Source organism: Balearica regulorum, chromosome 20 (assembly GCF_011004875.1).
Source record: "Balearica regulorum gibbericeps isolate bBalReg1 chromosome 20, bBalReg1.pri, whole genome shotgun sequence".
NCBI classification, from domain to species: Eukaryota; Metazoa; Chordata; class Aves; order Gruiformes; family Gruidae; genus Balearica; species Balearica regulorum.
The window spans coordinates 11,955,859-12,076,222 of NC_046203.1; the positions used below are offsets into that span (position 1 = coordinate 11,955,859).

Here is a 120,364-nt window from a genome sequence, read left to right on the forward strand (position 1 = left end):
GCCTCTGGCCATTAATGTTCCATGTCCCATTCTCTTACCAGTCACCTGAATATCTCCCTGCCCACTCAGGAACCTCTTGGTATCCCAAAGCTAGCCTAACTGATTGCATCTTGTTTTAACTCTCCTCAGCCTTGTGAACACCCAGCTGCCTTGGACGAAGGTGAAGTGCTTTCGAAGGGAATGCTCCTGCGCATGGGTGACGCAGTGATGTAGTAACCTGACAGTGGAGGGGGAGAGATATCTGAATTCTCATCACTTGGCATAGCATGCTTCTGCAGCTTCTTTCTGTGATGACAGGGACTCCAGAGGTGACACACACTGTGCTCGGGAGGGTGGCAAAGGCCCTTGGAGCCCTAGATCTCGTGCCCTGTGGAAAGAGCTGGGCAAAGACATCACAGATGCCCACAGCGGTCCAGTTCTGTGCTGCACCAGTGCTGTACTGCCTGGTGACTTCACCAGCCACATCTGAATTGCAAAGTAGGCTGGGCTGAGTCTCTCTTTGCTGAGAAAGCATTTAGGGAGAGCACAAGACCCACAAAGGGACCACAGTCCATCCTGGGTATCATCTGGAAGAGAGATGGAGACAGGGTCAGAATGTACAACAGCATCAATTCAATTCAAATGGCTGCTCAGACACTTTCACTTTGGTCTCCATCCCATTGCTCCCTGCAGCCCCACCACCATAGAAATAACGCCTTTGGGCACCTTACTCTCTGCAGACACCAACCATTGCCTGTCAGTCTGGCTGGATGGCAGAATTCGTGACAAGGGCCTCTTCCCTCTGTGTCCCAGCTGCTCACACAAATCACATTCCTGAGTGGACTGACGGTGGGGAACGCACTGCACCAGTCTCCAGGCAGGTGGTGAGGAGCTGCGGGGGGGCCCTGCACCCCCTTCATTGTCCATTGTCCCTGCCTGCTGTCCACCTCGATCTCAGACGGGGGTTTAGTGCTGTTCTCCATCCCTGTCCCAGGCCAGCCTTGTGCTGGTCTCACTGCAGAGAGCCACCAAGGGTGGGTTTCCTCTGCCTGCAGGGTACCCAGGTCACGGGACTCCCCTGGGATATGTCCAGATACCAGAGCAATAGGAACAGGATATATGATGAAACTGGGCAGGACACTCTGGCCATGGCATGGAGACTGCGAGAAGAGGGTTGCAGGGCATCAGGGAAGCCTTCTTCCAAATTCAGCACCCTGCCTACCCCAGCTGCACTGGAGCTGCCTTGCACTGAGGGAGCATCTCTGAAACAGCTTCTCCAGTGCTCAGAGCCCCTGGGGAAAATGTCTGTGCAGAGGCAGTCATCTGTCATTGGTCCTGGTAGGCAGTGTCTGATACCTCAGGAAGCACACTGACTTCATTCATCTCTTCTGTAGCAGCTCATGACCAGTTTTTCTCCAAATACTCTCAGGGGACCTTTTCTCCATTTTTTCCCCCAGCCTCTTTGTAAAGAATGCAACCCCCAGATCTGTGGGCAGGTTTCCCACCCAGGATGCCCCAGTGATTCGTACAGAGGCTCAAGCCGTTGCCGGCTGCTGTTCTGATTCCCTCAGGAGCACATCGAAGGACAACACTGCCTCCTTTTTGTTTTGAAATTCATGATCTATGACCCCTGGTCAATATTGGAGACCACCTTTCCAGTCAATGTTTCCACTGCATCCACAGTCCTGTCCTAACTTGTCCTGTATCAACCACATCCCAAATCCCTTCATACCTCTGTATGTAAAATGCATTTCCATAGCCTGTGTTATAGCTGTGTGGTTACTGCTATCAAAAGAAGAATTTAGTTTGTTTGGCAGCTCCACGATGATTGGCACAAACCACATGTTCCTAATGCTTGATTTCCTCTTTTATGAAATTCCTTATTATCTTTTCCACCACTAGGACCGATGCTTTACCCCAAGGCAGATGACATTTCCAGCTGGGTTCAGTGGTGCTCCCCTGAAATCTCGGTTTTACGCTGACTTACTCTGGCCATTGGAAGAATTACACTATTCATAGACAACGGGACACCACACAAACATCAGTCCTGTACTCTTGTCCAACTCCCCTGCATCCAGAAGGGGCCAGACATAAAGAGCAGGATCACGCTACACACATGTTAATTGCTAACAGACGATTGTGTTAAGTTCTTGCTCCAAACCGTGGCCAAGAAGGTTGCCATGATTTGCCAGCAGCCAGAGACAGGAAAAGCAAAGACCTTTGCTCTCTACAGAGTCCTCACAAGGATCAGCTGGTGGATGCAGTTGTACCTGCCATTTACACAGCTTCCACCCTGAGAAAACCCTGCATGCACCCATTGCCTTCAGATGATCAAAGAGCCTGAGGACACAGCAAGAGTGGAAGTCGTGCAGTGGCAATGTCTGTGCTGGTTGAGCCTGGCAGCTGGAGATTGTGATCCGGGCTGTTCCTGATGCCAGGACAACACAGCCTGGTGGGAGGCATGACCTGAGAAGGAAGCAGGCGTTTCTCAGATCTCTGCAACAGTGCCAGGAACAATAGTCTCCAGAGACAAAAAAATGAATGGATACACAGAGGGAATACCCTGACTCCTGAGTATGATCATCTGAGACTCATGGGTGACACAGGAAGGGCTCAGTACCTGCAATTCTTTTTCTCCCTACAGGGAACTCCAGATAATAAAGTGGAAAGACCTTTTGCACTCTGATGTGAGCAAGCCAAATAATGTTTCAAAGCCTGCCTTTTTCCTTTGTCTTCTCTGCTAAGTCCCCTGTTGTGGCCAGGACTTGTCTTTATTATTCTATTGCCATCACACCTACCAAGGTGTGTATGCAGACCAAGGTCTGTATAGCCCACTCCAAAACAGTTGCTTCCCAAACAACCTCCTGCAAATGCATGAGGTAAGCAGAGGACTGGATGAAGTCAAATGTGTGCTATCTAAGGGTATGGATGCAACTCTCTTTAACTTGCACCCTTTGTCCCTTCAAGACAGCACTTGGGCCTCTCGGGGTGGACAGAGCCACACCACGAGTGCCACAAAGCCCTCATTTCCGTGCGTGGAGGAGTAGGAATGACACCATGACACTGAAAAGGGTAAAGCATGCCTAGAATCTGTGCTGAGAGCACAGCAGGATCAGTGTGGAACTCCATGTAAAGCACTGCAAGAGTTAAGGCGAGGTGGGGCCATTTTCCTTCTCTGATGGAGCACGTCATAATCTCCATGGGATTCATTGCTTTGCCAAGCAATTGTCCGGAGCTTCTCTGAGAGGGTCTCATATCTGGAAGGGTGCTGTGTAGCACACAAGCCCCTCATATGCTGAGACCCTGTGGCGTTACACAACGGCCATTTTGCTTCTGCAGCTTCTGAGTGCATGTGGGCAACGTGGGACACAGACAAAATGGTTTCCATGGCAACTTGCACTTCAGAGATGCCAGTGAGAAAATTTGCGTTGGGGGAAAAAAAAATTCTCCTTCAACTCACGTTGCAAGCAAGCACAGAGGTGGGCTGCGGCAATACCCTAGAAATGGCTGATGTAAAAATATCTCTGGTGATTTTTCTTCTGCAGTGCTCAGCCTGCCCTCTTCTTGGCTGTCATACAGTGGGCTGGCTGATGGCATTTGTCCCATGCCGTTACAAAGCAACACCCTGTCACTATCTGCAACCACTTTGTTTTTTTCCAAAAAGGCCAAAGTGGCAGCTCTGGGGAGCCATGTGCCACCTCATCCCTCTGGCCCTGGAACGGGAGAGATGCAGTCCAGGGGTGAAACTCAGTCCCTTTCAGCCATGGAGCTGGACGATCCTCCAGATGTTGGCCACTAGCTGCCGTGTCTCCATTTCCTTGGGGGAGGCTGATCGTAGCCCAGGGGCAGATAGATAAAGAGAACCCCAAGAAATGTCCTCAGCAGACAAATCTTAAGGTCATATCCCAGAGTAATGTGGTGAATTTAATGGAGGAAAATGGCCGGTTGCCCTGTGAGCTAATGTCTGGAAGAGTGGTGGCTCTGTCTGGACGGACAGAGCGAAACCAAGGAACCAGGTTGAGTGTCTGCCTAACATCCCTGCCCAAGAGGTGTGCTGGTCAAGGGAGGGTTCTCCAGCACTGGAGCGAACACAGACCCTGACGGTTTTCATGTCACAGGCAACTCTCACCAGTCAGGGGAGGGGAAGCGTGTTGTTCAGAGATGCTGCATAACTGGGAATATTTGTTCCAGAGAACAAATCCTGAAGACCCCGATTTACCTCCAGCCTGGTGTGATTGTGCCTGGGGAAGAGGCTGGTTTACCCAATATCTGGTGTGATTATGCAAAGCACGTTATCCAAAGCAATGGCAGTGCCCAGACCCCGACAGGGCAGAGCAGGTGAAAAGGACGGAGTGGGACCCTCAGGAGAAGCACTCCACCGCCGCCGGAGGCTCAGCCCCCGACGAGCTCTTCACCCCCGGCACCACCGGACACTTCCTAGCGGTGCGGGACCGAGACCCCAGCCCCGCACCTCCCTCCCCGGGTGTCCCCACGGCAGGCAGCAGGAGCCCGGAGGCGGCCCGCGCCCGTACAACCGACCCCGCAGCAGCTCCCGGCGTGTCGGGCGGGGCTCTGCCGCAGCGCCCGGGGCCGGCGGGGGTCCCGCCGGGGGCCGGGGGCGGGCCGGGGGGAGGGCGCTGCGGCAGCGCGGGGCCGGCGGAGCGGGAGGAGCCGGCGGCGGGCGGAGCGGCGCGGAGCGGCGCGGGCGGTTCAGCACCAGGGAGAGCGCCCCGCGCCGAGCCGCGCCGGGCCGGGCCGGGCCCCGCATGGGGCCGCGCTGAGCGGGACGGGCGGCCCCTGCGCGGGGGGGCGCGGGCGGGGGGGGCCCGGCGGGCTCCGGGCCGCCCGTGGATGAGCACCATGCGGCTGCTGCTGCTCGCCCTGCTCTTCTCCTCCTCCTTCGCCCGCGCCGGCTGCGACCCCAAGATCGTCAACATCGGCGCGGTGCTGAGCACCAAGAAGCACGAGCAGATCTTCCGCGAGGCGGTGAACCAGGCCAACAAGCGCCACGGCACCTGGAAGCTCCAGCTCAACGCCACCTCGGTCACGCACAAGCCCAACGCCATCCAGATGGCCCTCTCCGTCTGCGAGGACCTCATCTCCAGCCAGGTACCCCGGGCCGGCGACTCCCCCCGCCGCCGCCGCCGCCGCCGCCGCCGCCGCCGGGCACCCCCCGCCCCGTCCCCGGAGGGCTCCGAGCCGCTGCCGCCCCCGCCGCCGCAGCGACCCCGGCCCCGCGGCGCCCCCCGGCCGCCCCCCGGAGCTCGGGGCGGGCAGAGCCGCGGAGAGCGGGGTCCTGCCCCGGGGCCCCGGGGCGCCGCTGCCCGCATTGCAGCCTTTATGTAAGCGCGGCCGGGCTGCATGCATGCTCCACCGCACGGGCACCCGCACGCACCCCAGGGCACACACGGGCTCACACACGCACCCCGGGGCACACACGGGCTCACACACGCACCCCGGGGCACCACGGGCTCACACACGCACCCCGGGGCGCACACGGGCTCACACACGCACCCCGGGGCGCACACGGCTCACACACGCAGAGCGGGTGTGCAGGCATGCCCACCCAACACCACGCGTGCAGACAGCAACATGCATGCACACGTGCACCAGGCACAGGCATGCATCGCCATGGGCACACACAGACACACACAGAGCTACATGTGCACATGATGTGTGCAAACACGGGCATCTACACACTATGGGTGGACGAGGGCATGGGGAGTGCCATGCACACACACTGTGCGCACACATGTCACTGTGGGAATGGCAATGGGCTGCGCTGCATGCACACACACACACGCCGCGTGCACGCATGCATTACTGTGCAAACACAGGCGCACACAGAGAACATTGCATGTCTACACTTGTACCACTGTGCAAACACATTGGTGCACACACACTATGCCACATGCGTACATGCATCCCTGTGCACACGAGCACACATTGCACCAAGTACACACACCCTCCACACACACTGTATGCACTAAAAGCGCGCGCGTGCACGCACACAATGCTTCATGTATGCATACACCCCCCTGCACACACCCCCAGGTCATACATTTGAATGACTGTGCACCACAGCTGCACACCCCTCATCGCACACAGCACCACGGACCCCCCCAGCACCACACATTGCATGAAGCAGGCACACAAGCGCACCCACTGCCACACGCACACACGGGAGACACAGGCACACACCAACAGAGACTGCAGACACATAGACACAGCACGCACACACCCTCACAGACACCGGAGCCGTGGGCACGCACACACATGCCTGCACACACAAGCACAGCGCGCTCCTCCCCCCCGTCTGCATGGGTCACTCTCAGCACACACAAGGGAGCAGTCCGAATCTGCAGCGGAGGTGGGTGCAGCCTGGGTGCCCTCTGGCCCTGCCCCTCTGCCTTCCCTGCATGTGCTCTGGGTGCTGAGCCCAGCTAACCAGCACCGTTCCCCGCACTCTGGGCCATCGGGTGGGCATGCCTGGCAGGTACAAGCCACCTCAAACACACCCATGTACATGCAAAAGGTGTACATGGACGCATGCGTAGGTGCAAACATGCACACAAATTGTATGAACGCCCGCACCACAGAGACTCACACACACCAACATGCACACATATGCACACCCAGGCACACACAAAGCCAGGGAGAGGGGGAGGGAGCTGGAGAGGCCAGAGGTGCACAGCGGAGCAGAGCTGACACGTTTGCAGCTCAGCTTCCCAGTGTGGAGATGAAGGATGGCTGGAGACATCCCTGGGGATGCTGGCAGAGCTGGGCAGGAAGCACAATGCAGGCTGTAAAAGATACCCGCTGCCCACCCAGGAGCAGGGGGAAGGCTTGGTCGGGTCCCTCACTGAGCCGAGGCTCCATTTAAGCAACCCTGGCTGATGGATGACTGTGTCCATGGCACCTTAGAGGTGTCCCGAGCCTTGTCCCGATGGCAAACCCCACGGAGCCCCAGACTGGTGCAGGGTTGCAGGCTCTGGCATGTCCCTGCATGAGCAGTGGGACACAGGGGACAGCTAAGCCAGGGTGCAGAGGGTGCTGCGGGTGCTGGGCGTCAGGGTGCTGGGGGTGGCCACGCTGTTCCAAGATGCAGAGGTTCTCCCAGCATGGGGCACAGCCACCCTCGGTTCTCGCTCGCTGGCGCTGTGCCCGAGCAGGGGGCTGCGAGGCAGAGGAGGGGCTGGGAGCCCACGCATGCAAAATGGCTCCTGTTGGTCAGTTGCTGTGTGGTGCAGCGCAACCCTCACCCCCACACAGCCCCCAGCCTCTCCCCCCAGTGCCTGGTCCTGCCCCGAGACCCATGCCCACCCCTCATGTCAGCACGGCACTGGGCACCTCTGTGCAGGGCACTCCCCTCCTCCTGCCTCCCAGGGGACCTCCCCACACCCTTCCCTGGTAATTCCTCCCTTGTCCCACAGTACAATCTCCAAACCCTGCCCCAGCTAGCTCTGCACCCTCAGCTTGCTCCCACCCAATACCAGGCAGGATCTTCCCTTCTTCCCACCCTGCCCAGTCTCCACGTCCCCTTCCCCAGGCATGCTTCATCCTCCTCTCCCGACCCTCCAGCCTGGGCACAGAGCATGTCCCGGCGCTCAGGCAGATGCTTGGAGGAGGAAGAAGTGTTATTTCCTCCCAGACATCAAAGTCTTTGCACTGATTCACCCTAGTTGGAGATCTGTCACCAGCTGGGGACATTCCTTGTGCTGCAACAGGGCATTAGTGTAACAAAGGATCCCCAAGGAATTACCCAGCTCCTTCCTCCCCGTTTGACACAAAATAAGATCCTGCTGGAGACCAAAATCCCAGCCCTGTAATAACAGCAGGATCTTGCTGCGATCCTCCTTCCCCATTTCGGTATAACCCAGATCCCCTGTACCCTATTGCATCAGTGCGCTGAGGGCAGATCCTGGCTCCTGCCCCCCACCATCCCCCCGGCTTTCTCATTTCTCTGCATGCTCAGGGCCAGATGGCTGATTTGCTCCGTGGCTCTGCGCTCCTTCTCCTGCTCGGAGTCCCAGCTGACCACTTTGTTCGTAATAGTCCTCGGAGGGGAATTACAACCGAGTATTAAATGTGTGGTTAAAGAAATCGCATTACACAGTGTGACTGTAAGGGAGATGTTTCCCTTTAATCTGTAATCCATGAAAGTTATTAGTTTAGTGAGCGGAGTGGCTAGGCACAGCATTTCCATTAAGATATAACCCTGAGCAGACCCATCACCTCCGCGTAGGCTGCAGCCCAGGCACCCCTCCTCCCCGGTGCAGTCCTTGCTTCGCTGCTCCTGAGTATTTGAATGCTGTTATTGTGTTAATGTGGGGCTGTTTTAACATTGCAGAAAAGAAAAGGAAAAAGAAAAAATCACATTCCATGGACGATGTGCTCCTGTGAAATAATGTTTGTGTCGTGTATCCTGTCCTACAGGTCTATGCAATATTAGTTAGTCACCCTCCTGCTCCCAACGATCACCTAACACCAACACCCGTATCATACACAGCTGGCTTCTACAGGATCCCTGTCATTGGTCTGACAACACGCATGTCTATATATTCCGATAAGGTAACTGATGCATGTTTCTAGTCTAGTACCTCATACATGTGGTGTAAACCAAGAGTGCCCGTCAGGAGGGTTAATGATGTCTACACTACCCTGCCTATCTATGTATCTGTCTGTCCATCCATCCTCTCCAGTTAAACCTGCAGCTCCCCCTCTCTCTCCCCCACATTTCCCAGTACATTATTTTTTCACAGCTGCCAGTGTTGACCTACATAGTGCTGGATGATTTCTGCAGCGTTTCTCTGCCAGGCTGCTGGGCTCGCTGCTTTTCAGCCAAGGCAAATGCACAAACTAGCTCCTGCCTTGCTCACTAGTGGCATATATAGATAACCTGGGTGCTGGGCCCTGGGTGCTCGCTGGGTGCGGGGGGGGCCTGCGGAGAGGCAGGAGTATCCTAGTGCAGCCTGTACATCGGGCAGGAGCTCTCTGGGGCTTGAAGGTTGTACGGTTGCATTCGGTTCTCTGGGTTTATGTGATATTGGTAGGCGAGATAACAGAATTGATTAACAAGTTATCCCAAGGCTTTAAATGACATTCAGCACTCAAGAAAGATGTTCAAATTCCAGTGTCTCAAACCACTATCTGCTGTCCCTGTGGAGACTTTTGGGCTGGGTAAGGTCCTGCTGTGTGCGGGGCCTGGGGGCAATGCCCTGGCCTGGGCGATGAGATGCTGCCGTGGCCGGCTCCTTCACTGGCTGCTCAGCTCACAACTCATCTTGCAAAGACACTTTGGGATTAGTAAAAGCAAAAGGAGGAGCTGAGCAGATCCAGGCGGACCACAAGCTACTGCAGCCTTGGTGGAGGTTTTTGTCCAGGTGCACGAGCTTAGTGGGTGAGATCAGGCCTGTTTTGAAGGATGAATTGGCCTTTGCTTGGAAAATGTGAATATTCACAAATGCAAATGTTCAGTGCAAAAATAGTCACTCCGCCTACATTCTAAATAAAGTCAAATTTCAGGAGGGAGGAGCAGAGGCTCCCAGAGATGCAGCCCGCAGGACCGCTCAGCTGGAGCAGCAGCAGGTCTTGGCATCTCCCACGAAGTAAATCCATGGTAGGAGAACTGGCAAGACAAGACCATGACAGTGAGAGCAATGCTGGCTGCTGGGGGCCCGCACGCCCCGGCAGGGTCCTGCCAGTCACCGTTAGAAGAAAAGGGATGGTAACAGAGCTGGCAGAGTGAGGGACAGGGTAGGCAGCAGGTAGGAAATGTGCAGGGGAAATTTGGTATGTGCTACCATGGGGAGGAGACAGATCTGATCAGCAGTGTCACCGAGAGGGACCTTGTCACAGTGCACATGATGGCGGGGAGAGGAGACCCTGCATGCTGTCAGTCCAGTGTTGTCTCAGCAGAGCCATGCTCACTGAAGCAAAGTGGCCGCCTTTTCCACAGCACGACCTTGTGCTGAATTTGTGTGCTCACCCTGAGGGGGTGGGAGCTTCCCCGGCAGGCTCTGCTCCAGCCATTTTTTTTCCTATTTAAACATGTTTTCTGCAAAAGTGGCTCATAAAAACCACCTGGCTCACTTCAGAGCTGGAGGAGTGACCCACTGCGGCAGTGGCAACCCACTGCAGTGGCAGGGAGATGCTCCCCACCGAATATTTGGGGGTGCTGGGCAGGGGCAGGGCTGTGGGGTGCACTCGGCTGGCGGAGGCCACACTGCATGTCTCACCCCTCCGAGCACTCCTGCCTGGCTGGCCTCGTGCTCAGGCTCTTCCCACCAAGGCTTCCAGGGTCTGGAGGACTTTAAGGTCTATGCAGAGAGGGGAGTTGCAGGCAGGAGATGGGGCAAAGGCAGGGACTGGGTGGATAGAGGAGCAAGGACGTTGAATAGTTGACTGGCAGGAGCTGGAGGGGACAGCAAAGCTGGGAGTGGGGTGGAAGACAGCGGAGCAAAGGGTATGGAAGGCATGGGACGGGACGGTGCAAGGCTCTGCACACCCTTGGAGGACAGGCTGGTTGGTGCAACACGGGGACGTTCAGCTGGTTCCCTTTTTGGTTTCCAGTGATCAGCTTGCTTTTTTTTTTTTAATTCAGGAAATTATATCTTTCAGCTTAGTTTCTATGGAAACAAGCTTGTAAGATCACTTTGTGTGTATGCCCCTGATTGGTTTTGAAGGCATCAGCCAATTTTAGCTAAATTTCACAGGGGACTGAAGTCTCACAGTTAATTATGGTCCTCTCAAGGCTAAGCTGCCAGGGATAGAAAAGACGTGGGCCTCAGCACAGACAGGTTTGCCCAGTACCTTTTGATGCTCTTGGAGCATCTCCAGTCAAGCACAGCGGTTCACAAGCTGTAGCCAGTCTTTCAACAAAGATAGACAAGGGAAGCAAGCTTTATTGCTCCCAGTATTCAAAGAACTATTTGTTCTAGAAATGGTATTGCAGCTATCAAGCTGAGCACTCTGGTGCCTTTGTTTGGCCTCCTTGTGCCTACATCTTATGAAATCATTAGCTGTTTCTTCACTGAGATCCTCACCTCCTTCAGCAGAGTCCTGCCTGCCCAGTGACGGGGTCCCTGAAATGCCAGTCACCCCGGAGTGAGGTGAGCAGGGAACTGCAGGAGGAGAGATGAGGGTCTCACGGTAAAGGCAGCAGAGCAGTACCCATCGCCGTGGTGTCCATCAGTATGGAAAGCCTGTCTTGGACTCCTCATGGGCTGAGCACTGCAAAAATCACACTCTGACCTTCTCATGCTAAGCCCCCTGAGCGGACAGACTGGACTATTGCTTTAGTGCTTCTGTTCCTCGTGTGCCATTGGGGGTATTTATATCTCCTTTGCATCTCAGCCAAAAAGATGAGATGACATTGACATCTTGACAATAGAAACGTGAAATGACACCGACAGCGTGAGAGCAAAGCTTGGGGGGAAATGATCTGGTGCCATTCATCACCACCATGTGGGACCACACCTACGTGATGGGGATGAAGGGACATGCCGGGTGCCCGAGGTGCGGAGCACCCCCAGCCATCCCCCCAGAGAGGCAGAGTGGTGGAGCGTCAGGGGTGCATCTTAACTGAGACCTGCTCTGCTGCTGAGAAAGATGGAAAACGGAGTTTATCCAGTCTGCGCTTGGAGAGCCATTTCAATGTCCAACACTTGGTTCTGGTAGCTGAAATGAGGTCTGTCTCTCTTCCTCTCTCTCTCTCCAGCCTGGACCTGGGGATGGCTTTTCCTCTGGTTCCTTGTCTCAGGACAACCACTCCATGCCCTCCCAGGGGTTATTGCTCACTGAGAGGGGGTATTTTGCTCTATTACTGGTCTCACTGGCAAGTGATGCTCAGCAGAAACGGTGTTAGTCAGTGTGGGAAGCTGCACTGAAAGTGGGGAGAAAAATGATTCCCCTCAACCGAGGTCAGGGTCAGGACTCCTTCACTGGCACCTGCAAGAAGAGACTGGAGAAGCTGCTTAACCTAACGTAGAGATGTTTACCCTGGGAACGGGTTTCACAGCCACAGCCGAGCAGCACAGCCGTCAGCAGGGGCAGCCTGCAGTGCGTCGGAGCAGATGAGGGGCTCTGCATGCTGAAGCCTGTGCTGAAGGCAGTGATGGAGCCCACTCATCCCAGCAGAGGAGAGCTCTTCACAAGCTCTCAGGATTCAAGCTGGCAGGAGGACAGAGCAGCCCCACCACTCCACGAGGCTGCTGCTGTGGTGCTGGACCATCCCCCAGAGGTTAACAAGTCCTTTCCTCCATGCACTGCAGGGAACAGCAGATGATGCATTACCTGAGCTCCCCATATGTCTGCCCCCACTAAAATCCCTCCCATTACACATCTAAGCTATTGCAGAGTTCTCTCAGCTCCCACATCTGCAGCTGTCACACGGGGCAGTGGGCAGGCTGCTTTCTGGGGGGGCTCAGCAACACGTGTGCTGGCTGGCAGGCAGGCTCGACAGAGCAGGGGACAGAGCAGCCCATGGAGACACTGGCCAAGGCTTCTTTTTCATACCCAGCTGATGATTTTTGCTAAATCGTCAGGAACTTTTTCTTTCGGGATGTCTGTCAATCTCCTTGAAACTGCGCAGACAGCTCAGTTTTGGAGTGCATTGCTAGAAGGGGAACTGACCACAGGATTTCCATAGGTAACAAAACAAAAGCACACTGTTTCCTAAAGCCCGTAGGAAAATTGCTCTACCAGCCATGGACTGTGAGCTGTGATGAACCCTTAGGCAGACAGAGCTAAAGAAGATAGCAATCCTTTCACTCATGGACCTGTACATGGTCTTTATGTGGACACGCATCACTGCCTGGTGGTCCCACAGCCATGCCTGCACATTCCCTATACATGTGTGCATCCCCTATGTACACAAACTCCATCAATAGACACCCACATGCACCCTCCCCCAGGCATGGCATGGCCACGTGCAGACTTTTTGTGCGCAGCTATTCAAGCACCCAAGCACGTTCCCTGCCATGGGTACATGTGCACACGTGCTTTCTGCATGTACATAGTCACGTTTCTACATACACAGAGTCCTTGCTTTCCCGCGTGCATACACACTCACATGATCTCAAATGCATCTCCTCTTCATCTGAAGTCATATCAACCAAGTCAATACCACTAATAATTTGCAGTTCCTAAGTCCTGACCCAGCACACGCTCCCAGCCTCATAACCACACTCACTCCCAGCGCATTTGGGCTCCAGACCCAGGGGTTTCTGCTGAGCTGGTTCCACCTGGAAGGCTGGATTCCATCCCAACCTGTATTTACATACTTTTTGCAGAGATAGAATTAAGTGAGGAAGCACGGGGCTGAGTATTAGGAAGATATTGCAGAAAGCTGCTCCTTGGCCTGGGGTCATCGTCAGTGATTCCCACACTCACATCCCAGCCCTCCTGGCAGGCGGCAGGCACACTTGGAGGAGAGCAAACAATGTGAATCCTGCAAAACATCTTCCAAGGCAAACTGTTGATTTGTAATTAGGAGAATTTTTTTTCTGTGTGCCTGATCTGAGCGGAGCTGGTTATGACCCATGACAGCTCAGAGTGAGAGCACTTGTAGCACTACATCAGGGACAGTGCTGATGAGCGGTGCAGCTGAGATGAGTGATCATACAGTGCCGGTTGTCTCACAGAGGCTGTGTTAAAAAATCAGGTCTTTATAACACTTATTTGCCTAACAATGGGCTAACTGTGATGCATAAATCATTGCATCCACATGGTTTGCAGTACAGCCCCATGTGTCCATGTGCTGCCCAGCCAGGACAGCTCTGTGCAGGATTTCAGAGGGATTTGCCAGAGACCTGTGGGAGGTCACTGCGTGTGCTGTGACAGGGGTTATCAAATCACACAAAACTTGATTCCCAGCTGCCTCTGCACATCGCAAGTTGGACTTGTTAACCTTTGGGGGGATTCTATTTCCATTTTACTAACAATCTTTGGGCCCCGCAGAGAAGTTCAGGAGTCCCAGGTGCTTCAAAAGCTGAGCACAGAATGTGAGTGCTCATCCTGAAATCTAGACTCAGCATTTGCAATTAGTTATTCTTCATTATCCTTTTTTAAAACTACAGTTCTGTAATCTGAGAGCTGAGACACCATCACAGCAAGTTTTGACACCACCTCAGAAAGCAAATTTGCCTGAACTGTTAAACCAAGTTGCTCTCCAACAACTGTGCAGTAAAATTTGTTCATCTGAATCTAGTGACATGTATTTACAACACTTAACAAAGCCATGATCAGTTTAAACAGCATTTTTGCAAGCTAGTTGGGAAACTAGAAAATAATTTGATGCAATATATTGAAATTTCAAAGATACTTTCACTTCAAAAAAAGGATTGAAATTATTTTAAGTTAGAATTTTGATTTTTTTAGACTGTATTTTTCTGATTTTTTTTCTGTTCTTTTAAAATTTCTTCTCTTCTGATTTTTTTTTTTTCCCATTTCCATTTTAATTTCCCCTGGTTTCCTTAAACCAATTCAAAATCCTCAGGGATTAAAAATTAAAAATGCTCAGACCCATCTTGTGTGCCCCTGGCCTGAGCTGTGGAGCTGGACCTAGAAATACCTGGGCATCTCTGCTGACTCCAAAGAGAGTTTGAGCATCGTGTTGGTGTGGAGACCACAGTTGTCCTTCCATTGTTTGTCCCTGTGGAGCTTCTTCCCGATCCCATTGATTAGTACTGGGCTTGTGGGGTGAGCTGCACTTCTCCCGCTCTTCGTGTAATTGGGAGCGTTTGTATCAGTCATATGAAACTGCCACTCTGAGACGCTTGTTACAGCTCTCCTGGTTCATTTCCTCCTTCAATTAAACATCTACAGTTCTCAGTCTCTTCAGTAATTAGGAAATGCTTCCGGTGCTTTGATATTTTTGCTGCTGCCTCTGTCATTTCTGTTTTGGACCAGGGCAGCCGAACAGACCTGCTGTCCCAGTGCAGAGACCTGGCCATCACAGGGGTTTTGCACTGTTTTCTATGCATTGCATGGTTCAGTTTGACTTTATCACCACGTCGAGTGTGAGGAAAAGGCATTACCTGGTCTGCCTGTTCCTCCTGCATGGGTCCATGGAGGACATGACACCTTTTGTATTTCAGTGTTAATACCTTTGGCCGTTCAGGACATTTCTGACCCATGCTGGGTCCAGTCTCTGGATGAGCAGGTCTGGATAAGTCCTTTTAGGTCCAGAGGGCCATCTAAGCCTTAAAGAAAAAAAAATCATGGTGCTTCTTCTGTTCAGACTTCTGCCTCCCTCCAGCACATAGCTGGTTTGTCAAGTAGCGTCCATGCTGAGCATAAGCACTTTCATTTTCTGATATTTGACTCTAGGGCCTTTTGGAAAAGCTGCATTTTTTGAAACCTCTCTGTCAGCTACAGCTTTTGGTCCAATTGCTCCCCTAAGAGTGCTGTACTTAATTAAGTTGGAATTGCTGTTGCTCAATCATCCAACCATAATGATGTCTTTAACCAAATCAGATAGGTTAGCTGGGGCATGAGTCCAGAGCTGCCTCCTCCTGTGTGCTGCTGCAGAACAGGCTGACCTAGAAACAGCCAAACAGCATACTATAAAACTGCTTTTCTGAACTTCTCTCATGACAAATAACTAATGTATACCTGCATGTACCTGCAACTGCTCGTTGTCACTCTCTGAAGGGAATTAATTTTCTTTTTGATGCCTATTGCTCAGTAATATTTTCAAAAAGTCAAGAGGAAAGGCTATATTTGCACTGAACGTTGCTGACAGTTTGTTGCTGGATAGGCTTTTCTTCCCTGTGCATTTACAGACCACAAAGCAAAAAACCCTCTCTTCCCCTGCGCTGAATTAACAACAGAGAGGTACAAAATCATAGCCAGCCAGCCTTTCTTCTCAGCCAGAAGAAAGGGATGCAGGTCCCAGAGGACAGATCAAGACATGCAACCCAGGGGTCTACCAAACATTTCTGCTCTGCCTCTTTGGCCTTGTGATCCCAGCCCTGTCCCTGCAAACCTGCCTGGTCCCAGAGACGCACCCTGGCCGACAACCCAACCAGTCTATGTTGAGTTCTTGTTCTTCCTTGCAGAGCATCCACCTGTCCTTTTTGCGCACGGTCCCACCATACTCTCACCAGGCCAACGTCTGGTTTGAGATGATGAGAGTCTTCAACTGGAATCACGTCATTCTGATAGTCAGCGACGACCACGAAGGTCGTGCTGCACAAAAGAAGCTGGAGACCCTCTTGGAGGAGAGAGAATCCAAGGTCAGTTCCTGAACATTGTCTTGTAGCTTTGTTTAAGCAGCAACAACAAAACTAGAAGTCTCGGGCTGTTGTATGTATGTAGATTTCTGTATGTAAAACACCTTTTCTTTCCATTGTAACATGGCTAACATGCTTAAAGCATCAACAGTGTCTGACTAGTACCTGACAGAACTTTGTACTTTATTCATTTCACTTGCTTTGCCATGGTCAAAATCTCCTACATGTAAATCGACTACAAAATGAAGGGAAGGATAACCTGGAGCTCTGCAAATGCCTCGCCCAAGATTCCCACCTAAGGAGAGGACCAGTCGCTCAGCTTAGGGAAGCACTTGCCCCGTTAGAGCTACCCAGGGGCCAGGCAGACCCAGCAGTGCCAAACCAACCCCGAAAAGCAGCTTCTGAATTGGCTAACCGGAGCTCACCTTAGTGGCCTAGGACGGGCAAGGGCAGCCGGCGCATTGATGCGCGGAGGTATAATGCACCCTCTCTATAAAGCTGACAGCTCTGCGGCTGCAGACTGATGCCCCCGTTCCCATCTCCATTGAAGCACATGCCAAACGCTGCTTTCCTGACACCCCATGCTCTTACAAGAGGGCAGTTGTGGCTGGCAGGAGCAGCTTTATCGAGGAGGTGCACTGCACCTGCACTCAGAGCCTCGCGGGGGAGCAGGGAGGGAGGCAGGGGAGGTCCCCGAGCCTGCTAGAAGTTCAGGAGGACTACCATAGACCTGCTGCCACTGAGTAACAGGATCAAGCAAGCATTCAAGCCAAGCAGGAAAGGAGAACACAGGGAGCCGTTCAACTGCAGTGGCTCAAAGGCAGGCGCCTGTCTGGAAGGGAAGAAACCACCTCCTACCCTATGTGGTGAAGTCCCATCACGTCCTCTTGCCCAGGGCAGTGTGAGGTCCCCTTCAGGTGGGCAGAGTCCAAGCCCATCTCCAAGCCTCCAGCAGCATCAGGGCAGGCACCCGTTCCTTGCTGCTCTCTCCTGGGTCACAGGCAGGGACTACAACCTGCTCTTCTCCAGCCCCACCAGCAGCTGCTGGACGTTCGGACATTGGCTGTTGAGGAGATGTGGCTGTAGACGATTCTTGTGCTTGGAGTTGGCAGCTAAGCTGAGAGACCAGCAAGAGCAGCCTGCCACTGCTCTTCGTCACCTCTTGTCAAGCCACTGGAGGAACAACTGGTGCAGGGGTATGGGCTGGCACAAGCCACACTGATTAACAGGCTTTTGTTTTTGGTGGTGGTTTCCAAGAAGTTTCATCCTTGCTGCATCCTGAGATACTGATGTGCCACCAACGATGGTGGGATCCTCCTGCCTCCAAAGGCAGCTTCTTGCTGGGTGACAGCAGGCCAGTATTTCTCTCCAAAGCCTCTTACCAGCACAGTGTGCCTCACCCAGTGAGAGCTGTGGAAAGGTTGTTCCCACTGTCAGTCTGTTGTCCCTTTCCTTGCTCCTTTTGATTTCCATTTTCTGTTTTCTGCAGCTCCCATGCATCCCCTTTTGCTGGTCCCTCCCATGCCTCCACTCCCTACTTGCTCCATGCAATGCCCCCAGGCACAGAGTGTATTTCTTCTTCAGCCTGCCCATCCTGCAGGAAAGCCTTTGAGATCTGGGGCTTGAAAGATGGAGGAGGGACGGTCCGTCCTGAGGTGTACCCCACATTTGCACTGCATCTACAACATGCCTTGGTGTCTCCTGGCAGCCACTGGACTACTGCAAATGCCCTGGAAATCCTCCAGCCTGGGGCACGTGCTCTGTGATGGCAGGTCACCTTGTCTTCCCTTCGGGGTGTGCCACCCCATCGTGGTTCTTTTTTCCTTTGTGGAACTTGCTCTGGTCAAACTGACCCGTCTGACTGGTCTTGAAGGTGGTAGATACCCCTGTTGGGACTCTCCCCTCTTCTTCAATCTCTTCTGCTGTCTAATTGCTCTCCTAATCACTGGTGTGCTGACTCTCTTCATGCTGTTAAGTAGTACCCTGAACCCCTCCCCAACCTCCTGAAGGGCAACCTGGGACTTGGGGAGAGAGCAGGCAGGAGATCTGCTCTCAACCTCTTCAAGGCTTAGATCACAGCCCCTGAGGACCTGGAGGATCTGCTATGGGTCGGAGGCTCACCTGCCCACCTGAGCTCTTGGATCTAAGCATGGCTTGTCCCCTGGAGCCTGTGCTGGCCCTGGGTGTCACTCAGGCACCATTGCATGGATTTGCACTTCAAGCAGGCATTTGGAGCGCAGCACTTGGGCCAGGCTGACCAGCCCTGGTGCACTCCACATGCTAGCCTTGACTTAGGTCTGCCTGCAGTAACTGTCAGCCTGGAGCTACTGCTTCATCCCAGTACAACGCTACTGATTCATCTGGGCAGGCCACCATTGCACCAACACTGCTCGGGTTCAGCAGGGAGTGCCAGATGCTGTGAAAATCAGTGTGCCCAAGTCAGAGGTGACAGGTCCCTGGTGTGCTGGGTCCTTTTCCCTGGGACAGTGGTGTTCATGAAAGTGCTAACTTTTTGAGTGAATTCTGGAGAACATGGTGGAAAGTGAATTTTGAATTTGTGGGTCCCTGTGTGAAACACAGGCTGAGGAGCAGGGAATGGCTGCAGGATGACACAGAAACATGGGAAAGAGAGGAGACATTACTGGTTTAGTTCTGGCAATAGGATGGGGGGACAGGGAGAGGCAGAGGGGATCATATGCCGTCAGGTCCAGCTTTGCTGCACCCAAGACTCTGCTTCACTTTGCTGACCAGCTTGGGTCAAGGTGCCAGCACATCTGAGGCACACAAGGGAATCTGTGGCTGGAGGCTGCAAGATGGATGACCAAGTTTGTGGCTAAATTGATGGTGCCTGAGGAAAAGTGGCCAATGTCTCATCACTGGAGAATATTCATGCTGTCCTGCTGCAGCTCTGCTCTCCTTGGAGGCAGTTGTCACTCCAGGTCTCACTGCAATCTGAGCAGACTCTAAGAAGCCGTTACAGAAATCCTTGCTGTGGACATCATCAGAAGCGAAGGCAGACCTGGGCTCCAAGCAGATTTTGCTTCCTCAGATACTTTTTCTTTCAAGGACCCAACTTTCTTTGAGCAATGAAAACCCTGTCAGGCTGTGTTCAAGGAGAAGAAAGGAAAGATCACACAGCTGCATGGAAAGGAGACCTGGCAAAATGTCCTGCCAAAGACCAGTCTGAGTGCTCAGGAAGAGGCAAGCTATTTAGTTTGGAAAGCAAGATGCAGAGATAAAACCTGGCTGCCTAAGGAACAACCTGGGAACACGAACCCTTGCATTATGGGGTGCAAAGGGTCGGGTTCCTGGCAGGGATCAGTTGCCATTGCATAAAGATGCTGCAAAATGGAGATCAGAATAGAGCTGTGTCCCGTACTCCATACGCACAGATCAGGGATGCCCAGCTGGGGTGGGACAGGGTCAAGAAGAAGAGGTCAGACTATGTCCCACCAAAATCTGCCAACCACTATACTGCAGGTACTGTCAGGTTGATGTTCTTGGTCTGACCACAGAGGCTGCTCCCAAGAAGGTCCACAGGGCTCTGTGCATGCTGCTGCAGGGTCAAGACTTGTGAAAGCAGAGGCTGTTAGCCCTCAGCACACTGCCTGGAGGAGAGGAAACCTCCAGAAGCAGGTTTCCTGCTCCTGGCTCCGCTGGGGCCGAGCAGCAGAAGTGACTCAGGCAGGAAACAAGGAGCAGGATCTCTGCTCCAGTCTGTTATCTGCAGGGTCAGTGCACCCTGAGCCACCTGCCCCTAGTCCAGGTGTGATGCTCCGGCCAGCAGCATGGAGACCACCAAGCAGTGAACCCCACTAGCCATGCGTAGGGCCAGGTTATGGGCATCATGGTCTCTGGCAGATGTACCTCCCAGGGCCGCCCATGTGCCACAGAGCCACGAGGTACCCTCAGCCCTCCCCAAGCACCAGGTAAAAGCTGCAATGTCATCCCATGATCACCATTGCTTCATATTGCCACGCTTTGAGCCAACAAGGGACGTAGAGAGCTTTTTCTTTCTCTTTTGGACAGCAACAGAGCTCCAAAAAGCTGCTCCCTTCTTGCAGGAGGTGAGAAGTTCAGCTGAGACACCTCACTTGCTGTGAACTCTCTTAGGGTGAACAGGATTGTAATGATAATAGTGATGGTAATAATGCTAATACTCTTAACTGTAACAGTTTGCATTTATCCAGCACTTTCCGTACACAACATTTTGTCCTTTACTTCCACAGTAATTCCATGGAAATCCCACCTCTTAGGCCCTTAGAGATGCATAGATTGTTTCTGAGTTTAAGATAAAAATTTCTTGCTGAAGAATTCCCCAGTCCCACAAGGGAAATGCAACTGCATCGCAACAGCTGTGACACTCAGGCTTGCTCTAACCGATATGGCTTTGCACCGTGACGCTCCCGTGAGAGCTGAGGCACTCTCTCCTGATAGTGGTTTTTGCGAGCTCCAGCGTTATAGAGACCCTTTAGCAAACAGTGGAGGAGGAGGTGGATGTTGGATTGCTTTACTACACGTCATTTTCAACTGTTTATAATATTCTTCTGTGTCTACATATTTTCTCTGTGCACATTATTCATCAGAGTAAAAAAAGGAACTATGAAAACCTCGACCAACTTTCCTATGACAACAAGCGAGGACCCAAGGTATATATGCATGGAAATGCACGCCGCCCACCAACCTAACTAGCAAATGAAAAATAGCCACAGCCACCAGAAAAATAAAAAAGAAAAAAAGAGAAAGAGAAAAAAAAAGAAAAGAAAAGAAAGAAAAAAAAAAGATCCATGACTATGTTTCTTGGTAGCACGTTTTTATGTTGAGATAGTTTGGTTTGGACTTGAGAATGGAAACCTAGCCAGCTGACCCTGGAAGGATTTCTTTTTGAAACATGCATGTGAACCAGTAATTAACTTGCAAGTTTTTTTTTTTTTTTGAAAAGTTGAACCAACCCCCTTTCCTCCCCAAAGGAAACAGTTCCTTGGTGTAAGTTGCTCACTTTTACTCCCAAAGGTTAACCCTGTGCAATATGTTTTTTTCATTTCCCATGTTTTTGAAAAACAACACTCGTTTGAGTTTTCAATTGCATTTCAAAGCCTTTTTCTCTTTCCTGTACAATGCACGCCTCTTTTTGGGTCTTGATTGACTTCAGTTTGCATGCACAGTGCAAAAAAAAAAAAAAAAAAAAAAAAAAGACAAAAATCAAAAAGCCAAAACCTTAAAAGAGAAAGGAAGGAAGGAAGGAAAGAAAGAAAAGAAAGAAAAGAAATGAAAAAAGAAAAAAGTAGCTGTAACCAACTTTATTTAGCAGACTTTTGTGCAGTTTAATGAATTCTCTTGACCCTTTTCTAGATAGCATGGCTCTCACAAGCAGTCCTGGGGCTCCCACACTAACCAGCTTTGCTCACACTAATCACAGGCTGAGAAAGTGCTTCAATTTGACCCTGGAACCAAAAACGTGACATCGCTGCTGCTGGAGGCTAAGGAGCTGGAGGCTCGTGTCATCATCCTTTCTGCCAGGTAAGGCAGAGCCATCCCTTCCCCTCCCTGTTCTGGTTTTCTCACTCTTCCCTTTGCAACACTTCCCAGTGCTGGAGTCAGTGCAGATTTGGGGGGTGTCATTCTTTCAAAGAGCATGGGAAGAAACCCACATAAAGCCCCACGTCCCAGGCAGGTGGTGGATGCTGTGGTGTGCATACTGCTGGCCAGGGAGCTTGCAATCATGAGCATGGTTGAGATGTCTGGCTGTCCTGCAAAGTTTCAGCAGCTACAGAAGCAGCAGTAGCTACTGATGATGTATCCTGATTCACCTGTGAAGGAGGGGAGTCTTATTGCCCCCATGCCTATAGGCGATGAGCAATAAGGCATGGGCCAGATTAGCAGATGCTCAGCGGTGCTGTGGGATTAGATGAAGCTGAGAGAAAGGTTCCCACTGAGTCAAGGAATTAGCCATTGCCCAGGAGAACCACTTATCAGAGCAGAACTGCCTGGGGATGTGTTTTCCCTGGTGCTGCCACCCCCTTGGGATCCGACAGAGGAGAAAAGGGGCCATCCAGCACCTGGAGCCACGTTGCCGTTCCCTTCTTCTCGTTGCAGTGAGGATGATGCAGCCACGGTGTACAGATCAGCAGCCATGCTCAATATGACGGGCTCCGGCTACGTGTGGCTGGTGGGGGAACGGGAGATATCGGGCAATGCCCTGCGTTATGCCCCTGATGGTAGGCACCCACCGGAGGTGGCTGTCCTGCTGTTGGCCAGGCTTGGAGGAGCCTGCTCGGAGCTGGGACGAGTGGCACCTGCCCTCCCGGGGACCCCTTGGGCGGGGGGGAACATGATGCTGTGGTCATCCCAAGCGAGTGGAGGGTCCCACGTGTTGCTCTCCGCCCCCTTTGCTCACATGGGGAGACAGCAGCCTTGGCCACACTGCTGTGCCCCAAATCCAACTCACCAGGGCTTTGCAAGATGACTGTCACCTGGGGGAAAGTTTGGGGCAAGGGGATGGGGGGGGAGCATGGGGTGTCAGCAGTCTGTGTAGCTGTCCCCAGCCACCATCCAGCAAGCAGGACAGGGTCAGCCCAGCGCCGCTGCAGACGCTTGCCCTGTCTGCCCCTGCCTGAAGCTCAGACAATGCCCCAGCTGCATCTGAGGGGTCTTCAGCCCCACAACCATGTGCTCGCTGGCCCTGGAGCCCTGCACGTGGGAGTAAGGCCAGAGCAACCAGTGTGCCCTGCTGACCTGCCTCCTCCCCTCTGCTCGTGGCAGGAGTGATCGGTTTGCAGCTTATCAATGGGAAGAACGAGTCAGCCCATATCAGCGACGCTGTCGCGGTGGTGGCCCAGGCTGTGCACGACTTGTTTGAGAAGGAGAACATCACAGACCCGCCACGGGGCTGCGTGGGCAACACCAACATCTGGAAGACAGGACCCCTTTTCAAGAGGTATTTGCGAAAGGGTCCTGCTGGAGGGAGCAGAGGACCTGCTGGGGGAGAGCTGGACAAGGTGGGAGCATGTGGAAAAGGTGCAGGAGGGCAACATGGTAGCTCTGTTCAGAGAATCTGTCACTAAAGCTTTGGGGCATGTGGCACAGGACTGCTTGGACTCTCCTGCATGATTTGGACGTGAGGGCTACATCTATCCTAGAAAACTAGCCAGAACATGAGCTCAGGCCCCCAGGTTGTCCGGGCAGTTTAGACATCATGCTGGTGCCTGGCATCAATTTGGTCCATGCCAACCCATGCTCTCCTGGGCGATGCTTGGGCGGCTGGGATCAGTGTGTGGGCAGGGAACGACTCTAGGAAGAAGAGATCTGGGGGCCACGGAGGGGTGATCTCCTCTGGTCTGGATGTTAACTCTATGAGTGGAAGAGGGGAGAAAGGGAGTTTTTCTGCCACGTCAGCGTGGGGGGATGTTTCTGTCAAATCGGAGCTCAGTGCTGTGAACATGTTTCTTGCCAAATGTTTCAGGGCTGTGGCATGGGTCAGCGTGCTGCAAGCAGGACTTGGGGGCAAGAGATCTCCATGCATGGGGCAGGCTGCTCTTTGCTGTAGCAAACACTGGTTTTGGGTGGTGGGGTCTCAGCAGATCGGAGCATGCATGTGTTGGGTCTCGCTGCCGTGGGCAGTGTGATTGGCAGATGCTGCATGCGTTCCCCAGAACAAGTCTTTGTGCTGCGTGGGGTTTTGTGCTGCGTGGGGTTTTGTGCTGCGTCACTGCAGATGCTGGAGCATCCGAGGGCCACTCCTGCAGGCTGGATCTTAAGAACGCAGCAATTCCCTTTGCAGCATCGCTCCCTGTGCAGGAGGGCTGCTCTCTGCAGTGTGCCACCTGGCACCAGGGTGTTGCTTTTGGCAGTGGGATCCTGTGCCAGGGGTTGCTCTCTTCAGACATGGTCGTGGTGTCTGTGGGATGCCCTTTCTGTAGATCTGGGTTCTGTTGAGCACGGGACCTGCAAAGCCTGAAGCTTGTTTTAGAAAGATTTCCAGCATCCGCTGCAGTCATGGTTTTTGGCATGTGCTATTTGAAATTGTTCTCTATGGTGCACTGCAGGTCGCTCAGGCAATACTTCTGTATTTTCACTGTCGTCTTTCCAGGGTTTGGTGGGCTGGTTCTCCCCTTGGTGCGGTATGCACGTGCCTGGGACATTACCCAGGCTGATGGGCTGGTGCCAGAGAGAAGCACCAGGAGTGGTAGCATGGACACAGCTCTCAAGGGACCCCCAGAGGAAGGTATCCTTGGGTGCTGTGGGACAGCTCATTCCTTTAGGGCATGGGACCGATCTGGTGGAAAACAGGAGAGAATGACGACAGATATGGTAGTACAACATTCAGGCAACATGAGTCCCCAGAATAACTTCATCCATCAGGAGCAGATGACCACAGGGCTATGAACTGGTTGTAGGTAGCCTTGACTGGACTTCTATAGTGTAATGGGCATATCAGACATGGCACGCAACTGAGAGAGAGCATTTGGTTTTCTGACCCCTTCTTAGATGTCCCAATGGCCACAGCAGGTTTTCTAGGAGGGCCCCACTGTGTTTCTCTCCATAGGGTGTTGATGTCCTCCAAGTACTCGGAGGGTGTCACCGGCCGGGTGGAATTCAATGAGGACGGGGACAGGAAGTTTGCCAACTACAGCATCATGAACCTGCAGAATCGGAAATTGGTCCAGGTTGGGATTTACAATGGCAGCCATGTACGTACAGGCCTGGACAGGCTGGCTAGGATGGCTGTGTGCGCTGGGGTGTCTACCTATGGCCTCATGTCTATCTTCTTCCTCTGGGATTGATCATAGGTCTTGACCAATGACCGGAAGATTATCTGGCCAGGGGGAGAAACCGAGAAACCTCAAGGCTATCAGATGTCTACCAAATTGAAGGTAACAGCAAATGGCAGCAGGGGGTGGCCGGTCTCTGTATGCAGGGCTGTGGCTTGATCCACCACCCACTTCCACTGCTGCCTCTACAGCTGTCAGCAGCATTTGCAAACCCAGGGCACCTGCCATCTCGGAGATGATATAGCAGAACGACTTCGAGAAGGTACTGGAGGGTGTTCAGAGCTAGAGCACAACTTCCAGCTGGCGACAAACTAGATAGGTGGCAGGCATCCTTTGGTTAGGAAAGAGACAGCTGGAAAGTGGACATGAGAGAGAATAACAAAGAAGGGATGGAGGGAGAAGGTGTTCACCATTCCTCATGGCTTGGGAGCCAGAGGGCACCCAGCACAGGTTTGCAGGAAACACAAGGATGGGCTTCCCTGGCCAAGGCATAGTTTGGTTCTGGAGCCTGTTGCTACTAGACAGTGTGGTGGTGAGAAGGAAACAGGTTCAAAAGGAGATTAAACAAGGTAGTGGAGGGTGGGTGGGCTGGTGGCTGCAATGTCGAGTTTGGGAAATCCCTGAAGAGCTGATGACCAGAAGCTGGAGGTGACACTGGGAGAAGCTCCCTCCACTCTTGCCTTGCTTCTCATGCCGTTCCCTTAAGTGTACCCCAGCAGCCACTTTAGTGACTGGATCCCGGGCACGCTAGTCTTACCAGTATTGACTGTTCATTTGTCCTACTGTCCCGGCAAGAGAAATCACACATTCCCACCAGCAGTGAGCCCTTATTCCTGCAGAGGTGGTGCAGATCTGTTGGGATGCTGCTTTACTGAAAAGGTCCAGGGCAGGACTGAAAGATGTGCATTAGCTGGGGCTGTGCGACCGTGTCTAGAGCGCATTCAGGCCATTAATCCTGGCTATGCGGCAGCTCTCATCTGCGTCCGCTTAGGGAGAGAGGCATGAAAGGCTTTGAGGCCAAGGTGAAAGTGCCACGCAGGAGGATGCTGATATGACTGTTCCTCACCTTGGGTGCAGGGAGAGAAGATGTTCCCCATGCCAAAGCCAGATCCCACTGCTGGGCTGAGCGGTCCGATGTGCTGAGATGGCAGCTGAGGAGGACACCATGGCATTTTGGCCATGCTTGCGTGGAGAGGGCAGCCCAGCTCCCCACCCAGGAGAACAGCTCTGAAGGGAAATGGAGACAAGAGAGTGTTTGTGCTTTGCCTCGCAGATCGTGACGATCCACCAAGAGCCCTTTGTGTATGTGAAGCCCACACAAGCAGATGGGACATGCAGGGAGGAATTCACCATCAATGGAGATCCTGTGAAAAAGGTCTTTTGCACTGGACCCAATGAGACCATCCCAGGTAACTGAGTTTGGTGGTGAGCGCAGCAGCTCCCCCAGCCCACCCAGCTGATGAAGACTCCCATCCCAAGAAGGGGTCCCCAGGGAGGGTGCTCAGTCACACAGGAGGCCCAGAGGATGAGGAGCAGAAAGGTGACAGCATATTTAGCCCCCAAATGCCCCCCATCAGCTCAGCCCCACAGCAGTGCTGTGCGGTAACTGACCACTGGGATTCAGGTTTTTGACCCCAACAGATGATTTTCCTGCTTGTCTCTCTTCTGGGTGGGCTCCAGGGCTGTTTTGGGTGATTGCATCCCATGTCTCTGTCTCCTGACGTGTTCCAATTCTCTTTGCCTTGATCTCAAGCAGAAGCAAGAACCCTGAGGCACATTACACCTGCTGCACTGGTACTAACAACACCAGTTTCGAAACATTTTGTTACAGAGACCCTGTTTCAGGATTAGGAGTGTGCACCTGGTGGGGGGGTGAGCTGCTTAGCAATGCCAGGCTTGCCCAAATACACCTGAAGTGCATGTCCTTGGCCCATCACACCTTCCTGTGCACAGCTGTCCCCCCAGCCCCAAGCTGTGTCCTGGACTGTATTCAACCTGACGGGTTTATGTTAGTACTAAGCCCCCTCCATCCCCTGCAGTGGGACGGTAGCACCAGCTTTCAGCCTACCTCAGCTGGGACACAGCAAATGAACAAGACCCCTTTCCCCCCAGGTTGCCTTCTTCCCATGCTTGTGCTTCCCTCACACCCATGGGTGATGGAGGCAGTGGAAGAGGATGGTCAAGGCAGATGGCCCTGCCTGCATAATGTGGTTATATGTCATGTGAAACCAGAACCATGCAGGTGGCTGCTCTCGCTGGGGACAGCCATGGATCCTGCATGGGGTCCCTGGCAAAGGGCTGCCTCCACTCATCCCCCCATTTTCTCCTGCCCACAGGCCGTCCCACTGTGGCACTGTGCTGCTATGGCTTCTGCATCGACCTGCTCATCCGGCTGGCGGGGGTGATGAACTTCACCTACGAGGTTCACCTGGTGGCTGATGGTAAATTTGGTACCCAAGAGCGGGTGAGTTTGGGCAACTTGTGATATCTCTCGCCTGTGTTGTATGTTGAAACGCACCTGGGCCCTTCTCTGGAGCAGGGGTGGGGTGGGAGGGTAGTGCGGGGTGCCTGCATGGGTAGGGGGTCCTGGCTGGTGGGGGACAGGTGTCAGGGCAGTGGGCTGACCCTGCACTGGTTCTCTGGCAGGTTAACAACAGCAACAAGAAGGAGTGGAACGGGATGATGGGGGAGCTGCTGAGCGGCCAAGCAGACATGATTGTGGCCCCCCTCACCATCAACAATGAGCGGGCACAGTACATTGAGTTCTCCAAGCCCTTCAAGTACCAGGGCCTCACCATCCTTGTGAAGAAGGTATGGGTTGGGATGGGATGTTTTGTGGACAGGGGAGGTGTCACTTGCTCCCCAGCTTGCAGACACGTGCCATGTCTGCACCATGCCTAGCTCCCTCAGCTGCTGCCCCCTGCCCACCCCAGGGCAGTGGCAAATCCCAGCCTTTGCTGCAGGATGCCAGCTTGCTGGATTTAATGCTGGATCTTGACTTGGCCCCCCTGAGCCTTCCTGTGTAGCAGAGCAGGAGGAGCTCGGAGCAGGGCAGGGGCCCTTGTGAGGCCAGCCAGATGGGCAAGGTGCAGGCATGGTGGGTGCCAGCACTGTTCACCTCTCTTCTGTGTCCTAGGAAATTCCCCGCAGCACCTTGGACTCGTTCATGCAGCCTTTCCAGAGCACACTTTGGCTACTGGTGGGGCTGTCTGTGCACGTGGTGGCAGTGATGTTGTACCTCTTAGACCGATTCAGGTGAATGTGCTTTGGGTCACCCAAGGGCTGGAGGGGACAGGGAGGTGCTCCTGGGAACCATCCCCTGGGTCCCCACAGTGTCTTGCTCAGGCACAGCCCTGCAGCCCTTCAGGAGGCTCTTGCAGGAGCTAAACCCCCTGCTCTGCCCCACCAGCCCTGGTCTGAGGCTTCTGCCCTCTCTGGCTGCTGCTAAGCTGAGAGATATGGATATGTGGGATGCCCAGCACCTGGATATGTGGGAACGTGCCTGTCAGACCAGATGCCACACTGATGCCTGACCAATGGGACCGTCAGCTCCTGGGCTCTGAGTTAGTCCCCTTCCTTGACCCCAAGGCAGCTCCTGTGGAGGGCAGGAAGGCTGTCCCCCTCGTTAGCCCTGTGCTCGGAGGCTCTTGCGGCTAATCTGCATTGAGCCCTCGTGCTGCAGTGGGAGAAGCTTGAGCTGGCCAGGATCGGATGATCTTTCTGGCCCAGAGGGAAGCATGATGGGACCAGTACCAGTGTGATGGACAGGGTTGCAGATCAGCAGCGGGGACATGCAAGGCAGTGGGACATGACGGGTGAAGAGCTGTTTGGGGCACGAGCGTGGTCTGCAGGGATGAGTGATGCAGGGCTGCATCAGGACACATAGGGCACAGCAGAGAGGCCTGGGAACCGGGATAAGGAATGTGAGGAGAGCTCTCTGTCTTGTTTTCCAGCCCTTTTGGCCGGTTCAAAGTGAACAGTGAGGAGGAGGAGGAAGATGCCCTGACCCTCTCCTCGGCCATGTGGTTCTCCTGGGGAGTCCTGCTGAACTCCGGCATCGGAGAAGGTGCGTTGCAGCACGCAGCGGGACCACTCTGCCCTGCGGCCCTGGCCCTGAGCCAGGGAGGACACTGGGCTGGGGGAGAAGCCGACGTCCTCTTCCACTGTGTCCTCTCTGTGGCAGGGCTGATGCCCTCGGGGGACCATTCAGTGAATGGGTACAGCCCTCCTTCCCTTAGCCTTCCCTGGGGGTGGGCTGGTGGGGGATCTGGTGATGCCAGGGCGGCACAGTTGTGGAATTCTTTGTGCAGACCATCCTGCTGCCCCTCACGATCAGTGATGGGAAATGGGTTCTTCTTGGGCTGCTTCTCCTGTTCAAGGTTACCCATCTGCTCAGTGTGAGACAGATCGTGCCCTGGAAGGAGATATAGGTTTTTCTTGGTTTGGGCAGTGCAGGAGCCCCTTGCGTGGTTGTCGGCAGAGCAGATAGATGGGGCACATCTGCAGCTGCCATTGATCTCGCGTGGGATGGACATGGCTTTGCTGACCAAGTCAAGCCCTTGTCATGCCAGTCTGATCTTGCCTCTCTCCCTCCAGGTGCTCCCCGGAGTTTCTCCGCACGTATTCTTGGCATGGTGTGGGCTGGCTTCGCTATGATCATTGTGGCTTCATACACTGCCAACCTGGCAGCCTTCCTGGTGTTAGACCGGCCTGAGGAGAGAATTACGGGCATCAACGACCCTCGGGTAATGACCCCTTGCTTGCTTTCCCCTTCTCTGTCCACCTCTGGGCAGAGAAACAGGAGATGCATCCAGTGGGTATCTCCTGGCTCATATAATATGGCTTATAGTACCCAGTGTCCTGCTCTGACATGGCTGTGGGTCTGTACCAGGGGGTCAAGCCTGCCTGGGGCTGTCACTGGTGGGTCTGAGCCCCTGTGCTGGGTGGGAACGGACAGACGCAGGGAGGGATCAGCAGGGAAAACATTATCCAGAAACAGAATGTACCCAGTGAAACTGCCTGCCAGTTCCTGGAGAGCCTGCACTAACCAACGAGGAAACGATTCATTATGGATGAGTTATAACTAATGAAATCGTCCCTGCGGTGCAGTCAATACTCTCAGCAGATACCAGCATGCCTCAAAACCATTTCCTGCTCTGGCAAGGACACAGCCACAGCTTATCAGCCCAGGCACACAGGAATGTTCCCCACAGCAGCGCCGACTCACAGCATCCTGCACCCTACTGCATCCTCCACCCACGGCACTGCCAGCCCCATTGCATCGGCAGTGCCACGGTGTCACTGTCCCATAGCGTCCCCTGCCCCATGGCATCCACTGCCCCATAGCATCTTCAGCTCTGCTGGGGAGACCAAGGTCTTCTCTGGGAAACAGGTCCCCAAAGATGGGAAATTAGGAAACCCAGCTTTGGGGTGAGCCAGTTTGGTTGATGAAGGACAGAAGAAATAGGAGTCCTGACCTTGCCTTCCAGCTGCGCAACCCATCTGATAAGTTCATCTATGCCACGGTGAAGCAGAGCTCTGTGGACATCTACTTCCGACGGCAGGTGGAGCTGAGCACCATGTACCGGCACATGGAGAAGCACAACTACGAGAGTGCTGCCGAAGCCATCCAGGCAGTGAGGGACAAGTGAGTGGGGCCAGCACCTTGCCTGGCCATGCTGAGAAGAGTTTAGGGGGCTGCAGTTTGGTGGAGCAAGCAGGGCTGATGCAAACCTGGAGGGAGCTGCAGTAAAAGCATGGCTTGATGAGACCTGCCTAGTCCTAGTCCTAGACCTGCCAGGTCTCCGGATGTAGAGCACAAGGTCTGTGTGAGGAAAGGCACGCTCAGAGCCCTGGCCCTCCTTTCCGGCCTTTGTGGTTGCTTCTGTGCAAGGCTGGGTGGCTTTAAATCCCATATAAACCCCTCACACTCCTCCTCCAAAATTTTGCCAAGTCTTTTGCCTCCCAGCAGTACATAGATAGACCCTGTTGGGAGGAGGGTGATGATAATCAGTGCTTAAATTAGTGCTGGGAGCACTCTTGCTGCTCCCATCGTGGCTGCTCCCAAGCTGGGCTGCCCAACCTTACCTGTCTGTCCTCTCTTGGTGTCCAGCAAGCTCCACGCCTTCATCTGGGACTCGGCGGTGCTGGAGTTCGAAGCCTCCCAGAAGTGTGACCTTGTGACGACGGGGGAGCTTTTCTTCCGCTCCGGCTTCGGGATCGGGATGCGCAAGGACAGCCCATGGAAGCAGAACGTCTCCCTGGCCATCCTCAAGTCCGTACATGGCTCTCAGCATGGGGCTCGCCCCGAATGCTGCATGTATTAACATGCAAATAGCCTCGTGCCAGGCACTGCCACCCCACCCTCCAAACCCTCCGCAGGGACAGGGGCTCTGGGGGTTGCCGTGTCACTCCTGATGAAAGGAACATGCCGGAGTGACCAGGGTGGGCACCCACAGCCCCAGCTCTAGCTCGCAGGGCTCAGGGAGCAGCACGGAGCTGGTGGGAGGGCAGAGCAGAGCAGGGCATGGAGCAGCAGACATGGCTTGGCTGCAGGAGCATAGGCAAAGCTGACAGAGAGCAGCCCTGGGGCCATCCAGCACCAGGTCCCTGTGAGCAGGGCGCGGGCTGCAGCAGCAGGCAGGGGTGCTGTCATTTCCCCACTTCTCCCTGTGAGCTCACCCTGGCTGATAGCATTGTGCTGCCCTGGCTTGATCTTCCAGGGGTTTTTCTTTCAAGTCTGCCTATTCCTGTTAGGCAGAGATAAGTCAGGACTCCTGTTGAGTCTAAAGAAGGCTTTTGTACCAGCATCAGCCTGCGGCGTGGGGTGCCAAAAGTCAGTCTGATATTATGGGTAAAAAGGAATTTCCTTGTATTAGTTTGGAAATGCCACACTCGTTGCAGACAGAGGAATGTAGCGATGGCATAAGAGGCAGCCAGGAAGCAGCAAGTGGAGGGAGGGGGGCATGCGAGATTAATTTTAAAGAGACAGGGTCAGAAGCCACCAGGGTCCCGCCCAAGATGTGGAGATGAAAGGCCTGAGAGAGAGGATGGGCAGGATGTGGAAGACACAGGCAGGACCTGGGGTAATGTAGGGAGCCATGGGAATCTGTCCGTGGGGTGGTCTTACAATGGGGGTGGGTGGCAGAATGGGTGGGACAGATGGGATTTGGGACAATGTGAGAAGCCTGGAGAGGCAGCAGGAACCCTCCGTGTCCTCCTGGGAGAGCATGGGGAAGCCCAGGGATACAGCCTGGGGATGTGCCAGGAACAAGGGGGAGGAAAGTGCAGGGGGACGGATGGTGGGACGTGTGCTGTGCCCACCTCCATCCCCACCAGCGGTTCAGGCAGAGACGAGCACTGCGGGGATGGTTTGTTCCCCCCCAGGCTGTGACACCGGGTTGTTGGTGAGTCCCAGCCATCGCCGTGCACAGCAGGGAGCTGCAAGGCGGCAGTTATACCCCTGCGCTGATCTAGAGGGTGCTGGTGATCACCAGGCAGGATTGGAGGGTGTCCAGCATTGCCTGAGCTCCTGAGCGGCCGTGGCAGGTGGGGGGACCGGGGATGTGGTTCATGCCAGCTCCCTGCAGCCTCCCTCCGAGCACACCGAGTGCTGCCTACACCCATCAGCCCCATCCCTCCCCTTGGGAACCGAGCTTACACAGGGCTCTTTTTGGCAGCAGCCGGCCAGCTCCCGGCTCTCAGGCATGGGGCAGTGGCACCTCGCACCTGCTGCACCGTGCACGTGGCTTGTTGCAGCACTGGCTGCGTGCAGGGCGGCATGCAAACACATGCAGTATGGACACCCGCTGCAGACACTCTCTACACAAAAGCCATGCAAGCACATGCTTGTGCACACACATGCAGTCAGCCAGGCATGTGCACATAAGTGTGCGTGCACACGCATCATCGGTCCTTGTGTTTGTAGGCCGCAGACAAGTGTAGAGTCCTAGGATGAAGGGCACGAAGGCACAAAGAGCATGTGCCCCAGCTGCCTGTGGTTGGTCCCCAGTGACTACTCTGTCCTGTCTCCTTGTGCTTTCAGGTCCCACGAGAACGGCTTCATGGAGGATTTGGACAAGACTTGGGTGAGGTATCAGGAGTGTGATTCCCGTAGCAATGCCCCAGCAACACTCACCTTTGAAAATATGGCAGGTTTGTTCTGCAAACCTCTTTCTTCCTCTTCGCTGGGTAGCCTGCTTTCGCTCAAGACATTCTCCTCTCCGGGGCTCTCCTCTCGGTCCAAAGCTCTGCTTCTTCTGGGTTTGTGCTTTCCTAGCGCTGGGAGGCTGCTGTGTTGGGCTCCAATCCCACCTTGTCCGAAACAGCTCCGCGAAGCTTTCCCCACCTTCCCTGGGGTGGCTTTCTCATCGGTGGGGCTGTCCTGCTTTGAACATTGCTCCCCTCCCTCTGCTCTGGCCAAACTGCGGCTGTCACGGTGAAATCAGAGCTGTCGCCAAGGCAGAGAGAGGGGAGTAGCACCTCGGGGGAGGCAAGAGCAGCCGCGGAGGCGAGCAAGGACCCTGCTGCAGGAGGGAGCTGGTGGTGAGGGGCAACCCCCCAGCCCCAAGAAGTGTGTCCCGGCTGGCTCTGGGCAGCGGGCAGGGGGCAGGAGGAGGATGATTGATACAGAAGGGTTTTTTCTTGGTCCCCCTTTGCAAAGACTGCACATTTCCCCCAGATGGGCTCTCCCTTTGCAGCGATGTGGTGCTGCCTCTCCTTCACCCAACCAACATGACATATGGGATGAAGGGTGTCTGATGGGACCTCATCCTCGCTGGCACCGTGGGCCAGGGCAGAAGCACAGAGAGAGGGGGCACATGGCTCCGTCTCCTCAAGACACCACTCCCTAAATGTCAGCCCTGAGGGTTGCAGCCAACCAAGGACAGCACAGAGAGCTCTGTGTACAGCTTTCCTTCTCAATGGGCCAAATGGGAGCACCAGAGCTGAGTTTCTGGTGCAAACAACCCTACGGCCCCAGGGGACAGGGTCTGCCCTGGTTCTCCGTGCAGCACCCAGTGTGCCATGCCTGCCCCCAGCATCACTGCAGCACAGCCGGTGCCCTGTGCCCGACCAACAGGAGCTTGCACAGACATCCAGCACCCCGTCACCTTTCTGTCCATCACCGCGGGTGCCCAACCTGCAGCGCCTGCCCTGCTCTGCTGGGTTCCCTTCCCCGGCCCCTCCAGGAGTGCGGGGGGATGGCGGGGGGCCGGGAGGACCCCGGGTTGTCAGATGCTCCTGTTGCTGAGCGTGATACAGAGGAAATGAAGTGTCATGGTGCAATTTCCATTGCCCCCTGTAACTTTCCTGCTTATTTCAGGTGTGTTTATGCTGGTGGCTGGAGGTATTGTTGCCGGGATATTTTTAATATTCATAGAAATAGCTTACAAAAGGCATAAGGACGCGCGGAGGAAGCAGATGCAGCTGGCGTTTGCGGCCGTTAATGTGTGGAGGAAAAACCTGCAGGTAGGACAAACCGTTTTTAGAGCAAATCTCCAACAGGTGCGTTTTCCATTCCTTCACCAGATCAGTGAATGCAGAGCTGTGGATTAGTATGGGGCCCTCTGTCCCCCACCCCACACCCCAGTAACTCCAGCTGGGCGTTACCGGGTGGCTAGCAAGCTGTAGGGTCCCTGCCTTGTCCCCGGGAGCTACCTTTGGCCAATGCCATCTCTCCTGGGAGGTGTCGTGCACAGCTCTGGGACAGAGATCTGGCCCAAATGCCCCAACGGTGCTCGGGATGGGGACTTTGTTCTGCTGGGGACCACATGCCGGAGCCACATCTTGCCCTGGCTGAGCAAACAATGCCAGCGCAGCTCCCTTTGCAGGCACTCTGCCCTGCTGCCTGGCTCCGGCCATGCTCACCAGCAGACGGGAGGGTTAATCTGCTGCCGCTGAGCATCCCTGCCCAGTGCTCAGGTGGAGAAATGCTCCAGGGATGGTTTCCATCGCCTCTCCCTCCCTGCCCGCTCTCCGGGGGTGCGGTAGCCCTTGTCATACCCAGGACCGACTCCAAAAAGAGGTGGTGCGTGCTCTTGTCATTTGGAGACAAGGACCTCTCCCCACATGGGAGCCAGCAATGCCGGTGCCTGTCAGCGCCAAGGCTCCCCCGGGCCCCTTCTCTGGGGCCATTGCTCTCCCCGGCCTCTCCCACCCCTGAAACACCTTTGTGCCGCTCAGGCAGGGGAACCCGGGAGGGTCAGTGGTGCCTGGCAGTGACACCGAGCCATGGGCATGTCCGTGGGCCACTAGCCTCACATTTCCCTTACCCCGCTGCTTTTGGGGCTGAGCCCCACGGTGCCCCAGAACCCCAGTTTAGGGCAGCTGGAGGCTCTCTCTGAATTGCCTGGGCTGCTTTTCTTCCTCGGGGAAGCAAACCAGCGTTCAAAGAGCAAGAGATCCTTTAGGCGACTAAAGGAGACTGCTGTTCGCAGCAGAGCCAGTGAATGAAAGAGAGAGAATGAGGCTTGGGGACCCCAAAATGAGCCCAGAGCAGTGGCCCTGCGGGGCAGCGCTGGCTGGGGCGTGCGGGTGGGCTGCCCGGGTGGAAGCGACCTGCCCGAGAGCAGCGAGGGGAAGCACGAGGCTGGGCTGCTGTATCCTGAGAGCTCGCTGGGTTCAGTTCACTGATAAGAGTCTCGGAAAAGCCATTTCTCTATTTTTTTTTCTATTTTTTTTCTTTTTTTCCTTTGCTTCCAAAAAGCAGCAGCACCAAGGGGGTTAAGGCTGCTGGGACAGAGCACACTAGTCGCACTGCCATTTTTCACTTGCCAACCTTCTAGAAAATACTGCACTGGGTCCTTGGGCAGAGTCTGTGGGACTGTGAGCAAAGCATGCTGCCCTGTGGGGGTGAACAGCCTCATGGTAAAGAGCCGTTTGACATTGTAAGACTTTTCCACAGGAGGAAACGTCAGAGCACTAGTATCTGGTACATTGCTAGAAGGTAGGCAAGTGGAAAGATTTATTTGTTAAAACAAACAAACAAAAATAATGGTTTTTGGGATCACAGTTTTGCCATGGCTATTTCCTGAGATGCCATGGAAGAAAAAGACATTTCATTCCATTCATCTTGCTTTCCTTTCCGTTTGTGCATGTCCGCAAAAGAGAGAACTGAGAAGGAGGAGCAAATGTATCCCCGAGCATGCTCTACGCACCAGCGGGATACATTTTGGTTACCCCCGTGCGGTAGCAGAGCCAGACCTGGTCACTCCGTCCCCCGTCGGAAAGGTCACACTCATTGGCACGAAAGCAATTGGGGAGGAATCGTTCTCAGCGCCCGCCGCAGAGCGCGGCCGGTCCCCACGGCTCGCTGCCCCCGCACCATGGCGGCTGGTGCTCCCAGCCTGCGCTAACCAGGTCCGACTCGCTAACACCAATGGCTACATTTTTCAGTTCTGTTTCTCTTTGAGTTCATCCTGACCCTGATGACATCATAGCGCTAACGCTTTGCCTCCTCCCTTTCTTTTCCTTTTTTTTTTCCTTTTCTTTTTCTTCCAGTTTCCTTTTTTTTTTTTTTTTAACCGTTTTACTTTGGGAAAAAAACAAACCACCACCAACAACAACCACGTTCAGCTTTGCACAACTGCGTCATTTAAATTTTTGAATACATTTTTTTTACAGAATATTCATACAATGACTTCTCTTTCAATGCAGTCCTCTCTCTCTCTTGTGGCACTAGGATTCAGCCTCAGAAAAGGCCCTGAGCAATTTTATTTAATTTTTTTTTTTTATTATTTTTAGTGGTAGGTACAGCATCTCACCTCTCGGTCCAGCCAGGCTAGCAGTGAAAGCGAAGGGCAGGGCACCAGGCAGAGCATCCCCAGGAAGCGAGGTCAGCTGTGCCGGCCTGGACGCAGACACCCAGGAGAGCAGGGCTACTCCCCAGAGGGGTTTCCAGCGCTTCAGACGCGCGGCCGGCCCCATAGCTGTAGCAGCGTGGTGGCCGTGCTGTAGCCACGGGTCACGGAGGCCCTTGGAGGACTGGGAGTGACAGGACACCTCCAGTAGCTTTCTCACCTAAATGAAGGACATGACACGGGGCAGTATTCAAATAGATTTAGCGTTTCCAACAACACACTAGAGATCTAATCACTTATACATATTCATTTTAGGATAGAAAAAGTGGTAGAGCAGAACCTGACCCTAAAAAGAAAGCCACTTTTAGGTCCATCACCTCCACCCTGGCCTCCAGCTTCAAGAGACGTAGGTCCTCCAAGGATACGGTAAGAGGAAGAAGAACAATTCTGCCCTCTCTCTTTCTCTCTCTTTCTCTCTTCTGCCATCCCATCGACTGCCACACACCCATCCCGAAGCTGCCAGTGTACATGCATAGCTCATGTTCGTCACCAGTCAGTCAGTGAGTCAGTGAGTCAGCCATCCCGTGTACCTGAAAGGATGCTGGGATCCTGGAGGGCAGGCAGGAGGTGGCTTGGAGTCCTGTGATGAGTTGGGAGATGCAACCGAGTTTTTGTTTTGTTTTTTGTTTTCTTTTTGCCTGGATGATTTCTAATGTTCCTCTCTGTGCTTTGCTCACCTTACCGGTGCTGCCCTCTTGAAACCGATGACATTTTTTTTTTTTTTTCTGTTCCTGAGTGTTCCTGTACCTGTTTGTCATTGTATGCCTAAAAACAATCACCCCAATTTAATTTGGGCACCGTGTCACCTCACCGAGAGCCATGCGTGTCACATTCTCTACATGTGATTTTTGTTTGTGACGATTAGCATTCGGGACGTAGTCCTCGGCACAGGAGTGACAGCTGTCTCTGGTTATTGTCAGCAGTAACGCAGCTCTAGAAAAGAGACGCAAAAGCTTGAAAGAGGAGGTTGTTAAAGACCCAACCTCGGTTCAAACTTGTGTTTTCTGCCTCAGAGTAAAACTGCTTTCATGTAACCAGAGAAAATTTCCAAATTGCTGCCTCTAAAGCCAGCTGTTTCCAAATGTGCAAATGTGTCTGCTCGTGCTGGAGCTTCAGACACTCTTCAGCGTCAGGTTGGGCTGTTGGTCTGTTGGACTGAGCCGGTGTCCCTCTGCATGTTGCCGTCTGTTGTATGACACTCTGCACTGTGGCTACTCTGTTGTCTCGTGTGGCAGCGGCCGCCGCGTTTTGCTGCCCGACCTCCCGGCGTGACGGGCTTGCCGAAATCGCCTCCCCGGGGCAACCGGCGGGTTTCTGCCCAGGGTTGCTCAGAGCAGGCTCCCCGCCAGGCTGCCTGAGGCACAAGGCATGGCGGGGATGGGGGGACGGTGGCGGCGGGGGGACATGTGGCCCCCTGCGGCAGGGTGGCCCGTCCCCGGCCGCAGGCTCGGGGCGCCTCGGGGAGCAGCACGCGATGTCGCAGGGGGTCTCAGGGCCACGGCTCTGTAGGCAAAATGGAGGCGGCTGCCTTTGACACCAATGCAGGCTCCATCTGGAGAAGCTCCTGGAGCACCCCTGGGACACAGCCCCAGGGACAGCTGAGCCCTCGGCCAGGCTCGGCTGCCACCGTCTCACACGAAGTGCTCCTCTCGCTGTCACCTCAAAGCCTGGCAGGCACGGGGGGGACCCACACTCTCACTACTCATCCCCCGTACCCCACAGGGAAGATGGGCATCCCTGTCATCTCCTGTGCTGCCCCCATGCTCCCTGGGCAGCACCTTGTCCTGGTGATGCCCCCATGTCTTGGGCCACCCTTCCCACTGCTGCACCCCCTGAGCAACTCTACAGGAAGGTTGCAGTTTGTGTCTTGGTGGCCTGAGCCCCAACCAGGGGAGAGGAGACAGAGATGGGGCGGGTGGTGTGGGGGGGGAGAAGATGGGAAAAGTGAGGAGGAGGAGGGACAGGTGGGATGCACAGAAAAAAGGGAGAAAAAATTGCAGAAAGATCTGGTGGGAGGGCCCTCAGTGTGTCCTGAGTGGACCCCATGTTTTGTTATGTTTGAACACTCCATGGTTAGAAAACCAGGTGGTCCTGTCCTGGGAGAGCAGGAGGATTACAGTGAAGTGGGCACCTGGAGGGACGGTGCCCATGGTGGCCACAGGAGAGGGGATGAACCCAGGAACAATGGGACAGCCGGTGTGTGGCACCCCTGGTACTTCCCTCCCACATTGCTCCCTCCTTGGGGAGGCATCCTGGGCCTGATCCTGCTCCATGGTGTGGCATCGATCCTACCCCACACCACTCCATAGTGCTCTCTGCCCCAGGGTAGGGGCACCCCGATGCCCTGACATGACCACGTCTGGGGGCCACCTGCACCGAGGTCCCATGGGTGAGCGATGGAGCTGTGCTCTCCCCTTCCCTTCCCTAGTAGGGACCAATGGGACATGGGGCTCCCAGCAGCCCTGCTTTGCTTTGGGCCCTGGCCACACTCTCTTCTCGGCACGTTATTCACAGGCGAGTCATGAAGGAAGATGATGGCCTCACTTATCTAAGAGGATGGCCCCCGCTTTGGGGGCAGCCGCATCTGTGGGGCAGCTATGGGCAACAATGCTCCACTGCCTGGGAGCCTGTCGCAGTCTTCTGCCTGCCATGGGGCGACGTGGCCGGGGCCCCAGGACACATTCCCCAGGGAATCAGGCTAGTTTGGGTCAAGAACAGGCTAGCAGGGCCAACATCCATGCCAACGGGGCCAAGATGGAGGCTAGCAAGGCCAAGGTCCAGCTATTGCAGGAGACCCACAGTGGAGCGAGCTTTGTCGTGATGTCGGGCAGACCTGCTGGTTGCTCTGTGGGGTGAGCGGCCAGCCGGAGGGTGCTGCCACCAGCTCATGTCACAGCCTGCCATTTGGTGCCCTCCACTTCCATGCAGCAGCCCTGGCTCAGAGACCCCAATGCCCTCCTGCTGTGGAAGGCCCCATGAGTACATAGCATGCTGGGACACGTTGCCTGGGGTCCTTGTAAAGACAAGAAAGCAGCGAGGCGCTCTGTTTCATGGTGCTCGGCAGAACCGCGGGCCCACACCAGGTCTCAGATGGGCAAGGCTCGAGAGCCCATGGGGCTGGAAGGCCAGGCTGACCCCAGCCCCATGGGCTCTCCTGGCTAGAGAGCGAAAGACGCAAACCTGGTGGCCTTGCTTCTTTCCTTTTCGTTGTCGGGAGTTTTAAAAATGGATTCTGCTCTGCAGCCCTGCAGAATGGTCCCTCAGGAGTGCCAGAGAGACAGGCTGGCACCATGGAGCCAAGACAGCCCTGGGAAGCTACCACCCCACTCTGAACGTCCTAGCGCCCACCATCACCCGAGCTGCACAGCCTCTCCGCGGCACATCATCCCCACCGCCCCAGGAGGAGATGCATGTGTTCCCCATAGGCAGCTCCTGCAACTCGAATAGCACTCGCAGAGCTGACGTACTGCCATCCATCGCAGCCACCCACGATACTGCAACCCCACAGAAGCCATGTGAGACGCATAAACCACACAGACACCTTCCGAGCCGGCACATTTCGTACAGACACGTAACGAGGCACACAGGTCCCTTAGCCCCCCCCCACCGCAGCCGTCATCAGCCCCCGCAGAGTCACACTGCCAGCCCACGGGCATCCCCCCCAGAGACAGCATGACACACGTCCCACGTCACCGCCAAGCGAGGGCCCAGTGCTGCGAGGCGATGCTCGCCCTGCAGCCATGGGGATGGTGCCAGAGCTGGTCGAGAACCAAGGGGGTTCATGGAAAAGGTCACCTTTTCAGTGAAGGATCAGCAGTCCCATAGCCAAACGCTTCTTGGCTGAAAAAGAACCTAGTTTTTGGCCCAAAAGAACCAAAAGTAGGTCAAAGACAACTAATTTTTTTTTTAAAGGAAAGTTTGACGTTTTCTACAGCAAGATTGCATTTAGCTGGAATCCTAATTTTTAATTAAAAAACAAAAAGTTCAAAATTCTTCCAGAAAATCTTCCACCAGCCAGGGACTACCATACGAGCCCAGATTAGGTTGAAGTCATTTTTAAAGACATATTAAGTTCTTGTCTATATTTTCTTCCTGGTTGTCATTTAAAGTTTTTGGTGCCTTCACTTCACTTCCATACCTTAACATGTTTGAGTCTCTTCTACGGTTAATATTGATTAATTTCTTGGCTTTATAATGTTTGGTTTGGGGATAATTGCACCATCCCTGTAACATAATTTATCCTAAATTACTGATATGTGCTTCTAGCATTAGTTCTACTTTAACATAGTTTTGATATGACAGTTTTCTTGCTTTTTTTTCTTTTCCGTTTTTTTTTTTAATTTTTATTATTAAAAATTGCATGCATGAACTCTACACAAAAAAAAGTAAATGAGAATGTTACCCTGTGATAACTCTGTGATTGGAGGAGATATGCTTTCAAATCAAAAGCCATGCTCTTGTATTTTAATTTTTCTGGCCAGATTCCCCACTTCGCTTGGTTACTAGCATTTCCCACCCCCAGAGCTGTGCAGAGAGGCCAGAACGCCCCAGCCTGCCCTGCTAGACCTCCAGCTTTCCACCGCAGCAGCCACACGTACACGTGCACCGAGGCACACGCACACACACACACATGCACACACTGTTTTCCCCCTCCCTGCCACTTGCATCAGGCAGGATACTAAACAAAGGACCTTTCTTCTGCCGGTTCCTTTTTGTATCTCAAGTTCCTCCTTCTTCTCCACCTGTGAGTCACCCAGCCTCTCCCCTTTCCCAGTCGCCTCTCCTCCCTGTGGGAATCAAGCCCCTTCCCCGTAAGCGCATGCCTTCAGGCCATTTTGCTATGGAAAGAAAAGATTGCATTTAGCTGGAATCTTAATTTTTCTCAAGGAGGGGGTGGCTGTGCCCATTTTTGGGAGAAAGATGGGCGTTTTTTCGTGGTCTGATGACTAGCCATAAAAAGATCCCCCCAGGGCAGCAGAGCAACTCCAGGACCGCCTCGGCTGTTCTCTGTGCAAACGGGTGACGGCCAAGGTGTTGCCACTTAGCAAAGCAAGGCTGCAGCTAGGAATTTCCCAGAGGCTCCATTTTAATATTAGCTAGCCCCCTAAACGAAAGAGTGACCCCGTGAGATGCTCCCCAGCACGTGTACCGGAGAGACAGGAGCGTGCTGGCTCCCGCCCCTGCCCCAGCAGCTCCCCAGCGAGGGGTCCTGGTGAAGCACAAGACTGGGCGGGAGCAGGGCAGCCCCGAGGACCCCATGCAACGCTCAGGGCGACCCCAGACCTCCCTGTGGCAGGAGGCAGGGTGTAGAGCTACGCAGGGTAGCCACAGTGCCAGAGCCACCAGCAGCACTGCGGGGGCCACAGTCACCACTGACCAACGCAAGATGGGGAAAATCCCCCCGGGAGCCCAGCAAAATGGCAGCCCTCCTGGGTAGCGTGGTAAAGGGCTGGGCAAATGTCACTGGAGAGGGTCCGTGCTGCAGCACACGAGACCCACCAAGACCCTTTCCTGCCCTGGCACTGATTTGGGTCCCCAGAAAGCAGCACAAGATGCTCTGTGCCACCCGCTCTTGCAGCAGGGCTGGACAGGGTTTCCAGTTCAGCGTTTGGAGTTAGGAGAGTGGAACTGGGAGAGGAAGGGAGTATGGAAGGAGGAAGGGAGAAAATAACTGCCCAGTTGTAAATCCCTGCCTGGGGAGGAAGGACTTTTTTCTTGCCTGTTGAAGGGTATTTCTGCTCTCCCGTTTGCTGGCTGGTGGGACTGTGGCTGGGGAGATCTCTCCCAGGAAGCGTTTGCCAAGCCCCCCCATCTGCAAGGCGTGCAGAACCCCAAAGCCAGGCCACATCTCCAGCACAGGCTGTATTTTCACATTAGCAATTGACGCACAGTTTATCGCAAGTCAACCACACTGCACATCTCCTCACCTGCATGAAAGGGTAGTCAAAGCAGAGTCGTTCAAGCAAGGAGGTGAAACGCCCTGGCCTCAAAGCACAGCTTGATCCGGCACCAGAGAGATGCCAAAACCCAGCCAGACCCTCCAAACACAGGTTCAGCCGTGGGCTGGGCTGATGAGTCACAGGCTTTGTCTTGTAGCAATCCCAGAGCAGAGAGGGGCTCACTCAGCAGGCGACGCGGCTGCCACGCTCTGCAGAAGCTGCGCGGCGCTTCTGGGCGTCCTCCCTGCCCAGCTGTAGGGTGCTTGGAGAGTGTCTGCAACGACCTCTATACAAGCCTGGATTGCATTGGGAAGGGGACCTCAGCCAGCAGCGGGTTTTGGCTGTTGCATCACCCCCAAAAGATACCCTGTAGGGACACATGGGATGTAAGTAGAGGTGGGGACAAGCACCAGAACTGCCTAACACTTCTTTCTCCTTGTCTGTGTATTTGTGTGTTGCAGCAATATCATCCCACCGACATCACCGGCCAGCTCAACCTCTCCGACCCCTCAGTCAGCACTGTGGTGTGACCTTCTCCCCGAGGGCCATCAGTCCTTGCCCAACACAGTCGGAAGGCACAGCTGGGACTGCCTTTCAAGGGACACTGATGGGTTCTTCTGGGTGAGATGGGAGGAAAGCATCCTTCATCCATACACAGTGACTTCATTGTATATCTCCCTCCCTTCCTAGGCCTGCTGCCCTCCTAGTGTCCCAGAATGCACGGCAGAACCAGGACATGGTTTGGACTTCACTGTACAGAGATAATGCTTCCAACCAGTGCTGTTGATAATCAGTATTGCCACTGGCTGGCTACGTGCAAGGGGAAAGGACTTCAAAAGGCACACGGTGCCTGCCCTCCCACAGTAGCAGGGAAGAGCTGGTGCCAGACTACAAACGTGTGCTTCACTTTGCAGGCTTCAGGCTTCTCAGCACATGCACGTCCCTTCAGACGTGTCCTCCACGTCTCCCACCATCCCAGAGGGCTCCAGTGCGACGTGCTCATGGTCCCAAGCAGCTGGACCAGCTGGCGCAGTTTGACAGGTTGGGCACGTGTTCCTGCTGTGCTGAGTGACCCCCCTCTGCAGCAGGAGCTGGAAGATGTGTGCTCTGCTCCTCGTAGGGGATGAACCCCCTGTTCCTCCCTCCCATCAGCCCATGGCTATGACTTGGCTCCTGTACATGGTCTGTTTGAAGCAGGAGTGCTCCCAGCTGTGCAGCCCACGATCCTGTGCTAAACGTGGTACTCTGGAGCTCATAACATGTCAGCCAAGATCCTGGCTCCCCACCTCTCCTGCACCGAAGACATCGCCAGGGCCTGGCCATGGCCAGCATGTAGCTCTCACACTGTGGATCTCCTGGCCAGCAAGATCTCAAAGGCAATGGCTCTGGATGGTTGCATTGACCTTTAGCCAAGCTCCACACTGCCTCAGCACCAGCAATGCAAGGAGACATGCTGCTGGCTGGTCGTGGCTTACTGTGTGCTGCGGTCTCTGCAGCAGCCACCCAGCCTGCCTGCAGGGCCGGGGCACCGTAGTAGGCACTGGCAGCTTCCCTGCCACACTCACCTGCAGTTCAAGCTTGCCAGCAGCTCCCGCAGCAGCCCTGAAACCCCAGCTCCTGTGGCTGCATCTGCCTGAACCTGGAGACATGGAAGCTGCATCCCAGTCCAGGAGAAGGGAACCAAATGAGACAGGCTGACGCCGTTCCTCCCCACACCTTCCTCCCCTCAAACATACGTGCCCATGTGCCAGCATCCCTGAGCACCCTCCCCGTGAGTGCTGTGAGCAGGTGCGGAGACACCAGCATCGGGGAACCATCTGGCACCAGCCAGGCTGATGATGAGCAGCTACAGCACGTGCACAGGCAACATCACATCCCGCCTCCTGTGAAGGTGGAAAATCCACCTGCAACGTGATACCAAGCTCCAGTGGCATGAACTGCCTTCTCTTTGCCCCAACTGAGCAGATGGGGCTTCCCCCTGAGCGTCAGCAGCCTTTGCAGGCAGGATTTTCAGACAGCAGCTGAGGTCTGTGAGCATCGTCCCACTGACTGCAGTGGCTCCATCAAGTTCATCTCACTCCAGCTGAGAAATTGGACCCATTCTACTTTATACGTCAATGTAACATTAATACCAAGTTTTTGCAAGAGCTCAGTAAAGTCTAGACTGGATCATGAAGTGGTTTATTCCAGTGCCGTGCGCCTCTTTCCGACTCTGCCTTCTGGCAAAGCTGGCAGGGAGCCCTGTGCTGAATCAGAGCCTCACCCTGCACTGCTGCAGGGTTTGCAAACAGTAAAAGGTGGAGGGATGGGGAGGGTCGGAGAAGACAGCAGGGAGAAAGGCCAGGAGCTGCAGGGAAGATCGAGAGGGAAGGGGCATCACCATTCTGGCATGCCAGGCTGACGGACAGCCTGGACACCCAGTGCGGGGGGACAGGCCTGGCAGTGGAGAGCCAGGGACAGTCCGAAACCACCACGCAAGCTGCCTCTCACACCCACTTCCATCCAGGGGAAAACCAGCCCCTGCCACTGCTGAGCTCCCCGGCTCCTGGGAGCCAGCCTGGGGCACTGCCAGAGGGGCTGGCCTTTGGGAACAGAGGGCAGACTGCAGGGATGAAGGTGCCTGGGAAAGACCCTGCACATCAGCCCATCTGCAGGGAGGTGCCCTGAGGGATTTGCAAAACGCAGCTCCCCTGGGCTGAACTGAAAGCCACATCACTCCTTCACAGCATGCTGCCTATGTGCTGAGACCACCAGCCCAACCTCCATGGGGGTCCCAGCCTCAGGATGATCAGGATGTTCAGGTGCCTGTTGCAGGGTGACAAGCAAGGTCCTAGCTCCAAATGGGAAGCCCAGGCCTTCTTGGGGAGGACTGAGTGCTGTCACTGGGAGAGCTGGGATTGCTCCTGGGAAAGGCACCGTGCGAGGGGCTGATCCCGGCAGAGGACCTGCAGCCATCCCGGGGGCAGGGCTGGTAGCACAGCAGGAGCTGCTGCTTTCACCAGCTCCCCAGAGCCTCACACCCCGCGCTGGGGAGAGGCACCATGGGAAGAGCCGAGTGGGAATGGAGTGGTGTGGCAGAATGCTGGGTCAGTTTTTCTCTTGAAAATAAAAATGGGAGCAAACCACAACTGAGGTGACATTTGATTTATTCTCTGCTTGATTTATGTAACCCTTTCCAAGTGCTTGCCAAAGGATGCATGGACCCCCACCGCATCCCTGGCTTGTCCTTCAGCTCTTGCATGGCCAAGAGATTGAGCAAACGGGGGGGTGCTGATGGCCACAGTTATCTTGTGGCTCTTACTGCCTTGCAATGGGTAAGAACTCATGCCAGAAAGGGCTGTTGCTCCCCTGGAGAGAATCGTCCATCACCGCAGCTTATGCTTTCCTCTGGAGCACACTCCAGCTCCTTCCAGGCCACCTCCCAGTAGCTCACTAAGCATTTCCATGCAATGCTGGGGAGAAGCTTTTCCACAGGGGAGGGCAGGAGGCGGCAGGGCAGGGAGATACAGGGGCAGCCCCAGCCCTTTTTTGTGGGCGATGGGAGGTGAGGCAGCAGCAAGCACTGCAGGCTCTGGGCTGTAAACCCACACGAGCGTTTTTGTCCCCGCTCCCATCACTGAGCTAACCGTAGACCTTGGCCTTGGATGAGCTTTAGCCTAAGGGAAAAGCTATTGGGCGAGGAACCACTGTGCAGCTTCACCCATCCTTTGGCAGCCACTTTTTGCCAAACCACATCAGCGGGAGCTCAAGGCTTTGTCTCTTTCCAACCCTGACCCTAAACCTCAGCCTCACCTTAGATCTTGGTTGTTGGCTGAGACTTCTCAGCATCAGCAGCTCTGTCTCAAGGAAAAAAAAAAACAACTTTCGAAAGAAGCATTTTTCTACCTGCCCTGTCCTTGGGCAGCACACGGAGGGGTCTGGGGCTTTCTGAAAGTCCCATGGAGGCTCTGGAGTGCCGTAAAAGCACCCAGAGATTGTCACGTGCACCAAAAAGTACACGGAGAGCTCTGGTGCACACCAAAAGTCAAACCAATGCCTGTCAGGACACAGAGAGCCAAACAGGTGGTGCTTGGATGCACGAAAAGCTAAGCCAAGGGCTCTTGAGGACACGGAAAGGCACACTGAGGCTGCTGGGGTCACTGACTGGCAGATGGGGGGTGCTGGGGGTACCAAAAGGCCCAAGGAGGGCTTTGGGGCAAACTGAAAGGCACACAGAGGCTCCTGGGCTGCACTGAAAGGCACCCAGAGGAATATGGTGTGTCCTGAGGTGTACACAGGGGCTTCCAGGATGCACCAAAAGGCACTCGGAGGCACACAGTACATCCTGAAATGCACACTGAGGCCCCTGGGCAGCAAAAGGGGCAGGACAGGGTGAGCTGAGGAAGAAGAATCACCTGACCCTCCCCAGGAAGGGGATGTGCAGGTCCGAGGGTGGCTTGGGGCTCCAAAACGGAGAGCAGCTGTGGTCAGACCATGCACTGCAGAGGGGCTGAGCTGGAGGCTGCTCCCCCCGCCCTGCAGCAGGACAGAGGGAGCTTGGCATCATCTCGGGGGACTCTGGGAGGAGGAAGAAAAGTGATTTCCAGGAACAGAGCATCCTCTCACCAGTCCACAGGGAAATGTTTGCAACAGGGGGGTGCAGACAGCTGGAGAAGGGCACGGACCACAGCCTGTCCAGGGCTAAAACCTGGTTGCCCTGCCGCAGTGGCCCTTGCAGATGCCGGGTCTCCTCCAGAAGTGGGGTTCCTTGCGCAGGTTGTTGTAAACAACTATGATGGAGCCCATGAAGGTGCAGAAGAAGATGCTGGCCATGAAGGAGAATGGTCCAATGATCAAGAAGGCGATGTATTGATGGGTGGAGAGTGAAGTGTCCTGGCATTGTCTGAAGGACTCATTCCCTAAGGCCATGATCGGATAATGGTTGAGCTGCTCTGGGACTCTGCAGAGGAGCAAACTCTTCTCTGGAAGAGAAAAGCAGTGCTGACGGCCACACTGGGCAGCTGGGGCAAGGCAGGTGTCAAGGACAGAGGGGATGGAAGGTCTGTATGGGACAGATGGAACCAGGGCAGGAGGACAGGGGCTAGGTTGACCAAGATAGCCAAGGGAAGGGTACAAAGAAGTGAAGGTTCAGAGCTCATCTACACCCTGCATCCCGGGGAGTGGGATGGGATGGGACGGATGGGGAGGTGGGCACAGTTTTGGTGGAGGCACTGGAAAATAGGTTTGGGGCAGGATAGGATGGAGCAGGGCAGTAGATGGGGCCTGGTTCCCAGGGAGCAGATGTGGGGAGCTGTGAGCAGTGGATGCCCATCACTGGGCCATTGCACAACCCTCCTCTCCAGGCAATCCCTGCTGGTGACCAAGGACCAAAGGTGAGCACCAGGGACCAGACCCAGGGATGCATCCACCCAAGCAGACACAGGAGCCATGTTCTGAGGACAGGTCCTGGGGAACCTCACCATACCCCCATGGGGCACCGACCATATGAGCCCACAGCCAGCTGGCAGCCAGGGTGCTGAGCCCAGTCTCAGCCCCAACGGGGTGACCAGCCAGCATGGAGCAGGTGGGGGGCTTGGGGACACAGTCCTCCGGGCACTTACCTCGCACTTTTTCCCTGTTGTGGCTGAGCCAGCGCCAGAGGGGCAGGATGCTGCAGCTGCACACCCAGGGGTTGTCCTGCAGGAGAAGGGCTCGGAGCTGAGGCAGGGCACGCAGCACTTCGGGCTCCAGCTCCCTCAGCCTGTTGCTGCCCAGGTTGAGCTTGGCCAGCTTGGTGAGGGGCAGGAAGGTTTCAGTGCTGAGTACGGTGAGGTAGTTGTTGCTGAGATCCAGCTCCTGCAGTGCCCCGAGCCCCACCAGCGCCTGGCTGTGGATCAGCTCCAGGTGGTTGTGGGGCAGGCTGAGCAGCAGCAGTCCCGGCAAGGGAGGGAAGGAGCGCGGTCCCAGCACTGTGATGAAGTTGTAGCCAAGCCACAGGGTGCTGGTGTTGGCCGACAGGCTCTGCGGCACCTCTCTGAGGCCATGCTCGCTGCAGTCCACCTCCCCCGAGGAGCAGCGGCAGGCGGCAGGGCAGGCTGGCGAGGGCAGTGGGTGCAGGAGAAGCAGGCAGACCAGTACGGTGCTGGGGCCCCTCCAGCAGCCCATGGTAGCCTAGGGCTCCCCAACCTCCGGTGCTGGGATTCCCCCACAGGCAGGATCCCCGGTGCCCGTTGCCTTGCCCAGCGACCTGTGCCTGCCTGGCACCCTTGGGTGAGCCCGGTGGTGACGAGCAGAGGTGCCGGGCAGTGCCTGGCCGCAAAGGGAGTGGGTGGACTTGCAGCCGTGCGCATTCCCCCCTGCACCACTTGCTGCCACCCTCTGTCTGCAAACCTGGAGCAGGCTGTGCTCCCAGCCCCAGTCTTCCTTGGGGTGGAGCTGCACTTTTTTCAGCAAATATTTTTGCAGTGATGCCTGCCCTGGCAAGGTGTGGAGCCATGCCCTCGTCCCTCCCTCTGCCAGGCACTGCTCCAGCCAGGTAAGCAGCCAGCTCTGCATGGCATGGGATTAACTGCTTGTGTGCGCTGCAGGCTGGAGAGCTGGAAAAAAGCAAAACCAGGTCCATCTCTTGGCCTCTGTCTTCCCCATGGGTGTGCTGCCTCACTAGCCATGTACAGAGGGGTGTATGGACACAGGACTCCCATAGCTGGCTGGGGTGGGACAAAGCTTAAATCGTACATCGGCAGGTCTAACTGTCTTCTGTGCTGGCCCACCATGCCCAGAGATCCTCAGTGGGGAGCTCTGCTGGGAGCCACAGGCCAGCCCTCTGAGACCAGCTTGTGGCCGGGCTCTGTTTGCCCGTGGCAGGAGACCACAAGCCATGCCAAAATGAGGAGGGTTGGGATGTGAGTCCCACGAGCCACCCTCCTCCTCCTCGGCAGAATCACACAGCTGCTTGCATGCTGGGGGACACTCAGGAGCCCCCACACGAGAAGGTATGGGAAAGGTGAGCTTGCTGGGCTACAGCCGCCCAAAACTTGTTTACCCTCGCCCCGGCACAGCAGCACCGGTACGAGAGGGCTCAAAGTCTGCCTCCACCCTGTTTACACCTGCTCCTGTTTCAAAGCTGCCTGAAGCTCTGCAGCAGAAGGCTGGAGAGGAGTCACCACCCAGTGCCCACCATCCCTAGCAGAACTCAGCAGACATGGCCAGCAGCACCTCATCCCACCCGCAGCATGGAGGGGGGGCCTGGAGCAGAGACACCGTCCTCCACTCACACTCTTGCAGCAGCTTTGGGACCCTGGCGGTCACAGTTCTGGAAGAATCCCTGGCACCTCTGTCCCACAAAGGGCAGGAAGGGCAGCAGGGCAGCACGTGGCTGCACCCCACACCAGGACCAGGATGTTCCCAAATCTGAGGCAGAAGCAGCAGGCAGACCAGTTTATTAATAGCACCCAGAGCAGCTTTGGTTTGTTTATCTATCCTGCAGCAAACCGAGTTTGCTGCATTAATCCCCATCTGGAAATAATTCAGAGGAATCCTCCAGCCCAGCCCAGCCCAGCCCAGCCCAGCCCCGAAGCAGGGCACAAACCCACAGCTGCATGGGGCTGCAGCACCAGTTCATCCCACCAGCAACTGCGGGCTATATGGGGATATGAATTTTTAGGGACCCCTGTCCCAAAACAGTCTTCCTCCCCAGGTGTTGCATTCCCCACTGCCTGCAGCCATCTGGGATCAGATGAGAAGTTCAAAATTAATTGGAAAAAACCCCAAAACTATTAAAAGCAAGTCCATTTCCAGCTTTTGTGCTCAGAGAGCCCAGGAGGCTGTGAACCCATCTCAGCTCCTCTGCAAACCCCTCGCTGCCAGCCTGCTGCACACCCCCATGGCACATGGCAAGAGAGATGTCCCCAGTGTCCTACCTGCCAGGGACACTGCCCAAGCGCAGGACTGGTGCTTGTTGTGCCTGGCCCCACTCCTGTTTTGCATGCATTGGCTGCACGCCACTGCAATCCCTGGCTGGTGATCCTTTGAGGTCCTGAACCCCAGCAGAGCCTCCACCGTCCCTTCACACACGCTGCCAGTGCTCGGCAGAGTGTGCATCCCTCTCACTGTCCCCTTCTCTGGAACGGGGCACCCAGCACCCTGCAGGAGAGCCCAGGTCCCCATCCCCCACCAGGGCTGCACCCACTGGTGCCCCGCTCCCCCGCCGTGACGCCTCCTCCTGTTTTGGGCTCCCGATGGAACAACACAGCCTGACCCCAGGCCAGCACTGAGAGAGGCTGCTCCAAGCATCCACTGTGCAAGGACAGCTTAGGGGGCCTGTGCTGACCCATGGAGTCCGCCAAGGCACAGGGCTCAACACCAGCCCTTCTCTGCCCAAGGGGTGTAAATCGCGGTGCCCAGCCAAGCACATCACGACCGTTCCTGCAATGAGGTGATGGAGGGGCAGATAAACTCCTTCAGAGACCAGCCACTAGCTGAGAGCAGCAGGGACATGAGCAGAGGAACACTGCAAGGGCCAAGCTTCACAGCTTGGTTCTGGTGCTGGGGTATGTGTTGGAGCAGGGGTGGGAGCATGGAGGCAAGAACCGGGAGCGAGGGACAGGGAGCCATGGGTCTTTGTCACCCTCCACTGTTGGAAAGCTGGGGCCCGAGAAGCCGGGCTGAGCACAGAGACCTGCTGGCATCTTTGTATGGAGCTGTGCCCGGGGGAGGGATGGGCCCTTCCCAAACCCTTCCCACCATGCACCGTGGAGTATTTGGGGAGAGATGAAGGGGAATGGGCTTTAAGACTCTGTGTCAGCTTTTATGCCTTTTATCTTTGAATGCTTTAATTTATTTCACGCTTCCATGTAATTAAAGATCCAAGACAGGCAGGTACCTACCCCATGGAGTCCCTGAACCACACCATACTTCTGCTGTCCCCCCTAGGCACCTCTGCCCTGAAGCATCCCTGGTGGCCCTGCTCCCATGGCAGGAGCTTCCCAGGGTTGAGCTCTGCTGGGAACATCTCAGCTCTGACTTTTTTTACGGCAGGTGACACCAAGTGGCAGAATTGTGCATGGGCACTATGAATGGTGTGGGTGCTGTGTATGGTGTGGGTGCTCAGCATGGGGTGGGTGCTGTGCATGGGGTGGGTGCTGGACTCCAGCTGCAGTGCTGGCACCCAGCGCAGAGGACAGCCAGGCACCAGGACTGCCCAGGGTGCACGAGGTCACTGCTGGCCCCAGGGAGCTGCAGGCTGGGGTCCCCTGCTGAGCCCCAAGGGGCAGCCAGTGGTGCCTGATGCTGGGATACTGCAGGAGCTCGTAAACCACATGGAAAATGGATGCAGAAAATGGGCTCTGAGGTAGTAGGACCACAAAAGCTGCCCATGCAACTCCAAGCCCTGCCCAAGAACTATATCAGTATCACTCTGCTGCACCCCAGTCCTCCCCGTTTGGCCTCTGTTAAACCCACTGCCAGCTGTTTGGGCTCTCGTCCTTGCACCCCCTGTTTGGAGTCAGGCAGGGAAAGCCATGCAAAGAGATGACCTGGAAAAACAGCCGAGGGACTTCTCTCCGGGCCGCATGCAGGTGTGCAGGCAGGGAGGTGGGGAGAGGGTCAGGCAGGAAAACCAAACCTGGCACAAGCCATGGAGCACCAGGCCAAGCAGGAGCTCCCATGGGCTCTGTCATCCTCGATTTCAACTGTCCAGCTACCCCAACACCCAAATTTCTCATGCAAACAGTAAACAAAGCAAACACTCAAAGGAAAGAAATGTGGCAGGGCAGGTCATTTCTCCCCGTCCCACCCCCACCACAGGCAGGGCTTGTCCCAAGGTAGCTGGAGCCTTACCAACAAATATGACCAAGACATGCAGCCCAGCAGGGCCAAGAGAGTTGTTTAATAGGCACAAAGCTTTCAGGGTGCCAGACACACTCCCCAGAGCATCACTGTGTTGCTGTGCTGTGCCAGGCTCCCATGTCCCCTGCCTGGGGGATGCTTGGCAGGGGTGTCACATGGAGAAGCTGGGTGCGAGCAAGCCCTGGGACAGGGGACAGGGAACATCCGTGATGGCTCGACCAGGTTTCTGAGTTGTCAGAGGGGTGGGTGGGCAGGATGAGGGGGTGGGGGCATCCTCATCCTCGCTGTTGCCCCCCAAATCCCAGCAAGCTGAAGCCCTTCCCAGGCTGCCAGCACAGCCCCACCACCACTGTCCACATGTGGGTCTGGGGCATGGCATGAGGTCCCCAAAAGTGGTCCCAGGCTACCCCCCAGGAGCTCATCTGCCCACACACTGCCAGCAGCCCCCTCCTCACGCTCAGGTCTCAAAGGCCGCTGTCACCCCACAGCACAGGCACGGCCGGCAGCAGCTGCGTTGCAGGAACGGCACCGGGGGCAGTGAGTCTTGGCACAGCCCCGCCGGCTGCTGGGTGACCGCCTTCTCTTTGCATGAGCCCTTGGTGGCCAAGTCGGGCTGGGACCTGCCAGCCACCCGGGGATGCTCCTTGTCAGCTTTGACGGTGAGAAAGGTGGCCAGGTCGAGGTCAAGCATGGCGACACCGCCACGTGGCGTGGGCGTATTTTGGCGGCACTGCGGGCAGGGGATCCAGTGCTGCTCATTGGCGACGGCATCAAGGCGTTTCAGGCAGGCTTGGCAGAAGATATGGCCGCAGTAGAGCCGGCGCGGCAGCCGGCCACACAGGTCGTAGGAGGAGTAGCAGATGATGCACTCAACCCGCTGGCTGCCCCGGCTTGGGGTGCGCGAGTGCGTCCCGACACACAGCCCTGCATCCTCTGCCCGGGGGCTGCTGCCAGCCTGGGACATGCTGGGGAGGGGAGGGTGAGAGGAGCCATCAGACCAACGGCCCGGGTGTGGGATGCCAACTCTGAGCACATCTGATGCGTGGGAGACATGGGGACCAGAGCCATGTGGGCAGGTCCCTCCCTGCCCAACATCCGTGCCTGCTGCCTGCATGCCTCATGGTCAGCCCTGCGTAGAAAAGCAGGACCCTGCCACTACAGATGGCTCTGCCTGCATCCAAGGGGGACGCGTTTTCCCTGGTGCCTCCCTGCATCTCTGCTGGGAGGTCTGCCAAGCGCCCCTTATGTCCTGTGAGGGATCAGGACTGGTTGGACCTCAGCAGCCTGCCCGGGCTCTGGGCTGGGGGGGATGTGGGGTGGGTAGGAGTGTGTAAGCCAGGCAGTGCCACAGCCCTCGCCATGGCACAGCTGTCAGCAGTGGGGGACCAGGGAATGGGCACACAGGCTGGCAGGGGGTACTTGAGGAGCCCAGCCTCATCTTAAGGGGGGCGGTCTGGTACCCACCAGCATATTTGCAAACCTCTCCTGGAAGCCACCGCTCCCTCTCTGCAGGTGACCTCAAGCATTTTGATACGTGCAGGCATCACTCTCTTCCCCTCTTCCCCTGTCCCCCATCCCTACCTGTCCTGAGATGCTCCCCCAGGACCTCAGGGGAGGAGGTCGCAGAAGGGCTGTGCCGTTCTGGGGCGCTGCCGCCGTTCCGTGGGGAGCATCAGGGGCCTGAGCAACCAGCAGCTCCCCAGCCAGGTCCCAGCAGCTGCTGGTGGCTGTGGAAGTGGGAAGGGGCTCACCTTTCAGAGACAGACGCGCTATCGGATCTGCTGCCGGGAAGCCAAGCCTGGGAGATTGGGTTACAAGCAGCCAGATAACAAAGACCTCCGAAATCTAAGCCCCAGGAGCAGTCATTAACCATCCATCTCTGCTTCATTAGCAGAAGAAACCATCCCCGTGAGGCCAAGGAGCTCTGGGCTTCACTGTGGGTGGAGAGGGCTTGGACATCGACCATACCTGGATGGCAGCTTCAGAGTCCTCCACATCCTCAGCCATCTCCTGTGGCCAGGCACATCTAGGCAGATGTTGGCCCGCAGAGACACCCCATTGCACTCCAGCCCAGGCATCCCCAGGTGGCCTGGGCTGCAGGGACAGCTGCGACTGGAGCGGGAGGGCACAGTGAGGCTCCGGGGAGGGGGGGTGGAGGGGCTGGGGCTGGTGCAGGGACACTGAGGCTCCAGCCTGGTCTGAGCTGGCAGTGCCCACGCGTGGGGTGATGCTCCTCGTCCGGTGCCTGGGGGTGACCACTGCCACAGACACATCCTGCTCTTCCATCTGGGGCTGCAGGCTCTTGCACTGGGGGCTGAGTTACCCTCGGCTCTGCCAGAGCCATGCTCAGCACGAGGCTGGGGAGAGCTCAGCACCCCTCGGTGACACCTGCAAGGTTCATGACAATGCATGACCCAGGGGAGGTGACAGCACCAGGCTGGTGGCAGGTTCAGTCCCTGCAGCTTGCCAGCCCCCTGCACGGCCCTTGGTCTAGCAGCAATGCCACAGCCTCTGCACAGAGGGGAAGATTTAAAACAGGGCGTTTGGTAAGGGGACACATCCTGGACCCAGGATCCTGGAGAAGAAAAGCACATCCTGGAGCCAGGGCAGGACTGCCAGGACACCCAGCAGCATTTCTGCGTGGGAGCAGGAGAGGGCAGCAGCTCCTGCTCCAGGCAGGAGCAGGCAGTAATGCAGGCAGGGAGGCAGGCAGTGCTCTCCTGTGCTACCTGCTTACCAAACACTTCCGCAGCCCTGGGGCCATGTTTCCAGAATTCCTCAGCAGCAAGAATTGGGAGTTTTGGAAACCAAGAGCCTCATAGGGTCACCAGGATCTGCAGAAAAACTCAACACCTTGATGCCGGTGCTTGGGAGCAAGGCAGCAGAGCCAGCAGCACAGCCCCTTTCGGGGCACAGTGGTCATACCCTGACACAGAATCCTGATACATCCTCTGTCACAGGTTTCCCCAGGCAGTGCACGTGGGGTGCGTGTGCCCTTGGGTCCACAGGTGCGGGGATGGCACCCTATGGCAGGGCTTTGCCCTCCCCTTACCGGGCTGGCGGCAGGCAAGGGATGGCAGGGCAGCTGGCTTGGGACGGGGCTGTGCTGGGTCAAACCCACTGGCCGAGGTGGGGACAAGGGCTGTGTGCCCTGGGCAGGTCAGGAACCAGCTGCATGGGATTCCCACTGTGCCCTGACATCTCAGGGTACCACCCTGCGTGCCTGCAGGGTGGGTGGCAGCACCCTGGATGCCAGCAGCCAGGGCAGAGCTGGTGCCCAGACAGGCACAGCGTGCTCCCTCCAAAGCCGTGTGCTCAGGGATGTGCAGGCAGCTGGGTGCCTGGGGATGTTAGGGCATGTCCCAAAGCTGGCAAGAAGTCACTCTCCCACCCAAAGCACAGTGGTGGCCTGGCTCACGTGCCGCGGGGCAAGGTACGGAGCCAGCAGGCGTCAGTCCCTTTGGGCCATAGGAAGCCCTGCCCAAATAGACTGTATGGGTGAGAGGGATGGAATTGGCTCCATGCACAGCTGGGGGTACTCCTGGCACTGCCCAGGGGCACTGACCCTCCCTTGGCTGCCTCTCCTTGAAGAAATGTGTGCGCGCGCACACACACACGCACGCACCTTCCCTGCCCTCCTACCGCATTCCATCCCCTGCCCATCTGCCCTCGTGTCCCCCTCCCAGATGCCAGCAGAGCAGTGTCCCGTCAACAGGCTGTGCCCAGCTGCCCTCAGCCACTTCTGCCCATTGCGTGCAAGTCCCTGGTGCGGGATTGCACACCCCAGCTCACCCACCCTGCACCCCACAGGCAGGGCTTGGGGCGGGGGAGCCCTCGGTGACATGGGCTGTGCATCTGCCAAGCTGTGCAGGGTGACACGGAGGGGCATGCTGCCTGAAACCAGCTTCCAGCCCTGCCAAAACACCCAAATCCAGGCACAGAGAAGGCATAGCTGCAATCAGCAACTACATGCATGGGTGGGAAATATATTTTCTTGTTCCCAAGACTCATCCCTGAGAGCTGTAGGGACCTTTGGCACAGCGGGGCAGGGAGCAGCACCCTCAGGAAAGGGCAAAGGTCTGATCCAGATGAGCCAGAGCTGTGCATCACCACCCACGCTGCAGATAAAGGAGATGGCAATCACCCAGCACAACCCTTTGCACCCCTGAGCATTCGTGAAAGATGAAACACACCCATGGGACTCTGCACGCAGCTGCTCATGTCACCCTGAAGCAGAATCCCCTGTCCACTGTCCACACACACCACCACCACCACCACCCCCTGGCTTTCCTGCTGCCTCCAGCTTAATCATTGCCCCGGTGTCTGGCAGGCAGTGCTCTGCCCTGCCTGGCCTCTCCCACCTTGTTTGCCATTGCCCCAAGGTTAGGCACCATGAAGGGCAGCGGTGACACATGGCACTGCCGGCAGATGCTGCACCCTGCCACTGCCTTGCCAGGGCCAGGCCATCCCTCACCCCCACCCCTGCTGATGGCCAGCCCCACCAGCTCTGCCAAAGGCACCACACCCCCCTTGGGGACAGTTTTCCCTCCCCCAAACTGTGTTTCTCCCTGCAGAGCATGTCGGATCCCCAGGGCACCAAGCAGCCTCTGCGGGATGCAGGTTTCAGCCAAGACAACGTGGTGACACCACGTCCCTGCCCAGCCGCACGGCGGGTGGGCTCTGCAGGGCAGGGCTGCCGTCGGGGCCACGAAAGCAAACAAGGGGTGGACCTGCCCGTCCCCATGCCAGCATTGCCCGCGCCCAGGCAGGACGAACAAGAGTGCTCCTTGTGCAGGGAGGGCGGCATGTAGCCGTGTCCCTGCCAACCTCCTCCGGCAAGATGCACACCCCCCAGCCACCCACCAGCATGGGACCTGGGCCAGGCAGAGGGGTCAGGGCTGGGGGGGGAACTGTCAGGGCTCCGCCCTGCACCTCTGCCAAGCCACTGCCACCCCAGCCCAGAAGCTCCCAGGGGTGGTGGGATTTCAAGGGTGGTGGGCTTCCAGGCAGCTGTGGACTCCCGGTGGTGGTGGGCTCCCAGGGGTTGTGGGCTCCCAGGGGTGGTGGGCTCTGTTCCGGTGGGATCTCAGTGGTGGTAGGATCCTCATGGTGATGGTCTTCCAGGCAGTAGTGGGCTCCCAGTGCTGGTGGGCTCCCAGTAGGTTGCAGCCAGCTGTGGCAGTGCCACAAAGCCCACCCAGCTGGCCCAGCCAGGAACCGCCCCCTTCCCCAGCCCCCCCAAAGCCTGGCGTTCTCTTTGCAAAAGACAGGACAGTCATCCAGCTTGGCAGGGTCGGGCTGAGCACCAGCCAGCGTCCCCAGGCAGGCAGGAGCAGGCTGTACTGGAAAGGCCTGGCCGAGGGGAGCGTCAGGCCCAGGCTGGCAGCAGGGCGGCAGGCAGCAGCGAGCTGAAGAGCTCAGCGTGCTGCTGCTGCTGCCGCAAGTCAGCAGTGCAACGGTTAAGCCTGGTTTGAGGGGAGAAGAGAGGGCTTTGTGCCCCCTGCACTCCCCTTACATAACCCACCAGGATAAGCAAGAAGTAACACGGGAATCCCGGAAAACCCAGGGCGGAGGGAAGAGGCATACCTTGGCAAGGGAGGAGACGGCTGTAATTTTATTTGCAGCACCCTGAAGTCATCTGCTAACACACACACTCTTTCCAAGCCCCTGCCCCTGCAGACCAGTTTCTGCAGCAGCCGCGGTGCTTACGCAGCTGCCGCCTGGCAGCACGGCCGCCCGTGGGACGCCAACACAACGGCAGGCTTGTTCCAGGTCGGCGGCGCCAGCCCCAGCCAAAAACCCAGCCTGGAGCCGCCCCACCACACTGCAAAGAGGCCAGCGGGCTCCTCACCCGCCTTCCTCAATGCCCAGGGGGTCGCAGAACGTGAACGATGGGGGTCTGCATCTCAAACGGGGTGCCCCAGTGCTACCCCGCTGCTGGAACTGAGCCAGCCCTCCGCACTGGACCCAGCCCCAAGGTGCTGTGGAGCCCCGAGCCAGGATGCAGCTGGGGCAAGGGGTTGTGCCCAGCACCCCACAAGCCTGGCAGGGGCCAGGGGTTTCCTGGCACTGGGATGTTAACACCCACACCCGTGCTGTGCTGTCAGGTGCTGCCCTGGAGCCCTGCCCAGCACTCTGCCACGCTTTGCCTGTCTGTCCTTCCTGTCTCCTTCCCTCTGTCCCATGGGCAGTGTGGCGAGGAGGAGCAGCACCCAGCTGGAGCTTGGCACAGGGCGCTGCAGCGTCCCCATGACAGGTGGGGGACACCGCTCAGTTCTGGGGAGGTGAGTCCCCATCCCATCTGGGGCATGTCCCTGGCTCCTCTCCACGGCTCCAAGACAGCAACAATGATGCCTTCTTCTGCCAGACGCACAGGACTGCCACCATCCAAACCTACCCTCCGGCAGGATCTCAGGTTCAAAGTGCTGCCCCATCCCCAGTGTAGACACTTCTCGATGGCATCTGCGTTGGCACACATCATCCTCAAGGCTCCCAGGCCTCAGCGGGGCAGAGGGGACCTGTCCTTCTCCCCCAGGCCCCACACTGGGCTCTCAGGACCTGGCAGGTGCCCATCACCGGCATATCTGGCTGCAGAGCTCACGGGTGAAAAGCAGTGGCAGAGTTTAGGCAGTGCCACCTCAGCTGCCAGTTCTGCCAGGCACCAGGTCAGCTCCCTGGGGTGTCCAGGCTGGGCAGCCACGTCCCCATAGGGCCATCTGGCCCCATCCCATGGTCAGCACTTTCTGCGGGCGCAGCAAGGGCCCTTAGGAGACGACGCAGCAGCACTTTCTGCAGCAAGGGCAGCACTTGCAGCAGCTGCATCCCCCGCCGGCCTCCTGCTCCTGGCCCTTGGGTGGCTTGTCCAGGGTGACAGTGTAGAAGGAGTTGGGCGATTCCCCGTTGGGCATCTTCAGGCTGGCATAGGGGTTGTAGGGACGGGACCGGGACTTCTCCGTGGAAATGGTTGGGCTGTTCCAGCTGCCCTCCTGCTCCTCCACGCCATAGGTGGGCACGGCTGCAGGGTTGGCGATGATGGTGGGCTCGTCCTTTAGGTAGCAAGTGATGAAGCTTTGCTGGAACTGGTCCCGCGGGATGTTGACGCTGGCATACGGGTTCTCCAGGCTGACCCCACGATCCATCTCCCTGCTCATTGTCAGCACGTGTGGCCTGGCTGGTGTTGCCCACCTCCTGCAAGACAGAGACCCCATTAACCTGGAGTGCGGGGGGTGTCAGTTCTGGGGTTGTTCTCATGGCACTGGGAAGGGACCCCCCCAGCAGACCCCACTAGTTTGGGAGCAGGGTGCAGAGCTGTGCTCCCCTGTCCCTGCCAATCCCAAGAGACCCCAACATGCAACCCGTACACTGCGGCCATGTGGCCCTGATGGCAGAGCCGGGAGGGGAGGCAGGAGGGGGTGATGCCTGGGCAGGGAGACATGGGAGTGGGCAGGGTGCTGGGGGGGGAAGGGGGTGCTGGGTGGGACACAGGGTGCAGGTAGGGCAGTGGGATGGGGTAGGGGCTTCTGGGGGGACACAGGTCTCAGAAGCGGGGGGCAGGCATTGGGGAGAGGAGGGGGAGAAAGGGGGTGTGGGGGGAAGGAGAGGCAGAGGCGGAGGAAGGAGAGGACAGGACAGGGGCGGTAGGGAAAGGGGCAGGTGATGCGGCAGTCGGGGGGGGGGGGGGGGAGAAGGGGAACCGGGGCTGGGGGGCTTGGGAATGGGGTCAGGCAGGGGAAGGGGAGCAGGCAGGAGAAGGAGGGCAGGCAGGGCGCGGTGGGTGCCGGGCAGCAGAGGGGAGGAAGGGCAGGGGCAGGGGGAGCAGGCAGGGAGCGGGCAGCCGGTCGCTCCCGGCACTCACCCACCGCGCAGCTCCGGCCGGCTGCGGGGCCGCTCTGCCGCTCGCTGCGCTTCCTCCTGCACGGCACGGCCCACCCCGCCCGGCACCGCCCCGGCCCGACACCGACCGCCCGGCACGGCACGGCACCCACTGCCCGGCACGGCACCCACCGCCCGGCACGGCACGGCACCCACTGCCCGGCACGGCACCCACCGCCCGGCACGGCACGGCACGGCACCCACTGCCCGGCACGGCACCCACCGCCCGGCACGGCACGGCACCCACTGCCCGGCACGGCACCCACTGCCCGGCACGGCACCCACCGCCCGGCACGGCACGGCACCCACTGCCCGGCACGGCACCCACTGCCCGGCACGGCACCCACCGCCCGGCCCTGCTCGCGCCTGCACTGGGCACTGGCAGCAGGCAGGGGGCACAAGGAACTGGGCACCAGTACCAGGCACCGGACACCGGGTGGGGGGCACTGGGCAGTGGGAACTGGGCACTGGCAGCAGTACTGGACAGGGGCACTGGGCACCGGGCAAGACCACCAGTACCAAGCATCGTGCACTACGCACCAGCACTAGCGACTGGTACCAGGCACTGGGCACCGGCTCTGGCACCAGCAGTGGATACCAGCACCAGCGCGGGCACTGGTATCGTGCACTGGCACCAACACCACACAGTGTGCACCGCACAGCCGGCAGTGGTACCATGCACTGGCACCAGTACAGGCACCAGTACAGCACCAGCACTGTGAGCTGTGCGCGGGGCAGTGAGCTCCAGCACCGTGCACTGGCACCAGCACTGACACCACACCCTCGCACTGGGGGGCAGACAGGGGCGGGGGGTGAGGGGGCACCACACACCATGGGCCTGTAGGAAGCTGCGACCACCAAGCACCAGTCAGTAGGCAGAGGGTACTGAGTACCATGCTGTGCTGGGTTGACCCTGGCTGAGGGCCAGGTGCCCCCCAGAGCCGCTCTGTCACTCCCCTCGTTCACCAGACAGGGGAGAAAAGGTACAACCAAAAGCTTATGGGTCGAGATAAGGACAGGGAGAGATCACTCCCCAATTATCCTCACGAGCAAAACAGACTAAACTGAGAGAGGAAATTCATCTAATTTATCACTAAGCAAAACAGAGTAGAGGAATGAGAAATAAAACCAAATCTGAAAACACCTCCCCCCACCCCTCCCATCTTCCCAGGCTCAACCTCACTCCCGGCTTCAACCTCCGCCCCCCCTCAGCGGCACAGGGGGACGGGGAATGGGGGTTGCGCTCAGTGCAGCGCACGGTGTTTCTGCCTCTTCTTCATCCTCGGGGGGAGGACTCCTCTCATCGTTCCCCTGCTCCAGCATGGAGTCCCTCTCACGGGAGACAGTCCTTCACCAACTTCTCCAACGTGAGTCTCTCCCACGGGGTGCAGACCTTCAGGAGCAGACTGCTCCAGCGTGGGTCCCCCACGGGGTCACAAGTCCTGCCAGCAAACCTGCTCCGGCGTGGGCTCCTCTCTCCACGGGGCCACAGGTCCTGCCAGGAGCTTGCTCCAGCGTGGGCTTCCCACGGGCCACAGCCTCCTTCAGGTGCCTCCACCTGCTCCGGCGTGGGGTCCTCCACGGGCTGCAGGTGGAATCGCTACACCCCCTCATCCTTCCGCCATGGGCTGCCGGGGGACAGCCTGCCTCACCATGGTCTTCACCACGGGCTGCAGGGGGATCTCTGCTCCGGCACCTGGAGCACCTCCTGCCCCTCCTTCTTCACTGACCCTGGTGTCTGCAGAGTTTCTTACATCTTCTCACTCCTCTCTCCGGCTGCAAAAGCTCTCCCTAACTATTTTTTTCCTTCTTAAATATGTTATCACAGAGGCGCTGACTGGCTTGGCCTTGGCCAGCGGCGGGTCCCTCTTGGAGCCGGCTGGCATTGGCTCTATCAGACACAGGGGAAGCTTCTAGCAGCTTCTCACAGAAGCCACCCCTATAGCTCGCCCCCCCCCCCCCCGCTATCAAAACCTTGTCACGCAAATCCAACACACGTGCGCAGGTCCTGAGCACTGAGCAGGGGACACCAGGCACCCGCACCCACTGCACCCCCTGGCAGCCCCCAGACCCACCTGCCAGGCTCTGCTTGCCCCTACAGACACCCAGGTCCCTGCAGCCCAGGGGTCCCTCACACCCTGCCTGGCTGCGCCCCACCTCTCCAGCCCTGACTTCCCAATACCAGGTCTCTGCTGGGGTTCTCATCCCTCCAGATGATCTCTGGGCTCCCGGGAGGGCAGCCAGAGGGGCATGAACTGAGTGTGCTGGACCCAAGCGGTCTGGTGTGTGCCTGGGCATCACGAGGAACTGTGGTGGGCTGTTGGCTGTGGTGTGAACCTCCGCCCACCAACAGAGCCTTTTCCAGGACAGGTTTGGGGTGCCTGCCCCCAGGGCGTCGTTGAAGGGTGAAACGCATGAGGCGGGATGGAATGAGAGACATGGCTGGTGCAAGGAAAAGGAGAGGGATGCTGGCACATGTGCCAGTCTCTGGAACCAGAAGTGCTGCAAGAGAAAAGATGCAAATTTCCACCTGCAACCAGACAGGAGAGAACCTGTGTGAGCCCCAGCCCTTGGTCCTCCTCTTGTGTGAGGCTTTTTGGAATATCCCAACTGAAAACCCATCCCAGAGGCCAGGCCCCATTGCCACACTCCCACCATCACAAAGCCAGTGTCCCTGTCCCCATCATCACCGACTGCCAGGGCTCCTCTGCTTCCCTGGTGTTGCCTTGTCCCACTCACTGGTACCTGCTGGGCCTGTGGAGGGGCTCTGGGGCAGCGTCAGCCCTGGCAGGACAGTGGCAGGGCTGCAGGCAGAGCAGGGCTGCCCACAAGCTCCCCAGGTTTGTGGCTTCCCACCAGCAAGGAAAACACCAGTGCTGGTGGAACTGGGCCCAGCACCAGTATGGGGACACAATATGCCCAACTGCCAGAAGCCACGGCTGTTCCCAGCCTTGCCCACAGCCCCGTGGGCCACGGCCACCCCCTGCAGCTCCTCTGCAAGGGGCTGTTCCCCTGGCATCCCCTCCTGCCACCCCCCACAGGGTTGGGGCTTTCAGCTCTGACGTGGTCCCAGCACGCCTGCCCCATGGCTCCAGTTGTGGCTGGCAGGAGATGGCCATCCCCAGACGGATTTACCTCAGAGCAAGAGCTGAGCCTTGAGGGGACGGGGGAACCATGGAGACCAGCCTGCCAGCCAGGACAGCTGGGTGGAAGGCAGCTCAGGAGCATCCCAGCCCCACATCCGGATCTGGCACCCTCCTTCGGGGCAGCGGGAAGTACCAGCCTGGGTCCCCTCAGTGCTGATGTATCCCCCGGGGAAGCTGCAGGGAACGGTGCAGGGACAATGGGAGACACTGCCAGCCCAGCCTGGGGAAACAAGGCTTGGTGGGGATATGGCACCGCCACAGCTTCACTGCTCTGCTCTGCCCTGGGCAGGACACCCACGTGTGCCCTGTGGGTCCTGAATGGGCACTTTGCTGAAGGTTGCAGGACTTCAGGCTTCTCAGGAGGGTCCTTACTGCTGGGTGGCCACAGCCAGCCCTGCCAAGGGCTCCAGTGCACAATGTCCCTGCTTCTGGGTGCTTGGGGACAAGGTGGGTTTTTCTGGGAGCCTGTGTCCAGCCAGTTGCCCTGTCCCCAGGGTGTGGGACACAGCTCCAGTCCTGCAGCTGGACGATCTCTGCTGTGCTGGTGGCTGAGCATACCATGGGATGGGACAGCACCTCCACGGGTCACCTACTCCAGCCGTGTCCCCGCCGTTTGACACTGCTGTGATGTCCTCAGCCACTGTCACCTTTCCCATCACCAAAACCCCAAAACTGGCTTGTGCTGGGCCCCAACATCTTCCCACAAGGGTCCTGTGCAGAAGCCCATCCCCCCTGGGAGCCCCAGGGATGCTGGGGCCGGGGCCGTGCGCATGGGGCCAGGGCAGGCCAGGGGTCGGGCACAGGGCAGAGGGTGCCCCAAATTGCAGCTGAATCATCCCGGGATTGAATTAACATTTCCCACAGCACTTTGCATTCCTTCCTTCTGGCCATTGCCACACTTCTCACCTGCACTGAGGAGCTGGGGCTGCACAGGCTGGCCAGATCCTGCTCTCAGCCATGCCCACCACTGCCCTGCCTGGCCAGCCTGGCGCCAGGTGAGTGGGGACACTGGGCTGGGGGCTGCACCCTTGGCACCCACAAAGCAAGCAGGAGAGCTCTGGAGAATGATGAGACCCTGCCTGGCCCTGGCAGCACTATCTCTGTGATGGGGGATGGATTCTGGGGGATGCTGAGCTGGCTGGGCACCCAGTGGTCAGAGTGCCCTGCTGCCAGCACCCTGCCTGCCTGCCCACTGTGGCTGGTCCCTCTGTCCTCAGCCTGCTGGGCTTGCAGCTCCCAAAGTGTGGTTTGCCCTGTAAATAGACTCAGTGACCTCCCAGGGCGTGGAGGGAAGGGAAGAGGGAGGTCTGGGAATTTTTTTTTGAGAAGTCGGGAGATCAAAACCTCTTCTGACCAGCTCTAGCACTGGGAGAGGGACCCCGTGCAGCTCTGTGCCTCAGTTGCCCCACTGAGGACTGAGAGTAGGGGTGCAGCAGAGCATGCGCGGGGCATAACCAACATCACAGCAGCCAGCTCTTGGGTTTTGAAAGCACCTGCACAGACACCCCCAGGGCATCTCTGCTCCTGCAGGGCTGTCCCCAGGAGAGCCACCGGCAGCCCCTGTCCCTTTGCTGGGCCTCACTGCTGCCAGGTTTTCCCATCTCGAACTGTCTCCCCAGAGAAAAACTCACATATTTTGCTAAGCAGGCATAAAAAAAGAGGCAGCATCATCCCAGGTGTCCTGCCGTGACCCCAGCCCTGCCTGCCCGTGCACGGTGCGTCCCAGCTCGTGCGGGGGATGTCGCTGTGGCACTCTCCAGCAGTGAGTTTCTCTTCCTCCCGGTGCCTCAGGACTTGCTCGTTTTGGCTTTTTGCCCCAGATTTTCACACGCGGCTCTGCTCGCAGGCAGCTGCGATGCTGCACGCCTAGCGCAATGGGGGACCCTGAGACCCTGCAGCTCCAGGGGACCCCAAGACCGTGCAACAGCACCCAGTGTCCTCGGTGCCATCCCTCTCCCGAGGTGAAACTTGTCTCACAGCACCTCTGAGCTTTTTGGGGTAGGGACATCCCACATGCAACTGCCCGGGGCTGTGGACCCCACACAAACTCTCTGAGCAGGGTGTTAGCTTTAATCTGAAGTGCCTCTGCCCCAGCTGCTGTCCTTCCCTGGCATCTCGCCACAGCAGTTCCCATCTCACAGGCACCTCCTGGATAATCTCGTTCCTCGCAGGCTCTGGCACCAGCTCTGCAGTGGCTAGGCTGGTTGCAGTCTCGTCTCGAGAAAGCCCTTCCAGCCTCTGCTGCTGCTCTCCTGGTCCAGATCTGGCCACCTTCTCCTTCCCAGCCTCAGTTTCCTGATGGCCAATTTGTTCTTGGGCCAACAGCATCTTTAATAGCTCCTTTCCTCCTGGCCGTGGGCACAGCGGTGACGTACCTGGAACCACTCCGGCAGCGAGGACTGCGGCAGCACATTCCCATTGCTGCTGGTGGGGATTGGGTTAGCCCGCGTCCTCTGGCAAGGAAAGGGAACAGGAGCAGCTGTATCCTCTGTGGACACTATAAGGTCCCTACCTGGCCAAGACAGCCACCATGGCACCTGCCATTTGGGCTGCTGCCTAAAGGCAAGGTGTCCCCAAAGCCTGATGAATTCAGGGTCACGGCAGCATCCCCCTTTTCCTCCATGGGAGAAGTTACAGCTGAGTTTTCTTTCTTCTGGCAGATGCTGAGAACGTGGAAGAGGAGGAGGTTCTGGCACATCAAGGGACCATGAGGACAACCCTCCCTGGCTTCTGGGGACCTCAGGGACAGCTCAGAGGGTCCTTGTCCCAAAAGGCCCCTGTGGCAGAGACCCTTTAAATGCCCAAGTGCGGGAGGGGCTTTGCACAGAGCTCCCACCTGCAAACCCACATGGGCCAGTGCCCCTACGAAGTGTCCTACCCACAGGGATGGCTTCAGTGACACCTCCATCCTCATCAAGCACCAGTGCACTCTCATGAGTGTCCATATCAGCGCTCCCAGTGCTCCCTTCAGCCTCAACACCGACCTATTGCAGCACCAGTGGGCACATGTGGGTGCTGCTGTTGGACAGGGACGTATCCAGCCCCTGCCCCTGCAGTGTGTGGGGCAGTGCTCATCACTGGGGTCTTTCCTCCAGAAACAGCACCTTGGAAATGTGGGTTTGTGTGTAATGGGAGCTGGGAAAGGGGAGTCCCACATGAGAGGGAGGTTGTCATCACATGCAGCCAGCGAACACACTCGGAGAGGTTGAAACGCTGGGACCGGCTGCCCTGGCTGCTCTGGCAATGTTGCAGGAGCTCTGCCCGACACCGTCCCTTGCTGGCCCCAGAGCATCATGGCATGGGGCAGAGCTGCATCTGGGCAGTTCTGGGCCCCCGGGCACTGAGGATTGTCCCGCTGTCCCCCCCGGATGGACAGATGGACAGGACGAACAGCCCCAGTGCCAGGCTGCACCCCATGGGCAGGAAGGTGGCTCCAGGTGTGCCTCTCCTTGCTGGCAGGGAAAAATGGGCATCAGCCCCCTCCCCAGGAGTCCTGCAGTGCACGCAGATGGAGGTAAGTCAGTCCTTCAAATTCAGCGTTATTCCCCAGGAGGGAGATTCAGGCTGAAATCTGCCCTTTTCAGCACTGAAAACATCGTTCCCTGCTCTTTGTCCCCAAAATTGGTCCGTCCTGCAGGAGAAATGGAGGGAAGCTTGGGCACGGCAGAGTTGTTTGGTGGTTTTTGGTCTGGTGCAGGCAATGGAGCAGATCTGCATCAGCACAGCCCCAGCCCAAGCAGCCACACCTCATCTAGAGCCTGAAGTTCAAACATTTAACTTCTTAGCAAGATACAACTCCAAATTAAGCTCCAAGAGCCACATCCAGCAGTCTCATCTGGCTCCTTGGAGGGTTTATAGCTGATGGAGAATCCCCAGATGGAAAAGCTGCTGCATCCAAGCCCAAGATGCTGTTTTGGAGTTGCCCCATGTTGGACTTCCTGAGCTGGGAGCTGGTGGGTGCTTCAGAGCTCTGCACCCCTTAGGAGTCAACAGAGGAGCCAAACTAATGCGTAGCTATTTGTTGCTTAAAACCAGCCTAGTTTCCTGAAATTGCTTGCAGGGGAAAAAAGAATCAACAGTAAAAAAAACAACAGAAAGCTCAGTGCCCATCCACGCAATGTCCTGTGCTAGGAGAGGTGATGGAGAGGTGCCACACTGCTTCCAGAGAAAGGGGCTCCGTGTGGCCCAGGAGACAACCTCTGTGATTTGAGGAGGACCCTGAGAAAACCAAGAGAAACAGGAGAAAAAGCTAACCTTCACTTTCCTTTTTTTTTTCTTTTAACAGTCCCATGAGCTCACTTACAGCCCGTACTGGCTGCCAGCAGCCCAAAAATGAGGGGGCAGACCCGCAGCGGGGGCTGGGGGCTGTGATCCCAGTGTAGGCAGCTGATGGCAGGTCTGGAGCCCAGCGGGTGCTGCAGGGGTAGGAGTGTCCCCAGCCGTGGGACATACAGCCAGGAGGAAAATGCTGGGCTCAGCAATTCCTGCAATAGTCATCCGAAAAAGATCTTGGGTCTTTGCAGCGGCACCATGGCAGGGTACCCACGGCCCCCAATCCTGCAAGATTTTAGGACTTTTTGTAGGATATCAGTCCCTGCAGTGATCTCATGGAATGCTTCAAAATGCCAAAGCTTCACACACAGCAGAAGGGGCATTTATTTTGTTAATAAAAACAAACCAGAAAGGCACGGGCACATCCTGCTACTGGGCATCCTTCCCCTGGGGACAGGCATGTGTGTGGTGGCATCCAGGTCGGTGGAGCTTCCCCAGCCCCAGCTCCTCCCAGGGGCTCTCCCAGGCAGCAGGACACAAAAACTCAACGACAGGTCGTGTTTGCTGGTTGTTTCCCTTCAGCTCCCGAGGAGACGCAGTGCCGTGGCACAGGCACAGGAGGGTGATGATGCTCTTTCCAGCCCAGTAGTAGCAGGGGACGAGGCCGAGCTGCATTTCCTAGAGGGAAAGGTTTTGCAATCAGCTGGGGGAGCAGCTCAGTGAGAGCCCCCAACGCAGATGGTGGCTTCTCACCAAAGCTTGGTGGGACTGAAGACATTTCTGAAGCTAAGGAGAGCTTGTAGGTGGTTGGTGTGTGAAAAGGGTGTGGGGATGAGTTGAGCCAGGGGAGTAATGGGAAGCCAAACCTCAAATTCAGGCTGTGTGAAACAAAGCCAGATGGGTGGGATGATTTCTTTCGGGACATCACAAGGCTCCCTCTGTGGGCCTCTCTGCTGTGCGAGGTCTTCTCCAAGGTGTTTGCCTTGATTCTTGGCTGCCTCCTCACTAAAAAGGAGAGCAAGGCTGGGGGGGGATGGAAGGAAGCCCAGGGAGCGGGAGGCATTAGTGGGGTGAGCATCTGTAAGGGGAACCCCATGGGGTGGGTGCCAGCAGGCACAGGGGCCCAGCTGGGCACCCGGCAAGTGGGGAGGGGACACTGGGGGCTGTGGGCATGAGGGTGCCATGGGGGGGCCAGTGGTGCATCTCTGAGCGGTGATGTAGGGACTACAGACCAGCGCACAGGGACAAAGCTGACAGGGACGGGGGGGTTGGGGGCTCATGGCCGCTGCAGTTTGTGCTCCATGCCCTTCAGCGCCCCATTTCCAGCGCCCTGGGTGGGAAACCCCAGCACAGTTCCCAGGCCAGGCTGGCAGCATGTGCTCAGCATCCTGTCCCACGGGTCCCAGCACTGAACCCGCCCTTGGATGCAGCAGACACATGGGCACGCAACCTGGCAGCCCCGCAGCCGTGCCCCATTGCATGGGACCTCGGCACCCACACGTGCCCAGTGTCCATGTGTGGAGTCGCAGCCTTGCACTGCTTGTCTCCAGGTGGTCTGCCTGAGTTTTCTCAGTTCTTGGTTCCCTCTCAGAGAATGCGATGTGTCCCAAAGGATGGCGGCAGCTTCTAAGGCAAAGTGGAGCCTGGAAATGACCTGCAAAAGCTGCTTGATGGGAGGCATTGCCTGTGGTGCCAGGATGTGTCCCGTCACTTGTGTCAGCACATGGGCTGCAGGCACTGGGGGGCCCTGGGCCATGCACCCATCCTGCAGCAGGCCCAATCCTGCCCTTGACACTGGCTCCTGGGATTCAGCTCCGTACCAAGGGGCAACACAGACTTCTCTGCAAATCCCCCCGAAGACTCTGGTGAACACCCTGAGGCAAGAGCACATTCCCCGAAAGGACTGGCAGCTCCCCACATCTGACAGGATCCATCGGCAGCTCCGTCCTGCACGTGCTGCGCTCTCCCAGTGTGACACCTCAGCCACCCGCAGGCCCGTGAGTGGGGGACAGGGACATCGGGAGCACTGTGGGGACATGCAAAACGCAGCGGGTGCTGTGCACGGCTGGGGCACAGGTGCACGTGTAGCGCGTGTGGGTGCTGGGCACCCATCCACCTGCCTGGTTCACCCGTGTGCTGGCAGGAGGGGTGAGGATGCTACAGGGGCACATTTGCAATGCCGGGTGCATTTGGGGTCCTCCAGGCCTGCGCTGCATGGCATCCACGTACGCAGGGGATGCTGAAGTGGTGGCTGTAGAGCCCAAAGACTTTCAGTTTAAGTCCCGCTCTGCCCTGGCAGGGGGATGCTGCATTCCTCAAGGATAACGAGTTGGATAAATAATCCGGTGTCCAGGCTGGCATGGTCAGAACCGGCATCGCACGAGTCAGCTGGTGCCTGGCCTGCTGCCTGCCTCTCCCTGGGCTCGCGCTGGCCACAGGAACCAGGAGAGGAGCCGGTTTCCTTATCACCCTCCCACACTCACCCTGCATCCCTCTCCCCTGTGGCTCCCCGGCCCGGCCAGCCCCCGGGTCACGCCGGGGCTTGGCAGCAGCGTGGGGGAAGCGTGCATTGTGGCTGCCCACTGTGGCCCGGCTAGAGGAGAAAGCAAGGATTTCCTGGCCTGGAGCAAGTCCTTCCTGTCTCCTCCCAGCAGCTGAGTGCTTTGGGGCTGAGAGCGGGCTGTTCCTGACAGGCTTTGGACTGGGAGCCAGTGGCTGCCCCTGCACGGAGCTGCCACCAAATATGCAAGCAAACAGGACACAAGCACGGAGCCATGGCGCTTTAGTTGACATCATCCTCCAGTGCCAAAATCTCCACACACCCCCCCACTCTGTCCTACCCATGTGCAGAATCCCCGCTTGGACAGAGCCTCCAGCCAACATGGAGATGTTCTCCTCCACACCCTCCATGCTTGCGCATCCTCACCTGCAATGTGCCATGGGAACAGGGGTGGTCTCGTGCCATTGCACGGGGACTTTAAGAAGGGCAATTCACCCATTGCCAACCGCAGCCCAACAGCCATGGCAGGTCGATGCTGCGGGATTTGTGTCCAACGGGCCATAACCTGCAGCTCCCTGCTCAGAGCCAGGCAGCAGCAAACAGCCAGGATGTCTTCCGCAGCTAAACACTCGGTTGCATGCAGAGACCTGGAAAATGGGCTGTAAGAGCCCCAGTTGGGGACACCTGGTTGGATAGCTCACACGCACAGCCACAGTTTTCCCCCCTCAAATGTCACTTCTCCTTCCTGTGAAGGAAGAAGCTGGGCTGAGGTGGGGGCAGCTGCTGGCACCCCCCTCTTGGTGGGCTCCCTGCAGGCACCGATTTTGCTTTTCCTGCAAACAGCCTCACTGGGTGATGTCGCAGCTTCCTCTATGCCACAACTGCATGGAGATCTTGTGCAGCAACTACACCTGCAACTACACCTGCTAATGGGGTTTTTTAGGACAAAGAACTGATTTCCTACTATTTTTCCATGATTCAAAGTTTCCGTTCCTGGGGATGGCTGTGACAGAAGGGCTGTTACCCATCTCCTGGCCTGGAGCATCCCCAGCACTTTGCCATCCTCCCACTTTGGCCCCTGCCCCAGGGGTGGATTGGGAACGGCACCATCCTGCCCCTGGTGAAGGCTTTCCCATGGCAGTCTGGGGATGCTCTCCCTGCGGGGAGCAGGCAGACCCTGCACAGCGCCCAGCTCCCAGCAAAGCCCTTGGCTCCGGCTCTCTCCCAGCGGAGGTCTGGTTTCTGTCCTGCTGTCTGCTTGTCCTCCCTCGCTTCAAACAGTCCCCGTTTGTTTGGCTCTCGCTGCCGGCTGGAGCCAGGGCCGCGTGCCTGGGCCGCCTGTGCACAACGGCTCCTTGTTCGCCGCCTCCCTCCCCGCTCGCCCCTCGCCTGCTTTAGCAATTATCCCAATTAGCCATGCCCTCTCCTTGCTCCCTGGCTGCACCACAGGCCCTTGTCCCTCCTGCTCCGTGCTGGTGGCAGCAGCAATGCTGCCCGCAAGGGGCCACCTCCAAGCCAGGGGGACATGGGCACCAGGGTGATGGCTGCTGGCTTCCCAGGTGGGAAACAGGTGGGTTGTGCAAAATCCAGGTGTTTGGGGCCCGTGCTGGATCCCAGGGCTCTCTTCAAACCTTTTTGGGGCTGGAGAAGGATGAGGAAGTGGTGCCTGGACCTGCAGCTCCTGGGATGCCAGCCCTGTGCCACTGGCATCTGACTGTGCTCCTTCAGATCGCCTTGGTGGGTGCTGCTTGTCCTGCCCCAACCATGCAGGGTGCTCCCCCTGCCTCGCTCCCCAGGAGCGTGGGTGCAGCCAGCCAGCTTCCTGCAAGCTACGACCCACGTGCCTCTGCAGCGGCACCGTCCTCCCACAGCCGCCAGCTCAGCAAGAGCCTGGGGCAGGCAGTTGAGGTTTCCACCTGCTGACACAGGCTGGGGCAGCCGTGCGGCCCCACAGAGCGGGGCTTTCCGCAGCAGTTCCTGGCAGGGCTGTGTTTTGGGGCCACCTTCCTTCCCCTCTGCCCTCCTGAGCCCGTAAAGAAGCCGGGGTGCTGGGGAGGTGCTGGATGCAGGAGCATCCCCATCAGCAGAGCCTAGCGGGATGAGTGGGGCCATTTATTCCTGCACCCTGGCAGTGGCTTGCACATCCCCCCAGATCTGAAATCCAGGGCAGACAAACCCCCTTATCCTCTCCCCATGGTCCTGAGCCACGGCCAGCCCCTGCCATGGTCGCTGCAGCATGGCAGGCTCCTGCCCGCACTCTGCCAGCGGCACCATGCTGCAGCCATGTGGGGACACAGCACTTCAGCGGGGGCATCACCAGGCAGGGCGAGCGATGGGGCTGCCACTCCTGGGGTGACTCCGAGCGCCCAGTCTCATGCTGACAGCAGCCCCGGGCTCCCGGGGTTTGATTTTTATTGCTCGAGCCGGTCTGTCTGTTCCCATTTGCGTCTGCGGTACTGCCAAAGGATGTGAGTGGCGGGCTCACACCAGTCTGGCAGCTCTGCACTGGCACATGGGCAGCTGCTGGGCAGGCAGCCCCTGCGCTGGTGCAAAGGCTCCTCCGCAGCTCTGCGTCCCCAAATCCCAGTGCGTAGACCAGGGTCCTGCAGAAAGCCAGGGCCTGGGTGAGCCCTGGCAGGTGGGGGGGCTCCCCAGCGACCCCTTCTGCCTTGCTAGGGATGGCCCTCATCCTCGAGCCTGCACCCAAAACCGCACCTTCTTCCCCATCCATAGGACCATGATGGCTCCAGAGCATCCTGGGGGCTGCGTGGGTGCTCAGCACCCTGCACAGCTTCCCATCATGGCTCACAGTGGTACAAGTCTCTCTGGTTACCCCTGTCCTGTTCTGGGGACACCACAGAGTCCCTGATGGCACCCTGACGGCTCCCCAGGAGTCTGGGCATGCTGGGCCCCCTCCCAGGCTGGAGCACCAGTTTCCATTACATGGAAAAACCTCACCTCCCCATGTCACACCAGGGATGGAGCTGGCTCCAGTGTGACCACTCACTTCCCCGCAGCCTGCAGGGGAGCACCGGGCTGCAGCAACCCTCTTGTTCCCTCCAGCCAAGGCACCGGGCAGGGGGTCCTCTCTGGAGGGAGAAGGGAAAGACAGGCCACGGGTCCTACTGTAACATCCCAGGATGGCTCCTGGCAACAAATATATTGGCCAGGGCTTGGAGGACTGAAGATACCAGGGAGAAGAAAAAGGTGGTGGAAACCCCAAGGCCAGATGATGCTGTCAGCTCCAGGAAACCTCCCCAGCAGCCGGTACAGCACACCGTCCCTGCCCTGTGGGATGCAGTCCCCTCCCACAGACCCCCTGCCAAGGGTTCTACACAGCTTCCAACTTCCACCCAAGGCAATGCTGGGGAATTCGCCAGCTCCCACATTTCCTCATGCCTCTCCCCTGCTTCCCCCGGCAACTGCCCGTCCTCGGGTCTGCAAGACGCAGCTCTTGCCCCAGCTGAAGCTCTCCCCACCACCTGCTCACAGCAAGCAGCAGCTCAGCTCCCCGTTCTCAAACCGCAGCGAAGGAGTGCTGCTCTGGCAGCCCCCACACACCCGACAGCCGCCGTGCTGCAGGAAGCTGCCACCATGGCGGAGCAGGAGCCGCACGGGGGCGGGTCCCAGCCATGCACCTACACAGCTGCCCACGAGGGTTACAGGCACGCAGGGAAAACAAAATCCTTGGGTCAACACTCAGATTCACCCAACTGACCTAGAAATGCAACTGTGGTGCTCCATATAAGAGCATCACTTGCCCAAACTGAGCAGAAAGGATGGCAGGAGACCCGGGGGTTGTTGCCAGCTGCTGGGAGCAGAGATGGGAGAGCGCATTGGCCCCCCAGGTCCTGCCAGGAACCCCAGGACAGCCACACTGGGACAGCAGGATCCCACCACCCACAAGCATGGCCACAGCCTCGTGTGCAGGGTTGTGTTTCAGAGCAAGGGGCTGCAGAAGCCCCGTCCAGGACCCAGGCAGGGCCCGGCAGGTCCCATCCACTGTATTCAGGGAAGTTTTCCTGAAAAAAGCTGAAATGCTGCTGTAAAAGTAAATTGCTGCTTCAGTGCTGAGTTGCTCTTTGGAGCTGTGCCCCAGCCGAGGCAGCACCCAGGAGGGACGAGCAGGAGCTTGGGCACCTCTTCACCCATGCCAGGACCATCCTGCTCCACCGCACTGCTGACGGGCATCTCAAAGGCTCACGCAGTCGCTGCACCGCCTCCTTCTCCCTGACCCAGTTTGTGTCTTGCTGCCACATCCTGGCGAGCAGCACTGTCAGGTTACAAGCACAGGCAGTGCTGGGCTCTCCCAGGGAGCCAGCAAAGCAAATGCTAAATGTCACCACTATTACAAGGCATCTGCCTCAGCCCTGGCATCGTTGGCCCCAGAGCCGCTCCACCAGCCCTGCACTTGCCCAGCCCGGCGAAGGAGGGCTGGGAAGAGCGGCCATATCCCAGGTCTGGTACATCCTCTGGTTCCTACTGAGCCTCAGATCCCTCGGGCTCAGTTAAACTCAGCATCAGCTGGGCTGGATGGGAAGGGGGAAGGTTTCTGCAGAGCTGCCATTTCTATTTCTGGGCCATCCCTGTCCTGTTTTTCATGGGCACCAGGTGTTTTCTGGGTCTTCCTTGCACCCTCTCATCCCTGAAATGTGGCTCTGGTTCTTTGTGGTCACCACCTGCCCAGGCCAGCAGCCCCCAGGGAGCTCCAGATCTCCCCACCAGCCCTGGTAGCACTGGAGGACCAGGAGGGAGTTTCTGGTGTGACTGCACTGCTGTGGGGTCACCAGCAAGACGTGAAAACCTCTTTGCCTTGGGAGTCACAGGGCTGGGGGAGATGCAGCCCCCAGGTGAAGAAGGGGGCTCTGATGGGAGTGGGGAACCCCACTTGCCCCACAGGGACTACAGCCAGTCCCACTTCCATAGCACAGTCCACTCCCCTGCTCTAAGCATGGCCAGCGTGTTGCTCTGGACCTCGTGCAGGGCAGCTTTGAACATCTCCAAGGCTGGAGATCCCACCACCTCTCTGCGCCCCAGTCCAATGTTTGACCCTCAAAGTCAAAAAGCTTTTCCCTACATAGCTATAGGGAAATACAGCTGGAATTTCCCACGTCTCAGCTTGTGGCCGTTGATCCTTGTCCCCTTTCCCTCCTCCAATGAGTTAGCTGTGAAGAGCAATGAATTCTCCATGAGTCTTCTTTTTGGCAGCTGAGCAACCCCAGATCTGCAGACAAGGAGCTGGTGGGCAGGGGGATGAAGGTCACCATGTCCAAGGAGAGATGAGATGGTCTCTCTGGCCCTGCTGCCTTGATTTCCCCCCATCCCACGTGCGTCTCTCCTCCTCCTCCTCGCCCTCCTGCCGTTGGTGCAGCACTAGCAGGTGGGCACCCACTTCACACCAAGGGCTCCCAGGAGTGGACGCAGTATTAATCACTAAACTGAATGAATAGTAAAAACAATGATTATACCCCTTGGGATCTGTTGGGGCTTTAGGAACATCCATAACCTTCAAGCTTGCCAGACCACCATGCATGTAGGTCTGTTGTGCTGTAGAGCTTAAAATTCTCCTAATCTCAAGGCTTTAGACCACTTTGCAGATCTTCTGAGCACCATTTTTCACATGGTGGAGTCTCTGTAGAGGGCTGCAAGCCTAGAAACAACCACATCCAAACCCCCATCAATGCGTTAGGACTCTATTGCAAGAGTATCAATGGTCAGCTCCTGACCACCACCAACTCCCACACTTCTGCTGCTTCAAACAGCAACCAGAGCAACCAGCTCTGCAGCAGCTTGTTCCATCCTTAAGCAACCAGCTGGCAACAAGCGATTCTGCTGGTTTCTTGGCAGATTTTTTAATAGCATCCTTCCTTCAAAATGGTGTTTGCTCTGCCTGGACAAGCTGCACATCCCAGGAGCTGCAGACAGCTCCTGCAATAGCTTTGGTGAAGCTGCATGGCAGATACATGGTGTGAGAGCTGCCCTGCTTTCCACTTCTGCTGGTGTCCGCGCTGGGCTGTTGTGGGGTCCAATGACACCTCAGCCAGGCCTGGGGGGTTTCAGCCTGGGAGGGTGGCGATCTTGGCACTTGGGGTCCCTTCTCCTGATGCTCTGCACTGGGAAGGAGAGACAATCCTGAGGGGATGGAGCATGGCACGATGGAGCATGGAGGATGACAAGACCTGATGTGGAGCGTGGGTATCACATCTGCATCTCTCCCACGCTGGGCTGGGTGGTCCCTCCAGCACCGCAGAGCAGCCGGGCAGACGCTGGCACTGGTGCCTGGCCCACTACAGACCTGCTGATAAAGCTGCTCTCTGGGAAGCTGAAGATGAGCTCATTTTTTTGTGGGTGAATTAACTGTGTGACAAGTGATTCACCAGTGCAAAACAAGATCATTGCAAGAAAGGCTGGATTTTGGTAAGAGCTGTTGATGTTTGCAGGACCTGGTCAAACAAACTCTGTAATGAAAGCAGCAAGCAGTAAATAAAAGTGGCGTGAGTCATTGCAAAAGCACCCCAGGTGCTGCTGCCACAAGCACGGACAGCAAAGTGCAATGCCAGGTCGGCACACGGTAGATGGGATCTGGGACGTGGGGCAGGAAGGTTTGGCAAACGCATGGAGCTGCTGTCTCACTCAGGTGGAGTGAAAAGCAAAGACACGTATGTTGTCAGGGTCAGCACCAAGCAAGGAAGGAGCCGTCCTGTTAGAGCTGGTTCTTCTCTGCAGGCATTACAAATCCAGAAGGGCAATAAAATCCTGAGCATGCAGCTGGATGACCAAACCAATGACAGATGCAGATGAGGAGGAAGAAATTTAGGGCCAAATTATTTTCTGGCATCACCGTTCATCTCAGGAGAATTGCAACAGAGATTGGCCAGCAGTGTTACATCTCTCAATGTATCTGAAAAGCAAAGGTTTAGAAACGATCCATTTGTGTCACTGGAAAGTAATAAGTTTTGCAGAAAGAAGATGTGGTTGCATGCAGGGCGGTTCCAGCAAGACCAACACCAACTTGATTACAAAAAGTAACCACTTGATTACAAAAAGCAAAACTTTTGTTCGTCTGGGCGGCATGAAGCAAACCCACTGGCAAAACTGCTCCTGTGTGTCTGTCTGAGCAGAGCTCAATGCAGGACATGGGGAACGGTGGGTACACTTGAGCTAAGGAGCTCCCTCCAAACCCAAGGGCATGCTTGGCCTGCTGGAAAGGTCTCGGAAATAAAAATAAAAATAAAATAAATCAGTGCTGTTTGTGAAACCCAGAAAAGCATGCCACATCACATCAGCACAGCTCAGAAGACACACTGAGAATATCCACAAGCAACATAAAGATGTACATTTATGATAACACATAATACAACAGATTTTTATGAAAGATAATGCAGCATGTAAGTCTATATGACAAAGTCAGGTGGTAAACCTGGGAGTATGAGTATGGCCAGACCCAAAGGCAAAGGTTAGAATCAGCTACAGGGGCTGGGATTCGGCAGGGACACCACTCAAGAGTGCAGCCACACAGGCCCAGCTGAAGATGAAGGGTCTGGGCTTTGAAGGATGAGGTTATTTTCAGTTTGGGGTGGAAAGCAGAGATCTTGGTGGACCAACTCAGCAGAGAAAAGGGAAAACTCTGCACTTCCAAAAGCAAGCCTGGGAGAGCTCTGCAAGTCTCACTGAGCACTCTGGGATGAAAACTTGGGGCCAGAGCCTGCGTTGCACAACACTTAACTGGTGGCACGCCACCAAGGACCCCATCAAGCCTGACACAAGCTCTAGGAGAAAAAGAAGTGCCCCGCTTTGGCTCAGGCTGCAAACTGCTTCACAAGTACCTGAAGGAGGGGAGGACGCAGTGCCACATCCACTGAGCACACACAGCAGAGACTAGCAGAGCCATTGGGGCAACACGAAGATCCTCAGCATCTTGGCACAAACATACTCTTATTCAGCAGAAAAGATGCCTGATATAATTTATGATTATTTTTAAATAGAGCTGTTGCTTCATTCATGGAATAGCAGCGTAATAACACTGTGTGGCTGGGTCAGCACAGGGATGCCATACAAATTAATAACAGAAAATGGCTCGTGCTCACTCACTTCCTGCAATTTTCTTTGCTCTGTGAGTTCAAGCGTAATATATCGGTTCTTGCTATCTGCATCCAGAAGCATTAGCAGGAAAGTGAGCAAAAACTGACAGAGAGGGGATGGGGAAGATTAAGGGAATCCCTGTTTAGCACTGTTAGGGTGCCGACAGCAACAGCCTCACACTGATTTCGGCAGGTAAGCAGATCAAAGAATTACACTTAGAGGGACTAGAGGCAAAGTCATTACAAAATCCTTTATCCCACGAGAAACTGGAAGATTAAAAATACAACTGCTAACATTGTCAACAGGGGAGCATGGATCTCCAGGTGGAGGCAGCTGGTGGGTGAAGCTGCATGGTCCCGGGGGAAGCCACACTCTAGGGATGGTCCCGTCGGAGAATGAAGCGTGGCTGAGTCTTGGGGTGCTGTGGGCTCCCTTTAGACCAGGTGGGTTTGGTCATCTCCTCCAGGCCAGGCATCTGGGTGAGATTTTTAGCATCATTGCCTGGAGCATGGATGGTCAGATCATCTATGGGATGCATAAGGCCTGGTGGAGCTGGGCTTTCCTCGGGGCTCACAGCAGGGATGCAGAGCTGTTCAGCGTAATGTCTGTGCCACTGACGGAGGGGCCAGGGGACAGCGACGGCGTGAGTGCGATGTGGCTGTGCGGTCACAGCAGCTCCAGGGCCACGCGGACCCCTTGTTACAGGGGTGAGCAGTGGCAGAGTCTTTGCTGCAGTAAGGCTGGGGGGGTCAGCAAGTGGCTTTGAGCAGGGTAACCTTCAGGGGGAGGGCATCAAAGTCCACGCAAAAATCCTGGGGCCAGCTGAGGAGTATAAAGAGCTCGAAAGTGGCAGTGGGTGACGTGAGCAGGGAAACCCCAGCAACACCTGAAGGAGCCCGGTGAGCCCCCCCAGCACCCTGCCCCAGCCAGGGTGGGATGGACGCATGGTGTGGTTTTGGATTTGGATGTGCGTGTGCCTGGGTCACTGTCACTGCGGGGGCTGTGAGCTCCGGGTTCGAGCATGGCTGGGGAGTTGGGGGGCTCTACATGGACTGGCTGCCCATTTTGGTTGCCTGCCTGTGGACTCCCCACGCTGGAGGCACCCATGGCGGGGGGAGAGGGCAGCCTGGCCGCTAACATGTGCCAGGGCTTGGCAGGAGCCAGGAAGGATGGGCCAGGAGTCGTCCTCCCGGGGCACGATGTGGGGCGTCCCCAACCCATGGGCTCGTGCCTGCCTGGGCCAGTGAGGGGTGTCAAAACAGCAAGGCCCAGCAAGGCACAATGCTCCCCAGTGCTCTCCAGGACCTGACGGCGTTGCTGGTACCCAGTGGTGGTGTGACCCCCCGCGTGCCATGCTGAGCCCACCGCATCCCCCAGGCACCAGTGAGACCCTGTGCCCTGCTCCCCCTTCCCTGGAGCTCAGCAGGGATTAGGACACTCAGTTGGGTTTTGACCTCAGCGCGGGGGGAGCCCCTCTGCTCCGCTCCCGCATGGGTGGCAGTGGGTCAGGGTCAGGCTCGCCAGTGGGGTCCCTTGGAACACGGTGGGGTGCGTGGCTCTGATTCGGCAGTGGGACAAAGTGGTGGTGGTGGGGTATCACCGGTGTTACGGCCTTTCCCCAGCCCTGAAAGCTGTGGGGGCCGCTGGCAGGGGCCCCTCTACTCACTGCCACACGCTCCCTGACGCTGGCCCCAAAACCGCTGCCCCGGGAGCAACATCTCCCGCTCCCCGGCCCGCGCCGCGGAGCCATTTCCAGCGGCGGTGGTGGATGCTGAGTCACTGCAGGCCCCTCCGAAACACCTCGCCGGGACCCGGCCGGGGGTGAGCGGGGGGTGGGGGTGGAGAAGGAGCGGGGCCGCGGCGGGGCCGGGGCAGGAAGGGAGCGGAGCCGCAGCGGGGCGGCGTGCGTGTGTGTGTGTGTGTGCGCGTGTGTGTGTGCGCGCGTGTGTGTGTGTGCGGGGCGGCGGGCGCTGCGGCCGGCGGGCCCCGGCGCTGCTGAGCGAGAGAAATGTGAGCCGGCTGCACCACTGCGGCGGCACTGCGGGCGCCGGGCGGCAGCGGAGCGGGAGCGCGCAGGCAGCGCCCGCGCCCGCCGAGCCCCGCGGGACAGCGCGGACGGAGCCTGCCTGCCTGCCTGCACCTGCCGGAGGGGGAAGGGGGGTGCCCAAGCCGCAGCCCCCCCCCCCCCCCCCCCAGGCAGCCAGCCCGCGCTGCCGGCCGGGGAGTGTTGCATCAGCTCCGCGCGGAGCGGGGGGCTCCGCGGCCGGAGGAGGCGGCGGGGGAACCGGGGGAGGGAGAGCGGAGCCGCGGGGCGGGCGGAAGGTGCCTCCCCGGCGGCGGCGCTACCTGCCGCCCCCCCCCCCCCCCCACCCCGGCATCTGGTCCCCGCGGAGCATCCGGAGCCGGAGGAGCCGGCGGGAGCCCGGCGCCGCCAGCCCTGCCTTTGTGCCCGCTTGCCCTCCCCGCGACGCCGGAGAAGCTGCCGGAGGAGGCGGCGGGGCCGTGGGAAGCGGGACCGGGAGCCGCGGCTCGGCCGGCAGCGGCGGTGAAGAGCCGCCAGCATCTTCGGGGAGCCGGCACTCTGCACGGGCAGCGCCTGCATCCCTCTGCCTTTCAGATAACCTTTAGCCGCTCGGGCCTCCAAACCTCTGCCGGGGACGGAGCGGGGCTCTGGAGGCTGAACCGGGGACACGGCCGCACCGGGAGCCCGCGGCCGAGGCACGGCGGGCCAGTGCAGGTAACCACCGTCCTTCTGGCCGGGCCGCCCGGGGGGCATCACCCTGCGGGCGCGCAGGCGCGGGCGTGTGTGTGTGTGTGCGTGCGGGTGTGCATATGCGTGTGCACTGCTGGGCTGCGAGCGTGCCAGCGCGGCGTGGGGCAACGGGGCGTGGGGCTGGGGATTGCGGTGGGAGGTCATTGCAGGGGTGGATGCCGCGTGTCTTGGAGGGGGCTGTGTCGCCCCAGGGGTGACGGGGATGCGGGGTCCAGTAGGGTGCTGCGCCAGGGCTGTGCGTGAAGGGGTGTGACGGTGTGAGCGTGGAAACGCGGTGGCTGTGTGCGGCAGCTGCCCGGCCGCACGGATTGCCGTGCCCGTCGGCGTGCTGCGGGTGAGTGTCTGCACGAGACCCGTGGGCAGAGAGCCCCCAGGGCGGCTGCTGTGCGCGGGGTGGGGGGATCTATGCTGCTTGCGGGGTGCGGGGTGCAGGATGTGGGCCCGTGATGGGCGATGCGGACGCGAGGCCTCTCTCCCCTGGGCAGGCATGGCAGGATGCTAGCAGGACCCCAGTGCCACCAGGGCATGGCCCCTGGGGACACCCCTACTGGGGTCGGGCAGGGATCCAGCCCCCGACCGTTCTCGAGCATCCAGGGCTGAGCCCCCCCAGCCTCTCGCCATCCCCAAGGGCTGCTGCTGCAACCGGATGGCCCCCTCGGGCCCCCTCTGTCAGGCCTGGCAGGGCTCAGTGGGAGCAGGCATCCCTCTAACAGGATTTGCAGCATGATGGAGGAGAGCGCCTTCGCCCTTCTCACAGGAGAGACAGGCTGTCGCTGGGGCTGCTGAGGGAGAAAATGGCCACAGGCTGGCTGCCTGCCCCCCGTCTCCTGCCCCCAAACGTGGCCTGTCCTCTCCAGCAGCCCCAGGACAAGGGCAGGGAGCTGGGAAGGGGGAGAGGAAGCCAGAGGGAGGGATAATAGCAGGGACAGATCAGGAGCAAGAGACGGAGGTAAAAATAGATCCGCCGAGCAGAGGAGGGGCTAAACGTGAGAGAAAATCCTGAGCAGAGGCAGGCCGGCAGGGGAGCCCCCCCGGGAGGGGCCCTGCATCCCAGCGGGGTGCAGGGGGACCTACCCTCCCGGCCCCTAGGGCAGAGGGGGGAGTCGGGACCCCGCTGCCAAGGAGATGCCTGGGGGGAAAATACCTGCCTGCTCCCACTTCCGCTGGCCCAAACATGCAGATGGATGGACAGGACCTGCAGGGCTGAATTGCCAAATTGCTGGGATGCAGGCGGGCACGCATCCCAAGGGAACGCTGGCTGCCGGCAGATCCCTGAAGAGCCTTGAATCCAACCCCTCTCGCTTTTCATTTCCAGCGAGCACGAAGCTGAGCTGGGGACAGAGGTGCCGGGGACGGCGGGGACAAGGCGTGTGGCAGCCCCGGCACCAGCCAAGGTGAGCTGCCCTCCGGCGTGGGATGCTCCCTGAGCCCCTGCCCTGCGGGAGCTGCCGGTGAGTGGGAGAGCCAGGAAGTCAGAGCAAAGGAATTTGCAAACACATTCTTCAGCGCCACGAGGATCCCACAGCACGTAAACAGGAATAAAGGCCAGGCAGAGGCGGGGGCTGGGGCGAGGCGGGGGCTGCCCCTGGTTTCTGTGGGACTCCCCCAGACTCACCTGCCCCAGGCAGCGCCTGGCACCACAGTCCTCAATTTATCGTTCCCAACTGCAGCTGATCCAGCGCGGGAAGTACCAGCGAAGGCGAAGGGGGGGCTGCCGAGTGACGGCCAATGTCACGTTAACATCCCGGCAAGGCGCTGCGGGGATCCGACGCTTTGATCATCCGCCCAAGAGCATCCTCCAAGGCGGGCAGGATGCCGCTGTGAGCCCTGCCTTCCCCGGCCTTGTGCCTGCCGCCCTCGGGGCTGGCTGGAGAAGAGGGGTGCGGGGCCTGTTGGCACTGCTCCATCTCCCCAGGATGCTCTCCTGCACCAGCAGCTGCTCCCCATGCTCCTGCTCCGCGGCCAGACCAAGATTGAAAGCTCAGCAGGCTGCTGGCATGTTTTAGCCTCATGCAGGCATCCCTTGAAGACCCCAGAGCAGTGGACAGTAATGTGAAAACGATACTCATGTCGTGTCTGAAAGGGCAACAGGTCATCATTAAAATGGAGGCGATGAAAATCATCCACCCGGAGAAGTTTTCAGAGCTGCAGGCCTCACAGCCACGCTACACGCCAGCCCCGCGTCGCGAGCCGCCACTCGTGGCCAAGCGTGCGTGGCCCTCCGAGTCCGAGATCATCGTCAACCAGGCGTGCGGGGACATCCCTGCCCTGGATGCCACCCCCGGCCCCCTGCCGCTGCCCCGGACTCCCCCCCTGCCGCGGCGAGAGCGTGGGTACCAGAGCCAGCGGAAGGGCAGCTCAGAGGTTTGCTACCACCGGCAGCCACCGTCGGACGAGGTGATCGTCAACCAGTACGTGTTGCACCCCTCGACACCCTGCGAGCCCCTTGAGTGCCCCACCTGCGGCCACATGTACAACTTCACCAACAAGCGGCCCCGCATCCTCTCCTGCCTGCACTCGGTGTGCGAGGAGTGCCTGCAGATTCTCTACGAGTCCTGCCCCAAGTACAAGTTCATCTCCTGCCCCACCTGCAAGCGGGAGACCGTCCTCTTCACCGACTACGGGCTGGCAGCGCTGGCCGTCAACACCAGTATCCTCAACAGACTGCCGGCTGAGGCCCTGGCTGCCAACCCCGTCCAGTGGAGCAGCGACACTGACCGCAGCTGCTACCAGACCTTTCGCCAGTACTGTGGGGCTGCCTGCACCTGCCACATCCGAAACCCGCTGTCTTCCTGCACCATCATGTGAGCCCCGTGCCCCTGCCCGTACCTCCCGGCAGCGAGGCGGCTGGTGGGTGGGAGAGAGGATGTCGCAGCACCGCGGCCAGTCCCCGGTCCCATCTTGGCCGATGGCACAGCCCGGGGATGTTCCACTTCTCGCTGCAGCCAAGGACGTGGGGGACCAGCGTCCTTGCCGACACTGGTGGGGGGCGATGGGGACGCTGGGACCTGGCGGTGGCCCCCTACACCCCAGTGGTGCCTGGGGAGAGGGACATTGGGATGGGTAGCATGTCCACCAGCGCATCCAGGGGCCCCAGCTCCCCCCATCCTGTGGTGGGTGCCCCTGCTGCGCATCAAGCATCCCGCGGTGCTCCTTCCCTGAGCACTTTCTCCCTCCTCTCTCCCTGCGGCTCCCGAAAGCGGGACTCCCGAACAGAGCGACACCCTCCCCATCACCCGGCGGCAGCGGCACGAGGAGCCCTGGAGGTGCATGATGCCGCAGCGGGTGGCGTGCCCGGCATGGGAGGTGAGGACAGGTCCCCAGCTGCCCCCCCCCGCCTTCTCTGTAAGTTATTTGCCAAAGCTTTCATCTCAGTGGCCAAGCTGCCACGCACCCGAGTTGTAGCCACGCCAAGCCGCCGCACCAGCCCCTCGGTTGCGAGCAGACACGCGGCCCGTTTCCTCCGCAGGCCCTTGAGGAAAGCTCCACTTTATCCTCGTTTTGGAGGATTCTTGTTTTTTCCCCATCCATCCCTGGCCACCCCATCCCAGGCCGCTACGCGTTCACAAAGGCATTGAGCTGTTCCCGTTCTCTGCCACTCCACCCGGTGCCCTGCACCGATGCCCCGTGGGATGGCTCAAGGGGGTGGCGGGGGGTCCGGTACTCGAGGGGGTTCAGCTGGGCAGGGGGGCAGAGGTCTGGCTCCTGCCCACAGTCCCTTCCCCGGAGCAGCACCTCTGCTCTGACCCCTGTGTGGAGGGCCTGGCACGGCAGCAGCCCCCTGTGCACAGTCTTGCTTTCTCCAGGGCACCTGGAGGGATGAGTTTGCTGCCAAAAAAGCAAAAAAATAAACCTAAAAAAATAAAGAAAAAGCCATAATTTGCGGGTGCTTCTGCGGGGCTGAGCAGCACAACCCGGCACAGCTGCAGCACCGGGGGCCTGCAGTGCCCGGTCCCAGGGCACTGGTGCTGGGCGAGCCAGAGGGGCCCTGTGGAGCCCCACACCCTGGCTCTTCTGGAGGGAAGAGCAGCCCCCAGCAGTGGCCGAAGCCCAGCATCCACCCAGGGAGAGGGGCCATACCAACCCCCTGCCCGCCCCGAGGGAGCAGGCGATGCTGCCGGCACAGCCCCGGGTCCCACCCCGCTGCCGGTGGAGAATGGGGGCCGATATCGTTTCTGTGTTGCTCTGCCAATGCCTCCCGCTGCTGGTTGTGACAATGATCATGTTTTATACCCGGCCTTGTTCTAACCCCATCAGTCTCCCCAATAAAGATTATATTGGAACGAACGACGAGCCAGTGTCTCGGGGGCGCGTCGCTGCGGGCAGGAGCGGGGCTGTGCACCAGTCGGGATGCTGCGCCCTGGTCCTGCTCGGTCCCTGGGGCGAGGTGGGGGCAGATACCCAGAGGAAGGGCTTTCCCCTGGACTGACACCTCCTCCAACCTGGCTCTCAGCTCTGATGCGGTTGTGTCCCCTCCCTACCCAGCCCCTCATCCCACCACACGTGGCTGGGCACCATGGGGTACCCTGCCCACCTTGGCGGGGGGTTCCCAGTCACACCAAGGGTTCTTAAATACCCTTTGGATGTCCCGTTCCTCCCTGAGGGACATGGTATGCTGGGGGAGGATTTACCAGCCTGGCCCAGGTGGCACCCACTGGCGAAGGGAGCCGGACAGGGACACGGGCAGTGCCGGGTTCCCCCTGCCCCACTCCGGTGAGGCCGACGCACCCACAGGCCCTGCCACGCTCGTGGCCTCTTTGCACCATCCCCAGCTGCACACAGGGACTGCCCTGGGGCCCGGCATGCATCTGGCAGCACCGACAAACAGCATCAGTGGGGAGCACCCACGGCCTGCACCGAATGGACCCCAGGGTTGCTGCAGTGGCGGCTCTGCAGCTGGAAGAGGCAGAAATTTGCAGCAGAAGCAGCCGGGAGGATGCTCCCGGGGCAGCGTGGTTCCCCGGGGTGTGAGCTGTGCACGCAGGCTGGCGGGTGCATGTGTGTGTGTGCTCACACTGAGGCTTTCTGTGCACACACAGCCCCACTCCCCACTGGGGAGCAGCTTCCAAAGCATTGGCACATCCCCGGCTCACGGCTGAGCTCTGAGGCAGCTCCCACCCCCCGGGGTGCAGGCTGTGCGGGGTGGCTGCCGACTCCTCGACTAACTCCCCCAGGGGGGTTCTATGCCCAGGAAATGAAACCACATCCTAGTCCATGGGTGCTGAATTACAGCGTCAATAATGCAGCCGGTGCCGTCCTTGGCCCCAAGTGTGCTGCGGCCGTGACCCAGCTCCCCGGCCGTGCACTGCATCCTCGCTGTCCTTCGTGGGTGTGGGGGGCACATGCAGCCCTGGCAGCAGCGCTGGGGGCTCCGGGTGGTCACAGTGACCCCCCAGTGAGCCCAATGATGCGGAATCTTGGGGAAGCTGGGGCAGTCCCAAGTCTGGGATGAGCATCTCCATCACCCCAAAGGATGAGCAACTCCATCTGCAGGGACCCAAAGACACCGAAGCAATGGGCCAACCAGAAGGAGGTGGTGGCAGCATTTTTGCCCTCAAAGAAGGAATTTGCCCTTTTTATTATGTAAGGATGAAGGGTACAGCGTGTCCTCTCCCGCCCCCCCCCCCCCCGCAGTACCTCTTGGGTACAGAGTAAATTTAAAACCACTAATTTGATTTTGAGTTGCAATTAAGGAAGAAATGGGGCCTTTCAGGAGTAAGTGCTGGGCGACAGCCCATTTCTCCAGCCCTATTAACCTCGAATGAGCGCTCGTAGGAAGAGGGGCCAGGGTGTGCTGCCAGGGGACAGGGACAGCAGTGCGGTGCCAGCCCTCGTGTCATGGCTGCAGGTGCATTAAAAGTCTTTCAAAGTCACTCCAGCTTCCCAAGCCCCGAAACTCCCATGGCCACACTGAGCTTTGTGCCTTCAAGCTGGGTTTCCAAGCGCTCCAAGTCCCATCCACTGCTTAAACATGGCCGGGACATTGCCGTGGGAGCAGGTTTGGATGTGTGTGAGCAAAGATGCTCAGAGAAGTTCTCAGATGAGCTGGTTTTAAAATCTCCTGGTTGATGTAATGTCTGTCACAGGATGGGATGAAGCTCTGGGCTCTCCCGGTGTCTGGGCCGGCCCATGGTGGGAGAGAGGACTTGGGAGGTTAAGGGACTCCTGGGGATGACCCTTCTGCAAACGCCCTTGGTGTAGATGTGGGAAGGGCCGGGAACGGGCAGCTTCTCTGCCAGTTTGGGGGTCAGCCTTTGGCACGGGTTCAGTGGAAGATGTTTTCCAGCTATTCTCCCCAAAACCAGCTCCTGCAGCTGGGCTGGTCGGTGCTGGGGGTCGTGCGGGGCTGGGGGCAGCTCTGAGCTCCTGCCAGTGATGGGTGGGCAGCCCCGGGCAGCGCCGAGGCCGGTCCCCGCGTGTGTGGCCCCACCAGACCCATCCTGCCTCGCCACCCTCACCACTGTTGCACAACAGGACAGTTCCCCGTTGGTGCAGAGTGGGGGGAGGATCCGGCCCCAGCACGGCCCAGGGGCCGATGTCTGTGCTGGGCTACGTGGCAGCGTGATGCCAGGCTGGGAAGGAGGTGACCAAGCAGAAGGGCTGTGCCCTCCTTGGGAACACACAGCCTCAAAACCTCGACCCAGGGCAGTCACGCACCCAAAACGGCCATTTCAGTGGGGAGGAAGCCACTGGCAACGGCCTCTGCCAGCGCCCGGCTTTCACAACAAGGTGCAACCCCACGATGAGAAGATAACGGGCTGTGGCACAGAGCCTGAGAGGCTGTGACGGGTCCCTGGGGCAGCTCTGGCCCCACACACAGGGAGGGAGCCCGGGAGCTTTCCTGGGGTTAAATCCAGACAAGGGCTGCCCGCAGGCACGGGCACCTGCTCCCACTCACTGCCCAGCTCCACGTTCAAGGTCAGATTTCGGTGCAGGAGTTGCTCCTGGTGCTTCACCGCTCTCCTGCCGTCCCGCTGGTCGCTGTCCCTCTGGCCTCGCTCTCACGGGTGCAGGATGGGGACAGCCCTGGCATGTCCCCAGCGTGGGGGCTGAGCGGGGAAGGGGAGATGCTGCTGGTTGTGGTGTAAAAAGGGTGGGGATGCCTCTAGCCAGAGCTGGGGCCCCTGACATCCCAACCCCCTGACCCCCCAACCCCTGCCTGCCTAGGTGGGTGAGACCGGGTGCACTCGGGGCATGCCTGAGGCTGGCTGTGCTGCTGGTGCCCTGGCTGCCACCTGGGCTTGGCTAGGGACCTGGGTGGGGGACACACACCGGGCTTCAGCAGGAGAAGCCAGAGGAGAGAGATACGGCCCTGCAGAACCCTAAGTGGGCAGGTCCCTGCGGGGATGGGGACAGCCATGTCACCTGTCTGGGGACACCATGTCACCCTCCCGGTGCCAGCAGCTGGGAGATGCAATGAAGCATTTGGGGTGCAAGTGTGTGTGAGAGGCTTGTGGAAGGGGCAGGGAGGACTGCGAGGGGGTGGGGGGAGATGGGGTGGATTTGGGGGGCTGTGCTGGAATCCATGGAGGGGGGGAGAGGGGTTGAGGGGCTGCAATGGGGCAGTGGGAGATGGCAAAGGAGAGCTGGGGGGCTGGTGAGAAGGTGGAGGAAGGCTGCATGGGGATGTGCGTGGTGTGACTGGGGTGCTCAGAGGGGTTGTGAGGGCTGTAGGAGGGTGCAGGGGGCTGCAGTGGGGTGTGCATGGGGAGACAGGGTGCATGTGGCTGCTGGGGGGTGTGGTGCTGCGTGGGGGTGCAAGGGGACTGCAAGGGATCAGAGGGTGTCTGGGGCTGTGTGCAGGGCTTGTGGGGTGGCTGTGCTGGGGGATGGTACCCCGCAGCCAGAGCGCTGCCATAGCCTGCCGTGGCTCTCAGCATGCTGCCCCCAGCCCCCGCTTGCCATGCTGCAGCTCGCTCGTTGTGCTGCTCGCCGCTATCTCGACACGCTAAATATAACCGAGTCCTTGCAAGTGGACATTGCAGCCAGGCTCCCGCGGGCCAGCCCTGCCTGCACGCCGAGGCACCGCGGCACTGCCGGGCTCTGCATCGCCCACGGGTCCCACACTGCAGTCCCCTCCCAGGGACCCCATCCCCAGGGGCAGTTACGTGCCCTTCTCCAGTTTTTAGCACCCGGAGGTGCCGGCAGCCCGGCGAGGGCAGCACCGACATGCTGGAGGGTGCATTGCGCTGCATTGGGTCCCTCTGGGGACAGCTCTGGCCTGGTTTGCCCAAAAGACCGTTCTCCCCCCTCCATGTAATGTAGAGCAGGGACACGTGTCGGGCCTCCCACGCGGTGGCAAGGGCCCCCCGGGTGTCTGAGCCCCCCCCCTTCCCGCAGGCCCCATCTAGCCGAAAATGCCCCCAGCCAGGGCCGAGCTGGAGCTTCTCCTGATGGAGCTGCTCCACTTGGTATAAATAAATATTCTTCGGTTCGAGGGGGCTGGGGGGGGGGGGGCCTCCCAGCCTGACCTGTTTTGGGGTGCCCTGCTCCCGCCTGCCATGCTTTGGTGCTTTGCCAAATGCTGAGAGTAGCTTGAGAGCCCCGGCAAAGCCCACGGTCCAAATCTCTGCCTTTGTGGGCACAAGGGGTTCCCGCGATGTTGTGCTGGCATGGGAGCATCTGCTCATTCCCCGCCGACCTGGCTCCCTTTGCAGGAGGAAGGGGAAGGGGTGGGTGGGTGGGTGGTGGGACCCCACAGTCCCCCGCAGCTGCAGCCCTGGGGAGGTGCCACGGCATGTTTCCGGGGGAGAAGTGCAAAGCCAGGACACACAGCTGGTTGCACAACCCCAGCATGGCCAGGCTGGAGGACAGGGCATGGCGGTGTCAGCCAGCTCCTCAGGATGGGCAGGGTGGGGACGGAGAGGGGTGACAGCACAGGGGGTCGATTTGGCATGGGGTCTGCGTAGAGCTTTGGCAGGGTGCTGAGAGGAGGCTGACAGGCATAAATAAGGAGCAGCACATCCCAGGCTGCGAAGATGGGTGTCAGCACCTCGGGAGACTGACCCGCCCAGTGGGATCTTGGGGGGGGATCATGGAGGTCTGACACCCCCTGCCACCACCACCACCCCAAAGCCTGCAGTTGTCCCCATCCCCTCAGGGCACAGGTATCCCCAACAAGTCACTGCCAGCCCTGGCCCCACAGCGTGGTGGGGAGCAAGGCTGCAGAGGAGCTGCACCATGGCCCAGCAACACCCCCGGGAGGTCCCAGGGAGCGGGGCATCACGCTGGCTGGGGCACAGCCCCCATGCGGGGCTGGCTGCCAAGTCAAGAGCAGAGCCCATATCCCGCTCAGCGCTGAGATACTGCTGCCGGCCGCAGCCGTGGGCAAGTCCCACGTGGGCACAGTCCTGGTGCCATGGTGCAGTGGGCTCCTCCGCCTGCGGTGCCTGGCTGGGGCCAAACTTGCCTGTCCTTGGGCACAGGGTGCTGGGGTGCTTGGGGTCTGCTGGCCCGTCCTGCTCCGTGCTGCCAGCGCCAGGCTGCAGGGACAGAGCCATGTTTGCTTTCTTATCGTGGTGCAGAGCAAGGCATGAGCACGGGCTGGCACTGCTTGGCCAGGGCTGGGAGGTGCCGCAGTGGGGGCAGGCTCCCTCTCCCAGGGTGGCTGGGGACCACTGGCTGTCCCCATCCCCTCCTCATGTCACCACTGGACCCCAAGGGGACATGCTCTGCCTGGACCAAGCACTGAACTCAGCCAGACACTGCTGTGGTACAAATGCAAGTTGTATTTCCAGTCCATGCTGGGGAACCCCAGTCCATCTGGCCCAGGCGCAGGCGGCACAGCCCGTGGCACAGCCCTGCTCTGCCCGCAGAGCCCCTCCAGTTCCCGGCCCTGTGCCAGGGATGTGCCCCCGGTGCAGGAAGGGCTCCCGCTCCATCCGCCCCTTCACTGCTGCCACGCTGTGGTGCCCAGTGCCTGGCAGGACACAGGCAATGCCTGGCTCTGGGGGTCACCTCCCTCGGCTGCCCGCTCTGGCTCCTCCACTGCCTCACCTGCTCCGGGCTCACCGGCAGCGCCAGGGCTTCCCGGACAGCTCGGTTCATGAGTTTGCTCCAGGCTGGCATCGCCACTCAGCACCAGCCCCCAGGGGTGAAGCAGGAGTGGGGCTCCTCTCCCCAGGCACGGCCCATCCTGGAGGTACAAACCCAGCGCTATTTATCAAGGATGAGGAAGAGCATCACCATCAGGACAATGGGGAGGAAGATGAGGAGGAGGCTGAGCATCTCAGCCACCAGCAGCAGCACCAGCACCAGGAGGTAGCAGCAGCGGCAGCGGCGCTCCAGCCGCCCCAGCCCATGGATGAGGCAGGGCGGGTAGCGGATGCAGGGCAGGCACCCAAACATGCGGCTGGTGTGGAAGCGCACCTGGAAGCGATGCTCGAGGGCACCGGCGAGGCCCGGACGCCGGGGCGGCAGGGCGGGGGGCCGAGAGGTGGTCAGGGTGCCAGGGGAGGTGGGCTGGGCATGCAGCAGGAGCAGCTCCTCTTGCAGCTTGCAGATCTCCCACTCCAGCATGGGCGTCTTCTGGCGGCAGATGGGGCAGCGCACGCGGCCGAACTCAGCACCAGCGGCTGTGTCCATGATGGCACGCAGGCAGGCGCGACACAGCCCATGGTTGCAGTTGAGCAGCGCTGGTTTGTGCTGCTGGTCATCATAGGGTTCCGTGCAGATGGGGCACTCATCCTCGCTGCCCGCTGGCACACAGCACGGCTCTGCCACCACCTCACTGGTGGACGTCTCCTCTTCCTCCCCAGAGAGGCTCAGGATGGAGCTGGAGGCGCTTTCCAGGCTGCGTGACGCCCCCTGCGCTGCTGGGCTCTCCCCGTGGGGGAGGATGGGGCTGGTGGCAGCAGCAGCGGCAGCGGGAGGGTCCTGCCCCGCAGGCAGGGAGGCACCATGGGCAGGCGGCTCGTCATGCCCGGGCAGGAGCGGCTTGGTTGCGTGCTCCGCCAGCGGCGGGTTCCAGCGGCCCCAGGCAGCGGCGGGTTCCTCTCCGCAAAGCCGGGGTGGCTTCCCGGGGTCCCCCGACCCCACAGTCTTGCTCTCACCCTGCTGCCTGGCACAGCCCTCTCCGCCAGCTGCCTGCACCAGCTGGGGACCAGGCTCTGCCTCCTGACCCGCTGCTGGCTCCATGGGGGTGGCTGCTGCACAGCCGTTCCCCTCACCCAACACCCCCTGAGTCCCCTCGGGGCCTGCTGCGGGACGTGGGTGCTGCTCCAGGGCAGGAGCTGGCCTTCAGCACGGCTGCCAGAAGGGTTTAAAGGCAGCGGCATCCACACAGAGTCCCATCATCCCTTTGGCGCGGTTTGGGACCCCCTCCCAGGCTGATGGGTCAGGAGGCCCCAAAGCGGGGTGCATCCCCATCACCCTCACCGATAGGCCACCCCAAGAGGGGCATCGCTGTGAGCATCCAGCAGCCACTTCCTCCTCCTCCTCCTCCTCTTCCTGCTCCCCAGCGCCGACGTAGTAGTACTGACCCGCCACGGTCCAGAGAAGAGAGCAACGAGCTGGGCGCTGCCAGGTGCTGCCCGCTGTGCCGGCAAGGGGTGCGGGTGTGGCAGGCACCCGTGCAGGCAGCTGCTGCCTGCTGTGGGCCAGGCAGGGCTGGGGCCGAGCCTGGCTCTCACCAGTCTGGTTTGTCAGCTTCTGGAAGCGACTCAAATGCAGGCGGCCCGGGGCAGGCAGCCATGCCTGCGCCAATCAGCTCCCGCGGGAGCTGGGGAGGAGCTGGGCCCACGGACGCCTCTTCTCCTCGCCCAGCAAACATGGAGCCACTTCTGCAGCCAGCAGTCCCCACACCACTGCCCGTGGGGCATGGCAGCATGGGCCCTGCGCTGCCCCAGTGCAGCCCCCTCACCCGGCTAACCCCGTCCCTGCGCTGGGCCACCTCTCTGCCGTGCCCCACAAGCAGCTTGCAGGGCTTGGAAGGACGAGCGCAGCCTGGATAGTGCCCCATGCAAGGGGATGGTGTCACCAGCGTGATGACCGCCACGCAGCAGCTCCACACTGTCCCCCCCAGCTGTCCCTGGAGCGTGGAGACACCCAGCCCAGCCTGGGTCTGCAGGTGCAACAGCTCCAGCAAAGCAGCGGTGAGGAGACCTGAGAAGCACGCCGTTTCCACTCACTGCGGTGCTGTAGCTCGAGCAATGCCCTGGGGCACCGCTCACCATGCCGGACCCCACGATCCGGTGTGTGGGAGGGTGGATGGGTCACAGGAGTGGCATGGCGCCGCTGTTCCTTCCTGTCCCAGCCTGCTCCCAGGGACTGTCCCTGCCTGATTCATGCCCTGGGCCCTAATTGCTATTTACGCAGTGGCACCAAGTTCAGTGAACTAGGGGAGGAAGGTGGTGGCACTGGCCCCACTCAGGGCCAGGAGTGCGCACGGCCCCGAGGTCATCGGGGAAAGGGCTGGAGGCTGCCAGCTTGTCGGGCCCTGGCTGGAACCAGCTCCCAGGATGGGGTGGAGGATGTGTCCAGCTGAGCAGGTGCTCAGGGAATGGGGTAACTCAATGGGAACTGGCGCTTGGGGAGCTCAGAGCTCAGCCTTGAGCAGGCACAGGAAGATGAACCCACAGCAGAGACAGAGGGATTGAAACTTGCTCCTGCGCCTGTTCCTGCTGGCCTCAGCTACTGGAGACAGGGGGAACAGGTCTGTCAGGGCAGCCTTCTGCAGCAAGCGCTGCTGCTGCTGACTAATGCCAGGGTGGAGAGACTCCCATGCAACAGCTCACTTCCTCTAGGTCCTACCACAAACAACGGCTGCTGCCAACGCTGCTGCTCACCCTGCACAGGGACCCCAGGAGCTGGAGCACGTGGGACAGCAGCTCAGTCCCACGCAGGAGCCAGCCAGGAGCATCCCACCACAGAGACTTCTCACCTCTGCTCCGGTGGGGTGTGGGCATGGGAATCCAGGCTCTACCCACGCCAAACCAAACGCACGCTCCCAGGAGGTGGGTTCCCCCTGCCCGCCGGGGCCTTGCTGCCATCAGACAAGGGCTGGCTGGGTAATCCCAGCCCCTCCACCAAGCCCCTGCCCTGGCTGGGAGAATCTCAGCCCAAGGGTGATGCCAGAGACAGATTGTTTTGCTGCTTCCTTTATTCAGGCAGAGCTCACAGGGAAGGGGCAGGCAGAGAAACCAGGCTTACGACCAGGTTTCAGACTGGAAGCGCTGGGACCGTTCCAGGGCTGTTAAATGCTCCTCTGCTTCAGAGGGCGACAGGCCACCTTCCAGCTGCAACACCGTCTGCAAGGCTTCAGCCACGGCCGCTGGCATCTGCTTGGCATTCCTGGAAGACAGAGTAGGTGGCATGATAAGAGGGCGAGCAGGAAAACTGGGTGCACATCTGCAGCCCCAGTGCTCTGGCAAGGCAGCCCATCAGCAGGGCAGCAGTCCCTGCGGCCGAACCCACCGTCCCCCAGACACTGCTGCTGCAGTGGGAAACTGCCTCACCCTGCAACACAGGCTGCCTGGCGCTGAATAAATGACAGGCTTTGAGAGGCAGCTCCTACCACTCCCTAGAGAGCGGCGCCGTTATCCACACAGGGCTTTTCAGTGCCGGCATTTGCCAGCAAGGATGTGGCCGTGGTACCCAGTCCCCAGTGAAGGAGCATCACAGCTCAGTAGCCTTAACTCCGGCCCCCATATTGCTCCATTTCCCATCACCCTCATTAGAGGGACATGGGGAATACGTACGAGTCATAATTTATCGGCAGGAGGGCAGGAAACTGTCCTTTCATCTCAGGGGAAACATTTGATGGCAAACATGTCTGACCCTGAGCTGGGTAAGACGACTGCTGTGAAGGAGCAGCCACTACCGTCCATCCGCTGCCTCCTTTCAAGAAACCTGAAATGATTGTTTTGATGGCGACATTTGTAACCAAAACCAGTTCAAACCTCAAAATAAGAGAAATGGTGAAAAAAGCATGAGCTCCTGTGCAGAAAATACCCGGATAGGATTCAACACTTCCAAGTGCAAATTTTTTCTTGTGGGAAATAGGAAATTCAGATTTTTTCCTGGAGAGAGTTTCATTTGATGAACTGACTGTGCAACAAAAACCATCTAATAAATATTTTCCCAGGCTGCTCCAATTGGCACGAGCATCTGGCAACGTCCTTGCTGTTTCCCAAGAACAAGGCAGAGTTCTGACTTGCGTTTGAAGCTGATTAACATCCTAAAATACCCAGAAAGGAGGTCTTCTTTTTTTGGAAGAGTCGTATTGTTTCTGAGTCAGGCACTGATATTCAAGCACAAGATAATGTAGCTGGGCTTGTGATGGAAAACATGTCAAATATCTATTTTTTGCAGAAAGAGAGACATTTTCAACCTTTTTGCCCCTGGGTGAGATAAGCTGGGCACAATCAGGGAGAAGATACAGCCCTGGGTCCCCAGCCCCTGCCCTGGCCAGCAAGGGCCCAGGCAGGCAGACGCACCGTGCCACATGGTCCAGAGCCACTGCTCAGGGACGCACAGCCCAGGATCCACTTTCCCTGTCTTTCTCCTAGTGTGGCTGAAACTGTGAATGCTCTTTTTAGGGCAAAAAAAGGCCATTTTCAGGCTAGCCCACCTGCACCTTCCCCTTGGGCGCTTACTGGCAGTTCAGAGTCTGTGGGCGAGGGAGAGACACTATGATCCCAGGCGTCTTTACACGTGGTGTGAGCTGTTCAGGAGGGGTGGGAAAGTGCCTGCTGCAAACAGGACAGTTGCCACTTGTACAAGGAGGACGATGCTCTCAGATCCCACCTGCCTGATCGAGGCTGAGGGCCACCCTGTGCCAGGGACGAGGATCCCAGCAAGATCGGTCTCAGGGCAACCCTGATGTCCAAAACACCATCCTCACGGGCACTGCAAAATCCTGCAATAGGGAGAGCTGTGCAAGCCTTGCTCTAAGACACTGATCCTTTTTTTGACAGCCCCCAGGGTGTCTCCATCAGCAGCAGAAAATAGCAAAGAGGACGGAAGAAGGAGGGGACAGAGCTACCAAGACACCATGCCCAGTGGTCACCCAAGAGCTGCCCAATGGTCTCAGCATTTGGGCTGTGGACGGAGGTACAACCCCAAGTTCCAAGTGCAGCTCGAGAGAGGAAACCAAACCAGAACCCCAGACCCATGGGTGGGAATGACCAGTTTGGGGAAGGGTCCCAGGGAGCCCTGTGATGCACTGAGGCACGCCAGACCAGGCGGAACCACCAGTGCAGCAGCAAGCAAGGGGTGGTGGGTGGCCTGGCCTCCACTTCCTGGGCAGTAAACAAAAATCTCCTTCTCCCAGGAATGCAGCGAGGCCAGTCTCACCCTGCAAGGCACCAGGGAAGTTCCTGCTCTCATGGGGAACAGGCAGGAAAGAGCCTCCTGCAATTGCTGCTTGTGTTGACAGCAAGGCACAGGTTTGCACAGTACTTTCCAGGTCACCGGGTGCGCGACAAACACCATCGCCAGCCTCCCGCCGGCTCAAGGAGCACAAAGCATTTCACAACCCTCGCCCCGGGCAGCAGGTGAGCAGCCTCCTCCCTGCCATACAGGCAGTGACAAGGGCAGGCAGGTTAAGGGTTTTGCCCAGCAAAACAGCCACAGAGCCAGGAACGGAGCTGCAGGTGCTCTGCCTCCAAAAGCCAGACCTCACTTTTTTGGCCAACAGTTCAATTTCCAACCAGCTCCAGGTAACCACCTGGCAAGCAACTGCGCTGTCAAAGGAGGCAGCTGCGGTGCAACGCGGCTTGTCCCTGCCCCGGGAAGGCAGTTTTGGGTTCAAAGAGCCAGCCAGGATGCGCCGAGGGTCCCAAAAGCTGTTGCTCATGAACACCAGCACCGGTGGAATGCTGGTATCTTATGCATTAAAAGCCTCCTGCCCACGTGAGTGGCCACAGGAACCGCACAAGCCTTTTTCTTTGGTTTCACTGACCCCCACTGGAGAAGAGGGGTGTGAAGAGAGGCCAGGGCTCTCCCATGTATGCATTTGCTGTGGGTCAGAGGCCAGGCGGCCCGCTGGCAGGTGATGCCGGTCATGGGCACTGGCAGTTGGAGGGACAGGCACACGGGGTCGGCTGCAGCAGCTTTGCCACAGTGCCAGCTCTGCCCCTTCCTAACTGAAGCGCAGGGTAGATGAGAACTGGCCCTCCCAGCCCAGGGCTTGCAGAGCAGGACATACGGAGAGGAGGAACAAGCCAGTCCCTCTGCCGTGGTCAGAGACCTGCAGGGTGCAGGGTGTGCTCGCTCTGGAGGCTGAGCCAAGGGAAAGCCTCCAGGGAAGTGGAGAAGCAGCGACATGCGGCCCCCCTCCCCCAGTCCCTGCGGGGAGACCTCTCACTCACCCAGCCAGGTAGATGTGAGCGTTCCTGCTGCTCAGCAGCTCCCACACCAGCCTTTGGTTCTCCCGGATCCGGTGCTGAACGTAAACCTTCTCCTCCTGTGGGTAAATCCTGTGCTGAGCACAGCAGCCCTGGCAGCAGCCCCATCCCAGTACGCCTGCCCGGCCCTGGGGCGGTTCTCAGGGGCTCTTTGCAAGAGCCTGGGGCAGCGCATCGCCCCAGAGTGAGGGGCACTGGGAGAAGCTGCTGGATCAACTCTCACACAGGGAAGGGGATTCCCACACCTCCCGTCAGTGCACCAGGATGGGTCGGTGGGAGGTGGGTGCAGCAGCAAGAGCTTCAGTGCGGAACGTGCCCCACGTAGCCCACTCAAATCCTTTGGCTGTCCCCTGCCTGCTCCAGCTCTGGTGAACAGCCAGGGCCATCAGCTGGGGAGTCCCTGCAAGGGCTCCTCTCCCAGCCCTCTCCTCTCCCAGTGTGGGCAGAGGAGGCTCTGTGGCCCCCCGCCCCGTGCCAAGGTTGCTGCAGGGCAGAGACCCTTCCTTGCAGCCCTGGCTGCTGGTCCCAGCCCTGTCACCTGCTGGAGACCTGAACCAGCTCAGAAGGGCAGAAAGCTCGGAGGGATGGCCTCGGTCCCACTCCCTGCCCTCCACTGTGCTTCGGGACTGGATACGACTTGCTTTTGGCACAGCACAGCCCAACCGAGGAGAGTTCCCAAAGGGTTAATCCACAACACTTCACACATCCAAGCAACTGCCTACGGCCCTGGCTTCTGCCCAAGAGGAACACCATTGCCAACGTGCCTGAATTCACTGCTGGCCCAGACGGCTCCTCCGTGACAAAGGTGACACTGTGATGGAGGCCAGGCCCTCTGCCGCGTGTCCCACCATGCCGGTATCTGTGCAGCGCTAAGCTGAGCTGCAGGCACAGCCCCCCCTCCTCATCCTCCTCCCTCCCGTCCAGCCCCAAAAGCAACAAGGCTCTCGCTGCATCTCAGGCTCCCTGCGCGCTGCAGTTTGGAGGTGTGCGTGGGAACAACCCCAAGCCGCAACCAGCCCCAGCTGTCACAAGAGCTGGTCACGGCACAGTCAGCAGGTCCCACGCGGCTCCACTGGCTGCATTGCACTGGAGAGTCAGGTCACCCCCCGGCACTGCTCCAACCGGGATCCGGCGATGCAGGAGGTAAGCAAGCCCATCGCAAGCACCAACACAGCCAGCCGGTAGCTCAGCTTCAGCATCATTAACATTAATCAGCTAAGTGCTGACAGAGGCTCTGCCGAGGAGGCTGGGGCTCCAAGCGGGTCATTTAAGGACCTGCAGCTACCTGGAAACCAGAGCACCCCAGTGACAAACTCGGGTCACGACGTCTCAGCTAAACCCCAGAGCATCCTGCTGAGAATTAGCGACAGCGGCATTAGGCTGGGATCAATCAGTCTGCACTGCAGGGCGGACGTGATGTGACAGAAGGTCACTGCAAAAGGGACCTTATGGAGAGGAGAGGGAAATCCCGCTCAGCTATGGAGCACCGTAGCCCCTGCCAGGCTCTTTGAAAGCAAAGTTTTTGATGAGTTAATGTGGTATCTCCTAGACCCACAGATACGATGGCCCAATGTGGCACATCCCACCCAGCTATGCTCTCGCTCGCCTCCCTGTTGCAGCACTGCAAGGCCTCAGTGGCAGAAGACCCTCATGACAAACTGCTTCGCCCCACAGAGCAGGCGGAGAAGGGAGGCCGGGAGGCACACCCCTATGTGAGTCCAGAGTCTGCAATGGCAGGAGGTGGCTCTGGGGCTGCTCTCGAGACTTGGGGAGCAGCAAATTCCCCCTTCACTGTGTAAGCCACCAGAAAAAAGGCAGACCGGTCATCCAACAAACCTCTGCCGTGCTGCTCCTGTTCATCAGAGGCTTGGAAAGCCTTCGCTTGGAAAGCATTCAACTCATGCCTTACAAGTGACTGGATAAAAGATGCTGGCTGCATGTCAATGCATGCACACAGCCAGGAGAAAAGGACTGGTTCAGCTGAGCTACCTAGAAACACCCATTCTCACTGACCCTTTTTTATCAGATCTCTCTGTTTCAAAGGCAGGCTGAGCTTTCAGTGCCACCAAGGGACAGGGCAAGGCCATGAAACATAGTCCCGGCTCACAGAGCCTCTCCAGCAACATAAAAAGCCCTGCAGCCCAGAGAGGGGCTGAGAGCTGCCCACCAAAGACACTCACTGCCTTGGAAATAAGGGAGCAAAGTGAGGGGATGAGTTGTGGGGGTGCTTGTACCTCTGGAGAGCTTTCTCCTGCATGGCTGAGGCTCAGGGAGAGCTGGCACGGAGGTACCACAAGCTGGGGCAGGAGGCCAAGCTCCTTGGCTTCAGCCAGCAATCAGAGGGACATGGTGGGGAGGGTGGCACTCAACCAAGAAAGGTTGTTGCCTGGTGACCCCCCTGAGAAGCGTGGGAGCCTTTTATCACTCACGTGGTCCAGCCAAACAAAGCTGGCTAATGCCTTATCTACTCTGGTGCTCGCCAGCCCTGCCCCAGCAATCTTTCTAGCTCAACTCAGCCAGACACGTCCTGGCTGGGCATCGGCACTGCAGAGCTGGTAGGGATCCCGCCCAGCACTGAGGTGGTGTGGGGAGCAAGGGGACCACTGTGACACCCCAGCAGGCCCTGCGCAGGGCACGGCAACAGGTACAGGGGCCAGACACACTGGCAGAGTCCCATCAGTGCTGCCTGAGATGCTTCTCTGTGCACCCTCCTCCTCTGGAAACTAACCTGGTCCCTGGAGAAGGCCGTGAAGAGTGTGAGGAACCCCTTTGTCACCAGCTCTTCCCACTCCGCCTGGCAGTAGAAGTCCTTGGATTTCTGGCGGCAGCCAAAGAACAAGCAGTTCCCTGAAGAGAGCAGACCACAAGGGCTATGCTGGGTGGACCGAACACCCTGCGAGTGCTGGGGACTGTTGGTGCCCACGAGACCTGTGGCAGAGCCCCAAGGCTCTCACCTCTCTGCTGCACCTGGCTGATGGTCCTGGCCTGGAGGAGCCAGAAGCCATGTGAGCATGAAGCCGAGACCTGTGGCAACCAAAGGCCCCTGTATGCTAGAAAAGCAGGAGGTGGGCGCCAGGCAGGGCAAGAGGAGCCCCCCAGGGCTGCCAGTTCCCCTCCACCAGCCTCAGCTTCCTGCTGAGACCCAGAGCTGAGCTGGGGGAATAATGGGACAAGGCCAGAGGCACGACTCCTTGCACAGCAGAAGATGAGCTCAGTAACCCATCTGCACTCAGAGAGCCAAGAAAGAGCCTCTGCACAGCCCTACCCTGCCCCAAGGAGCAGCCGTGCAGCACAGCCTGTGAATAACCACACAGGCTGCACACACCAGGCTCCAGCCCTCACCTGCCCCAGAGCTCAGCTTGCTCCCACTCAAACGCAGCAAAGCCTGGGCCTGTCTGAACCCTCAGGAGCCCCCAGTCCCTTCTTCCTGTATGCTGAACACAGACCTGTCTGCAGCAAGGGGCATCCTGAGTCCCTCCCAGGACCATCCCTCACCTCCATGTCCTTGTGCCACCCGCTCCTGTATCGCTGCTCGGAAAGGTGCCACCCCTGTGCCAGGGCCGATCATGATCACGGGGGTTTCAGGGTCGGCTGGGAACTTCATTCCTCCTTTCTTCACCCACAGAGGCACCCGGACATCACCTGCAAAACAAACAGACCGACTAGCATAACCCCACCACCACTGCACCTGTGACACCCTGCAGAGGGTGAGCTGGGCATCCAGCTCTTCCAGGATGGTCCGAAGATACAGACAGCACCTGGCTTAACACCACCCTGGCACCAAGGCACCCCTGGAGCCACGGGCACCCTGTGCGTGTGTACGAAAAGTGCTTCAGCTGTCTCAGCACTGTCTCTGCAAGCACCTGAGTGAACCCCAGAGCAAGGCAAGAGTCCCACAGCACACGGGCTGCGGGACAGTTTCCTCCTCACACAGCTGGTGCGAGGGAAGACAGCAGTGGAGGCAAGCAGAGATCTCAACCTGGCTGTCGAGTACGGGGGGGCCAAACTTGCCTCCTCTGGGAGCCAGAGGAGGGGTGCAGATCCCCACCTAGGTATTCAGGGAAGACCCAATCTCGCCCTGGAGCCATACAGAGCAATTCTCTACCATCCTGCAGCAGGGAGACCCCATGTGCTTGTCACATTTGCTTGGGGGCCCAGCTGGAGGGGTTTTGTGATTAGAGCGGATGAGCAGCACACACAGGTTTCACAGGACAGGGTGGATATGCTCAAAGGAACGACCATTATTCCCAGAGCTGGTGCTCTGGGTCTGGAGGTGTCCAGCAGTCAGAGCACTAGCAGCACCAGGACACCAAGGGCAGCCCACTGTGGGACAGTGGGGCATGCTGGCACTGGGAGCAGGAGGGTCAAGCAGCTGGGAGAAAACCAGGAGCTCAGGGTGCTAAGGGCAAGCTGGAGGAGCACGCCATGCTCTGAAGAGGATGGGAGCAGCGAGGAAGGATGGCTACTGTGAGTTCAGCCCATCTTGCCAAACCAGTACGCTCCAGCTCCCCGTGGTGGTGGTGCTCCACCCAGGGTCTAGGCAGTTCCAGCACATGGCCAGCACGCACACAGCTCCAGTCCTGTGGGATCAGCACTGCGTACTGTGGCAAGCACAGGGTCCTCACCGAATCCAAGCAATGGTACCTTGCTCTGGGTTGAGAGAAGCCAACCAGGTAGAGCAGAGACCACGGCGGGGTTTGCTGAGTCGTGTCTTGTACCGCACTACTGCCATGAGGATCTGGATCCGGTCAGGGTGAGCCTGTGTCCAGACAGGAGCCATGAGAAACGAGAAGACAGCCAGTATGGCTCTGCAGGAAGAGCCCAGTGCCTCCTCAGGGAATGAGCCTGTGCCCAGCTCCTGCCAGGGCATCTGCAACACTCGTCCTAGCCAAAAACGGCCACTCAGACACAGAATGGAGCACATCCTTGCTCAAAACCTTTCCACTGGGAAAGGGGGTTTTCCCAGAGCAGCACTACTGCAGGAACGCTCTGCTCAGCTGGCAATGGCGACAGAGACTGTCCAACCCAAGAGGCCCTCACGGAGGGCAAATGCCACCCGTGTTTGGGCTGATATCTGCCAAGCCACCCAGGCCAGGTCCCACTGCCCCCTCCCGGCAGCAGCAGGAAGCAGCACTCCCCCTTCCACAGCCACACCACCCAGGGACGCTCCCAGCCTCCTACTGATCCCAGTGACAAGGACACCAGACCTCTACAGTGCACCGGGCCAGTGCTGGCACTTGCAGGGCTGCAGGAGGGCAAGTGCCCTGACATGGAGGCTGGCACAGCCCTGGGGTTTACATCCAGCATGTTGGGTTGACGCAGGCTCACAGCGGAGCGGAGTTCAGGGGGGATGTGGGTGCTCACAGGGTCTGGGAATACAGCCTGAACATCCACAGTTCACATGGCACCAACTGTCAGCCCTGCCAGACCCTCAGCTCAGAGCCTGCCACGAGGCCAAAAAGAGCTGAGCTCTTACCAGCATGGAGGAGGCGATGGAGAAGGCACGGGGTCTGATGCGAGGGATGAGGTCCAGCAGGTATTCGGGTGGAATGGCACACGTGGTGTGAGGGAAATCCCAGAGGGCCTGTGAAGCCAAGGCAGGGTGAGACCTGGTACACCCCAGAAGGCAGCCTGCCTGCTTCCTGGGGTGTCAGAGGCTGTGCCATGCTGCCCTCAACCGAAGGCACCACCCGCCCTGTCCCACTGCCCTCCCCTCACCCCCAGGGTGTGGCACAGGGCCCACTGCAGAGCCCAGATTTGGAGCAAGGACACTTCTGAAAGTGGGTGAAGTAGATTAAATTCCCCAGCCAGGAAATTATGGCTGATCATCTGCCCGGGTGCTTTAAGCCATGGCGCAGCCCTCAGGGAGTGGGTTTGCCATGCTCCCCCAGCCCTACCTCGAGGGTGGTCCTGCGGGGCCGGTTGCAGTAGCTGTACAGCTCTTCCTGGCCCTGTGCAGAGCTGAACTCCTGCAGCTTCTCCCGCTCCAGCTCGTTTGTAGAGAAGTAGGACAAGAGCTCGAAGAAGGAGCGCCGCGGCACGCAGGAGATGTCCAGGTAGTGGGTGACCAGGTGCCGGATGGTGCAGGGCTGCGGCAACAGGGCAGGGAGGGATGTGCCTGCAAGGCGAGGCAGCAGGGAGAGCTCAGTGCCACACCGGGACAGGACACCCGAGCATCGCCTGCCTGCTGCCCCCACAGCTCTGGCACTCCCCAGGATGGGGCAGCAGTGTGAGTAACCCTCCTGGGGTCTTGGGTTGGGGAGGCTGCACAATCCTTCACACTCTGGGCTGGGGGCTGCAGGGACAGAAGGCATGGGTGCAGCCTGGACGTTGCTGGGTCCCCCCCACGAGTCCCACTGGCCCTAAGGTGGGATCCACACGCACAGAGCGCTGGGAGGGAAGGAGAGCCTCCGTGCTGCGAGACAGGCAGAGGTCCTGTACCCATCAGCTACTCCCAACTCCCTGTTTCCTGTGCCTAGAGCAAAGGAAAAGCAGAGCTCCAGGCTGGGCCAGAGCTCAGGGGGCTGCCCCACCACAGCAGGGAGGGAACGGAGCAGCAGACAGGACCTACTGGGCTCCGTGGGCTTCAGCACAAAGCGTCTGTCTGGATCCAGGCGCAGAAGCTGGCAGAACTGCTGCACATCGTCGGGGCAGTTCTGGGGCTGGATCATCACCACATCTCCCGCGCTGAACCTGTGGATGCAACGGGACCTGCCAAGGCCAGCCACGGGGCAGGCCCGCCGGCACAGCACCGCCATCCTGACCGGCACCCGCACCAGGGGAGAGGCCACAACTCAGCCGAATTTCCAGCGTCACTAACGTTGTGCTCTCTAACCTGAGGAGGCAAAGGGAGCTGGTCCACGGGCAGGACCCACACTGCCACACACCCTGACTTTGTCACGGAGGAGGACAGTGCAGCAGGGACCACGTCCACGAGGCTGCAGCCTCAGATATTACAGAAGAAGGGGAATGGAAGACGACAGCAGGCTACGGGAAACCCGATCCTGCACAGCAAAGTTTGGGGGAGTCAGGAAAATGCTCACGTCATCCCTGAGCCCGTGACATCGAACTCAATGAGCCGGACATCCTGGAAATGGCATTCTGCCGTGACCCGCTGATTGGACACCATCCGGGCAGCGAAGGGGTGCAGCTCGGAGGGAACAGCCCTGGGTGCTGTCGGCTGGAGCAGGCCACCGTCAGGATGCAGGGAGTCCTCAGCCAGGTAGTGCAGGGTGTATTTTGGGGGCAGGCTGTGTGGAGGAGAGCAATGCAGTGCGGTTACCTCCATGTCACAGTTCCCCTGCTGCTGCAGCGCTAGAGGCTGGAGGCAGGGAGAGGCCTGAAGTCTCCCACTATACCCGCCACCCAACGTCCCAGTCCCCTGGAGCTAGCCTGTGGTAGGGGAGCGCAGACTGCCAGGAGAAGGAGATGCCAAAGGCTCCAGAGCAGGCAGAGGCAGGCTGGGCACACACGCTCGGCAGGTCTGCCAAGGGCAGAGGCACATCAGGACAGCAGGATGGGCAGAACCCTGCTGGGGCAGCTGACACACACACCTGGGGGACAAGAGGACATCCCATCCAGAGAGAGATGGGCGGCCAAAGTCCAAGGGACACCTGGGACACCACAAGCTGTGTGGGGAGGCTTCCTGGTAAAAGCAGGGCATATCTCCACCCTGAAGAACAGCCAGGGAAGCGTGGGATTTCACATTAGCCAGCTCCAGCAGTCCCTTCCTACACTCACCGTGTATCTGGACTGATGATCTCAAGGCCAGGAGGAAGAGGATACAAGGCGAGGATCTTGTCCCATAAGGCCAGGAGCCACGGATCGACCACCGCATCTGGCCTGCAAGTGGGAAATTCAGGCTGCAGCAGTGCACCATCATCCCTTCAGACTCAAGTGCTGCTACCCCTGCACCTGGACAATATTGGGCCCCCTCTGGGAAACCACCTCTGCTCCCCTTTCGCTGCACAGTTGCTCCATGCTGTTCCCTTCCAGCTTCAGGTCTGGAAACATGTCTCAGCCACTCTAAGCACTCACTCGCTCTCTGGGGCCCAACCACAGAGCCCAACCACTGACGTCTGAACAGAACCACCCACCCCCCAAGCACAACCGGTGGCCATCACCCACCCCCCCAAGCCACACTCAGCTCTGCCCCCTGCGAGGAGCACAGCTCAGGCTGCTGTAATGCCTGCAGGTACGCGGCTGTATGGCACAGCCATCCCCCGGCCCAAACAGGGCTGGAGCAGAGTTGGAGGACGCTGGCACATGCTGGGGATGTGGGACACCCCGGAGAATCAAGTTACGCAGCTCCTGGGACAAGACAGTTATGAGCAGAGACCAGCACGTTCACTGAGAGCACCAGGAGGCTGCTGGCCATGTCTGGGGCACAGGAGCAGAGCCGTGGTGGGAGCAGCACACCACTGTCCCTGAGGCTGGGGTAAAGCATACTCAGCCCTGCCATCAGCTTGAGGACAAAATTGTAGGGCACCCCAGGGCTCCCCCACCCCCCCCCCTCCACTGGGCTCTTACCCCAAATCATGCTGATCATCTCCCAATGCCACCGGCAGCAGAGGATTGCCCCCAAGCTGTAGCACCCGTTTGTGCAGCTTCTTCGCAACAAAATTAAACCTGAGCAGAGAATAACCGCAGCTGCAGAGGGCAGGGCTCCTGCAGCAGGACAGCAGGCACCGGCTGCATGAGCCAGCACATGCTGCCAGGGCTACGCCGGAGCAGCACAGAGGCAGGTCTGGCCAGAGCCAGCACGCACGACCTGCCCAGCCCATGCCTTGGAGAAGCAGCTGGCTGCCACTTGCTTGAGCCACACAGGCTGTGACCAGCTTCCCTGAAGGGACTCGGGGAGCTCCAGCTTCCCTTTGGGGCAGCTTGGGCACATTTTCTTCCCTTTAGCCCCTCACTGCCCCATAGAGCTCAGGCACACTCCCATCCCTCCCACTACAGCTGGGTCAGGCACATGGAAACAATCTTTGGGGGAAGAATGGGGATGAATGGGGCTGGCTGCCACCTAAAACTCTACGTTTCATGTCTCCTGTTGGCTTGGTCCACTGAAATTGCTGTGGCACAGGCTTTCCTGCAATCCAGAGAACTGCATGTCTATAATAACTGACTGGGAAACAATGTGCAAGACACTGCAGCAAAGCATCTCCTTGAGGAAGCTGGGAGGAAAGAAACGGGAAGAAGCCCAATTCCTGGGGGTCAGGAGGGACACAGGCTGGTAGGGCAAGGATTTTTAAGGCTAGTGGGAATTCTGTTTCATCTGAGCTGGTGCTCTCCAGTCAGGCTTAGTCTCGTCTTGCCTCCTTCGTCACGCAGCCACTCTGCTCTTGCGTGCAGCCAGAGCTGCAAGGAGTGGCTGTTGCAGGCAGGCAGGCAGGGAGGGAGCCGCAGAGCTGCTTACTTGGGATAGGAGGAGTCACCAAGGCCCAGCACGGCATAGTCCAGCTGGCAGAGGGAACTGGGCGGCAGGTTCTTCCGGAACAGAAACCGCCAGAACATCTACGAAGGACACGCCGGGAGTCACGCTGCTGCCATGGAAGCCTGCCTGCCCCCGGCTTCACCCACCCACAGGGTCCCTCCTGCCCTCTGCGGAGTGCCGACAGAGCGGGGAGCATGGCTTTCTGCAGGGGCAACCCCTGAAAGAAGCCACCACTGCTGCCTGCCAGGAGGACGATGCTCTGAACCCTCCACAAACCCACAGGTCTTGCGATGGCGGGGCCCTTCTCAGCCGTTAACGCTGGTGACACCTCACCAGCTCCCTGCCCGTGTCCCATCAGTACCACGAGATGCGAGTGGTGCTGCTCCAAAGGTCCCCCCTCTAAAAATAACCACTGCTGAAGCTGCTTCAAGAGAGCAACCCAGTCACTGGACCAGGAATATAAAAGCTACATGGACAGGAGCATGTCCTACCTTCATGTTGTCAGGTGGGTCACCCTGGCCGGTGGTTGCACACACAAATACCACCAGCAGCTCATTGATGAGGTTGGCCTGTGTGCACAAACACAGAAAGGCACATTCAGGTCAGCAGCCTACAAACCCACGTCCCGGCTGTCCCAACAAGGCTGCTAACATCACATTGAATTTGCAGACAGACCACGCTCGGAATAAAACCCACAGCCCCATGCGGCACAACCTCCTCTGCAGGCACTGCAGCAGCATCTGCTGCCCACACACTGCCTGCAGCACTGGCTCCTTGGTGCTCCTTGTCTTGCAGGGTACAGCTGAGCATCTGTCATCTAACACAAACCCCATCCCAAGAGTCAGTGCTTAGTTTTCACATGTTTTCAGCTGAGTTAAGCACAAGCTGCCCTCAGGAAGGGCATAGAGCCAAGGTCTGGTGAAATACAGCAGGTCACAGCAAGGGTGGAGGACGCCCAAGTGCCAGAAATGGGGTGGGTGGAGATGGAGCAAGACCAGAAGTGCCCGGAGCACCCTGCTGCGTCACCACTCACCACATCATAGCTGTCCAGCGCCTCCACTCTGCACTGGAAATGCCGCCGCTTGGCTTCTCTACCAATTCTCTCGGCTGTGTCTTGAGCTGTCCCAGTTTGGCTGCCAAAAAGAACAAGGAGTTTCCGTTCCGCCATCTGCAAGAGGCAAAACCAGAGAAATCACCAGGAGGGGAGGTGAGAGGATGCAGAGCCAGACCTTCTCTGGGCTGGGTGTCACACCGACACCCACCCAGGCTTCAAAGGAGTGCCAGTGGCTGCGGGCTCAAGTGACATCCGTGGGGTCCACACTGCAAACAGCAGGGCCAGGGAAATCATTCAGGGACAGCAGTGCCACTCAAGGCTCCCGGACTGTCTTTCCGCTCTCAGGCAGTGCTGAGTGACACCCCCTTCACTGCAGCATCCCTGTTTGCAGGGACACTTGTCCCCACTGCCAAGGTGAAGGGACGGGGCTCGCTTGGGAGTCTAAACCCCAGGGACAGCGATCCATTTGGGCTCATTTTAACTGCCCTTGTCACCGCGGGGTTCAGCTCACCCCTGAGCCCCTGAGGTCGGCCCTTCCACCCTTCCGGTTTAAATATACCCCCTCTGCGAACCGAGGGGGCCGGAGGAAAAGCCGAGGAGCTCGATGACGGAGAAAACCGTAACACATTGCTCTCAAACTACGAGCAGCAAAGGCCCTGCGTACTACCAACAACCGCAGCCCCGCGGGGAACCCAACCCAGACGGACCGAGCTGCTTCCAGAATAACGTAAAAAAAAAAAAAAAAAAAAAACAAACCGAAAACCCCCCCCAAACTCAAATATAAATCCTAAGCAGGGAACTTTACTGTAGCACCAGGAAACGTCCCCCCTAGCCCTGAGGAAAGGGGTTTGAGGGGGGGTGTGTGTGTTTCTCAGTAGGACACGCATGTCAGGGGGGGCCGGGAGCCGGAGCCGGGGGGGGGGGGCCGGGGCTCGGGGCCGGGGCTAAGCCCCGGCCCCGAGCCCCGGCCCCCCCCCGGCTCCGGCTCCCGGCCCCGCCGCAGAACCCACCGTGCCCTCACCATCCCCACCCCGCCACTTCCTCTTACCTCACCACTTCGCGACGCCTTCCTTTTAACGTCATCAATCTACGCCGCCGAAAGCGGGGGGCGGGCGGGTGGGTTATCGTCCCTCTGTGTGTCTGTCTGTCTGTCTGTCCCTCCCCTACACACACCTCACCCCGTCCCCGGGCAGCTCCCATGTCCCCGCGGCGGTCGGGACGATGCTGTTCTCCCTGAGGGAGCTGGTGCAGTGGTTGGGCTTCGCCACCTTTGAGATTTTCCTGCACGGCCTGGCCCTGCTGGTCTTCTCGGTGCTCCTCGTCCTGAAGGTGGATGGCGAGGCCTCGGCCATCTCCTGGTGGGTCGTCTTTGTGCCCTTCTTCGCCGCCGACGGTCTCAGTACTTATTTCACCACCATCGTCTCGGTACGGCTCTTCCAGGATGGTGAGAAGCGTTTGGCCGTGCTGAGGCTCTTCTGGATCCTCACCATCCTCAGCCTGAAGTTTGTCTTCGAGATGTTGCTGTGCCAGAAGCTGGTGGAGCACACCCGGGAGCTCTGGTACGGGCTCATCATGTCACCCGTCTTCATCCTCCTCCAGCTGCTCATGATCCGGGCCTGCCGGGTGAACTGACAGCGAGGGAGCGGGCTCCGCATCGCTGCTCTCGCCCCGACCGGGGACGTGCCTGGCTCGTGGGGGAGCCTCGGACTCGTAGTGACGGTCATCGGGCTTCTCCTCATCTTTATTTCTGTACAGAGTGGTAGGTGGCAGGTTACACAGGCCCAGTGCAATGAGAGGAAGGGTCTGTAATTAAGCACGCTGCTGTGTTGTATAGCATCGTATTTCTTTGAAAGACGCTTTTGTGCTGCATCCTTATTTGAGATCACTCAGCTCTTGGTGTTAGTCTTAAAGTAGCCTGCCCTGCAAGCACTGTTTGATATGCTGGTTATTTTGTTGTAAAATAAAAATGCACGGAAGGATTAGTTTTATTTACAAAATTATTTTTCCCTGGAAAGCATTTGTACTTAAAACTGCTGCCTGGAGAATGGGAACTACCTGGAGGGTGGTTGGTTGCAGCAGGTCCCCTCGTACAGCCCAGACCGTGGCCAGCCAGAAGCGCCGCAGCTGCTGTCTCGCCCGCTCTGCCCCGTCTGAGGCCACGCTTGTAACGATGCACTGGCTTTGCAGCAAAGCTCGTTTATTTCCATCTGCCCTCTCACTTCCCTGAGCACTTTGTGCCCTCAGTGCGCTGGCAGGGTTTTATGGGGCCACACTCTGAGCCAGAGAGAACTGATGTGTGTAGTTTTGAACAGAAATGTGGTTTTTTTCCTTTGTACTTCAGATCCATTCCCTAAATATTGAGATGGGGTGTTGGGAGGGTGAGGCCCAGGGGCAGGATGCCTGAGGAGTTCACTATTCCTGGGGGAAGTGCGGGTCAGCATTACCCGCCAGTGTCACGGGGAACTCCCAGCACCAAAGACACCTTGGCACCACTTGTGCTCGGCTCCCACCGCGAGGGCGTTGAGAACGGTGGATCTGCCCCTCACTTCTCTGTGAGATGTTGAGTGGTGCTTTGGATCCTGGGCCCTGAGGACTCGTCTCCTTCTGACACCGAGTTTTACAGGCCTTTGTGCTCTATTGATGATGTTGACTCTGGTCACAGAGTCTCCTGGTCACCGGGGCTTCCCCTCCAACCTCAGCTGCTCCCTGGCCCATCTGTCTTTGCCACATCTGCTCAGCTCCTCCTGGTACCACCCTCTCTTCTCTTCTGCTCTCAAGATCTGTTTCATGCAGACAGGATCTCAGATCCCGTATAACTAGCTCTCCAGTTCAGAGCCACTTGACAGAGGCCTGAGGAGCACCAGGAACGTGGTCATGGGGTTCATCTCCCCTGGGAGATGCTCTGAGGACAATGAAACCAGTGGCTGCTCCTTTTCTCCCTAGAAAGCGGATGGACACTGTGAGGAAGTTTCCCGCAGGTGATGATGGTTGTCCCTTCACGCTGCTGCTGGCTCGTCCTGGCTGTCATGAACAGCGGCGGGAGAACCCACAGCCTCGTCCAGCAAGATCAATAAGCTGATGCAGATTTGGCCAAGACTGGGCCATACTGGGGCTTAGCCCCCGAAGCGTGGTTGTGACCTGCTCCCCACCAGACTCTGCTCAGGTGGCACCTGGCTTCAGCCCTGGCTTGATGTCGCTAGTGACTCTAGATGGCCTGTCCTGAGCTGGCACCAAGGTCCGGGACGGGAGCACTCATTTTGCTCAGTCCTTGCATGCCCTTAGGTGGCACTGGGCCCCGAGCGCCAGGACCTGCCTCACAGGAGCTCCTCTGGTCCTGCTTCACCTTGTGATGTGGTTTTCCAGGGCTCCGTGTCACCAAGGTGCAGCCATAATGTTCCCCAGATGGTCCTCTGGTCTGTCCGCACGGAGCCAGCCGTTTGCTCGCGCAGGCCAAGCTGTGGCAAACCAAGGACACGTCACCTGGGTGGAGAGCAGCCGTCTGCTCCTTGTCCACCACCTCATGCCAGTGTGAGTTCAGTGCCATTCTCGGTGCCTCGGTTGTGCCCACAACGCACCTGGTCACTCCGAGTGCACGGGCCACGGATGTTGCATCACCTGCAGCCACAGATACTGCGTCGCCAGCAGCCATGGAGTCACTGCTGTGGGTCTGGGAGCGTGAGAGCAGGGGGGCAAGGCTTGGGAGTGTGGGGGTCTGCCTGTGTCTGCTGACAGGCCTGAAGAACTGGAGCGCAGAGGGTGGGGGACACGGTTGTTGAGGAAGAGCAGCAAAGCCTCTGAGTCAGGAGGGGACGCTCACTGAGCTGCCCTGGGGATCCATCAGTGTCTTTGGACTCTCCCGTGGCTCCCCAACCACCCTGCTAATTAAACCAAAGAAGGGGCAAACAAACAAACAAAAATAGATCAAACAAATGATCACATCCTTCAGCCTCGCTGCCACGCTTTGGAGAGGAACGAGGTCGTTTCCTGCTGCTGAGCCCCGTCGGGACTTGCCTGGGACCATCAGCACCAACCTAGCAAACAGCCGTGTCACTGGGGCGTGGTGCTCGACATGGGAGGACGATGCCACATCCACCTGTGTGCTGCCAAGCTCGCCTGCAAGTGGCTTTTCCAGCATTTTGCAGTTGCCTTGGGGAAGAGCCAGCAGCCGGCATTTCCCAGCTCTGCTCCTCCGAGGTAAGGCAACCTCCTGGGTGCATTTGGGGACGCAGGGGTGGCACGTTGCCAAATGGTGGCACTCAGGGTGTGCCCTGACCAGGTTCCCTGCATGGTCGGGGGTGGTGGGGATCGCCTGGCAGCCAGGACCAGCCGTATCCCTTCCTGGGACTTGCTCCTCATGCAAAGGAGCCCGCTGTGCCCAGGGCCACCAAGTCCTGCAACAAAACTTCCCAGGGCATTTCCCCTCGCACCCCAGCAGTGTGCAGTTCCAGCACCCCAGCCTGTGGTCAGGGCGATGTGGCCACGCAAAACTCCTTCTGGGAGCATCCCCCTCGGTGAAATCCCGCTGGACCCTCCTCCAGCTGAAACGTCTTGAGGGCACAGCCCCTGACATCCATCTCCTCCCAGTGCGAGCCGTAGGGTCCCTGGTGCTCCCTGGCATGGGGAGGGAGGCTCCTCCAGTCTTGGGCCAGCAGACTGTTGCACACTGGAATATGCTCTGGCAAAGATAAAAATCTCACCTCTGGGTTTATTTTTGAGGCTGCGGCGGGTGAGTTGGATATCGCTGCCAGCTGGGTCTTTCCCAAACCCAGCTGCAGCTCCTGGGCTAAAAGCTCGCGTTACGGGAATGCCCCGGCTCACTCCCAGCCTGGAGGTTTGGCCTGGTGGACACGCTGAGGGAGCAGCACAGCTTGATGGTGCCCCAGCCCCGCAGCCCTCCGAAGCCCCAGGGCCAGCAGGGAAGGAGCCTCTGCACTGCCTGGCCTGGGTGCCGAATCTCCCTGATGGAGGGAGGGCACCAGCCCTGGCTGTCACTCCACTCCATGTGTCCCATGCTGGGAGAGGAGCAGCTCCTGGAGAGACACCTGAATTTGGGGATGGCTACGCTGGAGGGAGATGAGGCTGGTGCTGTCCTGTCCATATGGCACATCCAGAGCTGAGTCCAGCCTGGGACAGCCTGGCTGGGCTTAATGCATGAGGAGAACAAGGGTCCAGCATGACCTGAGCTACCACCAGGGCATGAGGGCTCCTGAAGGAGACAGCTGGGAATGGATGGTCCCAGGGACCTCCATCTCCACGTGCACCTTGACACGGGCAGCACCTGGGGACCATGTCACCTGCTCAGCGCGGTGGTAGCTTTAGCATCCTGATACGGCGAATGGCTCCTGGTGAGGAGCTGGGAGCTGCTTTGCTGGAAGAACCCTGGGGTTGTGGTTCAGGCAGTGTCCTGCCTTGCCCAGGGCTCGTGGGAGCAGAAGCACCTGCCTGAGGGCAAGGCTGTAAGAAGAGCAGCCACACATCCCCGGCAATGGCTGAGAGGAGGATGATGGTGTGGGACAACAAGAAAAGAATGTGGCTGGGGGTGCTGTTTGTCCAGCACAGACAAGCTGGTGCTGGGAGATGTGGAGCACCTGGACTGGGTGGCACAGTTGGTGCCATCGCTTGGCGGCTGAGCCCTGGGACCTGGAGGTGGGCTGTGTCTCCGGAGCGGTCATCATGCGGAGGTAGCTGGAACTGCCCCAATGGTAAAGCCAAGTCTTGCAAACCCAAACTGGGAGCAGCTGCTGACCACCTGCAAGTCCACCTGTGTGGATGGGTCAGGGGAGCAGGGAATGAAGACGGGCAGTTGGGCAGCCTGTTCCTGCCTCGAATTCTCACAATGGGACAGAAAACCTGCTAAACTGGGTAAGATGCTTCCAAATACCTCTTGCGGCAAGTGCCAGCCACAGTCCTGTTTCAGCCGTGGCTTTTGCTGTTATCATGATTGGCAGCTGTCATTCATTTCAGAAGAGGTTTTGCAAGATGCGAGTTGAAGTCTAGGTCCCTTCCTGCCACATGCTCCTGCTGTGTGCCAGGGACTTGAGCCACCAAACACCTCCCCAGCTACCAGGGAGAAACAGCCTAATTCTAGTTGAGCTTTAGCACAAGCATCATAAATATCTGCACGTCATCTACTGTAAGCCTGGTGAGGGGGCTGGATGCAGAGAAAGGCAGATTTGTCCTCGGTTGCCCCAAAACTCTGCTCAGAGCCTGGGTTTGTACTTTGGGAACCCTCTGCTCACAAAGGTGGTCACCCTGTGGTACCCACCCAGCGCTGCTGGGGACACAGGGCATGACATGCTGCTGTCTCCCAGGGCTCCTGGCTGACAGAGGAAGATGTTAGTGCTGAGCAGGGACTGAAAACGCTGGGTATTTCTCCTGGCCGGGCTCCAGCAATGGTGCCAAACCTGTGCAGCATGTCCGTGGGGTGTGCTGGGCACCCGGGACTCCTTGCAGCTCATGCCTGGGGCTCTCTCAGCACCTACATCCCCTTCACCAGCCCGTGCCTTCAGCTGCAGCCCCGTGTCTTTGCTGCTGAAGGTACACAGGGACGGTGGCCCAGACATGCATGGAAGGAAACCTGCAGTGATGGAGCATCTTTCAGAGGGCTGTAGAGTCGGGAGTGAGACACCAAGATCAGAAAGGGTCATTCAGGTTTACCATTTGTGCAAGGTGCAGAGACAACACATAGGTGTCAGGATTGGGAATTACACGACATCCTGAATAGCGGCTGACTTCAGCAGCCCCAGAATAAGTCTCGTGTTAGCTGCATGGGCTTTTACAGCCTTCCTCGGGGTGAAGCTGAGACGCAGTGACTGGTGGGAAGCTGCTGGCTGTGGGGAGGTCTCCAGCCACGCCAGGGGCCAAGGCTGCCCATGCCTTGGGTTTTTCTTCTGTCTTTGATAACTTCTACCTGCTGTAAGGATTCACAGCCAAAGCACTAGCTCCACCACCAGGTCTCACCCAAGCATGTCTTTTAGGAAATGGCCTGATTCATGCAAGTGAAAGTTAGATTTTTATCGCTAATTTGTCTGAAACATGTTTCAAATCACTGCTGCCCAAGAGCCTCCTCTGTGCTGGCTCTAACATGTGGATCACTCCAAAGACTTACAAAGTACTTTGTGGTGCAAGAAAATGTGGCAAAAGCAACATTTGCAGCAGAGCAGGTCCTCTGTTGACTTCCTCCACCAGTACATGGGATTCATGTGGTGAGTGCCAACACCAAATCATGGTCTGGGATGTGGTAACAGTGTGGTATGCTTATCTCACTCACAAACTAATTCCCTTGAGCAAGATAAGAGGCTTGCCTGCCTGTACCAGGTCATTCCTGCCAGGGAAATGAAAGAAGCCTGGCAGCCCTGCCAGGAACAGCCACCTAGCCCTGCCTGTGGGCAGAGGAGCTGTGGGTCACCCCTGCCTGGGGCTGCCTCTGCATGTGCTCCCCTCGGAGCTGTGGGCCTGCCTGCAGTCCAGCTTCCCAGCTCTTCCTGAATCCTCATAATTTAGCTTTGGGTTTGGTGGGTTTTGGGTTTGTTTGGGTTTTTTTTCCCAATAAGCTCCTGTGTTATAGACATGTCTTACTTGTGTGTAGGCAATGGCAACCTGCAGCCCTCTCAGCTCAGCTTGTAACTGGGAACACTGGGACAAGCAGTCAAAGCAGTCAAATAGTTATTGGAAAGCACCTAGAAAATGAAGAGATAAGTAGTGTTTCATCTAGATTTGTCAAGAAACCACGCTACCCCAATCTGTCACCCTTCTCTTATGGGTGACAGCCACTTTGGAGACGAGAGAGGGCGAGCACAAGGTATGGTGCTTAGGAAGGGTCACAGAGCGGTCTGGCCAGCTGCTGGGTAGGTGGGATACAGGGGTGGTAGGTGGCTTTGGGGTGTCCCTGGCTAATGGCCAATGTGTGCAAAAGCAAATGTCCCCTTAGGAGCACACGAGCCTCTGTCCTGACATGGGTGTCCTGAGCTGCTGCAGCCCCCATTTTCAGGGTTGGTGTTCCCAGGATTTCATCTATAACTTTTACGGAATAATTTAGAGAGTTGGCAAAGCTGTCGTTGAAAGCACAGGTCCATTTTGAGTCACCACTCTCAGAAAGACGTGATGAGAAGTGTGGAGCAAGTGCTGAAAGCCCAGAGGGGAGCAGCCAGGGTGGTGGGGGCACAAAGAGGAGGAAAGGCTGAAGGAAGGCAGGCTGCAGCAATGGTGACCTCCCTGGAGCAGCTTCTCAGAAGCTTTGCTGAGACTGAGGAGAGAGAGGTGTGGCAAAGTGCCACTGCTCAGTGAGATAAGATGAGATGGCCTTGCAGGGGGTGGGGGGATCTGGGTTGTCTGGCTGTCCACAGCTCACCCACCACCATGGCAGAGGGAGCTGGCTCCATCATGGCCCCAGCTGCCCTTGTCCAGACCAGTTTGGCAGCTCAAGGGAGACCTCCCACAGCCAAAGGGTTTCCTTGTCTCCTGCAAATATCCTCCAGCATTTGCTGAGGGACACCTCCATCACATCACCCTTTCACCTTCTGCCTTGTTTCCTTATGGCCCCGATTGCATGGGAGGCAATCAAGCATCTCCAGAGCTGCTTGCCTCAGTCTCCCTCCTGTGCTGTCCCCACTCACTGTGACACTAGTGAAAGGGAAAATCCTGCCCTAAGGGTGCTTCATCCTTGTTTCCCTGTGCTCCCTGATCTCAGGAAGAAAAAATCTTCAGGATGCCCCAGGGCTGGAGGAGACCCCCTGCCTGGGGCTCTTGTTAGCCAGATCCCAGACACCCTGACCTCACCTTCTCCTTGGTGCTCTCACCCCCAGGCAACACAGCTGGTGAGCGAGCAGCTAACAGCCTCAACCTCCTGGAGCACCCCTCCACCATGTCCCTCCATCCCAGCATACACGGAGCCCATCACTGCAGCGTCGGGCAGCACATCCCCCTCCCAGCAGGGAGCTGGTGCCCATTCCCCAGGAATTGCCACTGTCAGTATCGAAATACTGATATTTTTATGAATGTCATTAATCTCGTGGATCTCACAAGGATACATGTGTTGCGCTAAGCCCCATCTGAGCGCCGTGGGAGATGGAGCTGCCCCAGGGCCAGCACCCGCTATGTTGTAGCTGTGCACAGGGAAGGGGAATGGACCGGGGTGTCCATGGCTGGCACAGGGACTGGGTCCAGGCATGTGTCCCTGACCCAGAGCACCCACAGCTGAGAGGTGGCACCAAGACAGTCACAGCCAGGGCAGCTGGGGCATGTTTAATAGTGATACACACTGGGAAAGACAGTAGGGAGGAGGAAAGGTCTGGTGTGCTATTTGCCAGCCAGGAACAGCAGGCATGAGCATCCCAAAGGCAGCTGTGTTGCTGGAATTGGACCAGAAGGGAGGGCTGGAGCTGGTCCCTGCTGGGACAAGTCACAGCAAGACCCTGAGTGCGTCTGGAGGGTGAATGGGAGGCAGGAGCAGCTCAGCTGGAGACATGGGACCTGCACAGAGCCACTGCCTGCACCTCCAGCCAGAGCTGGGGTGACCTCGTGGTGCAGAAATTAAATGGCAGGGAAATGAGAGACTCTCTTTTGACCCTCAGTCCCCTTTCCTTTCAGAAGGCAGAGGGAAAATGTTAGCAGTGGAGGTGATCTCATTTCACAAACACCAGTCATCCCGGTGACTGGCAGTAATGGCTGGGCTCGAAACCCACAGAGTCTCTGCACCAGCCTGGCAACTTCCTTCTGGGTCTCAAAGAGTCATTTCAAGGGCCACAGACAAATGTATGTCAAATGCAGATCAAATAGGCATGTCTGTACTCTAGCTATACTTCTCCATAGCAGATTTGTCCACCTGCAGTCAGAAGAATGAGACCTTTAGGTCACTTTTTCGGTTATGAGCAAATAGCAGTTTTAGGTCTCAGCAGAGCACATCCCTGAAGGCAAACAGGGCTGGGGCTCGTCAGCACCGAGGACCCGAGGGGAGCCACGTGAGAGCGGGTGCTCCTGTGGGCCAGGCACCCCATGGCCCTTCCACGTCCTGCAATGCTGCACGTTCAGGTACCACATCACCCTGAGACCCGGCTCGTGTTTTAAGAGACAGACAGCCCTTTGGGTGGGATTATCTGAAGAAAATTGAGGGCAGGACCATATGTGGCACAGAGACGGGGTCTTATCACCTTGCCAGAGCCCAGCCGGGGCAGCATCGCCTGGCAGAGGCGCAGGCTGCTGCATGTGGGGCAGGCGTGACCATGAGTGGAAACAGCCTTTTCCCTCCCAGAGTGCAAAGGTGGAAGGAGAAGGGGCCTGTGCTCAGCCCCTTCAGCAGGAGGAGGTAAGAGCTAAGGTCATTAATTAGATTTTCAAGGGAGCTTTGTGGGAGCCCACAAAGGGAGCAGGCGCCGGTGCAATAGGGGTTGTGTGCGATGCCGTGTGCTGGGGACGTGATGCAGATTTGGGAAGACGTTCTCCAGTGAGCCTTTCACCGGGTCCCGTTGGGGCTCACGCACTCTGCCTCCCCCTCAGCTTGCCGTGCCTCCTCCCAGCACTATACTTCTGTGGCCCTAAAGTTTTTGCAGGGAGGATTTTGTCAACAAAATTATTAAGCCATTACCTGTGAGTTGGCTCAGAAATGTCTAGCTCAAACTGAAGTACTAACTTTTATTGTATTTTTTAGTGGAACTGTTTACAGATAATATTACCTCTCCCAGCAAAGCCTCTGTCCTGGCTCCCACCCCTGTATCCACCTTCACCCACCATCCCAGCCTGTGGGGGTCTGTAGGACAGCAGACAGGAAAGAGGGTGCTGGGAGAATGGGGTTCCTGGTCCCCCTCGGCTAGGGCAGCTCGGAGCCCTGCAGCTCCCGCTGGGTTTCAGGGAGGAGGAGAGTTACAGCACATGGAGAAGCTCCCCTGAAACCAGAGTCTCCTTGGGCCATCTGTGTGCCACATGCCTTCCACCTGGGCACAGCCCCATCCCACAGCTCTGCCCCAAGTCCTGCCAGGTCCTTGAGCTGTTTGCTCAAGGAAAGTGCTGGTGAAACTGGTTCTCCTGCTTTTGCACATTCACATTTTCTCCCAAGAGGAAGGTGGACACTCAGCACCCCAGGAGGTGGATGAAGGGCTCCAGCGGATTGGGGGATGTCCCCACTCATGGCTGCAAGGTACACAGCTGCTGTGCGGGGGACAGACACATCTGCCCACATTAAAGGGAACCCATGCACCACAAACACTGCTTTCACGGCGAGCAAAGCACTGCTGGGTGCAGCTGCCCGTTGTCCTGGTTTCAGCTGAGATAATTTTCTTCATAGTAGCTGGTACGGGGCTGTGTATTGGATTTGTGCTGAAAGCAGTGTTGATAACATAGAGATGTTTTTGTTTGAGCAGCGCTTACACAGAGCCAAGGCCTTTTCCGCTTCTCGCACTGCCCTGCCAGCGGGATGGCTGGGGGTGCACAAGGGGTTGGGAGGGGACACAGCCAGGACAGCTGACCCAAACTGACCAAAGGGATATTCCATACCACATGACGTCATGCTCAGCATATAAGGGGCTGGGGTAAGTGGAAGGAAGAGCGAGGGGACATTAGAGTGATGATGTTTGTCTTCCCAAGTAACCATTATGTGTGACAGAGCCCTGCTTTCCTGGAGATGGCTGAACGCCTGCCTGCCCATGGGAAGTGGTGAATGAATTCCTTGCTTTGCTTTGCTTGTGCGCACGGCGTTTGCTTTACCTATTAAACTGTCTTTATCTCAACACACGAGTTTTCTCACTTTCACTCTTCCAGTTCTCTCCCCCATCGTGATGGGGGGGGATTGAGCAAGCGGCTGCATGGTGCTCAGCTGCCAGCTGGGGTAAAACCACGACAGCTGCGCTCAGCTTAGTGGCATCCACAGAGCAATCTCACCAGCTTGGCCCTGACCTCCAACCCTCCAGGGCTGAGCCCATCTCAGGAGCAGGACCAACTCTGGCCCTGCTATCCTTGCTAGGACAGAGTCCGTGGAAGGTGGGCAGCTGAGGGTCCTGCGGCTCCAGAGCATTGGGCTGCTCCCAGGCCCCCTTGGAGTGAACACAGCTCCTCGAGGGACTGGATCCCTGAGGTGGGGCCACGGACCATGGGTGGGACCACGGGACCATGTGTCCCTGTGATGGCATATGTCCCACCTGCCTGAGTGCGTTGTCCCACTCGCCATGTTCATGAGGGGTCCGTTGCTCTCAGAAGCTGCGGTGGTGGACCTGGAAGCATTGCAAAGCTTGTGTTTGGCGTGTGGCCCCAGCTGCACCCCAGTTCCCTACTGGGACAAGCTCCAGGCTG

General features: G+C 58.0%; 8 protein-coding genes across 32 annotated transcripts; 3 read left to right on the forward strand and 5 right to left on the reverse strand.

Annotated features, from left to right (window-relative positions):
- The first annotated feature begins 4,624 nt into the window (after positions 1-4,624).
- Positions 4,625-44,958, forward strand: GRIN1 (glutamate ionotropic receptor NMDA type subunit 1). 12 transcript variants are annotated; one of them, XM_075772071.1, is made up of 22 exons: positions 4,625-5,088; positions 8,416-8,550; positions 16,041-16,217; positions 20,801-20,863; positions 21,634-21,734; positions 22,311-22,432; positions 22,977-23,151; positions 24,760-24,904; positions 25,004-25,087; positions 26,259-26,394; positions 27,322-27,449; positions 27,632-27,796; positions 28,122-28,240; positions 28,939-29,051; positions 29,582-29,730; positions 30,475-30,632; positions 31,098-31,259; positions 33,030-33,139; positions 34,308-34,453; positions 36,092-36,343; positions 37,099-37,209; positions 43,244-44,958. In XM_075772071.1, the coding sequence occupies exons 1-22, from the start codon at positions 4,831-4,833 to the stop codon at positions 43,310-43,312; spliced, it is 3,078 nt and encodes a 1,025-aa protein (XP_075628186.1). In that variant the 5' UTR covers positions 4,625-4,830; the 3' UTR covers positions 43,313-44,958. The 12 variants fall into 12 exon arrangements, with proteins under 12 accessions (XP_075628186.1, XP_075628184.1, XP_075628187.1 ...); XM_075772069.1 differs by lacking the exon at positions 43,244-44,958 and adding an exon at positions 40,087-41,288; XM_075772072.1 differs by lacking the exon at positions 37,099-37,209.
- A 1,178-nt stretch (positions 44,959-46,136) lies between these two features.
- LRRC26 (leucine rich repeat containing 26) lies at positions 46,137-49,040 on the reverse strand. The gene is made up of 2 exons (XM_010307468.2): positions 48,383-49,040; positions 46,137-47,743 (listed from the first exon to the last, which is right to left on the reverse strand). The coding sequence occupies exons 1-2, from the start codon at positions 48,924-48,926 to the stop codon at positions 47,463-47,465; spliced, it is 825 nt and encodes a 274-aa protein (XP_010305770.2). The 5' UTR covers positions 48,927-49,040; the 3' UTR covers positions 46,137-47,462.
- A 4,024-nt stretch (positions 49,041-53,064) lies between these two features.
- RNF224 (ring finger protein 224) lies at positions 53,065-53,571 on the reverse strand. The gene has a single exon (XM_010307469.2). The coding sequence runs from the start codon at positions 53,569-53,571 to the stop codon at positions 53,065-53,067; it is 507 nt and encodes a 168-aa protein (XP_010305771.2).
- Positions 53,572-58,216: 4,645 nt separating this feature from the next.
- LOC104639394 (uncharacterized) lies at positions 58,217-60,495 on the reverse strand. Its single transcript, XM_075772308.1, has 2 exons — positions 60,463-60,495; positions 58,217-59,795 (listed from the first exon to the last, which is right to left on the reverse strand). The coding sequence occupies exon 2, from the start codon at positions 59,756-59,758 to the stop codon at positions 59,372-59,374; it is 387 nt and encodes a 128-aa protein (XP_075628423.1). The 5' UTR covers positions 59,759-59,795; positions 60,463-60,495; the 3' UTR covers positions 58,217-59,371.
- A 20,062-nt stretch (positions 60,496-80,557) lies between these two features.
- On the forward strand, positions 80,558-85,539 carry RNF208 (ring finger protein 208). 2 transcript variants are annotated; one of them, XM_075772304.1, is made up of 2 exons: positions 80,558-81,216; positions 82,568-85,539. In XM_075772304.1, the coding sequence occupies exon 2, from the start codon at positions 83,263-83,265 to the stop codon at positions 84,058-84,060; it is 798 nt and encodes a 265-aa protein (XP_075628419.1). In that variant the 5' UTR covers positions 80,558-81,216; positions 82,568-83,262; the 3' UTR covers positions 84,061-85,539. The 2 variants fall into 2 exon arrangements, with proteins under 2 accessions (XP_075628419.1, XP_075628420.1); XM_075772305.1 differs by lacking the exon at positions 80,558-81,216 and adding an exon at positions 81,457-81,586.
- Positions 85,540-90,962: 5,423 nt separating this feature from the next.
- On the reverse strand, positions 90,963-92,895 carry LOC142604607 (ring finger protein-like). The gene has a single exon (XM_075772028.1). It carries the CDS (start codon positions 92,386-92,388, stop codon positions 91,408-91,410), a length of 981 nt encoding a protein of 326 aa, XP_075628143.1. The 5' UTR covers positions 92,389-92,895; the 3' UTR covers positions 90,963-91,407.
- A 1,438-nt stretch (positions 92,896-94,333) lies between these two features.
- NDOR1 (NADPH dependent diflavin oxidoreductase 1) lies at positions 94,334-109,152 on the reverse strand. 13 transcript variants are annotated; one of them, XM_075772019.1, is made up of 15 exons: positions 109,134-109,152; positions 108,065-108,199; positions 107,523-107,600; positions 107,014-107,111; positions 106,128-106,226; positions 105,339-105,440; positions 104,642-104,848; positions 104,170-104,291; positions 103,496-103,716; positions 103,075-103,182; positions 102,243-102,357; positions 101,094-101,240; positions 100,327-100,445; positions 97,563-97,657; positions 94,334-94,542 (listed from the first exon to the last, which is right to left on the reverse strand). In XM_075772019.1, exons 2-15 carry the CDS (start codon positions 108,197-108,199, stop codon positions 94,398-94,400), a joined length of 1,791 nt encoding a protein of 596 aa, XP_075628134.1. In that variant the 5' UTR covers positions 109,134-109,152; the 3' UTR covers positions 94,334-94,397. The 13 variants fall into 13 exon arrangements, with proteins under 13 accessions (XP_075628134.1, XP_075628142.1, XP_075628130.1 ...); XM_075772027.1 differs by having other exon boundaries at positions 108,065-108,164; positions 109,134-109,144; XM_075772015.1 differs by lacking the exon at positions 109,134-109,152 and adding an exon at positions 109,107-109,133.
- A 28-nt stretch (positions 109,153-109,180) lies between these two features.
- TMEM203 (transmembrane protein 203) lies at positions 109,181-110,082 on the forward strand. The gene has a single exon (XM_010301104.2). The coding sequence runs from the start codon at positions 109,307-109,309 to the stop codon at positions 109,715-109,717; it is 411 nt and encodes a 136-aa protein (XP_010299406.1). The 5' UTR covers positions 109,181-109,306; the 3' UTR covers positions 109,718-110,082.
- Positions 110,083-120,364: the final 10,282 nt, after the last annotated feature.

What these genes read in the sequence shown, in the direction of transcription:
- NDOR1 (XM_075772014.1), bottom strand. Translation starts at nt 108,379, where the DNA reads ATGATTTCCCTGGCCCTGCTGTTTGCAGTGTGGACCCCACGGATGTCA. An exon ending in GGCACTCCTTTGAAGCCTGG is followed by an intron (nt 108,165 to 108,293) that starts GTGGGTGTCGGT and finishes TCTTTTTGGCAG; the next exon opens with CCAAACTGGGACAGCTCAAG. An exon ending in GTCACGGGCTCAGGGATGAC is followed by an intron (nt 104,292 to 104,641) that starts GTGAGCATTTTC and finishes TTGCATCCACAG; the next exon opens with GTTCAGCGCGGGAGATGTGG.
- RNF224 (XM_010307469.2), bottom strand. Translation starts at nt 53,571, where the DNA reads ATGTCCCAGGCTGGCAGCAGCCCCCGGGCAGAGGATGCAGGGCTGTGT.
- GRIN1 (XM_075772069.1), top strand. Translation starts at nt 4,831, where the DNA reads ATGAGCACCATGCGGCTGCTGCTGCTCGCCCTGCTCTTCTCCTCCTCC. An exon ending in AGATGTCTACCAAATTGAAG is followed by an intron (nt 25,088 to 26,258) that starts GTAACAGCAAAT and finishes TTTGCCTCGCAG; the next exon opens with ATCGTGACGATCCACCAAGA. An exon ending in ACCCAATGAGACCATCCCAG is followed by an intron (nt 26,395 to 27,321) that starts GTAACTGAGTTT and finishes TCCTGCCCACAG; the next exon opens with GCCGTCCCACTGTGGCACTG.
- LOC142604607 (XM_075772028.1), bottom strand. Translation starts at nt 92,388, where the DNA reads ATGGAGCCAGCAGCGGGTCAGGAGGCAGAGCCTGGTCCCCAGCTGGTG.
- LRRC26 (XM_010307468.2), bottom strand. Translation starts at nt 48,926, where the DNA reads ATGGGCTGCTGGAGGGGCCCCAGCACCGTACTGGTCTGCCTGCTTCTC. An exon ending in CAACAGGGAAAAAGTGCGAG is followed by an intron (nt 47,744 to 48,382) that starts GTAAGTGCCCGG and finishes TTTCTCTTCCAG; the next exon opens with AGAAGAGTTTGCTCCTCTGC.
- RNF208 (XM_075772304.1), top strand. Translation starts at nt 83,263, where the DNA reads ATGCAGGCATCCCTTGAAGACCCCAGAGCAGTGGACAGTAATGTGAAA.
- LOC104639394 (XM_075772308.1), bottom strand. Translation starts at nt 59,758, where the DNA reads ATGAGCAGGGAGATGGATCGTGGGGTCAGCCTGGAGAACCCGTATGCC.
- TMEM203 (XM_010301104.2), top strand. Translation starts at nt 109,307, where the DNA reads ATGCTGTTCTCCCTGAGGGAGCTGGTGCAGTGGTTGGGCTTCGCCACC.